This window comes from Monodon monoceros, unplaced genomic scaffold, assembly GCF_005190385.1.
Source record: "Monodon monoceros isolate NGI ecotype Baffin Bay Population unplaced genomic scaffold, NGI_Narwhal_1 Super_Scaffold_18, whole genome shotgun sequence".
Classification (NCBI taxonomy): domain Eukaryota; kingdom Metazoa; phylum Chordata; class Mammalia; order Artiodactyla; family Monodontidae; genus Monodon; species Monodon monoceros.
The window spans coordinates 63707799-63851977 of NW_021703774.1; the positions used below are offsets into that span (position 1 = coordinate 63707799).

The 144179-nt window shown below is 38.4% G+C and overlaps 2 protein-coding genes and 1 pseudogene across 3 annotated transcripts in view; 1 reads left to right on the forward strand and 2 right to left on the reverse strand.

Moving 5' to 3' along the window:
* Nucleotides 1–41995: 41995 nt before the first annotated feature.
* On the forward strand, nucleotides 41996–90964 carry RGS5 (regulator of G protein signaling 5). Its single transcript, XM_029230559.1, has 5 exons — nucleotides 41996–42120; nucleotides 70632–70742; nucleotides 77110–77171; nucleotides 85034–85200; nucleotides 89349–90964. Exons 1-5 carry the CDS (start codon nucleotides 42077–42079, stop codon nucleotides 89508–89510), a joined length of 546 nt encoding a protein of 181 aa, XP_029086392.1. The 5' UTR covers nucleotides 41996–42076; the 3' UTR covers nucleotides 89511–90964.
* Nucleotides 48658–49119, reverse strand: LOC114898820 (annotated as a pseudogene).
* Nucleotides 90965–139549: 48585 nt separating the features above from the next.
* The window catches only part of RGS4 (regulator of G protein signaling 4), a 7646-nt gene continuing 3016 nt past the window's right edge, over nucleotides 139550–144179 (reverse strand). Inside the window, exons 1-5 of one of the 2 annotated variants that reach the window (XM_029231154.1) lie at nucleotides 143807–144179; nucleotides 143507–143611; nucleotides 143136–143197; nucleotides 142429–142595; nucleotides 139581–142022 (exon numbers count right to left, since the gene is read on the reverse strand). The exon at nucleotides 143807–144179 is cut by the window's right edge and continues 71 nt beyond it. In XM_029231154.1, the coding sequence (XP_029086987.1) occupies nucleotides 141783–142022; nucleotides 142429–142595; nucleotides 143136–143197; nucleotides 143507–143611; nucleotides 143807–143835 (603 nt within the window). In that variant the 5' untranslated portion in view covers nucleotides 143836–144179 and the 3' untranslated portion in view covers nucleotides 139581–141782. Of the gene's footprint in view, nucleotides 142023–142428; nucleotides 142596–143135; nucleotides 143198–143506; nucleotides 143612–143806 lie in introns of both variants that reach the window. The other variant, XM_029231153.1, reaches the window with a different exon arrangement.

Below are 144179 nucleotides of genomic sequence, written 5' to 3' on the forward strand. Positions count from 1 at the left end.
ATCTGTAATAACTATAATATGATATGAAAGTATCTATGAATTCTATGGATAGCAAATGGAATCACACAGACCCACCTGTGAGTTGGTTTGTTTGTTTGGTCTACATTTATAATTAAAGGAAATGTTAAATTTCAGTTAGAGGTTAGTGAAAAGAAAGATGTAATTTCTTTTCTCCATCCAAATACATATATGCTCTGAATTTTGTTAACAGAACCTCAAAGCACATGAGATATATGGAGATCAGATTAAGAACTCATGGGTCAGATTCAGTTTTTCTAACCAGTTTTGCATAGCTCCAAATTACCAGACTCTCAGTTCACCTGGTCTGCAGACTATAGCTAAGTCACGTTTCCCACCTCACTCTTTAGATTGGACACTTTTAGAGTCAGCTTTTCTTAATCTTGTACAGATCTACAACAAATGGTCAACACAAGCCACCATTATAAATAGTGTGTTCCTCATTGCCCCATGTCCAACCTCTTACACTCGATTCTGCATTTTAGGATTTGTTATTCATAGCACCGTACTCTGAGTACCAATTTTTGTACCCGTTGATTTGCATTACAAATAACATAAGCCCTGATTCAAGCAGTTTTAAGCAATAAGAATTAATTAATCACACATGAAAAGTCTCAGACAATGGTAGAATTCAGGTTCAGAATTATTTCCATCAGTGGCTCCATGATGTCATCAAGGTTCCAGGTTCTCTGCACCTCTCGCACCTCTCCCAGCATTATTTCCCAAAGTGAATTGTATGGGGTGATATTAATCCCGGGAAGGAGATGTCTAGTAAAGCAAACATAGAAAAAAAAAAAAAAAGTCCCAGGGAACAAGAATGCTCAGGAAACATTTCATAGAGGATTCTCATTTTATAGATTCACAATGCTAAAGCATATATATATAGATATAGATATATGTATATGTATGAATATTAGTCTTAAATAATGATTTTGTTTAATATTATAATTTATAGGAGAGAACATGTAGAAAGATATTGATTGTGCTGTGATCTAGGCCCCAAATTTCTTTCCTCTGCAGTGAAATAAGTGCCAAGTGATGATATCTTCCAGGGGACATCCTATAGCAACTGTGTTTCTTCATCCAAAAAAGGCATAAGTGTAAAGTCATGAGTGGTTTTGTCTGTTCCACAGGGAAAATGGATTGAATAGTTGAGTCTTATCATGTGAAAGAGGCAGCAACTTGTCAATGTTACAAAAAATGGTGCATACAGATTTCTTACAAAAAAGCTGTGTAGTAAAGATAACTGGCAAAACATTTTAAAAATACCATCCAAAAAATTAATTCCAGATGAACTAAAGATATAAATCTGTAAGAGTAAACCATATAAGGAACCAAAAGAAAATAGAGCATTACATCAAGACAGAAGCTTTAATCAAAATACTGAAAACTGTCACTCATGTAATTATTCGTAGAAAAAAAAGATACCATAAACAAGTTGAAAATCAAATGATAAAGGTAGAAATATAACTGAAATCCATGACAAAATGTTGAGTCATCATATTAAAGAATATCTAAAAGTCATTATAAATATGAATAACTAGACATAGTTTAAATTAACAAATGACAAATATAAGCTTGGTTTGATCAATGTTCTTTAGGATTCACCTTGTACACTTGATAATTTATGAAGATTAATGGTGGTGTCAATAGAATAGGATCCAGCTGTTCAATTTATTCTTTAAATTTAAAACAAAGTATCACTAAATTTTCTTTTTAAGGTAGAATTATCTGAGTGAACTTGATTCCCAAAGTGTAAGGATTATATTTGTTTTAATTAAAGTTTTACCTAGCAGGGTACCTTACACAGATGAGTGGTTTTTTGTGGGTTTTTTTTTTAATCAACATATTTTTATCTAATAATCTTACCTGGTATACCTATCCCAGATGAATGTCTAACGGATGAAGTGGTCTATGATAATGTTCACACAATATGTGAAATATTTTGTTATCACGTAGACTTCTTTATGACAGCAAACATGACATTTGATTTTTAAAAAATACCATTTTTTAAAAGCTGTATATATACTTTTAAAATTAATAGACTTTAGTTTATAGAGAAGTTTTAGGTTGGGAGCAAAAAGCAGAGTTTCCACATTTCCCCAGTGTGATACATTTGTTACAATCAATGTACCAACACTGAAACATTATCAACCAAAGTCCATAGTTTACATTAGGTTTATTTTTTGTGTTGTACATTCTATATGTCTTGACAAATGTATAATGACCGATATATATATACCAAATAGTTTCACTGCCCTAAAAATCTTGTGTGTGCTGCCTATTAACCCCTCTCTTCCCAACCCTCTGTCAACCACCAATCCTTTTACTGTCTCTATAGTTCTGCATTTTCTCTTATGTCCTATATTTGGAATCATACATTATGTAGTCTTTTCAGATTGGCTTCTTTTATTTAGTATTATGCATTTAAGATTTCTTCATGTCTTTTTTGTGGTTTGATAGCTCATTTCTTTTTAGCACTGAATAATATTTCACTGCCTGGATGTTTACCACAGTTTATGTATTTATCCATTCGCCTACTGAAGGACATCTTGGTTCCTCCAAGTTTTGGCAATTATGAATAAAGTTGTATAAATATAAATATGCAGGTTTTTATGTGGAGAGATATTTTCAACTTAACTGGATAAATATTTAGGAGCATGATGGCTATATCATACGGTAAGTGTAGGTCTAGTTCTATAAGAAACTACCAAATTGTCTTCCAAAGTGGTTTTACCTTTTTGCATCTCCACCAACAATGAAATAGAGTTCTTGTTGCTCTGCACCTTCACCAGCATTGGCATTGTCAGTGTTTTGAATTTTGGCCATTTTAATAGGTGTGCAGTGATATCTCACTGTTTTTTATGATGTGGATTATCTTTTCCTATGCTTATTGCCTATCTGTATATCCTCTTTGGTGAGGTGCCTGCTCATATCTTTTGCCCATTTTTAAAATGGGTTGTTTGTCTTCTTGTTGAGTTTTAAGCGTTTTTTGTTTGCATAGATTTTTGCGACTAAAAAAAATAATAAAAAGCCAGATGTGATGAGCTCCATTTTCTGTCTGTTCTGTTTTTATTCTGCAAGGAGTTTGTCTTTGATGTGGAACTCAAACACCTGTTGGTCAAGCAAGTAGTGTCCATGTAGTTGGTAATGGATGCAGTGGCCAAAGCAGTTGCAAGAAATGGCATGCGAGCACTGAGCAATGTTTTCATCTGAAGACGTTGTCTCTAGCTCTGGCATCTGATCTAGCTAGCCCACCTATCCCCATGTGAACTTGTGGACCCATCCCTGACTCCTACTCTAGCACAACTAAAGCTCTAAGATGTCTTGGTGAAAAGAATTGGTCAATTTAGTTTTAAACTTTGTTCCTAAAGTTATTTGACAAGAAGCCCACTGACATCCTACAGAACCAGTGCTCCACTGAACACACTTGGGAAACACTGGTGGAAAGCAGACAAACTCCACCTTCTGTTTATTTTGCAAGTATTTTCTACCTTAGGTAGAGATCTTTAATTAACCTAACAGTGGCCTTTCCTCAGTAAACTGGGAGATTACATCCCCAAACCAAAACCTAACATTTAAAGTTCCACGTTTTTTTAAGGATTCCATCTGCGCAGAAATCATGCCATCCAGGTGACAAGTCCCTAATTTCCCAGCAACTCAAATGTTTTCCTTGTTTCCTGCTTGTTTTTCATCTTTCTCTTCCTTGTTCATTTACCCTAAAAACTTGCTGTTTTCTCTCCTGACTCACAGTTCTCTGGACTCTTGAGAACATAGGCTGCCTGCTTCATGAAGTGTTAAGTAAAGTTTGTTTCGTCACGTAAATTTTTTCAACTTTTTTTACCACTTGTAAAACTTTAAGCAATTTGGGGAAGGGATAGGCATGCAGTAAGGACTCATTAAATCTTTACTGAATCTGAGAAAAAGAAAAGATCACCTGACCTTTGTATTCTTGGTCTTTTCAGAAAGAGAAAAGGAGCCAATGTCTTCTTTATTGTTAGCCAGTCCTGTCATAAATGCTGATTTCCTTTCATCTCCATGACAATCCTGGCATTTACTGGATCATAAATTGTTTGTGACTGTTTTTTCTCCAAAATGTGTAAGAAATATAAATAAATCTTCTTTGAAATTTTTTCAGAAAACCTAGAGAACCAAGTTCAATTAGCAGAAATCTGGAGTAAGAGATTTGGGAGTGGAAAAAGTAAGTGGGAAAAGAAAAAAGATGAACAGTCAAGCAGAAAAGGTAAACAGCTTGGCATTTCTGTCTTAATGATTTTTCATTTTCTTAAATTCGTTTGTTGAATGAGACAGAGGTAAATAAAGAGCCAAATGCTTGTAAGGGTCCAACACTTTGGATATTTCCAAATTTTATTGTGTATATAAATGTGTGTAGATGCCTCTAAGATATTTAAACAAAGTGTTTTATGATATTTGGGTTTGATTAGAGACTACTGTAATTACTTCTGTTTTTGTACAAAGTGAATAACAATGACTAACATTTAATGAGTCATTATTCTGTGCCAGGCATTATGTTATATTTAATATGCATTATTGTATTTAAGCCTCACAAGAACCCTGTGAAGTGGGAACTGTAAGTATCCTATTCTTACAGTTTTGGAGCCAGCAGTAGAACCTGCACTCCTTAGCCAACTGTGATATCCAGCCTCCTATGAAGAACACAGTTATTTCAGGAACTGCCCTGAATTAGATCTAAGCTTCCTGCCTTTCTGAGAATGAAGCTTCCTATACGGCTTGAATTATCTGTCATTTCTTACCTGAATTATGTGTGGCCACTGGAAGAATTGATTAGCTGCATGGAGATCTCTGGACAGGGATCCACCTGGCGTGATTTCAAGGACATATGGTGAGAGCACAGTGTTTCCAACTGACTTACGAGAACTAAACCAGGTAAAATTACATTTATGATTTATTCCACCCACATTTAGTTTAGACTTTGAAATGTTCCTATGTTATAGTAAAACCAACTTGTTTCCTCAAAACAGTTGTGTCTTCTGAGCACAGTGGATTGCGTAGGAGGCAGTGATATTGCTGAAGAACTGGGGGTGGAATCAAGGTCAAATCCATTGGTTTTTGTTAGAGAAATATTTTCCTTTCTGTTTTACTCCAGGTAGTGATAGTGAAGAATTTGCCTGACATCCATCAGTGATGAAATAGGTGACCCTACCTCATTTTTGTATAATATCATCATCATAAATCTTCCTGTTTGTTCATTAATTCATGAATTATTTAGCAAGAAAAATAAGTCCTTCACAAAGTAATTAGAGAGTGGTATTTATTCATGTTTAAAATTGTGTGGGGTTAGAATGGGGATTTAGGACTATGATGGACAGAAGAACCAGAATTGTCCAAAAAATACTCTGGCAAATACTTTTACCTTGGCCAGCCTTTTCAAAATCATTAGCAAAAAGGAAACCAGAAGTATTGTTTTGCTAATAACTTTGCAAACTCTTGGTTCCTCAATGAAAACTTTGTTAAAGGCCTGGTTAAGAACATTTTAAATATTGAATTTTACCATTTTTTGGCTGGTCATACAGAGAATAAGTTAAGAAGAAAGCGTTGGATTTTTAAAACTCTTATCCACACAGATATATAGCAGAGAGGAAAGAACAGGAAGAGAAGCAGCTAGCAAGGTGTCCTGTGGACTTGATGTATGAGGGTAACACCACCTATCTTGAGGTCAGATAGAGATGGAGAGAGGAAGGGGAGGGGTGAGAGTGAAGAATGTAGGAGAGGAAGAAGTTTTCCTTGACACTCAGAGCCCTAGGCTGGATCTGAAAATTAAACTGACAAAAACAGATTAAGAGGAGAAAAACATACAAATTTATTTAATATAAGTTTTATGTAACATGGGATCTTTCATAAGGAAATGAAGATCTGGAGAAACAGTTAAACTGAGTGTTTTTATGCTAGATTCAATGAAAAGTAGAAAGTCATGGAGAAATATGATAGGGCAAAGAGTATGAGCTAAGTGTAGTAAACGGGGGGAAACTTTGCAAGGTCTCTTGCTTTGGGTTCTTCTTGGTGTCCCTCCATCTTGGATATAAGGATGCTCCATTCTTCCTGGTACAGGGAGGGCACTTCTCATACGAGGGTCTTATGACCAGCTTCAGGGGAGAAGGGCAGAGGGAAGGTCAAAGAGACTATCTTACTTCTGCATGTTTCTCAAACTCCTTCAGCTTAAAATAGTCAATATGCCAAAGGGACATATTTTGAAGTAGCATGTCCTGCATCCCATCAAGAGAAGGAGATATGAGAAAGAATATGAAGAGAAGAGGAGAAAAGCAGAGAGAAAAGAGACCAGAAAGAAGAGAAGAGAACAAAACGAAGGATAGTGAAGGGAAAAACCTCAGCCCCACGAGAGGCCCTAATTCAGTAAACCCTGCATACAAGCCTGAGGTCAGAACGAGAGACGAGGGTTGAAGGCTGTCATTCACTGCAAAATCATGTCTTCCTTAAATCAGCTTACCACATGGAGGCAGGGACCACATATGAGATCTCATGACCACTAGTACCCATACTAATCCATGGTTTGGAGTCTAGCCAATCAGATTTATATCTGCTCCTCCATTGATGGATAAGTGAAAGGAAAGAAGAGGAAAAAGATGGACCTCCATGTGGAAAGAAGGGACCTTAAGACCTGTTCAAAGATTATTTATGCTTTCTTCAGTCTGATGATGCAACTGGTATAATCTATCAGGTTTTGTTTTTTTTTTTAATTTGCCTACAAAGAGTTTACAGTTGAAATGAATATAGGGGGTAAAGATGGCATTTTTGAGTATGCACTTTGAAGTATACTATCTTCTCCAAACACAGAGTGAAAATATCCAACTTGTCAAAGGCAGAGGCCAATGTTGATGCCCTGATATGGTCATTACCATAACTGTAGAAGGGAGAGAAGGCAGTACTTTGCCTCACAGGGATAGACCCATATTGTGGGTATGGGCTTACCTTTACTGCCTGCAGCATTTCTGCCAGCATTATCATTTAAAGTTTTACAAAATGCCTTATTTATCACCATAGAGTGCTGCTCCTCCATCAGAGATTACATTGTATGACAAATTAGGTATGTGATAATGGCTCATACTTGTGCAATTCACTGGTTTTTACTGTAGGTCACAAGGCCCAGAAGTAGCTGGCTTGATAAAACAGCTAAATGGCATGGTGAGGGCGTAGTTACAACATCATTTGGAGGTTGATTACCTGAATATTGGGGTTCTGTGCTAATAGATACAATGCATGCTTCAAACCAGCAGCCCATTTGTAAGCCAGCTTCACCACAAATAGAATGCATGAGTTCAGGAGCCAAGAAGTGAAGGCAGAAATGACCCCACCCACTGCTGTAGCTAACATCTCAGCTCATAATTTTGGTTTTATGTACTTTGACCTTAGGCTTGTTAGGTTTGGAAATCCTGGTACCAAAGAGTAGGTTGCTTCTACTAGGAAATATCTCCATGGCTCCAAGAAATTGGAAGCTGAGCCTGCCTGCTGGTCATTTGGGGCTTCTTATGATGCTAAACCAATTGGCAGAGCGGGAGTCACTTTACTGGACTTAGTGATTGGTCCTAATGATCAGGGGGAAAATGAGTTGTTACAAAGGGGGCAGAAATGACTATAATTGGAATGCAGGGCACCAATAAGATGGTCAGAGTATGAATAAATAGACCTCTCCCCATGATGGTGTGGTAGCTGATAGGACTTTGTACCCTGTGTTCAGCTCACAAACTTTTCTCCTAGATAAAGGATGAGAGTGAATGCAAATTTGAGGGGTGGACTTAAGACCTAAGATGGGTGGACAGTGCTTGATATCTTAGGTTCTCCCCTCCACATCCACTTTCCACCCTTCTCAAAAAGTACTGGATGTTGACTGGGAATGTCACCTCAATATTGAGGCCATAATGAATGATGAAAAGAACCAGTTACAGAGTTCTTGAGGAAATTGTGAGGCAGGAGTTGAAAGCCTTTCAGATTAAGAAGGAGATACCAGGTGGGTGAGGGTAAGGGTAGTTTATTCCACTTAATTTCAAACAGTAACTTAAATAAATTAAGGGTTTTGTTTTTCTTAAATAACAGGAAGTTTGGAAGTAGGCTCTCCGGGCTGATACAATGGCCATGTGATGCCAACAGTGACACAGATGCTTTTCCTTTCCACTAAACAATTTTTAGCTTGTGGCTTTTGTTCTCATGTTGGTTGCTTCAAGGTTGCAGGATGGCTGCTGTACTTCCAGTATCAGGCTGGCATTACAAACAGGAGGACAGGAAGAAAGGACAAATACAGTAAAAAGCCATTTGCTTACTCTACTCACTTTCCAAAAGCAATCTGCCCTGGGAGATTAGCCCTTAAGAAGAGACTCCCTTGTACATATAGAAATACTTAAGGATGTTGGGGGTGCATAATTGCCCCTGGTTTAATGGGTATTGGGGCTGGATGACTGATACATGAGGGCTCACTATACTATTTTATTTACTTTTGTATATATCCAAATATTTTGTAATAAAAAGTTAAAAAAAAAAAAAAAGAGATTCCCTTGCCCTCTGGTTTCTGGTTGAGTTGGGCCAGTAGAGAACTCTGGAAAGAGATGGATGGAAAAGAAAAGAAAGAGGTCAGGGTATATAGTCCCCTGATTCCCTCCCTTTGAAGGCATCCCAAGCTGTGTCCTTCACTGAAAGGACCCTGCTCCTCTTAAAGAAGACCTCTATTACACAACTCTACCCTAGGTTCTGGTAACTTCTTTCTTTGAAGAGGTTTAGGTATCTGCATCTGTGTGTATATAAAAGTTTAAAAATATAGTTTGGATACAAACCAGATGCCTATTAGCAGTTCCCTTGGAAAAGGGAAAGGAAAAAGACTGAGAAAGGGAGCAGAGCCAGATTTCAATTCATTTGTAATGATTTATTTGTTTCTTAATGATGCATTTGTTTTTGTTCTGGCCTAGGAGTACTAACAGCTCGCTCTCTTTCCTGCTGCCATGGGTTACTAACCTGTTCCTTGTGGCATCCCTACTCTCTGCCTACACTTTTGTAATTAGTCCTTGTATAAGTAAGCCTTTGTCAAATTATCCAAATTTGAGCGTGCCATCGGTTTTCCTACTGTCACACCAGTATTGCATGCTTATTATAGGTCATGAAAGAACTAGGTGCTTCACGTAGGTTACTCATTTAATCCTCATTTGATCCAAAAAGGCAGCTACCTGTACTGACTACATTTTATAGATGAAGTGCCTGATGTCAGAGAGTTAAAATAACTTGCCTGAAGTCACACAGTTAGTATGTGATAAGTGCTTGGATTAAACCGAAGCAGCCTAGTTCCAGAGGCCCTGCTCTTAATCACCATAGAATGCAGCCTCTCAAATAAATGACTTTGAACACACATGATGGAGTACAATATTTACAGTGAATGATATAGATAAATATGAATCATCATGAGAGACCTCAAAGCCTAAACTTCAGGAAAAAAAGAAAGTTTCAGAATCATTCAATTTTATGTATGTTTTAAAATAAATACACAAAACTAGATTTAGATTATTTATGGTTTTATATATATATATATATATATATATATATATACATAATATAGATAGATATTTCTTTTTATATAGTAAAGTATATAAAATAAAAATTAAAAGATATATATTTATATGTAGTAAAGTATAAAAAATGATTTGGATGTGAGCTAAATGTATCATAATAATTTTCTAGGTAATAAAAAGAATGTGCATAGGGAAGAGAGCAAAGGGGAATTTCAACTTTACCTGTGATGATTTATTTATTTAAAACAACAAAACATGGAAGAATCTGAAAAAAAAAGGCAAAAATGTTAGCAATTTTTGATTCTAGGTCATGAGTGTATGAGTGTTTGCTATATTATCTGCTGCACTAAAAAAAAAAATTAATCCCATTTTCAAAAAACAAACGGCAAGAAAAAATATTTAAAGAAATACACATGCAAATAGAAAATAGGAGGTGAAGGTATGGAGATTGGATGTGAAGAAAATGCTTTAAAGAACTTTGACCCAAAAGGAGAGGAGACAGATAGAGGTAGCTGTGGGCAGGGGTTGAGATCAGGGGTAGGTTTGTGAAGATGAGAGAGGTAGAGCATGGTTGTATGATAATGGAGAGTGAGCCAGGAGGGAGGAAGAGACTGTCAGTGAGGAGGACAGAGGGGGATTATTCGAAGGAGGTAGGCCCCTGGGAGCTGCCAGTGAGGGGGAAGAATTTGCTGATGGAAATACGAAGGAGTTAGTTTTTGGAGGTTTGAAGTTCTTTTATTTTTCCCCCAATGAAATAAGATCCAAGACCCTGAAGAGAAGATGTGAGACAGTTCTTCAGTTATTTCAAAAAATGGGAACTTAAACTTCTTACAACCTACTGGAATTTTGGGGGAGAGTTGAGTACGCATTTGACGTTGTTGATCACAAAATTAACATGAAACCTGTCTCCCCTGTGTGAAAACTTGTGAATTCTCATCTAGAATATTCAATTGCTTACTGAAGCTAGACGTAGGTTTTTGCCTTGTGAATAAATTGGAGGGAGCAGGAGTGAATAGTGTTGAGAGTGTTTGAGGGATCACACTTCAGTTTCATGGAGTCTTGCCTGGGAAAGTAGGGAAGTAAATAGAGGAGGGATTTTAAGGCTAGTGATACAGTAGCAAGTTCAATAGCCTGGTGGTCTGACAAGATCAAAAGATTATTTTAATGGGATTACTTGATCAACTAATCTTGTAGAACAAGAAATGCTCTACAAGAAGTTTTGGATTTTAGATTTTGGAGGTGGTGCAGTTTCGGGTTATGACAAAATCCTGTGTGAGTCCTTGGTGGAGTGAGACAGTGCTAATCAGAAATGAGTTAAAAAAAAAATCTTTAGGTGTAAATGTTGATTGGACACCCCCCCCCAACTTGGATACTGATACCACAATGAATGATGGCAAGAATCAAGGAGCAGGGGACTTCTCTGGCGGTCCAGTGGTTAAGACTTTACCTTCCAGTGCAGGGGGTGCAGTTCGATCCCTGGTTGGGAAGCTAAGATCCCACATGCCTCACGGCCAAAAAACCAAAACACAAACAATATTGTAACAAATTCAATAAAGACTTTAAAAATTTGTCCATGTCCAAAAAAAAAAAAAAAAAAAGAATCAAGGAATGGAGTGCTAAAGAAAAACTGTGATCTCGTGGTCAAAGTCCTCAGAGAGTAGGAGTAGCCAGAGAAGTTAGATGCTTATTTAGCTTCAAACTTGAGTCAAATAAATGAGAAGTTCTATTTCTGTTTCATAACAAGAAGTCTGGATATAGGCTCTCTAGGCTGATACCAACAGGCTTTTTTTTATCTCTTTCCTTTAAACCATCTTTAGCTTGTGGCTTTTGCCCTCATGCTTGCTCCCCCATGCTTGCCAGGATGAAATGCCAACTTAATGCTACATACAGCATGAAGTTGTCACTACAGTCAGCAAGAAGGGAAAGGCGAGGGACCAAAGGAGAGATCCAGCTGAGTCTACTTTATCAAGTGAGTTTCTGCAAATCCTATCCAGAGATTTCTCTTTCCACTACATTAGATAAAACCGTGTGACTTGGCTAATCTCAGCTGCAAGGGAAATCTTAATTAAAAAAAAAATCTCAGCATATTGCTATTCCATACAAAATCAGTTTTCTGTTTTGGAAAAAAAAAGAGAATGTGTAGTGTATAGGCAATTAGTAGTATCGGCCATATGTTATATGCAGGGGATGTGAGTCTTAGAGGATAAGCTGATTTTGTGAGAGCATGGAGGTATATGAATCTTGAAGGGACAATGTATAGAAAGGAAGAAAATGAAGATACCTCCGGATCCCGCAGTCAGGAACAGGAAATGAAACACGATATGAGGAAACAAAACAAAACAACAATAGCAAAAATTAAAATCCTCTTATTTGAGGACAAGTTCAATTTCAGTTAATGGTAAGAGAAAAGGCTTAAGTTAAGGAAAATAAGCCAATTTATAAAGACAGAGCTACAAAGCGTCCAGTGATAGGGCTGTAAGAGAAAAAGGGATTGGGTCAGAATAGTATGAGGTTAATAGTGATGAACAGCAAGGCTTTACTTCTGGAGGTGCCTGAGGTAAAGAGAGATAGGAGGCCTCATGATGTTGATCCCTAATAGTAACTCTGAGGAGGGTGTGTATTTCTTTGTGGCTGCGGATTAGACGCCTAGGTTAGTAGCAAGATGGTTCTCAGGACAGCTGTCCCCTAAGGTTATATTCAGACCTACGAGGGAGCTATGAAGAAGCCAACTCCTCTGGCTTCATGAGAAGTAGAATGATGTAAGGCAGTAGCAGGGCCATAGAGCCCTGTACAGTCATAGAGGTTATATTCTGACCAAGAAAGGAGGCTGGGGGTGAGTCTCAGCCTATGGTCCACCAATTAAGCCATGCAGTTAGGTGTTTGGTCCACCCAGAATGGCCTTTTTTTCTAATTCTCATGAAGATGATATCCCTGGGCGATGCTGTGCCATCTAGAGGTATTGTCACTTATTTAATTAACTCATTTATATTTTCAGTAACAGATATACTGATACAAGCACTCCACCCTATGTGTTTTGGGGGACGCAAAGACAAAGTGTGTTCCCTATTTAGCCTCAAGAAACTTAGACTATAGTATGGATATAAGACACAAATCGTAATCACCCAAATTTAAAGAGCTCTAGCATGTTAGAAATGGAAGGGAACTTAGAGGTCATCTATCTAAATCCCTCATTCAGATGTGTGAACCAAAAACAAAAAAAAACAAAAAACCCTTGTGTGGAAGATGGAGATCAAGGATTGAAAGATTAATCCTCCATCTAAAAGATGCTGCTTATTTCGTGGAAAGAGAATTAAGAATTAAGTCCAAGACATTTGGTTCAGAAAGATCAAAAAAGGCTTTGTTTTTTAAATGTCCTCCAGTGCTAAGTTGGATATTTGTAATGAGAACATGGACTTACAGAATGTTCTTCCAGCAGAAATTATTTGTCAGGGGAGGATGCAGTTCTCCAGGGAAAGGGACAACCTTTTTAACAGCCACTACTGACCTTGAAGATAAATACTACCTAAGGGTAATTATACCAGAAAATCAGCTCTCACAGAACTATGCTGACTGTTCCCTTTATTAACAAAGTAGGACTCCTTGTTTTTAATGTCTTCTAAATGCGAAAAAACATGTAGTCTGGACCCGACTCCATTCTACTTCTAATTTAACTTATGTAGTGAGAGCATCCTAGAATTTCCACAGGAATCATCTAGTGTTTAGATACATTGAAGCCATCTTTAAAAGACAATTCCATTTACCAAAATATATAATAATTTAACAAAACATGAACCTAATGGAAAGAGTGAGTGAGAACCTTTCCAAAGATTCTATGCTTTCACTTCATCCTAAATGGATAGACTGGGGCTATCAAAGAAGCCTCCGTATCTTCTGTTCCCTTGGCCATAAATATACTTAGAAATATCATCATTTTATTTTCTTTCTACTTAGTCTCAGATGGATCTACATTCTTTCCAAACCTCAGCCGGCCCACTAGTCACTTTGTAGACATGCTCACATCTCATTCATGCTTTTAAAAGTAATTCTTACTTACTTATTGCTGCTCAAGTTACCATGTCATTTCTCTCCTTCCAAACACCCTCAAACGTCTTGAAAGAATAGTGTTTACTAATTGCTTCAATGTCTTCAACTCCCATTCACTAGCAAATTTCTTAAAATTCTGAACCCACAACTTCTCAGAAATGGTGAGCTTCAAGTTATTCTCTCAGTTAACTAGCTGGACTAAAACCTGAAACAAGCAAAGTATACGGCTTTCACTCCTGCTTCCTCCTGACTCATTCAGGAACACTACCGTTTCAGTGTGGGTCTTCCATACACATGATCCAGATTGAAACTGTTCTTGTCCCCAGCCCATCCTCCAGGTTTACCAATATAATAAGACAAGACCTGGTTCAAAACCAGTCCATCCAGCACAGCCTGGCAGACAATGTAGAAACCTGACCATAATGCGGTATCTAAACCCCAGGAAACTCTTGGGAGAAAACTCCCACAGGAGGTAATTTTACAAAAGGTAAAATCCCAGACAGGAATTAAAAACCATGAGGAGATTCAATGTCATGGAAAACAAATTAAAAACACAAGAGACAATTTTGATAGTGAGTCTTTACTGAGTGCTTAATCTACAGCACTATTATAAGTACTTAATAGACACGGTCTCCTTTAAGTTTCACTTTATAGAAAACATCAAGCTGCCCAAATTTTACGTGATTAGTCCAGTGACACAGTAAGGGGTAGAGCTATAGTTTGAACTGAGGCTCTCTCTCTCTCCAGTCTGTGCTTATCCATTATGTTATACTGCTCCCCTGAAGGGCCATTGAAATACTTTACAATAAGTGGTTTTTTAAATTGCAAGGCAATAAAACAGGACATTATATCCATAAAACTAGAACAAAGTTATTCAAATGGATCAAATAGAAATCTTAGAAATTAAATTTATTACCATTATAATTTTAAGGAAAAAAACACCTGATTTTAAGAGTAAATAGTAGAATTGTCATAGCTGAATTCAGATAACATTGATAAAGTACTTCAGAATGCCACTCAGAAATTTAAAGTGAGGAAGAATATAAAAATGAAGTTAAGAAAGGGATGATAGGGACTTCTCTGGCGGCGCAGTGGTTGAGAATCCGCCTGTCAATGCAGGGGACACAGGTTCGAGCCCTGGTCCGGGAAGATCCCACATGCTGCAGAGCAACTAAGCCCGTGCGCTAGAACTACTGAGCCTGCGCTTTAGAGCCCATGAGCCACAACTACTGAGTCTGTGTGCTGCAACTACTGAAGCCCGTGTGCCTAGAGTTCATGCTCCACAAGAGAAGCCACCACACCGCAGCAAAGAGTAGCCCCCGGCCGCTGCAACTAGAGAAAGCCTGCACACAGCAACGAAGACCCAATGCAGCCAAAACTAAATAAATTTTTTATTTTAAAAAAAGGGATGATAGAATGTGATGCTCAGCATTGTTTACTGGAAGCATTAAGACTTTAATAGAGACTATTGAAAAAAGAAGCAATGTGCAGAGAATGGCTGAGAATTTCTAAAATTGAAGAAAGACATGGAATCTCATTTTGAAAAGCTCTTGATATCAAGCAGAATTAAAAACAAAGACACAGTATGCCCTTTGTACTGAAAAATGGAGGAAAATCCTAAAGGCTCCTAGAGGGGTTGCTCACAACAGAGCAAGCACATTGACAGGAGAGCTTGCATCAGCACGAAATAGGTTCCAGAAAACAGTAAATATCTTCAAAGTGCTCAGTGCAAAAGATTGTGAACTAAAATTCTACAACCAGCGTAACATTTTTTTCTAGAAATACAAGGATTCTTAAAGTATACTCCCACAGATCCTTGCTGAAAGAACTACGAAAAGAAGACAAATGAATGAGAAAGAAAAAAATGGGAGATGAAAAGCCACAGTAGAAAAAAAATCAGCATGACATGAGAATAAACTTATAGTATATAGTGACTATAAAATATTTTGAAAGAAACAATAGCTTACTGTTTTGTGTGTGTGTGTTTTCTTTTTCTTTTAGCAGGAAAATAATAACATGAGAGAAAGGTATTTTATGGAAGCTAAGGTTTTTATTTTTTTTCGGGGGAAGAGGGAAATACTAAGTAATGTTTACACTGTTAAAATGCATTTAATATGCATATGAAAAATCTGTTGGTGGCCATTAAAATAATAGAGTCTATAACTGTTAAGCAAGTAAAGCATAATAGAAAGAAAAAATGAAAAAAAACCTTACTGTCTCAAAGAGAAGGTGAACAAAGGGAGGAAATGTTAACACAAAATAGGATTGTAAAAATACATCCAAATATATTATTGATCAAAATAAATGGAAAAAAAACTATACTTACCAATTATTAAGGGGCATAAACTATTGGATTTGAAACACAGAGATACGTTTTTTAATTTAAAAGAAAGACCCAGAAATGATGGACATAAGCAATTACTAACCAAAACAAAGGTCAGATAGAAATGTCAGTATCAGATAATGTAGATTTTTGGAGCAAAATTTATTGAAAGAGACAGTGACAGATATTACACACAGGTTTTTTTAAAAGCCATTCAATTAAAAGATATAACAATCATGACTTTGCAGGCATCTAAAAATATAGTTTCATAATATGCAAAGTAAACACTGTCTCAGTTACTAGAAGAAACTGAAAAATCCTTGCCATATTGAAAAGTATTAAAATATCTCCATGAGGAACTGATAAACAGAAATAATAAATAAGCATAGCAATGATTTGAATACGATGAATAATTACAATAAAGAGATGTATAGAACCTTGCCTATAACCAACAAAAAGAAAATATACATTTTTCCAAGCAGATAAGGAATTTATCTCGACTGCAATACAATTAAATTACAAGTCCACAATAGAACATTTTTCTTTAAAAATTATACATTTAGAAGGTAAAATAAAGAAACTAAAACCCACATTTCTTAGTAATCATGGATTAAAAGAATACTATAATGAAAATTATAGGGAATTCCCTGGCAGTCCATTGGTTAGGACTACATGCTCTCCCTGCAGAGGGCCCGGGTTCAATCTCTGGTGGGGGAACTAAAATCCCATGAGCTGAGTGGTGTGACTGGAAAAAAAAAAAAAAGAAAATTATAAATATTTAGACTAAATAACATATCAACACTTGTATAATGAAGATAATACAGGTATTTAGAAGGTAATTTATGGCTTCAAATGAAAGGAAAACTGGATATAAATTAGCCAAGTGTTTAAACTATAAACTAATTTTAAAAATACACACTATAGAATAAACATTAAAAAATTGAAAATAGGAAACAATACAGATAAAAACACACAAAGTAGTAAAAGAGGAAACAAAAGAGATGGTCAACACTAATACAAATTAATTCTTTGTAAAGGCTAACAAGGGAGAGTAAACTTCTTGTGAACAGCAAATATCAAATTATTAAGCAAAAATGTAGGAGAATATCTTCGTGGGTTTGTTGTAGTGAAAAGCTCTTTTGCATAAGACCAAAACCCTCACATGGTAAAGAAAAAACTAGGTAAACCTGACAAAATCAAAATGTACCATAGACAAGGTAAAATGATAAGCTACAAAAATGGGAGAATATATTTACAAAACACTGAATTAAGATTAGATTATATAAATAATAATTTAACTTTTTTAAATTTTGAAATACTCTCAGTCTTATGAAAAAATTGCAAAACTGTGGCATTCCTATATACTCTTCACCCAACTTTTCTTAATGTTAAAACTTACATAACCCAAGTACAATGTTCAAAACCAGGGTTTTAACATTGATAAAATTCTATTAGCTAATCTACAGACTATTTGAATTTTGCCAGTTGTCCCACTAATGCCTTTTTCCTTATCTAGAAACTAAGCCAGGACCCCACATGGCCTGTCTCCTCCAGTCTGTGACAGTATCTCATGTGAAAGTATCTCATGACTTTAATGCTTTTGAAAAGCAAAGGCCAGTATGTCTTTTCCTCAATTTTTCTGTTTGATTTTGATCTTTTTGTCTTCAATTTTTTTAAGTTCATTATGGGGATTAGGGATATCAGCCCTTTGTCTGGGATTTGTGCTACAAGTTTTCTCTCAGTTTGCCAGTTTTCTTTTGATTTCAGTTTTGGGATTTTTCTTATGACTTTATTTTTAATGTATCAAATTTACCAATTTTTTTCCTTATTGTCTTTGAATTTTGAGTGCTAGTTAGAAAGCCTTTCCCTACACTTAGGTTAAAGAGAAATCCACCCATGTTTTCTTCTAGTGTTCAGGTTTTCATTTTGTACTTTTAGATCTTTAATCCATGTGAAGTATATTCTTGAATATGAGGTATGGATCTAATTTTATCTTTTTCCGAATGGCAAACCAACTGTCTGGCACCATTTATTATGTCTATTTTGGTCCCAGTGTTTTGAGATATCTTTTTTATATACTAAATTTTCATACATAGTTGGGTCTATTTCTGAGCTATTTTGTTTTCCCCATATATTTATCTACTCATATACCCATACTACATTGTTTTAATTATACAATATTTAATGTTCTGATATTCATGTATGTTTATTTTTCCAAGTTAAACTTTATTATCAAGTTAGCTAACTCCATAAAAAAGCTTGCTGGAATTCTTATGAGGATTGTGTTAATTTTAGAAGTTAATATAGTTAATATAGGCAGAACTGACATCTTTATAATGTTGAGTCATCCTAGTCAAAGAGAAGGATGTCTTTTCACTTGGTTGACTCAAATTTTGTGTCTGCTAGAGTGTTTTAAAATTTTCCTTGTGTTAGTTTTATATGTTTCTTAAGTTTGTTCCGAAGTATTTAATCTTCTTTGTTTCTATTATAAGTGGATTTTCTCTGTAACATTGTGCCCTCTAATCAATTTCTTATTAATTGTATATTATGATAACTTACTGAATTTTTATTGTTTGAGTTAGTTTTATCATTGATTCTTTAGGGTATTTGAAGCCTACTACCATGTCTTCTGCAAAAAGAGATCCTTTTTCCTTTTTCTTTAACAACTCTTATGCCTCGAAATGATTTCTCTTGATTACATTATATAATACTTCCAGTACAATATTGAGAAGGGCAACCTTTTGCCTTATTTCTGATTTTAGTGGAAATTTCCTATTGTTTCCTTATGGAGTAAACCCTCGATTTGTAGTTAATTAGATCTGTAATTTACTTTTGAGGGATATCTAAATATATTTATATTTAGATAATATAAATATATAAAAATATATAAATGCATATATATACTTTTTAAGGAGATGTCAGTTATCTATCAATTTTCATCGTGTTAAAATTTTGCCAGAGACATTTTTAGCATCTATCGAGGTAATCATATGAATTTTGCCACTTAGATTTATTAATATGGGAAATGATGTTACTGGGTTTACTAATATTGAACCAACATTGCATACTAGAATAAATTCCACTTTGATATAGTGTATTATTTTCTTATGTTGTTTCTGTTAGTATTTTATCTAGTTTTTCATATTTATATTTTTGAGTGATACATGTCTATAATTTTCTCTTTTGTTCTGTCTTTATTACATTTAGATATCAATATTAAACATACTTCATATAAGGAATTGGAAAGTTTTCCTTCATTTTCAATGTGCTAGAACAATTTGTAGAGCATTGGGACTGTCTGGTTTTTGAAGATTTGGTTGAATTCCCCTGTGAAATAATCTGAACATTGTGCTTAATAACTTATGCCACATTTTTCTATGGAAATTGGACTGTTTAAGATTTCTAACTTAAATGGGGTTCATTTTAATAATCAGTGTTTCCATTGAAAATTATCCATTTCATCTAGGTTTTTAAGTTTATTTGTACAGAGGTCTAAAAAAGTCTCATTAAAAAAATTTCTTCTCTTTCATTAGCTCTTTCCTCCTGTCAATTCTTAATTATTTATTTGTGATTTCTCCCTTTTTATTGATTAAATTTGCTAGTTATTTGTCTTTCTTGTTCATTTGTATTTTTTTTTTTTGTTTTTGTTTTGTTTTGTTTTGTTTTTGCTGTACACGGGCCTCTCACCATTGTGGCCTCTACCGTTGCGGAGCACAGGCTGTGGACGTGCAGGCTCAGCGGCCATAGCTCATGGGCCTAGCTGCTCACAGCACGTGGGATCCTCCCAGACTGGGGCACGAACCCGTGTCCCTTGCATCGGCAGGCGGACTCCCAACCACTGCGCCACCAGGCAAGCCCTGTTCTTTTGTTTTTAAAGCAGGAGTTTGTTTACAAATTGGGTTTACTATTTTTTCTCTCACCACCCCATTCTTCTGCTTTTATTTTTATTGTTTCCTTTTGAGCTTTTTATTTCTTTTATTGATCCTTTTTGTAGTTTTCTGAGCTGAGTATTTAATTAATTTTTTTCACTTTTTTCATTTTAACCATTAAAAGTATTTGGTGCTGTGATTTTTTCTCTGATCACCACTTTAAATGTATCTCAGTAATTAGAATAAGGTAGTGTTTTCAAATTATTACTTTTTAGACATTCTGTAATTTCAATTTGTATTTCCCCTTTTCATTCAGAAGTGTTTTAATAGAAGGTTTTTAAATTTCCAGGTGGAAGGCCTGCCTCCTTTTTGTTAGTCACTTCTAATTTTATTTCATTGTGATCACAGTGTTGCAATATTTGTTTCTATTTAATAGAACTTATTAATTTTCTTTGTAAATTACTGTTTGCTTATTTTTTGGTGAATATTCCATAGGAATTTGAGAAGAAGGAATATTCTCTGTCATCAGGATATAGAGTCTGATATATAGTCATAAGAACTACCTTTTGTTTTTGTGGTTTTGGACTTTTATCTCCATATTTATTTTTTGCCCTTTCTTTTGTACTAAGATTAATGTGTTAGTCTCTGATTACTCGTGTGTTTCTGTCTATCAGAAAGGTGGTTCCTGTGTTATTTGGTGCAGAAATATTTATATTTTTAAAATTTCCAGTAAGAGTTATGGTTTTTAAGCCTAAAAAGTATATATCTTTGTCATGTTTAATACTTTTTGACTTGAATTCTTTGTCTTATGTCAGAGTTACTTCTCTTACTTTCTTGTTTTCATATGTCCATTATCCCCTTGTCCATCTCTTTATTTTTAACCTAAATAACTTTGTTTTAGGTGTGACCCTCATAGATAATATTGGGTCTTACTTTATAAGCCTAATGGGAACTTTTCTTTTAAGTGATGATTAATGCCTATTCACATTTTTGATATGACTTACATGTTTGGTCTCAACTCTATCAGAATATTGTATAATTAAGTGTATTTTGTAATATGTCCTATTTTGTGCTCTGTACACAATCTGTACAAAATCTGTATTCTTTAATCTACAATTTTTCTTTAATTTTGATACTTAGGAGGGTTTGTAGTTTTGTCCTTATGGTTACCTTTATCCTTATACGGTTCTTTTTTCTTTTTTTTTAATAAATGTATTTATTTATTTTTAGTTATGTTGGGTCTTTGCTACTGTGAGTGGGCTTTCTCTAGTTGTGGCGAGTGGGGGCTGCTCTTCATTGTAGTGCATGGGCTTTAGGCATGCAGGCTTCAGTAGTTGTGGCACGTGAGCTCAATAGTTGTGGTGCACAGGCTTAGTTGCTGTGCAGCATGTGGGATCTTCTCAGACCAGGGTTCGAACCCATGTCCCCTGCATTGACAGATGGATTCTTTACCACTGCACCACCAGAGAATACGTTTATGTGGTTCTTAGTGCCTTTCATCTCCTGTTTCTTTTCTTTTTATTTAAATAAAAAAAATCACTTTATTGAAGTATGATTGTCATTAAAAAGGACCGTACATAATTAATGTATACAACTTGATAAGTTTGGAGATAACTATACCCCTATGTAATCATTGCCACAATCTATGCCATAAATATATACATTACCTCCAAAATTTTCTTCCCATCCTCTTCATCTATTATTATTACCATTATCATTCTGACTATCTCGTGATGAGAACACTTAACATAAGATTTATCCTCTTAGCTATTTTTTTTTTTTTTTTTTTGCCGTATGCGGGCCTCTCACTGTTGTGGCCTCTCCCGTTGCGGAGCACAGGCTCTGGACGCGCAGGCTCAGCAGCCATGACTCACAGGCCTAGCTGCTCCAAAGCATGTGGGATCGTCCCGGACCGGGACACGAACCCATGTCCCCTGCATCGGCAGGCAGACTCTCAACCACTGTGCCACCAGGGAAGCCCTTAGCTAATTTTTAAGTATACAATATAGTATTGTTAACGATATATAGGCACTGTGACCTATAGTAGCTCTGTAGGACTTATTCATCTTATAAATAAAACTTTGTATCCTTTGACTAATACCTCTCACCACACCACCATCTCCTAGCCACCACCATTCTACTTTGCTTCTAGGAGTTTGACTACTTTATTACTTTATTTATTTATTTAACATCTTTATTGGAGTATAATTGCTTTACAATGGTGTGTTAGTTACTGCTGTATAACAAAGTGAATCACCTATATGTATACATATATCCCCATTTCCCCTCCCTCCTGCTTCTCCCTCCCACCTTTCCAATCCCACCCCGCTAGGTGGTCACAAGGCAACGGAGCTGATCTCCCTGTGCTATGCTGTGGCTTCCCACTAGCTATCTATTTAACATTTAGTAATGTATATATAAGTCCATGCCACTCTCTCACTTCGTCCCAGCTTACCCTTCCCCCTCCCCGTGTCCTCAAGTCCATTCTCCACATCTGCATCTTTATTCCTGTACTGCCCCTAGGTTCTTCAGGACCATTTTTTTTTTATTCCATATATATGTGTTAGCATACTGTATTTGTTTTTCTCTTTCTGACTTAACTCACTCTGCATGACAGTCTGTAGGTCCATCCACCTCACTACAAATAACTCAATTTCATTTCTTTTTATGCCAGACTAAAATTCCATTGTATATATATGCCATATCTTCTTTATCCATTCATCTGTTGATGGACACTGAGGTTGCTTCCATGTCCTGGCTATTGTAAATAGACCTGCAATGAACATTGTAGTACATGACTCTTTTTAAGTTATGGTTTTCACAGGGTATATGCCAGTAGTAGGATTGCTGGGTCATATGGTAGTTCTATTTGTAGGTTTTTAAGGAGCCTCCAAACTTCTCCATAGTGGTTGTATCAATTTACATTCCCACTAACAGTGCAAGAGGGTTCCCTTTCCTCCACACCCTCTCCAGCATTTATTGTCTCTAGATTTTTTGATGACGGCCATTCTGACCCGTGTGAGGTGATACCTTATTGTGGTTTTGATTTGCATTTCTCTAATGATTAGTGACGTTGAGCATCCTTTCATGTGTTTGTTGGCCATCTGTATATCTTCTTTGGAGAAATGTCTATTTAGGTCTTCTGCCCATTTCTGGATTGAATTGTTTGTTTTTTTGATATTGAGCTGCATGAGCTTCTTGTATACTTCGGACATTAATCCTTCTTCAGTTGCTTCATTTGCAAATATTTTCTCCCATTCTAAGGGTTGTCTTTTCTTCTTGTTTATGGTTTCCTTTGATGTGCAACACCTTTTAAGTTTCATTAGGTCCTATTTGTTTATTTTTGTTTTTATATCCATTTATCTAGGAGGTGGGTCAAAAAGGATCTTGCTGTGATTTATGTCATAAAGTGTTCTGCCTATGTTTTCCTCTAAGCGTTTCGTAGTGTCTAGCCTTACATTTACGTCTTTAATCCATTTTGAGTTTATTTTTGTGTATGGTGTTAGGAAGTGTCCTAATTTCACTCTTTTACATGTAGCTGTCCAGTTTTCCCAGCACCACTTATTGAAAAGGTTGTCTTTTCTAAATTGTACACTCTTGCCTCCTTTATCAAAGATAAGGTGACCATATGTGCATGGGTTAATCTCTGGGATTTCTATCCTGTTTCCTTGCTCAATATTTCTGTTTTTGTGCCAGTACCATACTGCCTTCATTACTATAGCTTTGTAGTATAGTCTGAAATCAGGGAGCCTGATTTCTCCAGCTCCGTTTTTCATTCTCAAGATTGCTTTGGCTATTCTGGGTCTTTTGTATTACCATACAAATTGTGCAATTTTTTTTCTAGTTCTGTGAAAAATGCCATTGGTAGTTTGATAGGGATTGCATTGAATCTGTATATTGCTTTGGGTAATATAGTCATTTTCACAATGTTGATTCTTCCAATCCAAGAGCATGGTATATCTCTCCATCTCTTTGTATCATTTTTAATTTCTTTCATCAGTGTCTTATAGTTTTCTGCATACAGGTCTTTTGTCTCCTTAGGTCACTTTATTCTTAGGTATTGTATTCTTTTGGTTGCAGTGGTAAATGGGAGTGTTTCCTTAATTTCTCTTTCAGATTTTTCATCATTAATGTATAGGAATGAAAGAGATTTTTGTGCATTAATTTTGTCTCCTGCTACTTTACTAAAATCATTGATTAGCTCTAGTAGTTTTCTGGTAGCATCTTTAGGATTCTCTATGTATAGCATCATGTCATCTGCAAAGAGCGACAGCTTTACTTCTTCTTTTCTGATTTGGATTCCTTTTATTTCTTTTTCTTCTCTGATTGCTGTGGCTAAAACTTCCAAAACTATGTTGAATAGTAGCGGTGAGAGTGGACAACCTTGTCTTCTACCTGATCTTAGTGCAAATGGTTTCAGTTTTTCACCGTTGAAGACGATGTTGGCTGTGGGTTTGTCATATATGGCCTTTATTATGTTGAGGAAAGTTCCCTCTATGTCTACTTTCTGCAGGGTTTTTATCATAAATTGGTGTTGAATTTTGTCAAAAGCTTTCTCTGCATCTATTGAGATGATCATATGGTTTTTCTCCTTCAATTTGTTAATATGGTTTATCACATTGATTGATTTGCATATATTGAAGAATCCTTGCATTCCTGGGATAAACCCCACTTGATCATAGTGTATGATCCATTTAAGGAGCTGTTGGATTCTGTTTGCCAGTAATTTGTTGAGGATTTTTGCATCTATGTTCATCAGTGATATTGGTCTGTAGTTTTCTTTTTTTGTAACATCTTTCTCTGGTTTAGGTATCAGGGTGATGGTGGTCTCGTAGAATGAATTTGGGAATCTTCCTCCCTCTGCTATATTTTGGAAGAGTTTGAGAAGGATAGGTGTTAGCTCTTCTCTAAATGTTTGATAGAATTCGCCTGTGAAGCCCTCTGTTCCTGGGTTTTTGTTTGTTGGAAGATTTTAAATCACAGTTTCAATTTCACTGCTTGTGGTTGGTCTGTCTATATGTTCTATTTCTTCCTGGTTCAGTTTCGGAAGGTTGTGCTTTTCTAAGAATTTGTCCATTTCTTCCAGGTTGTCTGTTTTACTGGCATATAGTTGCTTGTAGTAATTTCTCACAATGTTTTGTATTTCTGCAGTGTCAGTTTTTAGTTCTCTTTTTTCATTTCTAATTCTATTGATTTGAGTCTTCTCCCTTTTTTTCTTGATGAGTCTGGCTAATGGTTTGTCAATTTTGTTTATCTTCTCAAAGAACCAGCTTCTAGTTTTATTGATCTTTGTTATTGTTTTCTTCATTTCTTTTTCATTTATTTCTGATCTGATTTTAATGATTTATTTCCTTGTGCTAACTTTGGGGATTTTTTGTTCTTCTTTCTCTACTTCTTTTAGGTGTAAGTTTAAATTGTTATTTGAGATGTTTCTTGCTTCTTAAGGTAGGATTTTATTGCTATAAACTTCCCTCTTAGAACTGCTTTTGCTGCATCCCATGGGTTTTGGGTCTTCGTGTTTTCATTGTCATTTGTTTCTAGGTATTTTTTGATTTCCTCTTTGATTTCTTCAAAGTGATCCCTTGATTATTTAGTAGTATATTGTTGAGCCTCCATGGGTTTGTATTTTTTACAGTTTTTTCCTGTAATTGATATCTAGTCTCATAGCATTGTGGTCAGAAACGATACTTGATATGATTTCATTTTTCTTAAATTTACCAAGGTTTGATTTGTGACCCAAGATATGATCTATCCTGGAGAATGTTCCATGAGCACTTGAGAAGAAAGTGTATTTGTTATTTTTGGATGGAATATCCTATAACTATCAATTAAGTCCATCTTGTTTAATGTGTTATTTAAAGCTTGTGTTTCCTTATTTATTTTCATTTTGGATGATCTGTCCATTGGTGAAAGTGGGCTGTTAGCGTCCCCTACTATTATTGTGGTATTGTCAATTTCCCCTTTTATGGTTGTTAGCATATTCCTTATGTATTGAGGTGATCCTTTGTTAGGTGCATAAATATTTACAATTGTTATATCTTCTTCTTGGATTGCTCTCTTGATCAGTATGTAGTGTCCTTCTTTGTCTCTTATAATTGTCTTTATTTTAAAGTCTATTCTGTCTGATTTGAGAATTGCTACTCCAGCTTTCCTTTGATTTATATTTGCATGGAATATCTTTTTTTATCCCCTCACTTTCAGTCAGTATGTGTCCCTAAGTCTGAAGTTGGTCTCTTGTAGACAGCATATATATGGGTCTTGTTTTTGTATCCAATTAGCCAGTCTGTGTTTTTTGGTAAGAGCATTTAATCCATTACATTTAAGGAAATTATCAATATGTATGTTCCTATTAACATTTTCTTAATTGTTTTGAGTTTGTTATTGTGGGTCTTTTCCTTCTCTTGTGTTTCCTGCCTAGAGAAGTTCCTTTAGCATTTGTTGTAATACTGGTTTGGTGGTGCTGAATTCTCTTAACTTTTGTTTGTCTGTAAAGATTTTAATTTCTCCATCAAATCTGAATGAGATCCTTGCTGGTAGAGTAATCTTGGTTATAAGTTTTTCCCTTTCATCACTTTAAATATGTCCTGCCACTCCCTTGTGGCTTGCAGAGTTTCTGCTGAGAAATCAGCTTTAACCTTATGGGAATTTCCTTGTATGCTATTTGTTGCTTTTCCCTTGATGCTCTTAATATTTTTTCACTTTATTTAATTTTTGATAGTTTGATTAATATGTGTCTTGGCGAGTTTATCCTTGGATTTATCCTCTATGGGACTCTCTGCTTCCTGGACTTGATTGACTATTTCTTTTCCCATGTTAGGGAAGTTTTCAACTATAATCTCTTCAAATATTTTCTCAGACCCTTTCTTTTTCTCTTCTTCTTCTGGGACCCCTATAACTTGAATGTTGGTGCATTCAATATTGTCTCAGAGGTCTCTCAGACTGTCCTCAATTCTTTTCATTCTTTTTACTTTATTCTGCTCAGCAGTAGTTATTTCCACTATTTTATTTTCCAGGTCACTTACCCCTTCTTCTGTCTCAGTTGTTCTGCTATTGATTCCTTCTAGAGAATTTTTAATTTCATTTACTGTGTTGTTCATCGTTGTTTGTTTGCTCTTTAGTTCTTCTAGTTTCTTGTTAAATGTTTCTTGTGTTGTCTCCATTCTATTTCCAAGATTTTGGATCATCTTTACTATCATTACTCTGGATTCTTTTTCAGGTAGACTGCCTATTTCCTCTTCATTTGTTTGGTCTGGGGGTTTTTACTTTGCTCCAACATCTGCTGTGTATTTGTCTGTCTTCTCATTTTGCTTATCTTACTGTGTTTGGGGTCTCCTTTTTGCACACTGCAGGTTCATAGTTCCTGTTGTTTTTGATGTCTCCCCCAGTGGGTAAGTTTGCTTCACTGGGTTGTGTAGGCTTCCTGGTAGAGGGGACAGGTGCCTGTGTTCTGGTGACTAGGGCTGGGTCTCGTCTTTCTGATGGGCAGGTCCACCTCCGGTGGTGTGTTTTGGGATGTCTGTGACCTTATTATGATTTTAGGCAGCCTCTCTGCTAATGGGTGGGGCTGTGTTCCTGTCTTGCTAGTTGTTTGGCATGGGGTGTCCAGCACTGGAGCTTGCTGGTCATTGAGTGAAGCTGGGTCTTAGTGTTGAGATGGAGATCTCTGGGAGAGCTTTTCCATTTGATATTACATGGAGCCAGGAGGTCTCTGGTGGACCAATGTCCTGAACTCGGCTCTCCCACCTCAAGGGCTCACGCCTGACACCCGGCTGGAGTACAAATTCCCTGTAAGCCACACAGCTCAGAAGAAAAGGGAGGAAAAAAAGAAAGAAAAGTAAAATAAAATTATTAAAATAAATTTTTTAAGATATTATTTAAAAAATTAAAAAGTAATTTTAAAAAAGAAAGAAAGAAGAGAGCAATGAAACCAAAAGAAAATTTACCAATGATAACAAGTGCTAAAAACTATATTTAAAAAAAAATGACAGACAGAACCCTAGGACAAATGGTGAAAGCAAAGCTATACAGACAAAATCACACAAAGAAGCATACACATACAAACTCACAAAAAGAGAAAAAGGAAAAAAATATATATATGTATAAAAGGAAGAGAGCAACCAAATCAATAAACAAATCTACCAGTGATAATAAGCTCTAAATACTAAACTAATATAAACCTAAAACCAGAAACAAATTAAATATAGAAAGCAAACCCGAAGTCTACAGGTGCTCTCAAAGTCCACCGCCTCAATTTTGGGATGATTCATTGTCTATTCAGGTATTTTAGAGATGCAGCGTACATCAAGTTGACTGTGGAGATTTAATCCACTGCTCCTGAGGCTGCTGGGAGAAATTTCCCTTTCTCTTCTCTGTTTGCACAGCTCCTGGGGTTCAGCTTTGGATTTGGCCCCACTCTGTGGGTCAATTACCCTCTGCCTTCTGTTCCTCGCCCAGACAAGAGGGGGTTAAAGGAGTCACTGATTAGGGGGCTTTGGATCACTCAGACCGGTGGGAGGGAGGGGCACAGAAAGCAGGGTGAGCCTGCGGTGGTGGAGGCCAGTGTAATGTTGCATCAGCCTGAAGCATGTCGTGTGTTCTCCCTGGGAAGTTGTCCCTGGATCACGGGACCCTGTCAGTGGCAGGCTGCACAGGCTCCTAGGAGGGGAGGTGTGGATAGTGACCTGTGCTTGTACACAGGATTCTTGGTGGCTGCAGCAGCAGCCTCAGCATTTCATGCCCGTCTCTGGGGTCCATGCTTATAGCCGTGGCTCGCGCCAGTCTCTGGAGCTCGTTTAGGTGGTGCTCTGAACCCCCCTCCTCGTGCACCTCAAAACAATGGTTTATTGTCTCTTAGGCAGTTCCAGACTTTTTTCCCAGACTCCCTCTCAGCTAGCTGTGGTGCACTAGCTCCCTTCAGGCTGTGTTCTCATAGCCAACCCCAGTCCTCTCACTGGGGTCTGACCTCGGAAGCCTGAGCCTCAGCTGCCAGCCCCCGCCCACTCCGGCGGGTGAGCAGACAAGCCTCTCGGGCTGGTAAGTGCTGGTCGGCACTGATCCTCTGTGCAGGAATCTCTCCGCTTTACCCTCTGCACCCCTGTTGCTGCGCTCTCCTCTGTGGCTGTGAAGCTTCCCCTCTGCCACCCCCATCTCTGCCAGTGAAGGGGCTTCCTCATGTTTGGAAACTTTTCCTCCTTCACACTCCCTCCCAGATGTGCAGGTCCCATCCCTATTCTTTTGTCTCTGTTTTTTCTTTTGCCCTACCCAGGTACATGGGGATTTTCTTGCCTTTTGGGAAGTCTGAGGTCTTCTTCCAGCATTCAGTAGGTGTTCTGTAGGAGTTGTTCCACATGTAGATGTATTTCTGATGTATTTGTGGGGAGGAAGGTGATCTCCACGTCTCACTCCTCTGCCATCTTGAAGGTCCCCCCTTCCTGTTTCTTATTTAACCTGTTGTTATCTGGCTTATCAGATTTTATTGGTCTCCTTTAACTCTAACCTATTGCCTATACAACAATCAATAATCTAATTCTACCTTTTTTCTTCCCCCTTATCCCATTTTTAGTTTTATTTTTTATATAAAGAATTATTGCACATCAATACTGAAAAGCCAAACAGCAAAATAGTAAGATTGTTTAATAAATGAGAATATACAACAAATGGAAGAAAAGAACAGCTATGGCCAATACAAATATGAACAGAAGCTCGAATTCATCAGTGATCAGAAAGTCAAAAATCAAAATGATATATTTTTGCCTGGCAGTGGCAAAAATTAAAGCCTGGCAAATGTTGTGTATTGGTGAAAATGAGAAGAAAATGATGTAGTCATACATTTCTGTTGGGGGGACCTAAATTGGTCTGACCATTTTATAATTTTGTAGTATTATATCTCATGATCTAGCAATTGTGCTTTATGAAATACTTTGTAGATAAACTGCTCCAGAAGACATAAACAGTGACATTAATTGAAGTACTTTTGTGAGAAGTAAAAAATTGGGAATGACCTAAATGTTCAACAGCTGATCTGTAGACAAATGCAATTATATATGTATATGATAAATTCTCTCCACCAATTAAAAAAGATACACCAGAGGTAGAGTGTAGGCTTCATACTTGCAGTGTTAATATCAATGCTTTTTAACTCTCAACAAGTTCATCTTTATTTAAAAGATCAAAGTGCTCCCTCATTTTTAAAATGATGATAACTACACCACTTATCTCACGGTTTTATTGTGAACATTAAATATACAAATGTATGAAAAATGTTTTTAAAAGTTCCTAGTTCATAGAAAATGTTCCGTAAGTGTTAGCTAACACTGCATGCTAAAAACAAAAACCAAGAATGCATAATTTTAAATAAAAAATTAAGATGGAGATTATATTACCATATATATAAATCAAAACATAAATTATTACTATATACTTTTTATGAATCCAATGTATGTGAAGGCATTAAAAAAATGATCTGAAAGACAAACACATACCAAAGCATTAATAGGGATTTTGTGTGTGAAAATGGGGAATAAATGGAAATAGGAATGGTCTTTTAAAAGTTTTGTTCTATCGCTGCTTAATTTAAAGAAAAAAAAAAAAAAAAGCCTGGAAGCAAATATCACAACTTGTTGACAGTGTTGACTTCTGGGTGGTGGAACTGAAAATTGACCTTGTATATAATTTTAAAAATTTATCAGAAAGAAAGAAAGAAATCAAGCAACATGTAAGGTGTGCTTCTAGCTTGCCTGAGGGTGGAACTCAGCAGAAATAAGGGAGATGAATCAGTGGGTGGGTGATGCCTCTTCATCGTCCACCACACATCCCGGAGGTCACCAGATTGGACGTTCTCCTTGTGGTGCCATCACTGGCTGTAAAATGTGTCTCCATAAACGTGTTGCTAATAATAGCTAAATAAATCAATACATGATTTAGCTAAGAAAATGAATTAGAAATGAATCAGAGCAGTTGTGTGTGGGGAGAGAGGTGTGTGGGCAGGAGACCCTTTCATCTGATGAAAACTTTCAATTACTCCCACCATTTCCATCTCCTCAGCTAATTCCTGTCCCCTGTAGTATCTAGCATTTGGCTCTGAACCCCTTTGGGGTTATTCCTGCAAGGCAAATGGATACCTTTTTTGGGGGTGTTCTCTGAATTCTTTCCCTTGTTTCTTTAGTTACCACTCCTAACCATCTTTCCTCCTCTGATAAAGAGACTGAGACCACTCAGAATGTGATGGCCTGTTTCCCTTTCTCTATGTTATTATAACTTTATACCTTTTTCATACATTTACTATCATTTTGAGAGGTGTTCAGGAGGGAAGAGGAGAAAAAAAATGTTTGTTTTAAAAAGAACTACAAAGTTATTTTAGAGTGTGATGATTAATTTTTTTTAACATCTTTATTGGAGTATAATTGCTTTACATTGTTTTGTTAGTTTCTGCTGTATAACAAAGTGAACAGCTATAAGTATACATATATCCCCATATCCCCTCCTTCTAGCGTCTCCCTCCTACTCTCTCTATCCCACCCCTCTAGGTGGTCACAAAGCACTGAGCTATCTCCCTGGGCTATGCGGCTGCTTCCCACTAGCTCTCTATTTTACATTTGGTAGTGTATATATGTCAGTGCCACCCTCTCACTTCTTCCCAGCTTACCCTTCCCACTCTCTGTGTCCTCAAGTCCATTTTCTACATCTGCATCTTTATTGCTGCCCTGCCCCTAGGTTCCTCAGAACCTTTTTTTTTTTTTTTTAGATTCCATATATATGTGTTAGGATACGGTATTTGGTTTTCTCTTTCTGACTTACTTCACTCTGTATGACAGACTCTAGGTCCATCCACCTCACTACAAATAACTCGATTTTGTTTCTTTATATGGCTGAGTAATATTCCATTGTATATATGTGCCACTTTAACTTTTATTGGAGTATAGTTGATTTACAATATTGTTTTAGTTTCTACTATACAGAAAAGTGAATCAGTTATACATATACATATATCTACTCTTTTTTAGATTCTTTTCCCATATAGGTCCTTATAGGGTATTGAGTAGAGTCCCTGTGATATACAATAGGTCCTTATTAGTTATCTATTTTATATGTAGTAGTGTATATATGTCAATCCCTGTCTCCTAATTTATCCCTCCCCTCCCCTCTCTCCCCTGGTAGCCATAACTTTGTTTTCTACATCTGTGACTCTATTTCTGTTTTGTAAGTAAGTTCACTTGTATGTGATGGTTAATTTTATGTGTCAAGTTGATTGGACGACCAGGCACCCAGATATTTGGTCAAGCATTATTCTGGGTGTGTCTTTGAGGGTGTTTCTGGATGAGATTAACATTTGAATCAGAAGACTAAGTAAACCTGATTGCCCTCCCTAACATGGGTGAGCCTCATCCAATCCACTGAAGGTCTGAGTACAATATAAAGGCAGAGGAAGGGACAATTCATCCTTTCTTCCTGATTGTCTTTGCGGGGACATGGATCTTCTCCTGTCTTCAGGCTGGAACTTATACCATCGGTTCCGCTTCTCAGGCCTTTGGACTAGGACCACAGACCATTGGCTCTCCTGAGTCTTCAGCTTGCTGACTGCATATCTTGGACTTCTCAGCCTCCATAATCATGTGAGCCAGTTCCTTATAATAAATCTCTGCCAATGTCTCTGTAGAACCCTAATACAATGAGCAAGCTCTTTTATATCCCCTCTGGTTACCTCATCCTTATGATGTTTTTAAAACAAATATATGCTGGATTAATATTTATTTCTATTGAAGTTTGCTTTTTTTTTTTTTTTTTCTTTTTCATTTTGGGTTCTAGCCCATCCTAGTCCATCATTTACTATGATTGATAGAATCTTGATTTTTGAATAGTCCACCCATCACATGAACTCTTCTGGGATAGTCAGAAACCTGCTTTGATCCCCAGCCCTGGGCAAGGCATCACTCTCCAATGTTTTACATTAATTTTTTTTTTCCATATTATTCTCTCCTCAAGGCCCCTTGGGTATCAAACAGTAATTTAGGCTCTAGCTCCAAGGAGTCTCCTCTGCTTGTTTTACACATATTCCCACTATGAGGCTCAATAGTCAACAACAGGGTTTACATCTCTATGAAAACTGAGTGTTCCATCACTCAGATTAATTGATTTTCTGGTTTTAAGTAGCCAGTAACAGCAGAACTTGGACGGTTGCATTTAGTTCAAGCAATCTTTATAAATGTCTATGTGCCTGATGTTGTATGAAGTGCTTGGGGTACAGAGGTGAATACAACAGGGTTCCTTACTTTAAAAAATGTAAAGTATAGGGGGACCTTGAAGATGGCGGAAGAGTAAGACGCGGAGATCACCTTCCTCCCCACAGATACACCAGAAATACATCTACACGTGGAACAACTCCTACAGAACACCTACTGAACGCTGGCAGAAGACCTCAGACCTCCCAAAAGGCAAGAAACTCCCCACGTACCTGGGTAGGGCAAAAGAAGAAAAGAAAAAACAGAGACAAAACAATAGGGACAGCACCTGCACCAGTGGGAGGGAGCTGCGAAAGAGGAAAAGTTTCCACACACTAGGAAGCCGCTTCCCGGGCGGAGACTGCGGGCGGCGGAGGGGGGAGCTTCGAAGACGCGGAGGAGTGCACAGCAACAGGGGTGCGGAGGGCAAAGCGGGGAGATTGCCGCACAGAGGATCGGTGCCGACGGGCACTCACCACCCCGAGAGGCTTGTCTGCTCACCCGCTGGGGCGGGCGGGGCTGCGAGCTGAGGCTCGGGTTGGGTTTTGGACGGAGCGCAGGGAGAGGACTGGGGTTGGCGGCTTGAACATAGCCTGAAGGGATTAGTGCACCACGACTAGCCGGGAGGGAGTTCGGGGAAAAGCCTGCACCTGCCGAAGAGGCAAGAGACTTTTTCTTCCCTCTTTGTTTCCTGGTGTGCGAGGAGAGGGGTTTAAGAGCGCTGCTTAAAGGAACTCCAGAGATGGGCGCGAGCCGCGGCTAAAAGCGCGAACCCCAGAGACGGGCACGAGCCGCGGCTAAAAGCGCGGACCCCAGAGACGGGCGGGAGACGCTAAGGCTGCTGCTGCCGCCACCAAGGGGCCTGTGTGCGAGCACAGGTCACTATCCACACCCCTCTTCCGTGGAGCCTGTGCAGCCCGCCACTGCCAGGTTCCCGGGATCCAGGGACAACTTCCCCGGGAGAACGCACGGCGGGCCTCAGGCTGGTGCAACGTCATGGTGGCCTCTGCCGCCGCAGGCCCGCCCCGCACGCAGTGCCCCTCCCTCCCCCCGGCCTGAGTGAGCCAGAGCCCCCGAATCAGCGGCTCCTTTAACCCCGTCCTGTCTGAGCAAAAAACAGACGCCCTCCAGCGACCTACACGCAGAGGCGGGGCCAAATCCAAAGCTGAGCCCCTGGGAGCTGTGAGAACAAAGAAGAGAAAGGGAAATCTCTCCCAGCAGCCTCAGAAACAGCGGATTAAAGCTCCACAATCAACTTGATGTACCTGCATCTGTGGAATACATGAATAGACAACGAATCATCCCAAATTGAGGAGGTGGGCTTCGAGAGGAAGATCTATGATTTTTTTCCCCCTTTTCCTCTTTTTGTGAATGTGTGTGTGTATGCTTCTGTGTGAGATCTTGTCTGTATAGTTTTGCTTCCACCATTTGTCCTAGGGTTCTATCTGTCCATGGTTTCTTTAAAAATTTTTTTAATAATTAATTTTAATAACTTTATTATACTTTACCTTCTTTCTTTCTTCTTTCTTTCTTTCTTTCTTTCTTTCCTTCCTTCCTTCCTTCCTTCCTTCCTTCCCTCCTTTAGACAACGAATCATCCCAAATTGAGGAGGTGGTCTCTGAGAGCAAGATTTATGATTTTTTCCCCTTTACCTCTTTTTGTGAGGGTGTATGTGTATGCTTCTGTGAAAGATTTTGTCTGTATAGCTTTGCTTCCAACATTTGTCCTAAGGTTCTATCCATCCCTTTTTTTTTTCTAAATAATTATTTTTTTATTCAATAACTTTATGATACTTTATTTTATTTTACTGTATCTTCTTTCTTTCTGTCCTTTTTCCTTCCTTCCTTCCTTCCTTCCTTCCTTCCTTCCTTCCTTCCTCCCTCCCTCCCTCCCTCCCTCCTTTCTTTCCTTCTTGCCTTCTTTCCTTCTTTGCTTCTTTCTTTTTCTTTCTCCCTTCCTTCCTTCCTTCCTTCCCTCCTTTCTTTCTTTCTTTCTTCCTACTTCTACTAATTCTCTCTACTTTTTCTCCCTTTTATTCTGAGCCATGTGGATGAAAGGCTCTTGGTTCTCCAGCCAGGAGTCAGGGCTCTGCCTCTGAGGTGGGAGAGCCAACTTCAGGACACTGGTCCACAAGACACCTCCCAGCTCCACATAATATCAAATGGCGAAAATCTCCCAGAGACCTCCATCTTAACACCAGCACCCAGCTTCACTCAACGACCAGCAAGCTACAGTGCTGGACAACCTATGCCAAACAACTAGCAAAACAGGAACACAACCCCACCCATTAGCAGAGAGGCTGCCTAAAATCATAATAAGGCCACAGACACCCCAAAACACACCACCAGACGTGAACCTGCCCACTAGAGAGACAAGATCCAGCCTCATCCACCAGAACACAGGCACTAGTCCCCTCCACCAGGAAGCCTACACAACCCACTGAACCAACCTTAGCCACTGGAGACAGACATCAAAAACAGCAGGAACTACGAACCTGCAGCCTGCAAAAAGGAGACCCCAAACACAGTAAGATAAGCAAAATGAGAAGACAGAAAAACACACAGCAGATGAAGGAGCAAGATAAAAATGCACCAGACCTAACAAATGAAGAGGAAATAGGCAGTCTACCTGAAAAAGAATTCAGAATAATGATAGTAAAGATGATCCAAAATCTTGGAAATAGAATGGACAAAATGCAAGAAACAGTTAAGAAGGACCTAGAAGAAATAAAGATGAAACAAGCAATGATGAACAACACAGTAAATGAAATTAAAAGTACTCTAGTTGGGATCAATAGCAGAATAACTGAGGCAGAAGAACGGATAAGTGACCTGGAAGATAAAATAGTGGAAATAACTACTGCAGAGCAGAATAAAGAAAAAAGAATGAAAAGAACTGAGGACAGTCTAGGAGACCTCTGGGACAACATTAAATGCACCAACATTCAAATTATAGGGGTTCCAGAAGAAGAAGAGAAAAAGAAAGGGACTGAGAAAATATTTGAAGAGATTATAGTTGAAAACTTCCCTAATATGGAAAAGGAAATAGTTAATCAAGTCCAGGAAGCACAGAGAGTCCCATACAGGATAAATACAAGGAGAAATACGCCAAGACACATATTAATCAAACTGTCAAAAATTAAATACAAAGAAAGCATATTAAAAGCAGCAAGGGAAAAACAACAAATAACACACAAGGGAATCCCCATAAGGTTAACAGCTGATCTCTCAGCAGAAACCCTACAAGCCAGAAGGGAGTGGCAGGACATACTGAAAGTGATGAAGGAGAAAAACCTGCAACCAAGACTACTCTACCCAGCAAGGATCTCATTCAGATTTGATGGAGAAATTAAAACCTTTACAGACAAGCAAAAGCTGAGAGAGTTCAGCACCACCAAACCAGCTTTACAACAAATGCTAAAGGAACTTCTCTAGACAAGAAACACAAGAGAAGGAAAAGACCTATAATAATGAACCCAAAACAATTTAGAAAATGGGAATAGGAACATACATATCAATAATTACCTTAAATGTAAATAGACTAAATGCTCCCACCAAAAGACACAGATTGGCTGAATGGATACAAAAACAAGACCCTTATATATGCTGTCTACAAGAGGCCCACTTCAGACCTAGAGACACATACAGACTGAAAGGAAGGGGATGGAAAAAGATATTCCATGCAAATGGAAACCAAAAGAAAGCTGGAGTAGCAATTCTCATATCAGACAAAATAGACTTTAAAATAAAGACTATTAGAAGAGACAAAGAAGGACACTACATAATGATCAAGGGATCGATCCAAGAAGATGATATAACAATTGTAAATATTTATGCACCCAACACAGGAGCACCTCAATACATAAGGCAAATACTAACAGCCATAAAAGGGGAAATCGACAGTAACACATTCATAGTAGGGGACTTTAACACCCCACTTTCACCCATGGACAGATCATCCAAAATGAAAATAAATAAGGAAACACAAGTTTTAAAGGATACATTAAACAAGATGGACTTAATTGATATTTATAGGACACTCCATCCAAAAACAACAGAATACACATTTTTCTCAAGTGCTCATGGAGCATTCTCCAGGATAGATCATATCTTGGGTCACAAATCAAGTCTTGGTAAATTTAAGAAAATTGAAATTGTATCAAGTATCTTTTCCGACCACAATGCCATGAGACTAGATATCAATTACAGGAAAAGAACTGTAAAAAATACAAACACATGGAAGCTAAACAATACACTACTTAATAATGAAGTGATCACTGAAGAAATCAAAGAGGAAATCAAAAAATACCTAGAAACAAATGACAATGGAGACACAATGACCCAAAACCTATGGGATGCAGCAAAAGCAGTTCTAAGGGGGAAGTTCATAGCAATACAAGCCCACCTTAAGAAGCAGGAAACATCTCGAATAAACAACCTAACCTTGCACCTCAAGCAATTAGAGAAAGAAGAACAAAAAAACCCCAAAGCTAGCAGAAGGAAAGAAATCATAAAAATCAGATCAGAAATGAATGAAAAAGAAATGAAGGAAACAATAGCAAAGATCAATAAAACTAAAAGCTGGTTCTTTAAGAAGATAAACAAAATAGATAAACCACTAGCCAGACGCATCAAGAAAAAAAGGGAGAAGACTCAAATCAATAGAATTAGAAATGAAAAAAGAGAAGTAACAACTGACACTGCAGAAATAAAAAAGATCATGAGAGATTACTACAAGCAACTCTATGCCAATAAAACGGACAATCTGGAAGAAATGGACAAATTCTTAGAAATACACAACCTGCCAAGACTGAATCAGGAAGAAATAGAAAATATGAACAGACCAATCACAAGCACTGAAATTGAAACTGTGATTAAAAGTCTTCCAACAAACAAAAGCCCAGGACCAGATGGCTTCACAGTAGAATTCTATGAAACATTTAGAGAAGAGCTAGCACCTATCCTTCTCAAACTCTTCCAAAATATAGCAGAGGGAGGAACACTCCCAAATTCCTTCTACGAGGCCACCATCACCTTGATACCAAAAGCAGACAAGGATGTCACAAAGAAAGAAAACTACAGGCCAATATCACTGATGAACATAGATGCAAAAATCCTCAACAAAATACTAGCAAACAGAATCCAACAGCACATTAAAAGCATCATACACCATGATCAAGTGGAGTTTATCCCAGGAATGAAAGGATTCTTCAATATATGCAAATCTATCAATGTGATAAACCATATTAACAAATTGAAGGAGAAAAACCGTATGATCATCTCAATAGATGCAGAGAAAGCTTTCGACAAAATTCAACACCCATTTATGATAAAAACCCTGCAGAAAGTAGACATAGAGGGAACTTTCCTCAACATAATAAAGGCCATATATGACAAGCCCACAGCCAACATCATCCTCAATGGTGAAAAACTGAAAGCATTTCCACTAAGATCAGGAACAAGACAAGGTTGCCCACTCTCACTACTCTTATTCAACATAGTTTTGGAAGTTTTAGCTACAGCAATCAGAGAAGAAAAGGAAATAAAAGGAATCCAAATCGGAAAAGAAGAAGTAAAGCTGTCACTGTTTGCAGATGACATGACACTATACATAGCGAATCCTAAAGATGCTACCAGAAAATTACTAGAGCTAATCAATGAATTTGGTAAAGTAGCAGGATACAAAATTAATGCACAAAAATCTCTGGCATTCCTATATACTAATGATGAAAAATCTGCAAGTGAAATCAAGAAAACACTCCCATTTACCATTGCAACAAAAAGAATAAAATATCTAGGAATAAACCTAGCTAAGGAGACAAAAGACCTGTATGCAGAAAATTATAAGACACTGATGAAAGAAATTAAAGATGATACAAATAGATGGAGAGATATACCACGTTCTTGGATTGGAAGAATCAACATTGTGAAAATGATTCTACTACCCAAAGCAATGTATAGATTCAATGCAATCCCTATCAAACTACCGCTGGCATTTTTCACAGAACTAGAACAAAAAATTTCACAATTTGTATGGAAACACAAAAGACCCCGAATAGCCAAAGTAATCTTGAGAACGAAAAAAGGAGCTGGAGGAATCAGGCTCCCTGACTTCAGACTATACTATAAAGCTACATTAATCAAGACAGTATGGTACTGGCACAAAAACAGAAAGATATATTAATGGAATGGGATAGAAAGCCCAGAGAAAAACCCATGCACATATGGGCACCTTATCTTTGATAAAGGTGGCAGGAATGTACAGTGGAGAAAGGACAGCCTCTTCAATAAGTGGTGCTGGGAAAACTGGACAGGTACATGTAAAAGTATGAGATTAGATCACTCCCTAACACCATGCACAAAAATAAGCTCAAAATGGATTAAAGACCTAAATGTAAGGCCAGAAACTATCAAACTCTTAGAGGAAAAGAGAGGCATAACACTCTGTGACATAAATCACAGCAAGATCCTTTTTGACCCACCTCCTAGAGTAATGGAAATAAAAACAAAAATAAACAAATGGGACCTAATGAAACTTCAAAGCTTTTGCACAGCAAAGGAAACCATAAACAAGACCAAAAGACAACCCTCAGAATGGGAGAAAATATTTGCAAATGAAGCAACTGACAAAGGATTAATCTCCAAAATTTACAAGCAGCTCATGCATCTCAATAACAAAAAAACAAACAACCAATCGAAAAATGGGCAGAAGACCTAAATAGACATTTCTCCAAAGAAGATATACAGACTGCCAACAAACACATGAAAGAATGCTCAACATCGTTAATCATTAGAGAAATGCAAATCAAAACTACAATGAGGTATCATCTCACACCAGTCAGAATGGCCATCATCAAAAAATCTAGAAACAATAAATGCTGGAGAGGGTGTGGAGAAAAGGGAACACTCTTGCACTGCTGGTGGGAATGTGAATTGGTTCAGCCACTATGGAGAACAGTATGGAGGTTCCTTAAAAAACTACAAATAGAACTACCATATGACCCAGCAATCCCACTACTGGGCATATACCCTGAGAAAACCATAATTCAAAAAGAGTCATGTACCAAAATGTTCATTGCAGCTCTATTTACAATAGCCCGGAGATGGAAACAACCTAAGTGTCCATCATCAGATGAATGGATAAAGAAGATGTGGCACATATATACAATGGAATATTACTCAGCCATAAAAAGAAACGAAATTGAGTTATTTGTAGTGAGGTGGATGGACCTAGAGTCTGTCATACAGAGTGAAGTAAGTCAGAAAGAAAAAGACAAATACCGTATGCTAACACATATATATGGAATTTAAGAAAAAAAAATGTCATGAATAACCTAGGGATAAGACAGGAATAAAGACACAGAACTACTGGAGAACGGACTTGAGGATATGGGGAGGGGGAAGGGTGAGCTGTGACAGGGCGAGAGAGAGTCATGGACATACACACACTAACAAACGTAGTAAGGTAGATAGCTAGTGAGAAGCAGCCGCATGGCACAGGGATATCGGCTTGGTGCTTTGTGACCGCCTGGAGGGGTGGGATAGGGAGGGTGGGAGGGAGGGAGACGCAAGAGGGAAGAGGTATGGGAACATATGTATATGTATAACTGATTCACTTTGTTATAAAGCAGAAACTAACACACCATTGTAAAGCAATTATACCCCAATAAAGATGTTTAAAAAAAAAAGTATATATAGAGCTAAAGCTTTCAAGCCTTTTTGATTATGATTTATAGTTAGAAATACAGTTTATCTAATGACCATGTTCACACATATATATGGATAATTAAAGCAAAATTTCGGAAAACAATGTCTAACTTTCTTCATGCAATGTAATTAGATATTTGCCTATTATCTTCTATTTATTTAATTTAAAGCACGAGGTCATAATACACTATATTGACTTTACAGTTCCTGATCAACAGTTAAAACAGTTTAAAACAAATAATTTCAAATAAAAAGGAACTTTATGAGCATCATATTTAATTCCAAATTTAGAGCTTTTCTTACAGCTTATGTGATGTTCTTTATTTTTAGCTGGGATTCATGCCTACCCCTTAGGCATTTGCATTTACATATTAATTTATCAACCCCTTGGGTCCTGAGAGGATGAAACACAAATAAAATAAATTTTGGTGAAAATAATCCTTGAATGGTGGGAAGCAGGAAAATGTTGAAGGGGAAAGCGTGACAAATCTAGCCAAGGATGAGTGACTTGGTGGGGGTGGTGCTCCGAAGAATTACCTAACCTAGTAATCAAATAAAGATCAATCAGAATACCACTTATAGAATTAGGGGAACTTGGGGGGTAAAATCTAGTAGATAGAATCATGTAAGGTATTTTGTCTCTTTCATCACTCAGCTCAGGGGTTATTGCCTCCAAAAAAAATCTTCCCTTGTGGTGCTTGAAAACACAATATCCTGGACCTGCCTCTATTGCTCACTTATATCGTACTGATATGATGTTTGGGGATCTTGAGAGCAGAGAGTACCTTCTTCTTTGAATTCTTAGCATCCACCTGAGTGCCTGGCACATCATAGGGACCCATGTACATGTCCCCTGAACTTCTCTAACACTGTTTCCTCCACTGTGAAACAACGTTGGGCTATATGATCTGCAAAGGCCCTTACAGTCCTAACAATCTACGACTTTGACATATCTGAACTAGCCCAAGGCCCTCTGCTTCATAACAAAGCCCACATCTTTGGTGTGGTTGGTTCAAAATTATGTGTTAAAACATGAATGATTTGTGCACAGTTTAGGGACTCCTCTTGCCCTGGCAGAGTAAGTGTTCTGGTAAGAGCAGTTGGAAGCCTAATGCAGCAGCGCCTGCAGCAAAGATTCCAGCCTCCAACTCCCACACAATTGCTGCTGTTCTCCAGCCTGCAGTTTCCTCTTAGGCTCTGGATTGGTCCACAGAGTGACAGAGGGCTGGGAAAGAGCCTCTATATATTCCTCAGAGAAAAAGGCAGTCCCAGACGGATTTGAAGTTTTCAAAGACTTGCTCTGCTGATAAGGACTTGTGCTCAAAGCTGAGGACCTAAGCCATTTGCCAAAATGTGCAAAGGACTTGCAGCCTTGCCCCACTCATGCCTGGAAAGGTGAGTTATTTTGACTTAAGAGGTGGAGATAAGGAGAATCTTCACTCAGGGGAGGATACTCAGAGGCAATAGAGGGCCACTGTAGTTTGTGGCAAAACAGGTGGTTGATTATAGACTGGGAATTGCCTCCTCTCTGTTAGTGGCAAGGTTTTGAAAGATCTGAGCTAGCAGACTGATGCAATATGAGATATATCATACACCATTTATATCCAGAACATCATTTCCTCTGAGGAGATGCCTATTTTATAAGCTCTTGTTCAGACTCAGAAGTGTATGGTTAAGAGCATGGATTCCAACATCAAACTGCCTGGGTTTGAATCCTGGCTCCATTACTTACTATTTGTGTGGTGTTGGACAATTTATTTAAACTCTGTATCTCAGTTTCCTTACTGGTAAAAATGGATCTACCAAGTATCTTCCTCACTAGCTGGTTATGAAGATTGAATTACTGTATGTGAAACGCTCAGAACACTGTCTGGCACATATGAGAAATGTGTAAATGTTAACCTTTATTAATGTACATGGAATAAGAAAGGAAGACTGAGATTTGCAATGAGGCAGAGAGGACTTCTCATTTTTCTTTGTATCTGGATACCATCAGATAGAAGGAGCTGGATTGCTGGACAGAAGACAGCCCTTGGGACATAGAGATTATTTATTAGCTATCATTGTTCTTTAGATACAGAGGAGCACCTTTGAGGCTCTGTGGTTGTCTTCAGACTGGACAATGTTCTGGAGGGAATCCTAAGTATCTAGACTAAGTAAACAGGAGGAGAACAAATATCTGACTTGTTAGAAAATTTAACCCAGAAATCCTACCTGATGCAGAGAATTAGGGATATTTCTCCTCTTCTTAGTTCTTAAGAATGAATTTGATTAAATTTTGTTTGATCCTACATTATTTAAAGGAAATAAAGGTGATCCTTGTACAGCCTAACTTCATCCCTAAAGGCACTGTCAATGTTTGCCTAAGAAAGTTGTGTTGTTCAATGGATCTGTACTTCTGTCTCTTACAAGTTCAGGTTTTCTTTTTGATGACTTCAACCCTAGAAATAATCTCAAAATGATTTTTAAAGAGATAACATCCTAGCAAAGGAATTTGTCTCCAACAATACTGTCTAGTGACCAGAAATAAAGACCTCTCTCACTTTGTGCTGTCAAAAGCGCAGATTATTTTTAAAAGATGTATATATTGTTTTAAAAAGTAAAGTAGGACTTAAGTAACTAGACTAGGACTAGATTGTAACTAGGTGGGCAATATTGGCCATTGGATCATCCTCAGGGGGGGAGACAGGTTTCAGTGCTGAGTACTGTTTATCAGCCTATCTTTCCCCCTAGAGAAAGCATGAGAAACAGGGGGAATACAGGGGTGAAAGGCAATTCCTTGAACATGACAATGCATAATTTTTTCCATATCCACTTTTACAACTCTGAGAATTGCAGATTTGACTTTTACAACAATTTTAACCCACGTCTTTAGCCCACTTATTGTTTGAAATCATGTACTTTCATGTAATGGGTAAATCTTAACCTTGTTAATTGGTGAACTATTGCCTCAGAATGATTGTTAACATCGGTCTGCCAGTCATTTTGTGATCCTATGACCCACTGCTTGGCACTTAGTGAAAAAGCAATAAATGTTTGTTGAAAGTTTGGCATTGTTACTAATATTGCCCGATTTGTTTTTGTAAATATGCATAATGTTTACTGAGGCACATGGATTGCACATTTCTTTCATTGATTCCTATAACTGTTTCATATCTGATTCACTAATTCACTACCAACATTGCTATTGATTCACTTTACAAATCTTTTAATTCACAGTAAATTCTTCTGCTCCAGGATATAACTAATGTTCACACAGTATATTATAGACTGACCAAGGAGCAAGCTCTTTTGCATAGATTGCCTGAAACTTTTAAGGCATATGGTAGAATCCTGTGATTATTGTGTCCTATTACATTTTTTTTATGATCTGTTACCATTGCAAATATAGTCATATTTCCAATGACTGTAATGAATGATTTGGAGAAGTGGAATTGTAGAGCTAGGGAGCTGTTAGCACACTCTCATGGAAAGAACCTAAAACTGTCCACTCTAAGGGAAAAATGATACTTGAATAAATCCTTCCAAACCTGCCTTCCTTGGCTCTATTCATAGTGGAAAGAATACTGGTTACAGAGTAAAGAACAGACTTAGTTTTGTCATTAACTAATTTATGTCCATGAGCAAGTGATTTCACTGTCCTGGGATTTTATTTTCTTATTTAGTAAATGAATGTTGGATTAGCTGTTCTCTAACATCCTTTCTAATCATAATATAGTTTAAATAAAGTGAAATACACCTGGTTTCAGTGACTAGCAAGAGATGCAAGTAAAGGAAAATTTTTCCTAATTTATTTCTCTCTAAAAGTTTGGGAGCCAATTAATGAAAATCGTCAAGAACTCAACCCTGTGTTGAAATCATGGCTGTGAAAGAAGCAATCTACTCAGTGAGAATCTGACTTCCAAGAAAACAACATTTACTTCATGTAAGAGGAGCTTTGGAAAATAGTCCTTTCTCAATGTTTACGGAAGCATTAAGCCAGAGTCAACTTTGACGTATTTGTAGAAACTATTGTTTTACTATTTATTTATATTTTTAAGACTATTGCTCATTAAAACTCAAAGTTGACCTCACATTTTTTATATATTTAAAGAGATGAATAATCCAAATATTTGGGCAATAAATGCCCCCCCACACACAATTTTTACCTTCTAGCCTATTGAAACCTGTGCTTTATGGGTGGGAATCTTAGAGTCAATGGAAAAGGAAAGAGTTGAGTCAATTGAAAGTCTTATTTTTACCAGTGATTTTCCGCTATGAATTTTAGGCTTCTTTTAAAAAATTCATTTTATTTTAAGTGTCTTGAATTTCTCTGAACAAGTTTAATTTTTAAAGTAAATATTGCTCTTTGGAAAAAGATGGAGGTCTTCTGAAACAAAGAGTGTTATCATTGTGATTCCGCCAAAGCTGTCACCATTATATAAAGCAACCAGTGTGATTATTATTGTTTTTGTCCATCGGGGTTGACCACTCCTGATACCAAATTTACAGTCTCTACTAAACTAAAAACGGGGAGTAAAGGAGTAATGAAGACAGCTACCGACAAAGAATTTTCCCTGGGCTGTTAATAAAGTGTCACAAACTCTTCTATAGATATCTGACCTACATCTGATTTCTGTTTAAGATTATAAAGGCTGCTAGTTGTGGAATGTGTTTAATCCATAGTTCACACAGGGGCTTCTGGCCACCTCAAGTGTGTGGCAATGCTGGGAATTTCAGGAGCTATAGAAAGTAAATGGGGAAAGTGATGTTTTGTTTTGTTGTTTATTATCATTTTACTAAACATTCAATTTTTCCCCATCTTCTTCAATTTATGTGGGTCTAAGTATGGATAATTTAGAGTAGAAAAGCACCTAATCAACTAATCTTGTAAGGTTGTCAAGCCACACAGAAGCAACAAACAGAGTGGGTCAAGGCTCCTGAGTCCGCAGGATTAAGTAAATACAGCTTTTTCCAAAGGCATGAGCACATCCTTGGACCAATTATAGAGAAAAGATAAGCACCTAGTGAATTAAAGACTGTAGCAATGGACTTGAATAAATGATCAATGAATCAGAATGGACACAGGATCATCAAAGAAGCCTAAAGAGATAGTAGGGTTTGGGATCATGCTTTCTGGGAACAAGTATGAGTTTGAAGCTTGCTATTGCTGATAGAGAGTCTTGTGACATAATTGCAAATATTTCAGTGAAACCCTGCAATCTTAAGGAAGTGAATAAACTATTTAACAAAATAGCAAGGGGGTGTTCCTAAGAAAAACCTTTGTTTCAATTCTTACTGATGAAACAGTTTCTATTGTTTCTCTGGATTGCCTTTCCAACCTCCATACTTGCCTTAAGCATAAGGGTGAAAGAACTCTCAGGGAAATTTCAGTCCACGTAAGGAGATAAATAAGAAGAAAGTAGCCCTCCATGTTGAGATCCACTATAGAGGAATAAAAACACCAAGTGCTAAGAAGCACAAAAGTGGGGGGAATGGGTGGGGAGCTCATAGAGTTTTGGGTAGCTATGGAAAACTGTAAGAAGTCACAGGGGATGATGCCTAAGGTTTATGACCTAAGCCTGAAAGGACTGAGGAGTTGGTCAGGTCCAGAGAGGAGGAGGAAAGAGAAGGAAGTCATCCCAGGCCAAGAGGCACGTCTGCGTGTGCAAAGGCTGGGAGGTGAGAGGGGATTGATGTTATGACATCTTTGTGCAGTCTGTATTGTCTCTCTCATGCAAGCAAGGAGGGAACTTTGGATTTCCAGCCACAGTTAACTTCCCATGCACCTCGTCCTGCATACTGTCTCCTTGGAACTTGTCCAGTGCCCATCCACCCCAACTGTGAGGATTGAAAAGATCTGTTCATGAAAAAGATTTTCCCCCCTTTTGTCTAAAGACTTCAATTACTAAAAAGACAATCTGTACTTGGCACGTAGTAGGCACTTAAATACTTTGTCAAAAGAATGCACAAATATTTATTATAGCAAGTGGAGACAGACCTGCTTCCAGGTTGTCCTGGTGCTTTCTCTGCTTCCAAAGGGATTGAGAAGGACAAGGGCAGTGACTTTTATGCTACAATAGGATAAAGAGTGTATGTTGCAAAATAAAGAGGACTTCCTGTTTGGGGGGCAGAGTGGAAGAGACTGGGAGAGGAAGAAAGCTTTTCTATAATTTCATCAGGAAAACCTTGTTAAAGAGGTGAGTCTTCTTTTGCTTCTAATGCAAGATGAACCTCATGAAATTATATCACTTTGGCTATTTCTCATGCAGTACTGTCCCAGCTTCTTTAATGAATTACATTCTGTATTCTGTTGCCTCTTCCTATTATTTCTTTCATTTACTCTGAGCTATGTTGAAACACCAGATATCAATTCAAAACGCTTTTAGATCCCAGAATCTTAAGTTTGGAAAGCTAACCTGAAAGGTTATCTAATTTGTTTCTCCTTCTTTAACAAGGACTACACACTATTATGGGATAGATGCTATCTAGGGAGGGAGTTTATATTTCTGGGGTTGTGTGTTAATGGCTTTTTTCTGTCCTGCTGGCCAGAAAGCAAAGAAACTAAACTTTATAATTAGTTCAGTCAGGATCAATCATTAGTAACAGGAACCAGAATATGGCTGGAGGCCAGAAGATAACAGGTTCCTATCTCTTTCTTCCTTTAAAGTTCATTTGAATGGAGTCTCAGATAACATTAAACCTGCCCTCTATTTTAAAGGCTGAGTCACCCAGAGGATAAAGACAGTGAAAGCCTGATTGTTTTTCACTGAGAAAGTAGCTCCTAAGATTACACATTTTAGAGATATTAAAGAAAACCCAGAGTAAGGAAGGATGTAAGTTCACAGTCTATCCCCTGCCTTAACATCAGCAATGTGGTGGAGTGAAAAAAACATGGAGGTGGTAACTCCACCTCTATTACTTCCTTAGTTGTATAAACTCCAGAAACTAAACCTCTCTGGCTTTCATTCCTTATCCATAAATGAGGATATTTATCTTGTTGGGGAGAGATGCTATAAAAAATAAATGAAATAATGTATATAAGGTAACTAGTTTTTAGTAGGCAGGCCCTTATTAAATACTTAATTTCCTTCCATCCTTCTTTCCTTTTTTATAGGTAGTCAGAAAAACAACATTTAAATTTCAGTTATGTGCCACGGCTTTTTTTTTCCCCAGAGTATCAAATGATTTAATTACAAAACTTAAGCCACTTATTAATTATTCACCTTCTAAAAAACACAAACATGAGAATAAAATAAACACACCCAAGACTCACTAGCTGTTGTAGGATAGGAAGAAGCCTTGGACAGAGAGCCTGCAAATGTGTTTTCCGTACATCTAAGTCTACATTTTCTCATGCATTCCAAGGTCCCATGTTTTGACACCTTACAGGGGAGAGGAAATGGAAGATACAAAGAGTCATGCACAAGAGGGTCACAAAGATCTTAAAGCTATTTGCTGCTAATGACTTGTACAACTCTGAGAAAGAGTATCAAATAAGCATTGTCCAATGTTCACTCCTGGCGAACCTTTAGTGTCATTCTTTGAAATTGCATCTTTGGGACTGGTTATGTTCCTTCATTATAACTTTTGCTTATCCCCACGCACAAACCCTAAAATTCATACACAGTTTCTAAGTTCAAGTACAAAGGTTTGTTTCAGGACAACCCCGAGTTGAGGTAGTGTTTCTTAATATATCTGTAGTGTCTACTGGGGGTCATCCCCTTGGATAGGCTGGCCAGACGGCAGCACGACGTGGGGCCCACATGGTCAACTTTCCTACTGGCCCACTTGCTCCCTAATTTATCTGGACACCGCCTCACAGTCAACGTTGCATCTTGAAGCCAGTGATGACCTTGGCCTGTCTTCAATCTGAAGTTGTACTCTTATGTAACTGAATCCAATGCTTCACCATTAATTCAATGGAGCTTCCAAAACGTGTCAGGTCTATTCTTAGGAAGCATCCTGGGATGGAGCTGGAGGGTCCTGGCTTTCAGGCTCTGCAGGGGGTGCTGGCACAGCTTCTTTTCTCTGGGCCGCCAGGAACTCATGAATTGCTCGTTCTGTCTGTGGCCTGATGATGTGGTTTAGCTTGGGACCCACCATCTGGTAAATAATTCTGTCCACTCCAGCTTCCAACATGCCGGACTATACCACACTCTGCCTCAGACCATTTCGCAATTGGTTTTTGTTCATCGTAGGATTCCATTCCTGCTCCTCCAGATGTGTTGACACAAAATTATCCACATTCTGCCTCAGGTTTTGGTAAGCTGGCTTGGTGTCCACGTCTGCCAGGCAGTCCCGGAGAAATCTGTCAATCAGGCCCCGGTTCTTGAGCTGCTCCAGGACGAGCGCTATGAGCTGCGGGTCTCCAGGAAGCAGTGAGGCCGGGTGGATGGGGCCGCCACCCACCATGCCGGTGCCTCCACCTCCCCCGCTGTCTGTCATGGCTGCGCCCCGGGCCCGCGAGGGAGACCGAATACGGCTTCCTCTCAAGGACAGAGGGCCTGGGTCCTGTGGAGGTGGCAGAGAGGCCAGCAGCTGCAGCGGCGGCAGGTTCTGAGGCAGCAGAGGTGGTGGGAGAGGCGGTGGAAAGCCTGTGCCACGGCTTTTGATAAAACTTATTTCTTTTCATCCTTCCTCATCATAGCCTCATTAAAAAAAAAAAATAATGATGATGAGTTTGTATAATAATACAGTATTTTTACAATTTTGCCCATAATTCTTTCAGCAAGTATCCCGTTTAAAAGCTCTTTACAAAACATTAAAAGACATTAAAAACCACGATTATACTGAAAGATTAACAATTCTTTAATATCCTTAAATATTCAGTAAGCATCCAAATATCCTCAATGACCTTTTTGCAGTTGGATTGTTTGACCCCTCAGGGTCCAAATGAGGGTCACACATTTTTTTTTGGACTACTGTTAAATTTTATTATTAGACTGATAAGAACATAACCAGTCCCAAAGATGCAATTTCTACTTCTTTCTACAATTAATTGGGTTCTAGTTATGGAAAACCACTTATTGCAAAAGCACTTTAAGGTCCCAGAGAGACTGAGAGACCAGTGCCTTCTATCTGGTGGGGGCACTTTACCCGTCTTAATTTGGAGCTGCTTGGTAGAGTGTGGTGAGGCATCCACGGTTCATAAACAAGATGACCTGAGGGGTTTGTCTCCAGTGCCCTTTCACCCACCTTTCACATCCCTTAAGTGACTGCAGAACCACCGGCTCCTCCACATCAAATCATGTTTACTAAGATCCTACTGTGTGCAGTGCACACCATGCCTGGAGCTGGAAGCCGCTGGGGCACAGATCCTTTTTCTGCTTTTTTACTTCACAACAGTGAGGAGACTAAGCCGTCTTCCCTGAGGCACTGTTGAACAGATTCACATGCAATCACCCTACTCTTTTAAAACTGAAACAGTAGGGCTTCCCTGGTGGCGCAGTGGTTGAGAGTCCGCCTGCCTTTGCAGGGGACACGGGTTCGTGCCCCGGTCCGGGAAGATCCCACCATGCCACGGAGCGTCTGGGCCCGTGAGCCATGGCCGCTGAGCCTGCGCGTCCGGAGCCTGTGCTCCGCAACGGAAGAGGCCACAACAGTGAGAGGCCCGCGTACCGCAAAAAAAAACCCCCAAAACTGAAAGAGTAACCCCAAGTCACTACACAGGCACCAACACCACATAAACCCCAGGGTGACACACTGCGATTGGTCCAGAGCCTCTTATATCTTTCCTAATCAATGGGCTTCCGGTCTTTTGTTTCTTTTTTCCTTGCAATTTATTTGTAGAACACAGAATTTTTAGATTTAAGTATAAGAGGCTATGTAACATGTGGAAAAGGTGCTGGGTGGGGAATCCAGGGTCCTGAGCTGTAAACTTGGCTTCTACTAAATAGCAGAGGGTGAGTTATGAGTCAGTTCCCTCCCCAGGCCTCATTACTGTATTTGTAAAAGGTGAGAAATCAATTATATGATCCTCTTCGCGCCTTCTAGCTCCACTACTTCATTGTTCTTGATTTGGACACCGTGTACTCTGAAGAAAGATTGTATTTTTATTTTAATTTTCCAGCTCTTCCCAAGTCCTACAGGAAGGCCCAGAAACTAACTTCTGGATGTAGCTTGAAAGCAGTGATTAAAAGTGTGAAATATTCTTCCAGTCACTTAGGATCTCAATGGACTAAATTCGGTACCCTATATGTCTTTAAAATGCTTGTATGAAATTCAGAATAAACTCCCAGTTTGTGAAAAACATGTATTTATAAGTAGTGGAAGGTGACTCTTTTTATTTTGGCAAATTCCATGAAAGGAACAGATGGTTTCAGTTTCTTGTAGAATTCGAGGGTGAATTAGGTTCAAAGATCATGGATTATAACAGTCTATGATTCTTGTACAATTGACCCTTGAACAACTCGGGGCGTTGGGAGACCAACCCTCCTTGGAATGGAAAATCCACTGGCTCCTTCGTATCCATGGTTCTGCATCTGCTAAATGTTGTGGTACTGTAGTATTTACTATTGAAAAAATCCACATAGAAGTGGACCTGTGCCGGTCAAACCCCTGTTGTTGTTCAAGGGTCAATGTATTTTGTTTACAGTTAATTTAGTTCTCTCTTATCTCAAGAGTATAACTTCCTTGGGGGCAGGGAGGAAAAGTGAAATAAGGACACAGACACGCCTCACCTTGGGTGGGCAGTGCCCGCCTTGACTGCTTTCACACTAGGTCCCGTGTTTCTTCAGTCAGTGGAAACTGTGGTCCGCTCATGCCCTTCTGAATGCTGCCCAGAATGAGACTCATCCATCAACTTAACAGTGAAAGAGTTTCCATCCTTGAGGCTGGAATAAGAAGGGTGAATTGGGGTTTCTAGGCTTTTACATAATTAACCAATTTTCATCTACCAGTTGAGTAGACACTGGAGTATAGACAATTCTTCAAGTGGCATGAAGACTGCCTCTGACTACATGAATCCATGTCAGACACAAATATGCACAGTGACTGCAATTTCCGACTAGAATGAGGACATATAGCTTGCCTCTAGACCAGGCATTAGAAATTGGGTCTTTCCTAGAAAATCTGTCGATGTGGCCAGCCTAAATCATAGGATATATGCACCACCAACCCAACTAATACAACCCAACTAATGCGACTTCGAGCTTACCCACCCTGACCATCGTTCTCCTGGGAAGTCCAGACAAGGTATTTCTTTGCAAAGCATTCTATTCAGTTGCCGTGCTGAGATAAAACACCTTGCCCTGACATTTTTTTTCTCCTTCAAAAAGGAAATATTTCAGGGTTGAAAAGATTCAGCTAAGCAGTCTTTGAACACTTTGGACAGTAGATACTTGATAATCAGCTGGCTTCACAAATAGCAAATAAGTCTAAGACCATTATTCTGTATTCTACATGCTTTCCTTTCTCTTTTCCAACTGCTTCCACAGACACTTCTCAAGACAATTCCTAACCCATCTGGACAAAATGTCACTCAGATTCCTAAATTTTACATTCTAGAAAGTTGTGGGAACTATCATATTAGAGTCTGAGGAAGATATGAAACATGAAGTAAAATACCTGAAAAACATGTGAAGTGCTCTTCTGTGTAACTGCTCATTATTGGTACTGAAGTGTGTGGAGCTGTTTTTGTCAAGCTACTACTTTTTGATATTTTTTTGTGCAAACCATCTGTTTCTTGATGAGGCACTTGTCTGTGGGGATTCAGGAAGTTTAGAAAGAATCAAGATGTCTCATTAACAAAGTAGTTTGTTGTATTTTGGTAACATTTTAAGTAATAGTTTACAAGAGATACCTGGGTCTACAGGAACATGGGACTGAATGACCTGTGCACTTTAGGGTAAGGTCAACAGTGCATGTCACACTGAAGACTTTCCCAGGAGAGCCCACTATCTAAGGTCTGGTGCCTTCTGGATAACAAGCCTTCAGAGTATTGGGCTTTGTTTCTGAATCCCCCAAGTCTAAAACAGTATGTCACTTGAACACACACACATGCATGCATGTGCACATGTACACACACACACACCCCTGATATTTTTTATGACTTGGAAAAAAGATGGACTGTTTGTTGAAATCAGAGATTCACACGGACAGCTTGAAAGTGTCTGAGCTGGCTAGTAGGAAGCAATTTTTTTTCATATAGATGAATGTGGATCAATGGGGATTTTTTTCCTCCCTTCACAAGTTGAATTTTACACTTTTCTTTTAGCAGGCAACAGTGAAGAAAAAAACTTTCTGTAAGTTGAGATTTTCTCAAAATTGTAATTTGAGAGTTCAAAAAGCCTTTAAAAAAGTTTTAATTGCCCTCTAACATTTATCTTCCAGATCCTCTAAGAATAACTTAACCTTTGTCTCCCTTCCCGGTTCAGACAGGGCCTTGATGTTTGCAATTATGCTGAAATGTGAGTGCAGATGGCTGGGCTGCAGCTGAGGGAAAGGAATATGTAACTCTCATTAGCTACTTATTTTAATATTTTATTAAATGGATACCAGTTTAAGAGCATGAAAAAGACAAGATTAGCAAAGACAATTGACAATTGTGACAGTGTAGAATTGAGTACCTAGCACAATTCTGGTCACACGCATACACACGATAAAGGTCTGGTGACTCGAAATCATAGATTCTGCCCCTTGAGATGGGATGTGATTTTTTTTTCCCCTTCTCTAAGGTGACCAGCTTAGAATCACAGAATGAGAACAGGATCAGTGTCACAGACAAATTCCTTCTCTTACAGATGAGAAAACATGTCCAAACTGGTTGGTGACTTGTCCAAGACCACATAGCTGGTTAGAGTTGGAGATAATTCAAGGTCTCTGGATTTCCATATCACCTTCATTTTATTTTACCTGGTGATCTTTAATTTATGAATTTTGTGTCTTCACTTTTAAGATATTTATTCTTCCATAGACACCATCTTTCAAAAGGTTTTGATTAGGAAACAAACAGTAGTCTTTAAGAAAAAGAATGATTTTGAACAAAATTTTTATTTACCAGATGCCTACAACTGCCAATTACAACATCTGAACACATGAGAGAGGTGTTGCATAGTAATTAAGAGCTCAGGAGCTGAAGTGAGATTGGGTGTGACTCCTACCACTGTCATTTACTGGATGATTTTTGGGCAAATCACCTAATTTCTCTGTGACTCAGTTTTCCCATCTGCAAGATGGGAATAACATTTATACCTCCCTCAGGGTTGTTATAAACACTAAATAGGGTTATGCATTATATGGGTTGAGTAAACCATTTAGTTAGCTGGGGAACATGTACTTTTTCTAAGTGTGTGATGTTTCTTAGTTATTTTCATGTTGGGATACCCTTGCAGCCATGTCTCAGAATGGGGCCAGAGCAGGAAACTGGGAAGCATCCCAAACTACCTTCATCTCCCTACAGAGCTAAACAAGACATATGGAAGTGGGACTCAAATGGAAGGGCCCATTGCGTGGAACATTAGAAAGCAAATGAGAAAAATAGGTGACAGGAAGCAGGAGAGAAGGGGGATCACAGATAACCCCTCTGAGCCTGGGTGTTGATAGAATAAATGGACTCTTGACAGAATTTGGTAGCCTAAAGGGGATATTCTTTTTAGGAGTAGGTAATGAGTTTTTTCCTCTGAACTCAGGTCTTCTCCTTTAGGAATTCTTAGGTAATGTCAAGTCAGAACACCTTATCCTGACTTTCCTGATAGTTTTACAGTTACTAAATTAATTTTATTTCAAAAAAAAAAAAAACCCAACTGTAACTGCGAAATGCAAGACTCTAGGGAATAACTCCTAGCTAGCTATGCCATGAAACTGAAGCCTATAGGATGCTGTGTCTGGTTTGAGCTCCTGGGGCTAGGAGAGAAGGAGAAAGATTAGAAAAGAATAGCTGGTCTAGGGAGGAAATTCAGAAAGCTAAATGCTGAAATATAGACCATTCAGTAAAGGTGAAAAGAATTGAGATTAGCTGTTAACTGAAAATAGAAAAGTAGAATGGGGATGAGAAGACAGTCTGACTGCCTTAAGTCTATTTTCTGTAGTGAATCAAGTCTGAAAAACAGAAGCTAAGAGAGGATATATTTGGTTCCTGTTGCTGCTGTAACAACTGCCAGAAGCTTAGTGGCTTAAAACAACGCACATTTATTCTCATATAGTTCCGGAAAGTAGAAGTCTAAAATGGGTCCTAGGGCTACATTCTTTCTGGCGGGTCTAGGGAAGCAGTCATTTTCTTGCTTGGTCTAACATCTGGAAGACAGCTACATTCCTTGTCTCATGGCTCCATCCTTGATCTTCAAAGCCGGCAGTGTAGCTTCTTCCAATATCTCTCAGTCTGCTTCCTTTGACACATTGCTTTCAGACTCTGACCCTCTTGCCTTCCCCTTACAAGGACCCTTGCAATTACATTGGGCCCACCCAGATAATCCAGAATAATCTCTCTACCTAAAGATCCTTAACTTTATCACATCTGCAAAATTCCTTTTGCCACATAAGGCAACATATCCACATGTCCCAGGGATTAGAATGTGGACATCTTGGGGAGCTATTATTTAGCCTACCACTAAGGGAGACATGAGAATGTAACTTCTGTCATGTGACTCGCTCCCCCTCTCCTTCTATGCCTGTTTCTATGCTCTGCAGACCATTCTTCTGTCATCTTAATTGAAAATTTCTCAGGTGCAGGCTACACCTCAAAGGGTTAACTAGATACTTTCCCTATAGAAGGCATTGTTCTTTCCTTCTTTTTTCTGTGGGACTTCCCTAGCACGCTCTCTGGGCCTGCTTCCCCAAATTCTCAGGTCTTTTTTCTCTTGTTGCATTTTATAGCTGATGGTCTCCTATCAGCTGTGATTTGCATCTGCAATACATAAAGTTACATTTGCATTTGTCTAAGATTGCTATGTGTTCAATCTAGAGGAGAGAGCTCAGTTCAAAGACAGCTGCTTTGCATCTTTCTTGCAGCACAGCAGCTAGGTGACCATCTGCTTGGTTCTTGGACCCTGTCCCCACCCAGAACCCAGACTTCTAACTTAGTAACTCCTATCCCAATAGCCACACAATTGGAAGAATCCCTGTTCACCAAGCCTTGATGTGTGAGTGCCACAGGTCAGAATTCATTGCTCATTGGGAGAAAAATGAGAGAATGCTATAAGAATGCTGGAGAGAAGTTTCCAGCATTGCATGGAATGCAATGACATATGTATTGACCTGTGACATATGCATGGACCTTGAAAGCATCTTTGGAATTTTTAGAAAACATATTAGGAAGATGGGGACTTCCATATTAAACTTTTGGAAGGATCCCTGGGGAGCTGGGAGAAAGACAGGAAGAGAGCAGCTGCTTTGGGATCCAACCAATACCCTCTCCTCCCTGCTCACACAGGATTCCAACCAAATCATACATCCCCAAATCTCAACCCTTCTGAGAAGCTTTCTCTTTTCTCCTTCATGGAGAAGCTCAATCCATCCCTTGAACTCTCACAGAACTTTTTCATCATCCCTGTATTTCTTATCACTTCTTAACCAACTTCCCTCAGATTCAACTTTGGTTAGGTATTTGACATTATCTAATTTAATTCTTAGTCTAACCCTGCAAGGTAGATGTTTTCAACATTACTATTTTACCGATAAAGAAGCACAGATAAGTTAAATATCCAGCCCAAGGTCAGACAATACACTCCACATGCCTGAGTTCTGGGGTGCCAATTTCAAACCTGGGACTCATTCTATCTGTCATAGCTGCATCCAAATAAAACTATGTGTGTAGTTGGCCCGTCGTCCCTGGGGGTTCTGCAGATTCAACCAACCAGGGATCAAAGGCATGCGAAAAAAAATCAAGAAAGCTCCAAAAAGCAAAACTTGGATCTGCTAAGGGCTGGCAACTATTTTGATAGCATTTACATTGTATTTACAACTATTTACATGGCATGCATATTGTATTAGGTAGTATACGTAATCTAGAGATGATTTAAAGTACATAGGAGGATGTGTGTAGGTTATATGCAAGTACTACACCATTTTATATGAAAATAAAATGTTTGAGCATTTGCAGGTTTTTATATCCGTGGGGAGTAGGGGTCCTGGAACCAATCTTCTGAGTATACTGAGTGACAACTGTACATATACCTTCTTTATAAAATGGGAACTACTTGAGGTCTGGAACAATCTCTTATTAATTTTGTAAAGCACTCCCCATACTATCTGGTACAGTGCCTGACAAACAGTGGTTGCTCTATTAGAGTCTGATAAGTGAATGGATAAGTGAATTTATGAAGCAATAAATAGATAATTCTTGAAAATAGAAATCGAGAATAATAAGGTATTGTTACATTATGTTAAGGGAGGGAGAGAAGAAATGGTTTGAAATATAATTCTGTACTTTAGACAAGTAAAGTTCCTCTTATTCTTCATCGTTATGTCATTGTTTTGCTCAACACATAATAATTTGGCAAAGATAAATGTTGACCAAGTGTTCTGATTATTCAAGGCAACGAACTTGTATCTATTATATAAATTCATTGCCAGCGGACACGTTAAGTTTTGGGAACTGTAGTTTTATTAAGTGATGTAATATATGTTCACGTTGATTAAGGTTTAGGTAAATTTTACTTTACTACTCTTTCTTTCCCTCTTTTCTGATACCCTTTATTACCACTTTTATTTCTTGCTTTTATAAGATATAAAACAACTAGAGTCCATGTACAACTAGAAACTTCATTCTAGAAAGTCCTTCTTTATAATTTAAAAGAGAATGAGATGGAGATGTTCAAAGGCTATAGGTCACACCAGTGTTCAGAGAGGCTCTCATGGGAATGCCTTCTGACCTCTCCACCTTTGGAGCTCAAAATAAACCACAAATTTCTGTCTTCCTCAACTTGAAGACCAGTTTCCCACTCTTCATTATCTGGCTTCCAAACTGAATTACAGAAAGTCCAGAAATCCTGCCAACAATATTTTGAATAAGACACAGAATTTAAGGTCAAAGGGAAAAAAAGACTTCTACCCTGTCTGTCTTGTTCCTCCACTGTCTCTTTCCTTACTCCTAATAACCTACTCCGAGTGATGACTATGTAAGAGACAGGCCATAAAAGCATGAGAATTATCTCAATTTCCATGGGAATCCTTGAGTAGGGAGTAGCCAGTGCTTGGGAAAAACAATACTTTTTATTTTTTCATTTTAAAATAGCAGCACAATGCTGGTGATATTATAATGTAACTCTGAGCTGAGCTAGGTAGCAGCAGAGGTCTCCAAATTTGCTTTCTTTGTCTCTCTGTAGGAGTGCTGTCCAGAAATGTATATCCTCTATGCTTTCAGAATTAATTGCATTATTTCAAGGTGGAGACTTTCTGAAAGGAGCTTATCTCCCATGTCAGTCAAAAAGATCTTTGTTGAGTTCTATTCTATTCTATTTATGCAATAAACATTACCCCCCCAAAAAAAAAATAAAAAATAAATAAAAATAAAAATAAAAAAAAAACAAAAAACATTACCCAACACCCATGTGCAAGATGCTGTGATAGGATAGTAGGACAAATACAGTAGAACAGTAATAATAATAGGTAACTTTTAAGGAGTATTTACTGTGTGCTAATTGCTCTTCTAAACACTTTAATGCCTTAACGTATTTAGCTCCATAATATATATGTGAGGTAGGAACTATATTGTCACTATTTTACATAGACAATTGGAAGCTTAGAATTTAAGTAACTTGCCCAAAGTCACTCCACTAGTAAGTAAGAGTTGGAATATAAACGAAAGCAGTATAGAGCTGTACTTTTATCCTCTATACCATCCTAGGAGTTAAAACAACTTTAAAGTTATTTTCTAGATTCTCTGGGAGATCAAAGAAGTAAAATATGGTACCCACCCTCAATGGGCTTGTTATCTCACTGGGAGTACATACACATGGAACTCTTAGACACGCATTCACGAGAAAGTAGAGTAATTGGGTGAAAATGTGCTGTCCATAACTTTAGCAGAAGGAAAGCATTCTATCCCTTGCTCTGCAACTTACTAGAAATCTAAGAATAACATCGTATGAGATCTTCGAAAAATATTTTAATTTACACAAACCTCAATTTTTCTACTTTTAAAATAAGGGTAGGGCAAATTAAAAGCTCTGTAAGGTCCATTAAATATGATCACAAAACAGAGGATCTTATGTTAGAGGAGAGAGAAAGCACTCTAGGCTTTTGCAGTTATAGAGGTTTCAGGAAAAAAAGTGAGATTGTTCTGGTCCTAGAGCATTAGAATAGTTTTAATTGTCATATGGGTGGCAGTCAGGAGGCAGGTTAAGGAGGAAGCCAATGGGACTAGGTATACAAGTAGTTATGGGGAGCCAAGGGAAATAAGCTTAGAAGTGGAGGACTTTGGAAGCAAGAAAGTGATGTTTGAAACTGAATCAGTTGATCAGCAGTTCTCAGAAGTGTGGTCCTGGGACCAGAGATATAAATTCTCCGGTCCCGCTTCCGACCTCTTGAATGAGAAACTCTGGGTTGGGGCTGAGAAATCTGTGTTTTAACCAGACCTTCTGGTGATTGGGGTATATATTCAAGTTTGAGAAACTTCATGGTAAATAATAGAAAGCCATTACAAGCAAGTAGGAAAGTGTTTGTACTCTAGTAGTGAGTGCAGGATGTATTCAAGTAGGAAGAAGGAAATGGTAAGGTGGGATGTCCTAGTAACTCAGGCCTGGAGAAAGGTGCTAAATTTAGATATGGAGAGGAAAAGCCACATTTAAGAGAATTTTCTAGGAAGAAAGAACAACATTTGTGATAGATTATCTACAGGGAATGAAGAAGACAAACAGTTTAATGTGAATCAGAGAGTTTATAAATTATGGGAAGGAGAATATTGTAATTACAGATAAACATGGGATGTTGGGAAGGGGGACGGAATAGAAAAGGAATCTGTGGTACTATTTACAAGTCATTTCACAGCTCAGGTCCTCGCTTTCTCATTTATTTTCTCGAGATGTTGACTGTGATGATCTTGATGTCTTAGTTTATAATAGCTAGAGAAGATATTAGAGCTTTTCTCACTAAAGTTATTTCCTTCCTTCCTCCCTCCCTTCCTTCCTTCCTTCCATCTTTCCTTCCTCTCTCTCTTTTCTTATTTTTCACTGAAGACAAGAGAACTCAAATAACTTTCTTAAGATCACCAAGCAAATTAGTGACTGAGCTGAAAATAGGGTTTAGTTAAGGGCAAATGTTACCATGTTTACTGTTTCTTTCCTAAATTTCCTTCCTACTGTTACATAATATGTTATAGGCTTTTTTGTGTGTAAATGTTCCCTCATTGGCACAGGATTTTCTGTAAGATAATAATAATTAATAATAATAATAATAGTAAATAATACACCCTGTCATTTATGGAGTGCATTGTCAATGTGCTAGGCATTACTGTAAGTGCTTCACATATAATAACCAATTTCATAAGAACATTTTGAGGTAGGTACCATTATCATCTCCAATTTACAGATGAGAAAACTGAGGCTTAGAAATTTGCCAAAAGTCACACATGTAGTAAGATAAATCTGGTTACTTTGACTTCAACATTCATGCCCTTAACCACTGTGCTATACTGTCTATTGCCTTTTAGGAAAAATTGCTTAGTTTTGGCATTAGCTACATCCTCTGGGGAATACCTCAATGTTTCACTTCACTTTCTCTCTGGGAACAGCCTCTTTGACCCGAATCCTACTTGCTTTGCAAACTCTTCCAGTTATATAACCTGAGACGGGAGTTTTGCCACACTTAGGAGTTGGACATTTTCTCTGCCAAGGTCGGGGAGAGATTGAACACAATCCAGCATGCTGCTTGTGACTATAATAATGAACTCAAGATCTGGAAAGTATCTTATGAAATCATCTGGACAGATCCAGATGTCATATGACTTAGCTGTTATTCAAAACAGCTGGTTTTGTCTTTTCTTGACGAATTTTCTTCAGCAATGGAAAGTTGGCCACATTTAGTTCACTATGTCCATGGTTTTATCACCATACGGTTAGTAAGTTCTCCTGAACCCTCCTGTTTTTTTTTTTTTTTTGTGAGGGCTTTTTCACTCTTAGAGGTGGCTGGCTTTTGAACAATTTTTAAATGGATATATCATTATTTATATCTTTCTTGTTTGAAGCATCACAGTGCCTTAAAGTCATTCCAGGAACTCTTGCTTGGGTCTGGGTATCAGCTTGGGTGAAGCTGGGAGCTCTGGGGCTAAGGGCAAAGTCTCATTATGGGCAGCATATAACTATCCCCCTCTGTGATCCTCCCACCTCCCTGGAGTCCCACAAAGGTGTGTGTGACAGGGGAGAGTGGGGTGTCAATTAGTGAGAGAACCCTAAACCACAGTCTTCTGACCTTGTCGTAGGGATTCCCTATTTTCCCTCTCTGTGTTTTCTGCCTCTTCCTTTACCACTCACTCATCAAAAGCAATCCTTCTCTTTCGGATGAAGCCAGCATATCTCCCCAATGAGTTTAGGGTCTTGGAAAACAAAGGCCAGAAATGGGATACCATCTTCCACCAATATCCGCTTTCGGCCTCACAACACAGCTCCCTCAGAGGTAAGAAAGCACGAATGCCTAGCTACCTTCTTTTTTTTTTTTTTTTTTAAAGAAGATGTTGGGGGTAGGAGTTTATTTACTTATTTATTTTTGCTGTGTTGGGTCTTCGTTTCTGTGCGAGGGCTTTCTCTAGTTGCGGCGAGTGGGGGCCACTCTTCATCTCAGTGCCCGGGCCTCTCACTGTTGTGGCCTCTCTTGTTGCGGAGCACAGGCTCCTGACGCGCAGGCTCAGCAATTGTGGCTCACGGGCCCAGTTGCCCCGCGGCATGCGGGGTCCTCCCGGACCAGGGCTCAAACCCGTGTCCCCTGCATTAGCAGGCGGACTCCCAACCACTGTGCCACCAGGGAAGCCCCTAGCTACCTTCTTGAAAGTCAGAAGAAAAACTATAAGTAGAGGAAAACATGAATTAACACCTCAATACCTTAATATTTTATATGTTATTATTATTACTTTTAATAGTTGCTACAGGCCACCTGTTTTCTGCCTGTGTGCCGTGAGGAGTGAACTCTTGCCCACACCTGGCGTGCTTGCACCTAGATTCAGGGATCCTGTGATTAAAATGAAGGTCCAGTGACCTCACATGGTCTTCGACACTTGGAAATATCAGGGATATGGGGAGACAGAGTGTGTTTCTCCCCCAGGTGATGGAGGAAGAGGATACATCATCAGGTAGGGCCAGGCTCTATTAACTTGCCTACATCCAGCCTGCACTTGACTGACAGGGAGCAAACAAAGATGCTGCGAAGATAGACTTTTCCCCACTGCTTCTAAGTGAGTCAGGGCCTCGCTTTCTTTTTACGTCATTGCTTTGCAGCCCAGTACCTTCCTGGCTTTTAACATGTAGTTTTCCTCCTATCGTCCCCCGTACAGAGTCACCAGAAATTGCTTCTGGCTTTTCGCCAGGCAAGTACAGTTTAAGGCATATAATTCACTCAACCCAGTGAGAGAAAATGAGCTTAATGCAATCAAAGATTAATACGCCAGAAGTTAAGGGAAACTGCTACAAACTGTAACACCAAGTGGTATAAGATAGTATTAAATAAGTAGATATGATGATGCTGGTGACCACGTATGACATGCTATTTACGTGCCAGAGACCGGGCTAACTTTTACATGCATCATCTCATGCACTCCACCCGGAAACCTTTTACAGCAGGAACTAATGTTATCTTCATTTTACAAATGATGGAACTGAGGCCGAGAGACATTAGATAGCTTGCATAAGGTCCCATAGATTGGAAGTGGCTATTGAAAACTAGCCTAAACCAATTTATTCATATCCAACTCTTAGGTTCTTTTTGGTACATAACTGTAGTTATTACTGGTTAGTGGTGGGTGATGGTTAGTTATTTCTCCACAACTTCACTACCAGCTAGTGAAAGCAAGACCACCATATATATAATGAAACCCAATTGTTCCGTACTTACTTAGGCAGGTAGCTACTAACAAGTTGGTGCAAAATATTTATACAACTGGCTCTGTCCTCTCAATAAAGGCACAATTCTTTGTGCTCCGACTATAACGTGTAGGAAAATTTTACTCTGACAGTAATATTCTGAGGTTGGATTCTAATACCTTTGTAGCTGGTATCAGGCAACAAGAAATCTCTGTATCAAGGCCTAGATATAGGACTACTTAGGGATCGAGCCACAGGTGGCGTCTCTAAGAGTAAAGAACTATTTACATTCTTACCACCTTTCTATGGAGTGGGTGTGAGTTTGCACAATAGTGTCTCTAGCACAAATGACTTGAATATCATTATTATGACTGGAGAGAGCCCATTCCCTATTGAACAAGCCTACATGTAAAAACTCACTTCTAACATGCTCTGCTAATTGACAAAGCAACTGGTATTGCTCTCTATAAAGACAGCTGATGCTCTCAACAGCAGCCACCTCTGGAATGGGGCCTTTTTCACAAGCCTGCTGACTGCCACTGTGATTACAGCAAGTGGCTGAAGCTAACGCTTACCCAGTGCCACACTGTAGCAATTACAAGCAGCTGAAATTTTTCATTTCATTGTTTGGGTTTTCCTTATTTTGTGTTTGTCTTGCCCAACTGAAATATAAACTCCATGAGAGGATCTTGTCTTTTTGTTTCACTGGGGATTTAAAAACATGTAATAGTCTACGGCACATGGCAAGCATTTAATAAGCATACTTTTAATTTATTGAAAAAATAAGTGAGCAATTGAGGCCAGTCTTTTCCATCTCAACTGTGATCCTATGAAACCAAGTCAGTAAACTTGTAGAAGGAGTCTTTAGTCTTTTATAGCAGGTTGCCTGTGAGGGGCCCTGGTGATGAATCAACCTGGGGTAGTTGAGGTAAGAGCTTGAACATAATGAAAATAGCTATCATGAAGAGAACTTACTGAAAGAAGAGGTTAGAAAATACTGTGTTGGAAGGTTATAATAGACAAAAGTGACTTCTATGCACACTTTTGACACAACTGACATTGTCAATTCCATTTTTTTTAAATGAATTTATTTTTATTTCTGGCTGCGTTGGATCTTCATTGCTGCATGCAGTTTTCTCTAGTTGCAGCGAGCGGGGGCTACTCTTCTTTGCGGTATGCGGGCTTCTCATCGCGGTGGCTTCTCTTGTTGTGGAGCATGGGCTCTAGGCACGCGGGCTTCAGTAGTTGTGGCACGTGGGCTCAGTAGTTGTGGCTCACGGGCTCTAGAGCGCAGGCTCAGTAATTGTGGCGCACGGGCTTAGTCGCTCCATGACATGTGCTATCTTCCTGGCCCAGGGATCGAACCTGTGTCCCCTGCACTGGCAGGTGGATTCTTAACCACTGCACCACCAGGGAAGTCCTCATCAATTCCATTTTTTTCAGCCATCTTACAGTTTGACATGGCTTGTTATTTAATTCATGATTAATATAAGTGAAAACCTAAAGCTCTACCTGGGAATGATTCAATTGTGTTTGGAAACAGAGCTGTCATTTCTGGCGTTATATCCTAATGCATGAATAATAATAATACCGTATATTCTTTAGCATTTTCTTCATCTTTCTATCATTTGGACCACTGAGGAGTATTTCATATTAACTAACCTAGAGTCATTTTCCATAATGTATCATATATTAATGTGTCAGATAAAAAAATACAGACTTTAACATGGTATCACATTGCATTAGTAAACTACTTTTTCATTTTCTGCCTAAACATAAGCAATGGGTGGACTTTCTTTAGTTCAAATAGAAGTAGGTTAATTCAGGAAAATGGTAGATGCCAGACTCATACATTCTCTCTCCACCAAAATGACGCTGGAGGGGCTTCCCCTGCACTTGAGAGTCAATCTTGATTTTAAGGGGCCACGTGTGGAGGATCCTGGGGAGTTGAGAATTTCAGTTCTAGAATTGACCTGATTTTCCACAGATGTTTCCTTATATTCTACTAAGGGTTTTCAAGATCACCCCTGTGTCTCATGAGCCAGCTATCAGTAGCAAACTTCATCGATCTCAAGTTTTCAATGAGCAGTCAACAAGAAGGCTTTTCCACTCTTGAACCAAATGAATCTCTCTATATGGGTCCAGAATAGTGGACATAAGTCCTCTGGGCTCCCTTCTCTCCATGAGCATCTGCTGGGGTTCTGTCTACGTGACTCAGATCTTGGCTGAAAGAACTTAGAAAGCTCATTTCTTCCTCTGCTTTTCAGATCCGGCTGTAGTACTCTCCAGCTGTGGAATCTTGTTGCTAACAAGTGTTTTAGGAACTTTTATTTATCTTTAATGAGTATTTATCACATTTTTTGGAGCCAAGAAAAGACATGTCCTTTTTGCTCCTGTAGAAACAAGGTTTGTGGTATTTCTTCAGAAGGCAGCAGCCTGGAACAGATCTGCCCTTTTTCACTGATGCTCACAATTTCCCATGTCCAGCAGGGGGCATCTGCAACACAGATTTAAGTTGGATTGGATTTAAATTGGATGTCCTTGACAGGGGACAGGTTGGAACACCTCTTTCAGAAATGTGTCCTAAATCCCCTGTCCTACACTTCCCAATTTTTCTCCATCCTGTCTTCCTTCTTGGCTGTTCCCGACATATGTCCAATCTCAGAACTACTCTGTGCCTCAGGAATACTTTTGTTTAAGTAAATCCTGATAAATTTTGGTCTCATGATGGATTCTGATTAGACTGAGTGATTGTAATTACCCTCCCTGCCTCCTCTCATCAGAGTGTGTCCTATCTGGTGTGAGGGACTGAAGGGCATACTCCGTTTCAGCCCCCATTCGTCTATTTCCAACTTCTCTAACAGACAGAAATCGAGTTCAGTTAGAGTCCTTGCAGTCAGTTAATTACACTACCTCTCTGCAGTTAACCAAATCAGAGACATCTAAGTCCTCGATGGCTTATTTTGTGCTACACCCCAATATTTCACCCACCCACCCAAAAATGCAGTTTTACTATAACCTAGCAATTCAATTCATTCATTCGTTTGCTGATTCATCAATTTATATAGTAAACATTTATTGCATGTCTGTTAAGTGCCAGGCCCTGGGCTAAGTGCTGAGACTGGAGCTGTGAACAAAACAGATATTGATCCTGCTCTTGGGGACCTGACATTCTAATGGGAGAGACAGACAGGACTCAAATAAATACACAGAGACATAATGCAAATTGATAAGGACCATGAAGGAAAAATACAGAGGTCTCTGAGAATATAGTAGGGGCAGCTGTTAAAGCATGTGTCTCCTATTACACTATCTTCATGTTATCACATTTGAACTCCTTGAGGCTAGGGTCTATGTTCTTTTATTAATATATCCCCTCCACTTTTATCAATCAGTAGAAAAATATCTAGCATATAGTTTACATGTATATGTCCTACATTCCCTTGTTCCACGTGTCTCTGAAGCAAGGAACACCTTTGTAATTCTTGAAACACCTAGCACAGGACTTTATATATAGCGGTTACTGACAAATTTTACTTGAATATAATTGTATTTTTAAAAATTCTGCTATGTTTTTGTTTTAGTGATTGCTTGTACTGTTTTCCACACTTATTCACCCTAAGGTAATAATTTTCACTCAATCCACCAATTAGTTGGAAGGACAGAGGTGGTCCAGGGCCTTTTGAAAGCATACCCACACAGGGCACAGATTTAAAATTGCACAACCCTACAATTATTCAAACTCTTTTCAGTTTGAAATCACTAATGTGAGCCATCTAGTGAAAGGATTATCTTCCTCTGAACCCTTAATTTAAATTTCACCCAGGCATTTCCAATGATTTTATTTCAAAACAAGTTTTTCTTTGTAAAACCAAAGGATAACAGGGTTGGGGGTGTGATGAGAAGAGATATGAATCATTTCTTGTTAACAGCCATTAATGTAATATAGCCAGGAAAACTGCCTGGTGGGTGGTCAAACAGAGCCAAGGACTGAGTTGAAATCATAAACACATTAAAAAGTTTTCTTCTCTGGATGGGTTTGTTTTTGACATTAAATGAATGTCAGATACATTCAAGCTTATTTTTAAAGGAGAAAATAAAATGGAAGCTTTGAGCTTTTGTTTTGCTTGGTTTTCCATTTGTTGTTTTTTTTTTCATTCCCATATTTGGATGTGTCCATATGGTGGGGAGGAAAGGGAGAGGGGGGAATGAAATATTATTCCAGGAACTCTTAAGGAGAAAAACAAGCGTAGTAACACAGTTTATTCCTACAGAAAGAGTAAAATGTTTCAAGTAGTTTCAGTCTCAGCACTGGTCAACTTTTCAGCTTTTAAACTTCACTGTTTTATAAGAGAGACAATAATGTTATTCACTCCCTATATGCTGTCAAGCTCCTAATTCAACCGAATGGTCTTCCCGACTTATGTGCGTTAACATTATAACGTCCTATGTTTGAGCCTATACTAAACCATAGAGAGAAGTATTTTCTGAAGCACTGCATTTCCTTTCTCCCTTACATCCCCAGGGCAAGTATGAGGAAAAGAGTAATCTGGTGTTCTGGCATGTTTCTCTACTTTGAGGAGGTGAAATCTGATTTTCTATGGGCAGCGTTATAAATGGTTGATTTCTAGATTATCCCACAAAAAGACAATTTAAATAGTGATATAGATAAAATTATGCGAGGATTCTGGTTCATTCTAGTTTTAAAAGTCTTTTGTGGGATGTCTTGGAGAATTTAACCACCATGTATAGACAGTGTTTTCATGGGAAAATGCGTCCTGAAAGAATTAGCAAAAGAAAAATTTGAAATAGATTTGTAAGACAGGATGCCACTTCTTCATGTAGAGACAGTCTTTGAAGGCACCTTTCAATAGTTTTACCTTTTTTTGGTTTTCATATCAAATTTGCTGAAGGCTGCATACTATACAGAGGTCCTCCATCATCCACCCTTCCATCAGGAAGGGGAGGCAGAGTGAGCAGTCTTCATCTAACATGGCATTCTTCTCTCTCCAGTCACACTTTACACTCAGGCAACGCAGAACCACTTTTGCATCCCTTCAAATGATATACACATTATCCTCTTCCTACCCGGAAGTCCCAGCCTTTTCTTGTCTACCTGGCTAACTGCTATTCTACCCCTGCCTCTTCTGAGAAGCCCCACTGACTCACCCTTGTGGACACTGGGGTCCTCCCCCAGTGCTCTGCTGTTCACCTTTGTGGACACTGGATGCCCAGAGAGATGCTGCTTTCTGGGCATCTTCTTCTTTAATACCTGCTTGTGATTGCTCACAAGCTTGAGACTTCAATAGGCTATAAGTACCCTGCAGGCAAAGACAAAACCCTGTGAGTGTTTGTCTGTTTACTGCGTACTGATGACACAGTAACATGATCAAGGAGTAAAGTAGTATGAATAAATGAAATTTTAAAATGCTCAACCCCTTCATTATAATAACCTGTTCATGTCCAACTTACTTTTTCACTAGGCAATCAAACACAAATATCTCTCTGCCTTTTACAAAAGCAAATGGCTCAAATGGAGCAAAAGAGGAAAAGAAAAAAGAAACAGAAGTTGAGATGGGGAAAGAAAATGCAAAACAAAAATCTAAAGAACCAACCAAACTACCAAGCACGGGAGAAACATTCATTAGACATTCATTAGATAATCTTTAGCTAAATATTGGTGAGTGAACTATTGGGTCAAGTGAAACTCAAACAGTTGCTTCACGACTTCCCCTTATGGGCAGGAACTGAGGGGCATGTGGAGCAAGCAGAAGAGGTATTATGGGTGGAGTTCTTCAAGTTCTGGGTGGGATCGCGTGTCTTGATGGAAAAGATGAACCTGCTGCTTCTGGCTGTAGTACTATACACTGGCCAGCAGAGGGTAGCCACATGTATTGCATGCATTTTCCCCCCCAAATACTGTTTTCTTCATCCTTCAAATAAATATAAAGTTGGCAGTTCTTGTCTCCAGAGGTAGAATATGGGAGGCAGTGGGCGTATTAATTCTTAGTAACATGTGGGAAATTTCTGAATGTTTTAATTTGGTAGTCAAAGCTAGGGAACATGGCTTGAGTTTGGCTGGAAAAAAATTATTATGCAGTTAGAACTAACTTGGAAGAAGCAGTATTATATGCCAATTGCTGCTTTACATGATTCACATGCATTAACATATTTAATCATCACAAAAATTGTATAAGTATGTACTGTTTTATCGGTCCCACTTTCTAGGTGAGAAAACTCAACATTAGATAGTTTAAGCAAATTGCAGAGCCTGGAATCAAAGTACATTTATTCTTATTCTCATGTTTTATATAAGCTCCCTCAGCAGAACATTCTGTTTCAGCTGTAATGTGCTCAGCGGAGCTTGATCTGCTGTAATGTGGTACCTGAGTTGTCTTAAGCTGGAGAGCGGGCCCTAGGGAGAGAACAGAGGCAGGAAGAAACGAAAAGGAAAAGACATTGTGGAGGTTACTAATTCTAAATCAGAGTTTCAAAATAACATTTACTATACTAAAGGAACCTATGATATGATTGAATATTTATGTTTTTTTAAGTTATACAGTATATGTCCTTAACTTTTTCTCCCTAATATCCATAATTGCTAACGTCACACATTTTATTTATTTAAATTGTCTCATCACTGTCTCCGTGTGAATGGATGAGGAAAGTGTGTTTATAGTAACAAAACTCTATCTGGCAACAGCATGATATCCTAATCCCGACACAGCTCTGTAAGGCTTCGGTTATGATCAGCATTGACTGGGAAATAAATGTCGGCAGATTTGTGAGGAACAAAAATCAAGATATTTTTAGTTCACTTTGGCAAATATTTTTGAATATTGACTATGCTTCCAAGCTTTGTGCTATGCACAGGGTTGAAAAGGTATTTAAGACTCAATTCCCACCTGCAAAAAGTTCTTATATCCAGCTTGGAAGACAGACACATAAATCAGTAACCATAATGCAGTGTGATAAGCCCTATCTTAAAAGCATGTATGAAGTGCCAAGGGGACAGTGAAAGGACAGCTTTTTGGGTCTCTCAGTATACAATGGCTTGTGTTATGGATTAATGCTTAAGATCTTCTTGGTGTTTTTGAATTCAGACTTGTGATAAAATGATGGGTAACTTAGGAGATTAGTTTTGAACTGGGCATGAAAACAGTTGCATTCTAGGGTGGAGAAGTGCCCAGAATTCTGACCATGTCTGTTCACTAAAATGTTGAAGATAGAAAGGAGTAATACGATTCTGTCAGTCTGTTGGTAATTAATACTCATCTATTGAAGGCTTACTGCGTGTAAGATACTACAATAGCCATTGTGGAACAATGGGCAAGGGGTTGGGAAAAAGTCAAATCTGTATAAAAGAAGAACAGTTTACAGAGAAGTAATCATCAAGCAGAATAATTTAATTTTATAGGTGCAAGTGGCTGAAAAAAACATTTAGGTTAACTCTGTCATCTTACAGATGAGGGAACGGAGGTCTGGCAATAAAACATGATTATTTTTTCAAACGTTATATGTCTAATTAATGGCAGAGCTGGGACCAGAGCCCTCAGAAGACTGGTAGGCAATACAGTGAGTTCCACCTGTGAACTTAAAGTCAGACAGCTTGGGGTCAAGTCCATTTCCATCACACACTGGCTGGGTTACCTTAATTAAGTTATTTGAATTCTCTGTCATTAGTTTCTTCACCTGTAAAATAGGACTACTATAGTATCTGCCATATATAACATGAAAGAATACATATAAAACAATAATTAAGATTAAAATGAGATAATGCATATTAGCCAGGGACATGTTAAGAGCTTGATAAATGTTATTAGAACTCACGTGTCCCAATTTCTACATTAGTATTCTTTCTGCCACAACAGTGAAATGGGGTTTTGCTCATTTTTGTTTCTTTGACACAGAATGAAATCCCTTTTTTAGATCTTTATGCTAATATGCTGTCCATTTCCCCTCATACATCTCTTCTTTCAGGGCCAAGGAGATTAAGATCAAGTTGGGAATTCTCCTCCAGAAGCCGGAGTCTGCTGCTGACCTTGTCATTCCATACACTGAGAAGGCGGAGAAACCAGCCAAGACCCAGAAGTGAGTCATGATTATGGATTCCACTCTTTTCCTCCAGAGGATGGCTATTCTTCAAGTGTATAGCGCCATCCCTCTTCTGTAGAACTCTCCCCCTTCAGTGACTCATTGAAGATCATAAGAGTACTCAGAGACTTGGTTTGTGAATAGGATTTTTTTTCACTCTCTCGTGTATGGAGCATAATATTGCTTACTGGCAGGATGCTTAAAAAATGAAGATAAGGCCACGTATTGTGACATCATTGGAGAAACAGGCCGTGTCTTATAAAATGGCACCAGCCACTTCATCACACGGAAGTGTGGTTAAAAATACCTGCTCACTTGCTGTCCTTGGGTCAGGTGAGCATTGCTGATCCAATTAATTATGATCCCTGGATGCTCACCTGCTCAGGAAGTATCTTGAGAGCTACTTCCTCAGCAGGGAGATACAAGTGGTGACATTTCCCTCAAGAAGAGGCTAAGTTCAAGGCAGACTATTAAGCCTAAAGGTTTCTTCTCCAAGGTATTGTCCCTTCAAGGTCTAAAAGAGGAGCAGAGGACTGTTCCCTGGTGGAGGAATGAATACTTGACCAGATACTCCTATTTAATGCACGTCAAGCAATTTTTCCCCAGTCCATAAATTAATAGTCCTGACAGGACTTCTGCAGTCCCTAACCACGCACCAACATACTTCTATCAATTTAGGCATAGAGGGAAGCTATAATTCTGAATATTCACGATGTTATGGCAGTGAACATAGCCCACAATTTCATTGGCATTACTCTAACTTAATAACACTACTCACAGCATTCACGGTGTTTACCGTTGTTCCACTAGCTACACAGCCCGACATTGACTAGACAGATACACTCCATCTTCCCTTTAAAACAGAGACACCACTAAAATCAAGAAAGGAAAGTGGGAAGAAGAAAAGCCAAATGTATTCAAACCCCTTCACTCTACTACCTAAAAGCTTTGAAGAGATCACAGAAGTGTGGTAAAAATATAGGAATCCCTTTTAACCTCCATTTCTTTTAAAATTTAATATTTGTATAAATTGGCCAATCTTTTCTCCAAATGACCTTCAAATTAATATAGCAGGATTGGTTGGGGGATAGAGAGAAAGGTTATTCCTTTTAAATTTTTTTCATCAATCTAAGTGGATGTTTCCACTCTCCTTATATTACTTCAAAGTGATCCCAAACCAGAAATGAGGCATAATTGAGTTTTCTGCGCTTAGAAAAGGGAAGTTAATTCAATGTGGAGTGGCAGGCACCAGGCACTGGGAGAGAATAAGAACCACATTTCATAATAGCAAAAGATCAAAAAGTCTATTTTGAAATAAACATTGTGGTGGTTATTGATCTGTTGGAATTAACTTTTAAAAAATAAATACAGTGCTACATTTCCTCCTTTGATTCTCTGCTTTAATATCCCACACAGACACTTGAACTATTTGGAGAGAAGCAGTTTTGGAAGATAACTTGGGGCTGACACTCATTGGATTATTTTCTCCTCTTGTCTTCTAGCCCCCTTTTTCATCCAGAAGTTTGAATTGTTTTGGAAAAATCTTTCTTATCCCTAGAGAATATTTGTGCATCTCTACTGCATTTTTAACAGTGACCATTACAAATTTTTCCTATCCTCTTCCAAACTCGTAAACCCCATTTCACTCATATTTGGCAAATTTCCATGCTTTTTAACAAGCAGGAGAAGACTGTGTTCTGCAGGAACTCAGCTGATCTCGCTTCTCCTCACTTAAAAGTTTCTCTGTATTTTTTTTTACTCACATTCTTCTCAAGGAGAAGAAAATAAATCTCAGAGGAGAAAATAGACCTTCTCCGGATGGAAGGTATTTTTAACTCCTCTCATCTTTTTAAAAAAAGCAATCCCTTTTTAAAAAAGCATTTTCTCTTTTTTAAATATATTTTTATTCTTCTCGTTAGGAAAAAAATTGAACCATTTAAAAAAATAGAAAAACGTTGCCTATATCCCTACCACCCAAGGCCAGCCTCTGTTACCATTTTAGTATTCTTAACTGTTCTTTTTCCCTCTAGACCCTCTTCCACTAGAACAAACAAGTACCATATTCCACTCTGAAAAACACCCTCCCAGCCCCTCACCCCTTCTACTCATATCTCTTCCTCTTGCTTACGCTGGAAAACTCTAGAAATGGAAAGTCACTGCTTTCAATTTCTTCTTTAACTCCTTTTGTCGGGTCTAAACCTTACTACCTAACTGAAACCATCATCACCAAGGGCTAACTCCTGACTCATGGACAGCATTTGACTCTGCTCACCAGTTGGCCACCTTAAAACTCTCCACCTTAACTTCTAATTTTGAATTCTCCCGCTGCCTTCTCTCTCTCTAAGGGCTCGCACTTTTGTCCACCCTCTATATGTGAGAATTCCCTAAGGCTCTGCTATAGGTCCTCATAATGAAAAATAAAGATGTTACAAGACCATGTAAATTTAGTTTACAGTAACTATTATCATGGCTCATAATATAATCAATTGCAAAATACTCAAGAGCTGGTGTAGATTATTTTATAGTTTATTTTATATTCTAGATGTTCATTTACTGTCTGTTGATGTCACTAATTTTAACTATCTTTTGTTGTTGCTGTTGTTTTGCCACTTTATAACTCTAGAATGACCTCCACACATAAACAGTCCCTAGCCTGTGCACGGGGGAGAACCACTACAAACTGTTGTCCTACATACACTCCGGCCTGGTAAACTGCAGAGTGAGCCTTACTGTGCAGATTAAAGATGGAAGCACAATGTTTGGCCCATGGATAGACATCAAAAAGTGGCTGGTGGGAATGTGAATTGGTACAGCCACTATGGAGAACAGTATGGAGGTTCCTTAAAAAACTACAAATAGAACTACCATATGACCCAGCAATCCCACTACTGGGCATATACCCTGAGAAAACCATAATTCAAAAAGAGTCATGTACCACAATGTTCATTGCAGCTCTATTTACAATAGCCAGGACATGGAAGCAACCTAAGTGTCCATCATCGGATGAATGGATAAAGAAGATGTGGCACATATATACAATGGAATATTACTCAGCCATAAAAAGAAACGAAATTGAGTTATTTGTAGTGAGGTGGATGGACCTAGAGTCTGTCATACAGAGTGAAGTAAGTCAGAAAGAGAAAGACAAATACCGTATGCTAACACATATATATGGAATTTAAGAAAAAAAATGTCATGAAGAACCTAGGGGTAAGACGGGAATAAAGACACAGATCTACTAGAGAATGGACTTGAGGATATGGGGAGGGGGAAGGGTAAGCTGTGACAAAGCGAGAGAGAGGCATGGACATATATACACTACCAAACGTAAGGTAGATAGCTAGTGGGAAGCAGCCGCATAGCACAGGGAGATCAGCTCGGTGCTTTGTGACCACCTAGAGGGGTGGGATAGGGAGGGAGGGAGGGAGGGAGACGCAAGAGGGAAGAGATATGGGAACATATGTATATGTGTAACTGATTCACTTTGTTATAAAGCAGAAACTAACACACCATTGTAAAGCCATTATACCCCAATAAAGATGTTAAAACAAAAACAAAAACAAAAAAAGTGGCAGGTGTATCTATCTGCATTCCCATCCATGGTGCCCAGGTCACTGTTGGCCCTGGGGGCAGGGCTCAATAAATGTCCATGAACTTGAGACTGGACATGAGCAGACACGTTGCAGGAAGGAAGGGAGAACTGAACAGGCACTTAAGTGCCAATAAATAACTTGGATTTCACTTTTATTAATTTACACATTAATCTGACATGCATATTGCTGGGTAGATGAATGCTGCAGGGAACGCACTGTCGGACAGGGTAGAATGGGAAAAGCTCTCCACGGCTGACAAGCTATACCTCCAGGCAGTGAGTGCATCATTGCCTTGTGGGAGATTCAAGATGTAAATGTGGTAAGAGTACAGTAAAGAGGGAGAGAACACTCCCAGCTGAGATCATTGCTTCCTGGACCAAATGGCATTTACACTGGCCATTATAAAACAGTTAATCATCTCTATAAATGTTTATTTTGCCTTTCATTTGAACTGGGCTCCTCTTTCCCTCCACGCCCACACACAGAAACTCCATGCTCATTCCCTGTGGGCAGCTATGACCTTGCAAACCAGGACACTTATTGGTCATTTAGATCTGCATCTATCTCATTTCAAAGAATTCAGACTTAATGGCAGATTCTGAGAATCAGGACAGGATGAACCTGTGGCACCTCCTAGGCTGGGAATCAGAATACTGGGCTTCGAGGTGTGGAGGATGTGTTCTGCTTGATTGCGTCCTTGAAACAATTTGGACTAATATTACCCCCAAGCGGGTTCTGCACATATCCTTTTCAGGAATTTAATCTTGGCTGTGAGGCACTGCTGATTGTGACCATTAGTCTGGTTCTAACAAGACCATTTGGGACAGCTTGGATCTGGTAACATGCTTAAGTTCAGTGTACCTGCTCTGGCCATTTCTTCTTCCTGTGCCCCTCCATACTAGCCAGAGGAAATGAAAGGCAGGAAGGTGATTTCATTTTACGAGGGGTATTTACAAAATCAGAAGGCGATTCAGCCTTCCCCTTGCTCTGTTTCTTTTGTTCAATTATTTAATGTCTTGTTGTTTCTGTCAACAATAAAGACTTGGCGGGTGTCATATGTACAACATGGAACCCACTATAGTGAAGAAATTAAGATTCGTAAGACTGTGCTAAAAATGTTGGTACAAAATAATATATACATAGGAAAAATTCTCAGCATGAAGTAATATAGAAGAGCCAAAAGGAGTTATTGACCTCTAGAAAATAGCTCTTTTTCTTGTTAGAAATAAAATGAGGCAGAAAAATATATGGGCATGCTTGTAATTCCTTCCTCATGTCATTTCTCCTCCCTGTGTTCCTTTACACTAGCCAGAAGAAAACGGGAGGAGAGAAAGTAGTTCACTCATTAAAAATAAATTTCCAAGGAATTAGTGTTGAGTTTTTGATCTATGATACATATGTTTCTAGCCGGGAAAATGAAACCATTTAGGATTATTCCACCAGGTTTGTTACTCTCAGTATTGGCATGTTTTAACCTTCAAATAGTAAAAGCGTAAAACTTTATGGAAAGTCGTATAATTAAGACTCAAAATCTGCACATGCTCCACAGTGAGGAATAGAGAATGGAAGGAATTAGTCACAGCATTTTAGCCAAAAAAATCTACTGCCATCCTGCACTCCTTACATAGATAAAGTGAGGCTGACTCTGAGCCTCAAGAGGAAAACGAAAAGGAGAATCAGCAACAGTCTTATCAATCTCACTGATAACCTAAAGAATTAAAGCCCTAAGATATTATTTTTTTAAAAGCCAGAAGCAGGGATTTTCCTGGGTTGTCTGAAGAGCTGATCAACAAGTTAAGAGCTAAGGAAATTCCAATTTAGGAAAAACACCTTCATTGGCCTTAATGTTCTAATAAATGCCTTGTTAGTCTGTTTTGATTTGACAACGAAGAACTCACAGTGTAACACAAGAGTGAGAGCTGGGGCTGAGAGGGTAGCCCTGGGAGAGCACAGTCAGCCATTTTTCCCAGACAGTACCAGCCCGCCTTGACACAATTCTGCTGTGAAAGAAAAATTCGTAGTTAAAACGAAAGAGCTGCAGGGTTTCTGCATATATAAACGTTAAAATAAAAACAGCCTAAGGGGGAATTATGTGTTGACTAGTACCTTCAGCGTCCTGAGCATTTGTGTACAACATTCCTTTGCACGGTGTCTAACCACTTCTCTTCTCAGAAAGAGTAAATCTTAAAAAAAAAAATTCTCCTGTTCTAATTAGACAGGAAAATGCACCCAGAGTTTTTAAAATGTAGACTTCCTGTGAACACGAGGCAGCTTCACACCTTGCATCTTCCATCAATCCCAATAAGGCGGTGAAGGGCTGTGGATGTGGAATCAGACGCCCTTTGCGGATTAAGCTGGTGTTTAAAGTGCGGCACTAGTGAAGCAGGGAACATGAGTTCAAGCCCTATAATGGGACAACTGGATTTTATTCAGTTACTTTTGGAAAAAAAGACCACAATTGGAGGCACTGTTATGGGATACACAAGAATATCAAGACGTGGCTTCATGACAAATAGACTCTGCTTCTGAAAAGGGAGAGGCTTAACCCAATTGTTCAACAAGAGATGAAAATATGCAAGATAGATGTAGGCAAGCAAACCCAGCTCATCATAGCCACTTGTTCAGAATAAAACAGCTCTAACTCCCTTGTCCTGAGAATGGGTCATCAATTGTAACATTTCAAAGAAAAGCAAATCCAAGTCATTGCTGCTGTATGTGATTAACTCCCTTCTTATGGCTGTCTCCTTTTTCTTTCTTAACACTTGATTTAGACCCTCATTGGACAAGGCCCTGCAGTGGCGTGATTCCCTGGACAAGCTCTTGCAGAACAACCGTAAGTCTGAATTATCTTTATAAAGGTCAGGGGAAGGACAGAGGCAAAAAAAAGCGCTTTAGGCTGCCCATGTCCTTCTTCCCCAATTTTGACGTTTCTTCAATTTTGGAAGAATGCCAGGGGAGTGTGGTTATCTAGCTCACGGTAGGAGAATGTGCAAATAAGGTGTCCTGAGGACTCCTGAGTGCAGGTTGTATTCCCATCTGTCCTGCTTACTTGTGTGAGCGGAGCTAGTGGCTTGATCTGTGTAGTTCTTAAAATTTTCATCAGTAAAATGGAGATACTGCCTCTTCCAGCTTGGCCTCATAATGGCTTGCTGTGGACTCGGTGTAGCAGGGTACATATCACTGTACTATGAGGAATGGATTGGGTGTATGTCCCAGTTCAAAGTGCTATTAATTGCTTTTGTAACCCGCCATGGGTTGTTAACCTCCCCTAACCACAGTTTCCTCTTCTGGCAGCAGGCCTTTTATATCTCCATTCAAGACATGAAAAAAGTGCCAGCAAGAACTCCTCTCCAAGCTAATACCAATATACCTGAGCACCGTTTGCCTTTCCCCAATACAAAATCCTTACTGATTCCTAGGCCTAAAATATCAAGTTCAAATTTCCAATGTTTAGGATTCTCCATAATAGTGATGATATAGCTGGTCTGCAGTCAAATTGAGCTGTTCTCCCCTCCATATAGGATTTCTACATGTATTCCCTTTGGCTGGAATACTTTGTATTCATATCTCTGTCTGTTGAAATTCTCCTCTCCTATAAAAGCGAATCTAAATACTAAATGCCCAGTCTTCCTTGACCGTCCGGAATGATTTATCCTCCCTCTGAGGTTCCAGTGCAATTTGTCTGCACATTTTTATGCCGCTGTTACTTGCTACATTGTACTCTGATCATAGCCGTCTCCCTCCTATGACAGATTATAAACTCATTGACAGCCAGGATTTAGTCTTTTTCTTCTGGATAATTTCACAACAGGAAGTGCACAGTAATAGGAAAACAAATATTTGTTGAATCGTTCACTCTAAAAATAGGATTCAATGTAAGATCTCTAACCCATATTTTTCCATTTTCATCACAAGATGGAATATGAAACTTTGTTAAATGCTTTGCAAAAATAAGAATTTAAAAAATATTTCCCACAGGACCATCAAGATTAATAGACACAGGGTACATAGCAAAGAATGTATGTTGAATTGTATACAAACGTTTTTTATTTCTTGTTTTTGGTGAGGTAATCTGCTTACCTGTGACAGAATCAATATCTTATATTTGGAGGCAGAACACCAAAGCCTCTGATTTGGAACTTTCTCAATATTATCCATTTTTAATTTTCTTTTTTATTTCTTGTGTTAAACAGAGTACCCAGTCCTGATACATATAAAGTGTTCCACGAATGCTTATTGAATAATTGGGTTAATGAATGACTTCATTATTCTTCTAGGACACAGAAATTCCATGAAGACAACTAGGAGAAAAATATTTATGCTTATCAATTGACTTATTTATTGTGTTACACAGTGGTTTTAGGGCCAGTAGCAACCTGACAGATGACATATTATATATTATGAATTCTAAGTACCCTGGGTACAGGTATTTTTTGCTACTGTCAACAAACCTGAGAATTAGCAGAACCATTTCCATGCTTTTAAAACCATTAAAGAGAAGGATATATATTTATGCGGCCATATAAAATCCTTTTCAGTCATACTAATCCTTAGGGCCACATGTTCATATATTTCAGGCTTTCAGGAGAACTTAACTATAAGTTAAGCCAGAGGCAGTTGGTGTTAACACCTTAGCATTTGTTGAGGGACTGAAGTTCTTCAGCTTGCAAATAGATGATTTTCATGGTGTGAGCTTGAGGCCAGAGAGTCTCACAATAATATTTTCTGCTTCTTAGAGGGGAAATATGTATATGCGTGGGTGTGTAAATATATATAAAATTCACAATGTTTTATTTAATTAGATATATTTTAAAATTATATATACTATATATGTTATATGTATAGTATATATCTGTGTATATATATGTGTGTTCTTGAGTTCCACATCATTATCCTCTTAAGTAATTAACACTTTTAAGACTTGGGCGCTTTCCCCAAGCAATAAAAGGAAAAGCATTTGATAACTGTTCTAGTCAAAATTCTTTCCTTGAGAAGATATCTATCCATTCAAACTAGCATGAATGAAAAAGAGGGTCTCTGGTATGGATACAGAGATCCCACAGAAACAAAAGAGTGCCATGCTCTATGGGAGGTGGTGCCATGAGCGAATAAGACAGCTTCTCCCTCCCTCTGCCTCTGTTTCTCCGTTCTGTGTCTCTGTCTCTTCCTCTCTTTCCATTTTGCCCTCTATCTCTGCTTCTATGACTCTCCCTTTTGCTGTGTCTGTCTCTTGCCACTTTGTCTCTGCTGCCCTCTGTCCAGCTATTTCTAGAAGAGGACTAGTGGAATGACAGGCATGCCCAAGTAACTCTACCCCAACATCGTCAACCTAAAGAAACAATTTTTTTTTTTTTTTTTTTTTTTTTTTTTTGCGGTACGCGGGCCTGTCACTGTTGCGGCCTCTCCCGTTGCGGAGCACAGGCTCCAGACGCGCAGGCCCAGCGGCCATGGCTCACGGGCCCAGCCGCTCCGCGGCATGTGGGATCCTCCCGGACCGGGGCACGAACCCGTGTCCCCTGCATCGGCAGGCCGACTCCCAACCACTGCGCCACCAGGGAATCCCTAAAGAAACAATTTTTGACCTATTTCCCCAAACACCAGCTTTCGTGCACCGTGAATAACTTTTAAGCCAAACTTTGGCAACTCAGTTCTTATGAGATACTCTTATTTGAATCTGCAAAAACTAACGGTCTATAACCAGAACTATGATAGTTCTGACATTAGCTGTGATTGATGCAGAATAGGTAATGAAGAAAGATACATTCGAAAAATGCATATTTAAAACTTCACAATCCCCTCTTCCATGTTTGATTTGATAAATTAAATCATTTAACCGCAAGGAATGGCATATTTGCTGATTTATGAGGAACATTTGGCATTCTCTTGTGCTAATGTAAGATATTGATTCAGTTCCCCAAGCATTTCTTAAATCCACATTTTTCTTAAATTTTCTTGAGTGGAAATGAAATCAATTGGTACCAAACCTCTTAAAAAAAGGACAGTTAAGCTGCTACTCAATCTCTTCTCTTCCACAAGATTCCTCTCTTCCTTTCCTCAGTTTTTAAAAATCTTTTTTTATTGAAATATAGTTGCTTTACAATACTGCATTGTGTACAGAATGATTCATTTTGTACAGATTATATTCTGTTATAGGCTATTACAAGATAATCACCTATTAAACCTATTAAAACCTAATAGGCATTACCTAATGAACCTATGAAAAATAGTTTTTAATAGCCCAGTGTATTCGACTCTGTTCTGAAAGAACAGCAGTTGTTCTTACGTTCTTGTCTTCATTTTTATATATGGCACCATCTGTTTTCTTTTTGAAGGTCCATGGGGCACATAACTGGTGTATTGCTTTTTAAACACAAAAACAGATTGCACGTGGGAGTTTAAATAAGACAGTGACATTAAACTCTTCCACACGACTGTCTTTAAGAGCAGACGAAGAATGAAACACAGCCCAGTAGTAGCAAAGTTTTTATGTGAATCTTTTTGCCCCAGGAGTTCCAAAATGTCAGAACATTTCCTTGAGACACGCTTGAGATTTGGACTCTTGCATGGGGAATGGAATAGCCTGGCTCCTGGCTCCTCTTTTTGTTTCCGTCTTTGCATTCTCTTTCTTCTTCTCTTCTTTTGTTTCCAATTTTCTCCCTTCTCTTTTCTGGCTCATATTTATCATCATCTTACTCACTGGTAGCCACAATTCCCAGAAAAGGGACTTGGTAACTTGCCCATGAAATAAAATACTACAGCAATAGCAAAATCAGTCATTTTATTTTTCCTTAATGTTTGTATTCTTCAGTTTTGAGGCTTGAGAGGAAACTTTTGTCTCAATGGGTCTTATTTTATTCAGTGTGAACCTCGATTAAATGTTAGGCCCACAGATTTAGACTAGGAGGTGGGATGCTTTCAAAAGAAGGGCAAAGATAAATGAAACTCAAACCTTGAACTCAAATCGTCAACAGCCTCCTGGGAAAGATAGCCATAGAAGCAAATAATCCCAACCAAAACCGAGAAAGTGATCTCTCCTCTTATGATGCTAAAAATCCTCAACAGCAAGTTGGAGGTACTGGGTAAAGACTACCTTGTATATGAGGCAACATTTGAGTTGGGTTTTGAATGGTGATAAAGATTACTTTTAAATTGGGCATGAATAATAATGATGAAAGTCAGCATTTATTGAGCTCTCATTATGTTCAACATCATGTAAGAGCTTTCCATGAATTATTTAACCCTTATAACCACGCTGTCAGGTAGTTTCCATCAGTACCCCACTTACCAGATGTGGCAACTGAGGCTTGGAGAGGTTAGATTACTTGCCCAAGTTACTGTAGTAGTGTGGTGTGTAAGCATCAACCTCCAGGCCATCTTAGCTCTAGAGTCCATGCTTTGAAAGTAAACTATGAAATGGTATTTATCAACTATCAGTAACGTTTCACTATTTTTCCTCTAGGAGAAGAGATTTGTGCTAATCTACTTTCAGCAATTTTTTCCTTTATACCAGTTGGACCTGGATTTGTCTTATACTCTTTTTATTTTTAAAGTGGTTTTATAGGTGGTTTCAGTTTGTTCTTTGGCAGGGTTGTTATTTTATTTTACAGGCATGTCGAAAGTGACATCACTCATTAGGGCCAGCTCTGGGATTATAATGTGGGTCACAACCCAGAGTGTTGCCACCAGACCAGAAGATCAGGTGGGCTTCATCTACTTCTTAGGAAAAGGATGCCCGAAGATGTGTGTGGAATGGTATTTTGAGGCTCTGTGTGGGCTCAGCAAGGAATAATGTGGGGATTTTTCAGGGCTGTGTACTGAGGACTCTACTGGGGTGTGGAGCGGGCAGGGGAATAATGTGAGGCAAAGAAGACATGTGTGTTCCTCGCGGAATAGAGACTTTGGCCTAGAGTAGATTTGACTCTGACCCAAGAGGACTTCCTCAGGGGTAATGGGAATTCCTCAGGGTCTCTGAGGAATGGACCAGTAGAAAACCAGAGGTTAAGGAGGAGAAATCATCTGGGGAGTGGCGTTAGAGGGTCCTAGGAAGGGACCCTCTAGAGAATCCTCAAAATCCAGATGAGAGAAAGAATAGCTTTAAACATCTCCCAGACCAATAAATAAATAATAAATCCACTTTAGGAGTCTTGATTGAGAGTGTGCACATTGACAAAAAGCCTTGAGATGACATCATGGGCTTCAAGAGCATGATGAAACCAGCACCCAGGAAATGGGCTCAATACACTGGAAAGTTATTTTCCAAGTGCATTTTCTGTATCGGACGACTTGGTAAATGTATGGTAAATGTTAACATTGCTGTGGAATCCTGGAATGTATCCTCAGGTCATAAATAACAATGTTTCTGAGGACTAGAATTTTATCTCTACCTTTTTCAAAGATGTGGAGAGGGTGATTCAGAGTGCCTGAATCACCGTGTTGTGGGGACATGGGACTAATGAGAATAAATTGGCCCAGACTTATTCTGTGAAGTTATTGCTTTGTCTACAATCTTAGACCTGATTGTGTGGGCGCTCATAAGACTTCATTCCTATCGTCATTTCCCGGTAGCTAGAAAGTGCCTGGGAATTTTCTCATTTCAACAAAGATTACCTGACACCTTTTGTTTAAGAAACAATGAAAACTTTAAGAATGATAGAGAGAGAATTCGGGGGTTATTTCTTCTTTCAGCATGTACCATTGACTCCAGTGCCACTAAATTATAAAAAATAGTGCCGGAAATATGGTGGGAAATATGGGCAGAGAGAGAGGGAAAATACATCTGATGTTAACCAGGTAAACATTATCAAGTGGTTTCAAAGTAATTCTTCTAGCTGGGCTTCTAGAGAAAATTGTTTATCATACCTACCATCACTTCCCAATATATTTTTAGGTGTTGATCAATAAAAAATGGTTTTCGGTTAAGTACAGGGAGAGGGGATTAAAATGCAAAGTGTCTTGTTTGGATTCAGAATCACTGGTGACCCTAATCCAATTAATTATAACTTAGTCATTCTGTTTCTTTAGAACTGAACACAGTTTCAGGGAACTGTGAGGGGTATGAAGACAATAAAAATGCACAGAAGGAAAATTGAAAAAAGACAACCATATATTTCAGGCTTAATCATCACATTTTGTGCATATTGTATGAAATCGATGTATTAAGCTATGACTAATGAATGAAAATTTAGAGTCCATAAAAAGGAGTAGGGAGAAATACTCAAGGGGAAGGGAAATAGATAGAAATTAGGTCAAAGGAAATGAAGTCAGTACATGAATATGTCTGCAAGTAAAACTAATGAATTGAAGAAGTGTCTCCTGATGGGGAACAAGTTAGAAAGGTGGACCCTGATGGACTGGTTATAGTCAGTCCAACCTTCTGCCCTGAGAGGCAAATGACATGCCAGGCATGTCTGTAATTGTGATACAGTCTGTGGAAAACTAGAATTTTCTCTCCTTCCTTTAGAAATCTACTTTCCCTACATAGTAAATGGACATGGATTCTCTCTCAGTACATATGCATTTGTTAGAATTTGGGTTTTAAAAAAAGCATATATATATATATATATATATATATAGAAAGAGAGAGAGAGAGAGAGACAGCTTTAAAAGGAAGAAAATATTGAAGATAAAGAGTGATTTTTCCTTTGTTCCTCTCCAGTGCCTTCCTAAATCCTGACCTTGCCTTCTACTTATCTACCACTTTGGAGGTTAGAGCTGGAGGGGTAGGAAAGAAAAAGGAAACAAAAGCATCAGGCCCAAGAGTCTCTAATAGATAGATAGATAGATAGATAGATAGATAGATAGATAGATAGATAGATATTCGTATATAGATGTATATATATTTAAATTATAAGCTGAAATATATTCTACAGGAGCAACAGTGCACTGAAAACAGAATCACGGTAGTTATAATTATACTGAATTTAATATGTTTATAGACTGATGTATAATTGACGGGCATAGTAACTACTCTGCAAGTGGTGACTTCATTGGGCCCCTTCCCACTCCTCCTTCAGGTCTCAAATGGAATGTCACTTTCTCATGGAGGCTTTCCCTAAACCTAAAACGAGGTTAGGACCCCTTTTGTTACTCTTACTATCTTTCGTATGGTTTTCTTTTGTTGTGTACATTTATTTGTGTGTGTTTCTTCGTTTTCTTTTCTACCTCCCCCAGGATCTATAAACTTCATTAGGGCCGGAACCATGTCTATCTTACTTACCATAATTCCCAGAACATGATATTTGCTCAAAAATCATCTGTAGGAAAACAAAAAGACTGCAAGTAGTCCATACACGAGAATCAACATTAATGTTACTCACACTACCAAATCAAGTTTTAAATGTATTTTTTTCCTTTTGGTAATTGATAAGTATCCAGAATGGCATTAGTGTTCACAGTGTCCCTGGATGTTGTATACAGGTAAACCTTCATCACCTAAGTATAGACTGTCTGGATCTGAATCCCAGCTCTGCCACTTACCAGCTGGTTAACTAAGGGCAAGTTACTTGATCTCTCTGACTTCATTTGTAAAATAGCTTCGTAATGAGGAGCAAATGAGTTAACTTTTGTAAGGTTATGGCATAAATGACAGGAATATATAGTAAATAAACCTAGGCTACAACGTGGGATATAGTGTTAGATAGATAGATAGATAGATAGGGTGAATACATTTCCTCAAATAACCTTTTTCCTTGCTAGACGGACTTGCCAGTTTCAAAAGTTTCCTGAGGTCTGAATTTAGTGAGGAAAACCTTGAGTTCTGGATGGCCTGTGAGGATTACAAGAAGATCAAGTCCCCTGTCAAGATGGCTGAGAAGGCAAAGAAAATTTATGAAGAATTCATCCAAGCGGAGGCTCCTAAAGAGGTTGGTCCTGATGGGAAGGTGGGTGAGTGTGGTCAGCTCAACAACTTCCCAGGAAGGGTTTCCAACTGCAGTACACTTTGCAGCCACAGGCTGTTCCTATCTGAGAGTGGGCCACCTTTCGTAAGCGCCTACTGAGTGGAAAGGTGGAGGAATACAGTCGAGCAGGTATGAACTTGAACTCTGTTTAGGTCACTTTCTAAGCAATCATGGGTCTCTTTTCAGTAGTATGTAATCGCAAGTCAGAATGATACTAGTTGTATGATCTTAGATAAATGATTGAGTCTGTCTGAACTTAGTTTCTTTCTTTGGGAAAAATGAGGGTAATGAAGACTATTTCTGCAGGATTGTTGTGAGGATGAAATTAAAGAGCGGACGTGAAAATGTATATCTCAGCATTTGAACTAATGGATGCTTACTGAATGTTTCTACCACTTAATTTCTTCTCTCTTCCTCTTCCCCTTCTCCTCCCTTCCCTTTCTTTTTTTATGAAAACTCTCTCTTTTCCCTTCTATTCTCCCCCATCCTGTTGTTTCCCCCAGGCCTTTTCCATTTACACGCTAGTCAGGGGAAACAGGGTTTCTACTTACAAAAATCAAATGATTACAAGATAATAGTGCTAGAGATGTCAGAAGACAATGTACCATTAACTGACTGCTAAAGACAAGATGTGTGTTGATTTCAAAGAGGATTTGGGGTAGTTTATCTGCCCTTTATGAAACTGAATTGAAAAGGCTTTCTGTGGAATTCAGGATGGCCTCAGCAAGACCTGTTCATCATGTTTTGGTCAGGTCACTAATTTCACATTGCACCCCATAATCCAATCTGGACATCAAGCATTTCATCAAGATTTGGGGTCAATCACAGGGGTGATCTGAGCAAACCCTCTAGGTAGGCAGTAATTAACTTCAGGTTATTTGAGAGGGGAAAACCCCAATACCCTTTTTCTCTCTCAGGTGCTCTAGACTCTTGAGGTCCCACCATTTGATATTTATTCCTTTGGTAATGCATTATTCATCACTGATCCTTTTTGAAAGATAAATATGTTTGAATGGATGGACAAATTATATACCTAATACCAAGAGATGAGCTCCCTCCATGACACAGGAAGTGGAGGTCAGGAGCATGAGAGTATAGAGCACCATGGGTCAAGGTGGAGAAAGTGAGAGTCCTAAGATGGAACTGGGCTTAGTCTTGCTGTGGAACTTATCCAGATCTCCTGTTCTACTCCTCAGGCTCCCACCCTATGCATATATGTTAACTTGCCCTACTTCTGATGCCTTTTGTGCTGGGACATTATTCTTCTACCCACGTGGAATCTCTATTTGTGATGTTACCAAGGAGATTAGTATTAAATTTGACACCCGTTTCCTGACTTCAACTGATCTTCCATTTCCAGCCTATCTTCCTACCAACATCATTCCTATTTACAGAAGTCTAGGATTTGTTGCAATGTCTGCACATCGTGGAGACCCATCTGGACTATTGCTTTGAACTCCAGGAAAACTTTGTTCTCGAGGTTCCTTACTAGAACATTGGTGTTTATCATGAAAATATGAGACATTAAAAATGAAGTTTCAAGGGCTTCCCTGGTGGCGCAGTGGTTGAGAGTCCGCCTGCTGAGGCAGGGGTCACGGGTTCGTGCCCCGGTCCAGGAAGATCCCACATGTCGCAGAGCGGCTGGGCCCGTGAGCCATGGCCGCTGACCCTGCGCGTCCGGAGCCTGCACTCCGCAACGGGAGAGGCCACAACAGTGAGAGGCCGGCATACCGGAAAAAAAAAAAAAAAAAAAAAAAAAAAATGAAGTTTCAAAATAAACAAAACCCTGGCTGAGTTACTAGAACACACAAATGGTGACCCTTATTATGAGGACCTGTGAGCTCAAAATAAAATAGCCTTGGCCTCCAGTCTCTGAGCTGGGCATCAGAGAGAATGTGAATCTCACTCCTGACACATAATAAACATTCAGTGAACATTTGTGAGATGAATGGGTGCAGATGTCCCAACCCAGACCTTTCTCAATGTGTACCTTTGGGCAAGTTTCTCACTAAAGCTCTCTAATTCTCAGTTACCTTAACCGTAATCACCTCACATATATGTATGTGTACCTAGAGGATGTTTAATAAATTGTAGCTGTTATTTTTAAAATTCTCCAACTCTTGTATTTTGACCCCCAAATTTACTATTTCATTTTGGTGACCAGCAGATTGACCTATAAAACAAATTTACCCAGGCAAATAGTAATCTAAATTTTCTTTCTCTGAATATTCACCTCAGTTCTTTAAGATAAGGAACTGAAGGAGAGATACAGTTGTAAAAAATTGGAACTAAGATTAAAAAAAGAGAAGTGACCCTGCGTAGTTCAATAAGTAGAAAACCCGTATATTGCAGATTGTCAACTGTCCATATTTTAAATTAATGAAAATATTTTCTTGGCTCTCTAGTAAACGGATGAGTATATATCAAAATGATTCATTAGAGGAGCCCATGCACATAAAACTTATAAGATAAATAGCTGTTTTTGCTGGTGCATACAATGTGTTAGAAAGTTTTAAATACATCACTTCTTTAAAAAATAGGATTAAGAGATAATTCTATAATTTTTAGAAATACAACTATTTGAGTAAGGCTGCCCACCTAGCTCAGCATATATTTAAAAGAAGGAAGAAACATCGCTTTCGTGTGGCGAGAAGAATAACAGACTGAGAATAGAGAAATATACATGATAGCCTCACTTCTGTCCCTCACTAGCTGTTTGTGGGCCTGTAACGACCTCTCTGGGTCTTGGAGTCTTCACCCGTGAAGGCAGGAGTCAGACTACCTCACCTCCGAGGCTGTTTCCAGTGCCTCCTGTATAGTCTTCCGCCATTCCTGCATAAAGCACACAGGCCCCTTTCATCTGTGGAAAACATGTCATAGCCTCAACTCACTTCATCCTGGACCTTCAGTCACAGTCACTCCTGTGTGTTCTGGCCTGGTACTCCCCAATCATGTCTTTGTCCCTGACTCTGACCTAAAGCTGCTTCATAATTCTCTGAGCCCAAATAGCTTTTCTCAGTATCAAGAACTTCTAGCAGCCCAGGAGAGACCTAAAACATTTTCTCATGTTCCAATTCAAAATTATTGGTTGATTTGTTTCTCTTTTACATGCAGACTCCTTAAGAGTCATTGAAACATACAACGTGATTTCTCTCAAATCATACTCAGACAAGCCCAGGCACGTTGTAAACTGTACAACTCCAGGGGCCATTTACACGGACCCTAACATGAATGGTGTCCCTGGGAATGGCTCGATGTAGTAGCCCTGCATTCAAGACAAGTACGCCATAATGCCTTCCAACACTGCAGTCTACTGGGTAAAAGCAACATTGCTGGGCTTTTGAGTTTTCTCCCTACCACTTATGGTCTTGGACAAGTCACTTAACATTTCTGTCCCTCAGGTGTCAAGTGTAGGTGTCAGTATTGCCTCCTAGAGTTGTAAGATTCAATGAATTCATAGCACAGTGCCTGTAAAAGTTAAGCTGTCCGCAATCATTAAGTATTAGCTGCTATTGTTATCATTGTTGCGCTAGAACCATTGTTTCCCACTTAGTTTCAGGAAAAGACCAAATTTCTTTATTCTTCGAGAACCATGCAAAAGGTCTTGGATTCCTGGTCAGAAGTTCTTTCTCTCTCTTCATTCTCCCCACTAGGTGTGAAACCAAATGCTGTGGTAGGAGGATTGTGGGATTAGGCATCGGATACTTGGATTCAAATTCAGAGTCTCTGCATTCAAATACATTTATTAGTTCTGTGATCTTGAAGAAGTCTCTATCTATATCTATCTATCTATCTATCTATCTTTCCCCTACAAAAGGAAAGACTCATTCTTAGGGTTATTGTGAGGATTATATGAGGTCTGCATGTGTTGGCTGCTTGTTTCTAACAGTGGGTGTCTAACACTGGTTGATCTTAATCTGAGTCATGCATTTGTTGAAGCATTTGTTGAAGTTGCATTACTCCACTGCATATAAAATAGAAATGATATTTCTCACTTGCTATGACTCTCTTCCCCTCGTGTGTTATACTGGTGAGAAATTCCACTTCTCTCCCAACCCCTCCTCAAATCCCACAACCTGGCTGACTCAGTGACCCTGTTTCCTGTCTCATAGGTGAATATTGATCATTTCACGAAGGACATCACAGTGAAGAACCTGGTGGAACCTTCCCCAAGCAGCTTTGATGTGGCCCAGAAAAGAATCCATGCCCTGATGGAAAAGGATTCACTGCCTCGCTTTGTGCGCTCTGGGTTTTATCAGGAGTTCATCAAGTAGCAATGTAGTTGGTCTGTGAGAATCATCCTGACAGTTATTTCCTCCACAATAACCTGCACTTTCCAGCAACCCACGTATTTTCCTATAGCAGCTTTTGCTCAAAGACTCTCAAACGGAAAACCCCAGAGAGTGTTGCTTCCTCCTTTGCCCACATTGTTTTGGATGTTTATCTATTGCCCAAATGCCTTCCTTTTCCAATTTCCTCTTCCTGCCCCCAATCTTAATTAAGCTCTACTCTTGTATGTTGTTGTGAAACTCAATCAGAATGACAGAAAAAAATCTGTCAAAGGAAATATAAGATAAAAATATGATATCATTGAATGTAGGTCCATTTGGTTTAGGTAATGGATCTCCCGCTAAATTGGTATGAAAAAGAATGTGGATGTGGAAAGACCAGTTTCAACTGAAACTAATGGATCTCATTTTTAAAAAAATTCTGATCCATGAAGGGGTCACCCCTCTCATTATTTCTGAACTTGGTTAGTAAAAGTTGCTAAGAATTTTATGAGGCAGAGCCACTCTTGGATTTTTTAAGCAAATACGTTGTTAAAAAATATTGATCTTCTTCTGAGAGCATTTTTGTGTTAGCTAGAGATTATAAACAAGAGATATAGATACATAAATATGCTGTGTTTATATAAAATTGATCTGAACACCATCCATATAACTTCTTTCCCTATACTTCCCTCATACCTTCCCATGCATAAAGTTACCAAATTCTGTATTAAATCAATGACCTGAGATTGACAAGGGACTACTTTATACATGTATCTATGCCTCTAGTATGTAGGCACAAAGTTTCAATTTTCAAATTATTTAAAATTCGTGTGAGTATAAAATTCCAAAATTTCTGACTCCAATCATATAAAACAGTTGCTACTCATTGCAGTGGTCTCCCACCTCAATATCAAGAGGGCTGTACACTAAGATGGGAAAATCTTGTCAAGCCTAAAATGGTTAGTTGTCCTATGATGCCATCAGTTTGTTTAGTAAAAGACGATTATCTTTAAAACACCAAATTATCTTTGGAAAACTTAATTTGACTAAATGCAGAGACGTTCTAAGTGAGATAAAATTTTAAAGTACCCTGCATTTTGCAAAATAATCTGATCTTTTAGCAACCCCTCACTTCCCTCCCTATTTTGCTCCCTGCATTAGTGAATTGTATTTATAGTCAAAATGCACATTTATACCCATAACATGCCTTACACACAACCAATTGGTAAGCCATGGTACTTTTAGTAGGTTTAAACTTTTAATTCTGTATTTCATTATTATAAGTCTTGCTAGAATTTTTTTCTTATCTTTAGTAGATTTGATTAAACAATGATTTACATAATCTAGTAATAGAGTCAAACTATGTATGAATATAACCAAGGTGAGGACACTGAGTTAACTAAACAAGTAATTTTTAAAGGACTAATAAAAATCTGAAATGTTTAAGTAGAAGACTACATTGTTTAGTCTTGTATTTACTCCTTTTGTTTCTTTTTGTCTTTCACACACTCCTAGTTTCACATGTTTGTAGCCCATTTATTCACTTAATTCCTAAGAGTACTGAAAGTGAAGCAACTATATGACTGTATTCTTTGAGTAAACACTGACTGTATTTGTTGGGTTTTCCTTTTTTTTTTTTTTTTTTTTTTGTATTTCAAAGGCTAATGTGCCCTTCCTGAATACTTGCCATTTCAAACTCTGAAAATGGGTCGGAGTGACTGGGTCTACTGCCAACTCTTGCTAGTCTGGTATGAGTTCATTCATATTTGTCAGTATTGCTCACTTCAAAGAATCTCCGTCATCAAGCAGTCGACAGCTAGGCCAGACCAACATTGTGAGCATGAAAAAGAAGTTCCCACCATGTCTATTCGTGTAGGAGTGACAAGCAACTCACAACAAGAATTCCCAGCACAGCCATCCTTAGCATCTGTCTATGCTGCCCCAGATCAGTATAAAATCACCAATCCTTTACTTGCTAATGCAGCTAGAAAATTTAAGAACTGAAGAATCTAGGTGAGTTATGTTTTTCTTGAATGTCAAAACATTTTTAAGAAAAATTTTCATGTCATTAATATTTCAAATATTTTATTCATATTATTTGAAACAACAAAATGTTTGAAAATACCCAGAGAATTAACTAGAGATTACAGAGTTCACCAAGATGGTTGATATGACAAAGACTCGGACTGACTGTATTCACAAATTGACTGCACATCCTATGTAAGTGGGTAGACTTGTCAGTGGAGAATAAGAAGGACCTTCACCTTTTCATAAGCTGAACCCAGGAGGCAGAGGGGCAGGAAAAGCACCAGGAGGGCAATGCTGTAAAGGCTACAAGAAGCATGAATGCCTTGCAGTCAACCAGTGACATGTAATATATATGTAAATATGATTTTAAATTTAAAGCAGTACACACACACACACACACACACACACTCTCTTCTAAATAATAAAATTAAAAGGAGTACAAATATCACAGACCAAAATGAAAAAGCAAATGTATAAAAATTGCCCTAGAAAATTCTTTGAAATCTTCGGTGTTTTTAAACTTAGAAAAAAAAACTGAGCTGCTAAAAGTTGCCATAGTAACACAAACAAAATAAACATTCTTTTAAATTTTGGGAAATTAGGAAAACTGTGATGATCTTTCCAGGAAAAAAAATGTGTAACATCTGTTTATCACTCCCTTTGCCTCCTCCCCTTCCTCCCGGCTCTCCCTTGAGTAAATTGCCTGGGAAAGTATGAAACTCAATGAAGGAGTGAGCCCTGTGGTGCTGACATTTTCCTCCCTTGTGAAAATGTAACAGTCATAAGTGAATCTGGAATGTAGAGAGGTAGTCAATGGGAATAGGAGTATATGCTTCTCATCCTTGAGAGAAACCTAAGATTGGTAGGTAGGTCAGGTAACCACCATAACCTGTTTTTCTGCCTGGGTTTGATATAGTTTGTGGTTGTGGTTGGTGTCTGATTAGGATCTAAACTTGACCAGAAGAAAGAGACAGACTCTCAGAGTAAATTAGGAGGCTGTGTTCCATGTTCATCTGCTAAAGCAATGCTTGTTCATGTGAACAACTCCCTACACACACACGCACACATGCACACACATACACATTTTCTTTCTCTCAGATAGACACCTTCTGAAATGCAGAACTGAGGTGTTTCAGTAACTTTGCTTTCCAATCGATAGAATCAAATTTATGACAACATTTTGTGCCCCACTCCCCATACCACCTATGTACTCTAATTCTCTATGGTATAAATTATGCTTTAAGCAGATTTCAGTTTTGAGTGCATAAAGAGAAGTTGTTAAAGAAATTGTTTCTACTTTTGTCCTCTACAAAGCCATGGATTATGCTTGGCTGATGTGCTCTCTGTATACACTCCCTTTCAACAGGGTGGACTTGTTATTATTTCCCAAAGAATAATAGATATCCAGAAGTTTCAATAAAAACTTGACCATTAGTAACTCAATTGGTAAACTAATGAACATTCTTTGCCAGGGCTTTGTCAAGCTATCCGTCCCATCACAAATTTGATAATTTGAGAATCATTTCAAAGGCTATCATATTTCAGAGGAATCATTTTTATCCCTGAAATCATTCCCTCTAGTAGGGTATTTTCCTTGTTTCCTGGTAATTTAGCAAGTTTGTGAGAAATAAGGTCATGAGAAAAGAAAGGGGAGAAAGGAGAGATGGGAAGTGGTAAAGAAGTAAGTGCCCAGACCTACAAAGTGAGACCATTCACTAGGAGACATTTAAGAGCAGCTCCACTTGATTGAAAATCAAATCATTTCTGCTGTCACCACCAAGACTTGCAGGAAGGCTTTTCTTGACTAACAATGCAGATTGATGTGAAAATCCATTTTAATATCCTAGGGATTCTTGATTAGATAAAAGAAGAAACATGGAAGATTTTCTTTCCCCAGTGGGCTTGCATGTGCCAGAGAGCAGAGCATGGAGAACACAGTTTCTAACATCCAAATGTCCAAACCCAAGGGCCAGGCAACTCTTTGTAGGTTCTGGACACGATGTCTTGATACATCTCAGTGTATGGGTTTTCCAGGCTCTCCATTCTATAAGACTGTGTTCAATTCTTGCCTTGGATAAGGCTCTTTAGCAATTTAGCAACTACTCATTGTGCTAAACATATTTTCATTCAAATAGGTTATATGGCCGACCAGAGCAATAGATATCCAAAGAAAGGCTCTCCCCAGCATACTGAAACTGAAAAGATCAAGACTTCCAACAGAGACATTTGTAGCTTTGAATGGAAACTCATAGCAGAGAGTAAAGGGAAAAAGACAGACAACCCGAACTTTGGAATATTATCCTCACCTCACAGTTTAATAATGATCATTTCTAGTAGAGAAGCTACAAAACCAACATTTATATTCAGTTTGATAAGCCTCTTGTTTTTTCACCTGAGACAATTTTCCTTTCTGTCTCACACCTATATCTCCATTTCTTTTCTCCCCCTGTATGAGGATACATTTTAAATAGTTGAGTCTAACCACTGTTATCTAATAATGAATACAATTAAAAGCATTTAACTCACTATCTAGGAAAATGTATAAACTAAGGCATAGACAAAACAATGGGAAATGCTGAAAACTTTTCCAATGGAGAGAAGTAATCTGGATAATTTTTGCCAAAAGTTCTTTTCATGTCATATGTTATTAGAATTTGGGGGGACTAAATTTTTTAAGAATACTGCAACTCGCAACTCATCTTCAGGAGACCAGCCCAGAGAAAATTGTAGAAATGAAAGGTTTGGAAATCCATTTGTCAGCATTTATCCTATAAGTTTTTCATTTAGAAACAATGTGTTTATCTTCTAATTTTGTAACCAGTACGTTGTATACTATGTAACTCATACTTCTTGATAAAGCACCAAATATGTATCTGTAACCACAATCACATATATTATATTAAATATATATCTATATAATAACGTCATATGAGTCCTTCTTGACTCCTGAACATTCTTGATATGAAACTCTATCTTAAGGTAGGCTTGTTATTCACTTCGCTCCTTATACCAGGTGAGCCCTTGATCAATTGGGAGGATCCCTCTCCTAATAAATATCAACTGTAATACAGCCTGACAAACTAAACTCAGAAAGGGAGATACAAAGTGCCCAATATTCATACACTCTGTTTACTACTTTCCCTTGGATTCAGATGGCAACAACTTATTGATGCAGGTATTCACTGTTAGCATTGACTGAGCACATTATACCATTTGGACCCTGCAATATTCAGTGAGTATAGTTATTCCTTTCTCTTCCTGCACTGGTGAAAGATCTGAAATCCATGTGCCACTGCAAGCAACTCAATTCTATGACCTTAGATTTGGTGTTCAGATAGCTTAGGTAATGGCCTCAGATTATACAACTAGTGGGGTTGGGATTGGATGAAAGGGGAAGTTTGTATATAGAAAGAGGCATGAATAGAATCAGTTTACAGAGAGAAACAATGATTAGAATCCATGTGAAGGGAGAATGGGAGAGAGGAATTGAGAGATTAGAGAATGTCTGCTTGGCCTGTGACAGTTTCTAAGTTCTCATTCACAGTTCCCATGAAGCCTAGGTATATTTAATGTAGATACAATCACCATGGATCATTTCAGTACCATCTATTCTATTCTCCTCTTTATTTGAATTATCTTGGATGATTTTCTGACAGTTTCCACCAAGAAGCATTATTAGATCAAAGATCACTAACACTTTTATCTCCCCCACAGAGAAGTGATGCCTCGAGGTCATTGTGTGAATCAGTGGCAGAATAAAGCTTACAGGTCAGATTGCCTCTCAGACTGCTGTTGATCCATTCAACCAAAGGAACCACACGCTGGGCTTCCCTGGTGGTGCAGTGGTTGAGAGTCCGCCTGCCGTTGCAGGGGACGCGGTTTCGTAGCCCGCTCCGGGAAGGTCCCACGTGCCGCGGAGCGGCTGGGCCCGTGAGACATGGCCGCTGAGCCTGCGCGTCCGGAGCCTGTGCTCCGCAACGGGAGAGGCCACAGCAGTGAGAGGCCCGCGTACCGCCAAAAAAAAAGAACCACACGTGATTCCTCAAACATTAAGATTACTGGTTCTAATTTGAGTAAAACAGGCTAAATCCACCCCTGCCCTAGTGGGAGTCCATTCTATCACGTTAGTGATGTAAGCCATGTTCTCCAAGCTCTCCAATCTACAAAGTGTCTTTTGCTAATTTTACATTTTCTAAATCAGCTGTATCTTGAAAATTATTTTGTTCACAAACCACTTTCCAAATACCTTAACTCTTCAGATGGCTTCCCAATGCCTCAGTGTATTCTACATTTAAATTAGTTTCATCTAGCAAATTCCTGGTCCAAATTCCATGCTTTTCCACTTTTTAGTCTATTTCTACCTTCTCAATGTTTAAACTCATTAAAAACAATTTGAAATGTGGATGGAAATTGTACCAGAAAGTCAAGCTTATAAGGAGGCAGTCTTCACTCAATCCTTGGGAGCCAGGCCTCATGGCCAGGCCGCCGGGTCTCTTAGTTAATGTCACATTTCCAAAGTACTCCCACCTTGGGAGGATGCAGAGTGTGTGACAGACAGGCAGGGGTGGGTATGCTCTCCCACAGGTGACTTTGGAAGTCTTAGTTATGTTTTGAAGAAGTGGTGCCTTGTCTGCCGCTGGAAGGACCTGTCTGTGACCTGTGACAAATAGACGCTTTGTCTCAGATTGAGTCACTAAAAGCCCAAAGCCTCTTGGCTTCTAAGTAGAATCCTTATGGAACATCACAGATATTTAAATAGGAACTGGAGTCCAGGGTCATTAATGAATAAGGATGAATGAAGATGGATATTCCTGTATTTCTTTTAACTGAATATTTATTTTGACTACTTTTTAATTTATCAGTGAAAGCCATAATATGTCTACTTGAGTTTCACTAACATTTCTACTGACAACGAGAACAGGGGTTGTTACAGAATCAGGTCTGTTCGCCTGGCACTTAGTAAGCCAAATGCTGACATGCCAAGGTTTGTGGTAGAGAAACAGTTTATTCTCAAAGCAGCCAAGCGATGAAATGGGAGAACATGTCTCAGATCTATCTCCCTGAAAGTGAGCGGGTTGGGATATTTATGGAATAAGCAGGGTGGTCTTAGACATGGGGAAAGTTGGCTGGATGTAGAGAAAAGGTGAGGTGATCGGTGTTCTGCACAGGTGCATCTTGTTTACATGTGTCTGCATGTTCAAGATGGAGGCACTTAGCATGATCTGAAGCTGGAGTTTTCCAGCCCTCTGATGTCAAAATGCCATTCCTTAGATAGCTGTTCAGGCCCAGTTTTAGGATCGGTGGCCCCAACCAGCCTTAACTGGCTCACACTGGACAAGAGCTGACTCCTAGTTCCTGAAGTTATAGGAAGCTGGGAACGTATACAATTAAAGGGGTGGGTGGAGAAAGAAGGAAAAATTAACCTAAAGTGAGCTTAATCAGGAAAGGTAGTTTACAGGCAGAGGGGTGATAACAAGCTGTTCCCCTATCTGTTGTTCTGCAAGACGAGCTCAAGAATTCCTGTTATCTGCCGGCTTCTGTTATGTCTATGGGGCACGGTTTCCAGGTGATAAGAAAAATCCAGATTCAGAAAATGTCAGAGCTGGAATAGACATCACAAATGCTCTCATATGCCTAGGATGAAAGTCCAGTCCTCTGCTCTCTGCAAAGGTTCTCTTCAGCTGAGATACCAGCGTGTAGGGGTTATGGGGGTTGAAAACACCTGAGGCCGTGGGAGCAAAGGAGGCACCCACTTGCCTGGCCAGTCAGATCAGGGAACTGCCCTGATCAGTCCAGCAACACAGTCACACACAAAAACCCACTCTGCCATCCTTAGACATTATTCTTCCCTGTCTTCATTTTAAAGATAAGGAAATTGGGACTCATTGAGCCGAAATGATTTGTCCAAAGTTATATGTCTGGATAACAGCATGCTTCTTACCAATGATCTGATTCCCATTCTGTGGTATTTTTTCTTTGGAACAATATTCGAGTTATGCCTTATTCACATATCTATAATAATAGGTGTTCTGAAAGTTGATATCAAAGAATGTAAGATACTAGAGAAATGGTAGGGTAGGGATGGCCAAGAAAAACCGTGCTTCTCAAAAGTGTACTCCTGTCCACTACCCCTCTAATAATTTTCCCAATTAGATATCCTTCATGTTTAACAAACTACGCCTTTAAAAGTAAAATATCCTGTTAGAAAGTTATTAGCTATTCATACTTTAATGTGACTGAATCTAGGAGGATGATACACATTGCTTAATTCTAAGACTTTCCTGAAGACAGCCAGAGGGAAAGGGTGTTTCGACTGAGGAGACGATAGCATTGATAGAGGGAAATAGTGGTCTGTCTATTGTAACCTTATTTTTTGAAAACTGATCATCCATATACGTTATATATGGCCTCATTCCCTGACAGCACTGAATAATAAATAAAGATTTATGGACATAGAACAGTCTTTTATCCTATATATTATTCTAGCAACTATTAGGTATTGTTTTACTCTTTACTGGGATTTGAAGAACTTGAAAAGTTCTCATGCTAAATTCCTTAACTACCAATTGCAAACTACCATTTTCAACTTTCAATTTTTGTTAAGCATTGTCTATCATTGTTCTTTCTTAAATGTAAATTCGCCTAGGAGGAGTAACACAAAATCTTCAACAGCTTAGAGTGTTTATCTGATCATGTTACTTCTCTCATGACTTATCTGATCATGCTATTCCCCTCTTTAAAACCCTTCGATGAGTTTCCATGGTCTTGATAGGTTCCTGTCCCAGGGTACAAAGGGAGTCTTGTAGAGTTGTAAAGACACATAGGCACTGTTCACTACCCATTGATTGAATAACACCTCCAAATCCATGTACTATTTTAAATATTCAAGTTTTAAAAGCAAATACAAATTCACTTAAAAACATTCCTGAATTTTTATTAGCTTATTTCAAATATTTTATATTAATATGCAGTGATATTACATCTAGTCTCATATGGATGACCTCAAAATTACTCTTACTCTTAAAAATTTGTTTTAACTCTAAAATTTGGTTTGCCACTGTCCTAGAGAATAGCACCCTGAATCCCTATATGCAAAATTCTCTATACCAGCCAGCCTTAGGTGACATCTTGCAGAACTCCAATGTGCCATGCTTCCTCATGCTGTAGGCCTTGCATGAGGTAGTTCTTTTCACTACATTCCCTCTTTATCACCTAGCTAACACCTACACATTTTTAAAAAATTAGGGCAGAGATATCATTTCCCTGGGGGACTTCCTTTACACCCATCAGACTCCACCTAACTAACGTGGGTGACATTCCTCTCCTCTGGTATGTTTTCACTAAAGACATGTCCCTGCCCATTGGATAGGGTAATTATGTGGAACAGTTAAGGAATTCACTTCTTTGACAAGTGTTAGAAAAGCAAAGTTCTGGTATTTTAACTTCTGAAGAAGTCTGGACATGAAAAATTCCAGATACCCCTTTCTTCCCAAGTTCCTAGGACAGGCCATGAAAGAAAATTATTGTGGCTTTTAACTATGCCCTCAGGAAAAAATATCCTTCCCACAACCCACCACTTTTGCTGTCCAATGTGATAAATACCATTCCTGAGAGGAGGGGAGTCTGGCACCAATCAGGAGGCTTGAGGGACCTCAGTCATCTCAGACTCCTCCAGGCAGGTAGCCACTTACTCACCTCCTTCAAAGTAGCTGTGCACTGAATTTCCTTGACTCTTTGGTTTTGCTCATTTTCTGTATAAGTAGGTCAGACAACTCTCAGGTTCTTTATCCCTGCACAATTCCAGACAACTTGCTAACCATTAAAAAAATAGAGAAAAGATATAATTATTGATTTTTTCCGGTGGGTAGCTATTGTGACTTTTCATTCTAATGGCATTTCTTTCACTTTAGGAGGTAAGCAGGAATAGGGAGCTAATCTTACCCCTTTAAAAGTACACTTTATTCCTCTAAGAAAGTTTAGTGGTATTTGGGGATTGCACGTTTCTTATCTTGACAACATTTCCCAGGCAAGAATGGGAAATTTTCCTTCTAGAATGAATAAGAATAGGTAGAAGAAGCAAAAGAGTGTATATTTTTAGCTTGTGTGAGGGACCTTCCATTTTATTTATCGTCCACCTCTCGAGTGTCTGCATCATGAAGATAAAGGTGTTTGAAATCCAAATGAAAGTATTTACTCAGATCTTAGCTCCTCAAGACAGCCAACAGATTTGCAAGAGGTTTTTAAAGATACAGGTGGCATATTTTGGTAAAAACTAAATCAATGTCTTTTTGAACTGTAAGTGCAGACTCCAGAAAATCATGTGTAGATAATATTAGGCTTTAGAGATGAAAAAATGGCTTTTCTAGTTACAACCATCACTTCTCTCCTGTTGGCCCAATATATGTGGTTTAGAATCACAAAATCTGAGTAGTAGGCTAGATCTTCCTTTATACCATCTTGGGCAGCAGAAGTAACTCCCTGAGACTCCTGTCTGCAAAAGTAGGGCTACCTATATTTTCTGTAACACAAAGAGGTGATGAGGAATAAATAAAATAATATGTATGAAGAGATTTTGTAACCTGCAAAATAAGGCTTTTTTCTCCCATCATTCAGGTCAGTTTGCTCCCTGTTATATCTCACTAATGTCAATCACCAGAGGCATGAGCAGAGAAACTAAGCACTTCTTTAGGTATCACTGGAAGAAAGAGCAATAATATGTGCTAATCTCCATTGCATTGCTCCCTTCTTCCAGCCAGTTCCTAACTGTGAGCTGAGTAAAGGCTGGAGCCATATCTTTTTTTTTTTTTTTTTTTGCGGTACGCGGGCCTCTCACTGTTGCGGCCTCTCGCGTTGCAGAGCACAGGCTCCGGACGCGCAGGCTCGGTGGCCATGTCTCACGGGCCCAGCCGCTCCGCGGCATGTGGGATCTTCCCAGACCTGGGCATGAACCCGTGTCCCCTGCATCGGTAGGCGGACTCTCAACCACTGCGCCACCAGGGAAGCCCTGGAGCCATATCTTATTCCTTAGTGTCTGTGTCCCGAGAGTCTGGAATATAAATTAACCCCGTTGATACAGAATCATGAACAGTTAATTGGTCTACCAGATATCTACATGAGATATTTTGGCCTCTTTAGCATGGTAGTCTACTCAATGACCTAATAATAACTGCTGTTTGTACAGCTTTTCTCAACCTTATTTCACTTGACTGTCTTCATAACTCTGTGAAGTGGTCATAGTAGGTAGGATTAAAATGGTCACATTACATATAACGACTTGGCAAGGTCACACAGTTAGCATCATCACAGCTGAGCCTAGAGTGGGGATCTTCTGGTTCTAGTCTTGGAGCTCATTTTCTTTTATGCCAGACTCTACAGTGTGCTGTTAACAAACTCTACATTAAAGCGTATTTTTGAGGTTGGTAATAGAGTGAAAATCTTGAATAATGTCTGTGTGTTCTTTATTGAAGATCCATGGATGAAAGTATATGCATATAAAAAATATAATTTTTCTTTTTAAATCCTTCTCTTTGGAGGTTAACACTAATAAAGTCATAGTTTATCTAAGTGAGTAAGAAAAAGAGAAGGATACAGGAGTGCACACATGAATATTTTCTTGTAGTCTGTGGTCAGGCTTGTTTATAAAGCGTCTGCCTGGTTCCTTTGTTTAAAAAGGTATTTGGTCTCAGATTTCAGCCAGCTGGGCCATCTGTCACATTCCGCCAAATCTGGAACTCTGGACTGATATCTGATGTTATACTTTTATGACCACTTGTGAAAGCCTGATATTGGCTCATGGTTACATTGCTTTAGTATTTAGTGACTCCTCACATCTGGATGTTTTCTTTAACTTTTCAAATCATTTCTACATATGAGATTACATATGAGATTATATTAGCTTCCCACTTCTAGTTTCTCTTCCCTCAGAGTCTCTGGTGTTACAAAATTCTGTTTTGGGATAAGATTATATCATCCATTCTTGGGATTAATTTCTTCCTATCTTTTTCTGAACTTGCTCTTTTTTTCTCATCTTTGACTCCTTTCTACTACTTCTTTTTAATTTCTACCATGCAGCTTTCCAACCTAAATGTCCATTGACAGATGAATGGATAAAGAAGATGTGGTATATATATCAATATATACGATATATACACAATGTATATATACACTGTAGAATATTACTCAGCTGTAAAAAAGTGAAATAATGCCTTTTGCAGCAAAAAGGATGGACTTAGAGGTTATCATACTAAGTGAAGTAAGTCAGACAGACAAAGACAAATATCATTTATTTGTGGAACCTAAAAAAAAAAAAAAGGTACAAATGAACTTATTTACAAAACAGAAATAGATCCACAGACATAGAAAACAAACTTATGGTTACCAAAGGGGAAAGGGGTGGGGGAGGGATAAATTAGGAGGTTGGGATTAACACATACATGCTACTATATATAAAATAGATAACCAACAGGGACCTACTGTATAGTACAGGGAACTATACAGTACTAAACTCTAAACTAAACTCTACTCAGTTTTTTTCAATAACCTGTAATGGAAAAGAAAACTCTAAACTAAACTCTACTCAGTTTTTTGCAATAACATGTAATGGAAAAGAATATAACTAAATCACATTGCTGTGCACCTGAAACTTAACATTGTAAATCAACTATATTTCAATAAAAATATTTTAAAAATACAATATAATACAGCTTCCTTCTTACTCCAAATTTAATTTGCTTATATTCTTGGTGGATACACACATGATTTTATGATACCAGAACTTTTACTCCATTTTATTCTATGAGGAACTAACACTCAAAGGGAGTCAGTGATGAGCTCGTGGCCACACAGCTAGAAAGGTGACACGTTGGAATACATGGTATCTATCAATACTGAGCTTGGTGTTTTCCTTTTCCTTCCCTCTTTAGTTTTCTTTTCCCTCCTTTTAACTACAAACAAGGTGGTAGAAAGCCTGGATTTTCTGTTTGACTTCTTCAGAGGCATCTAATTCTAAGTGCAGAGTGCATCTTCCATTTCCCCTTCCTACCACGTCCACTTTTTGTGGATGCCCCACACTTCTGTAGAATCCCACTGAATTCTACTCACCTCCAGTTCTCTTTATCAACCACAGACCATCACCTATGGGTCCCTCAGTAGTTCACACATTCTTTATGCACGAGGAAGTAACAGGCTATGCTAATAGCAACCAGAGATTACAGAAATTTTCCAAGACAGTTGCCATTTCAAATATCTTATTCTGTTTTTCCCAAAAGTATACTTGTCAGACTATGTGTTCTGGTTTTGGGGTTAGAAAATATATTTAGTCCAGATAAGCTGCAATTCAGCCCAGACACACCAGGTTTGTATAACCTTAGTAATGTAAATAAATCAGCAGCTGTAGAAACATTCATTCCTAAACTTCGAGGGACAAACAGTTAAAATTTCTAGATCCTGAGGGATCACTGAAACAAGTCACATACTGTCTAAGAAACTTTCTCTTTGAAAATGGTGATCTAGGGGCATAAACACAAAAATCCTGGTAAAATGCTTATGGACATTCCTGTTTATGAAGCCTTTGGCAGCACTGTAGCAGAGTCGGCGGCTCCCTGCCTCTCTGCACATTAACATTGCTCTGAACTCGATTATAGCACTCACTACTGTTGTTTAATATACACTTATTTATTGAATCCTATGTGCCAGGTAATATGCTAGTTAGGAATACAGACTGCCAGATCACATGGCCACTCGAAGGCCCATGGCCAAACATTCGGTCTCTACCAGGTCCTAGAAGCAAGCTTGCAGCTAAATCAGAAGGAAAAGTCGTTCTCTGCAGAACACAGCATAGAATTCCTCCAGGAGCTTACGTGCGTGTGCTGTGACTCTTTATCAGGGCTTCTATGGTTGGATCATAAAAGGCCCAAGTGATGGAGCCATTTGTACTGCAGCCTGAGCCCGCTGCAGAGCTGGCCCCTCCCTGGACCCCACTCAAAACTCAGGAAATGGGTCTGAGTTGTAGACTCAGAAAAAAAAAAAAAAAAAAAGTGAATTAAACCCAGCCCCTGTCCTCCAAAGGGCCTGGGATCTAGTTGAGGGGATATATGCATACACAGAGTTCCCAAAGGAGGTGACAAGTGACATGATATAGCTCACGGATGTAGAATCCTAGAGGAAGGAGCCTCCACCTTTGTATGGTAGAGCACAGTGGGTGAATATTCACACCACACTGTCGGCATCTTTTATCTCCTACCTGAATGAGGTAATCAAACCTCAGGTGCTACACTGCAGACAACCACATCCATCCTCTTCACTCCTAGTGGTATGTCTTCTCTTTACCTGCATGACCTTTCCCCATCTTTACCCAACTGAGCCATTTTTAAAAGACTCAGCTTGAGGGTCAATTATTCATGGAGATATTATGACCATACCCCTTACAAAGTAAGATAAATTCCTTTTGCTTAGCATTTCCTTTCAAAAATATTAATAATAATAAAATAATTATTTGCTAGACAGCTTTCTGTCCATTATCATAATAACCTCAAGAAATAAACATGAGATAGTTGTTAGCATTCATATATACATATATATATATCACATCTTCTTTATCCATCCATCTGTTGATGGACACTAAAAAATACAACCAACTAGTGAATATAACAAAAAAGAAGCAGACTCACAGATATAGAGAAGAAACTAGTTGTTACCAGTGGGAAAAGGGGAAGGAGAAGGGGCAATATAACGTTAGAGAATTAAGAGATACAAGCTATTAGGCATACAATAAGCTACAAGGATATATTGTACACCATGGGGAATATAGCAAATATTTTATAATAACTATAAAAGGAGTATTCCCTTTAAAAATTGTGAATCACTATATTATACACCTGTAACATAATATTATATGTCAACTCTACTTCAATTAAAAATATTCCTTTTGGGCTTTTTAGGTCTTAACACTAGGTCACCACTAAAGGAAGGTTTAAAAACATTTTTTTTACCACTTTTAATGGGCTTTTGAAAGGTAATCATTAATTACAGTTTCTTTAAGAGAGAGAGAGCAAATTCTTCAAGCAGGGGTGGAAGAGCTGTTTCTACTAGCAAGAAGGCTCAGGGAAATTTTGATGCTCAGTGTCTGTGGCTTCATCAGGATCTGCTCATGTTCCAATCCCAATTCTCAGAATCCCATTCCTTCCCAATAAATGCCTTAGCTTTAACAACAAAGACTTGTGAAGTTGAAAATTCAATTTGCATTGTAATTCAACCAGCTGCAGTGTTAGATTAGGTTTGATTTTCAGAATTTTGGGCCCTGTGACTATAGGAGGTAAAGGTCTCTTTTAGGGAAGTCATAATTTTTAGATCTTGCATATGAATATTTAGCTAGGAATTGAAAACCCTGAGCTCATCATTTTCTTTTCCCGGGCTCTCTTGCACAGTAGTTAAAAGCAAAAATCTAACCCCATAATAATCCTTACTTTCACTAAATGCTCTAAGATGTGCATCAGAAATGTATGAGAGAATCCATTCCTCCAGATTCTCAGCAATAATTAGTATTATTATTTTTAAATTTTAGCCATTCTAATGGATGTATTGTGATTTTATGTATTTAGCTGATGACTAATAATGATGAGCATTTTTTTCATGTAATTATTATCCATTTGCATATATTCCTTGGCACCATGTCTGTCCATCTTTTGCTTGTTTTTATTGAGTTGTTTGTTTTTTTATTATTGAAATGTAGGAGTTCTTTATATATTCTATATGTAAATCATTTGTCAGTTATATTTATTTCAAATATTTTCTCCTGGGGTATAGCTTGCACTTTTATTTCATTGACAATATATTTTTCTGAGAAGAAATTTTTAATTGATAATATTGTCTAAACTTTCTATACCTTTACAGACTTTTTTTCTACTTATTCTAATCACTGAGTGATGAGTATTAAACTATATTTGTCTACCTTTGGGTCTGTTATTGTTCGCTTCATGATTTGAATCTTTATTATTAGGTATACACATATTTAGCATTGCTATGTCTTCTTGAAAACTTGACCTTTTTATCATTATGAAATGTCCCTCTTTATAGCTACTAATATTCTTTGTCTTGAAATATACTTTGTATCATATCCACTCCAGCTTTCTTATGATTAGGGTTTGCATTTTATTTTCTATTTCCTCCTGTCACTTTTATATTTGCTCACATATTTATCATTTTTGGTGCTCTTTATTCCTTTATTTAGAAGAGTTATCCAAGGAACTCCTTTTACATTTCTTGTAGTAAGTATTTGCTAATAATAAGTCTGTCAGCTTTTGTTTTAAAATGTCTTTTTTTAAACTTTCTGTGTGTGTGTGTGTAGGAGAACAAAGATAAGGTTGACTGTTGTTTTCTTATAAGAAGTTAAGTAACCAAAAGTCAATGCAAAAAAAAAAAATTCAACCTAGAGTTCTCTTTCAAGAGAAAATACCTATCAAAAATAAAGGTTATAATAGCCGCCGGTCAAAATGGCTATTAAACCTTTATTTTTATTTATTTATTTATTTATTTATTTTGCGGTACGCGAGCCTCTCACCGTTGTGGCCTCTCCCGTTGCGGAGCACAGGCTCCGGATGCACAGACTCAGTGGCCATGGCTCGTGGTCCCAGCCGCTCCACGGCATGTGGGAATCCGTGTGCCCTGCATCGGCAGGCGGACTCTCAACCACTGCGCCACCAGGGAAGCCCTAAACCTTTATTTTCGATAGGTATTTTCTCTTGAAAGAGAGCTCTAGGTTGTAATTATTTTTTGCATTGACTTTTGGTTACTTAACTTCTTATAAGAAAACAACAGTCAACCTTATCTTTGTTCTCCTGTACATAAAGTATCTTTTCTTGAATACACACACATATGATACATATTCAAGAGGAAGAAGTATATTGATACATTATGCTTTTATCATGAAACAAATGAAATTGCAAATAAATTACGAAAACCTTACCAACATAGTCTTACCTACTTAGAAATTAAGGAACAACAGTGCAGGATAACCCTTGGAACAAAATAGATGATGCACACCATTTGCCAAGGGATAGAAGAAAAGAACACAACATACAAAAATCTATCTAATCAAGCAAAACTGTACATGGACAAATGGTATTGCTTTATCTTTTCTTTTTCCTTTTTATCATTAACTTGTAGCCTAGGTGTTTGCTTATCATTGTGAATACTACATTTTTGATACTCTGAATTATGTTGTCTTCTTTTCAAAAGTGTTGAGATTTTACTGGCAGGTAGCTAATTTGCTGGCAGATTGACTTTCTTCTGTTGAGGCTTGTTTAACACTTTGTTAAGGCCTAAGAAATAGTGTCCCTTTTGAGCTGGATTAGGCACATTCCTAAAGTGTGGCCCTTCTGTGGTCTTGCCTATGTATCTCACAGGTCCTGCTAGGATTTTTTTAAAGTGGTCAGGACTCTAGCAACCCCAGCACTGTGTGATCTCCACAATAGCTGTTCAAACCATAGCTCCCCAGTGGCTTTCCTCTATCAGTCTTGTACAGTGTCTCCTTGTATAAGACAGGCTTCAAATTTGAATAGAAATCAAGAAGACTCCTTTGCAGATTTCTTGAGCTCACCTCTTGAGCACCCTGACCTGCAGATTCTAGCCTCTGTAGACATCTCAAACTCTAGTTTCTCTTTCTTCCACCTAGCAAAATCACTGCATTCTGTTTTGATTCTACTTTTCTTAACTGCAGTTTAGAAAATTTCCTTGTTTTAATTTGGACTTACCACATCTTTTCATATGCTTATTTGCCTTGAATACTTATTTAACAAACTTGGATTAATCATCACGTATAGGAGCTATGCCTCCAAACTGCTGCATATATATATATATATATTTTTAAAGTGTCCATGGAACATTTAGTAAAATTGAATATATGCTGGGACATAAATCAAGCCTCGAAACTTCAAAATATTAAAATCATATAGTTATAAAGAATTAATTTAGCAGTCAGTAGGAATAACTAGGAAATACCCGGTTGTTGGGAAGTTAAAGAATTCACTTCTAAGTAACTCACATGTCAAAAAAGGAGTCAAGTGAAAATTAGAAAGAATTTTTAAATGAATAATTACAAAACTATGACATATAAAATTTGTGGAATGTAGCCAAGTCTGTGCTTACAGAATAATTGACCGCTTAAGATGCTTATATTAGAATGGAAGAATGAAAGAGTTTCTGAAAAACAAAAAACAAAAAAACAGTGGTCTAAGCAGATATCTTAAAAAGAAAGAAGTAGAAAAGCATAGCAAAACTAATGAAACTAGGGGCTTCCCTGGTGGTGCAGTGGTTGAGAGTCCGCCTGCCGATGCAGGGGACACGGGTTCGTGCCCCGGTCCGGGAAGATCCCACATGCCACGGAGAGGCTGGGCCCGTGAGCCATGTCCGCTGAGCCTGCGCATCCGGAGCCTGTGCTCCACAACTGGAGAGGCCACAACAGTGAGAGGCCTGCAAACCGCAAAAAAAAAAACTAATGAAAGTAGATGGAAGTAAGTAAAATAAACTTTAGAACAGGAAATAATAGGAAACAAAGTAAAGTAGAAAGAATCAAGAATGCCAATAGGTTGTTTCTCATGAAGGAGGGGGTCACAGATAAACCTTATTTAGTTTATAACATAACCCCATTACATACTAAATTAAACTTACAGAAAATTTTTTCAAAACTGGAAATTGACCTGAAAGAACATAATAATTGGAACAGAAATAAGTCCCAAAGAAAACAATCATAACTCTAAATTTTGTGACTTACTCTTTTGCTTTTCTTTACAAGTTTATCACTTATGCATCCATAAATGAAATATTGTTTAGTTTTATCTGTTACTGAAATTTATATAACTGGAATAATATGTGTTTTGCTTTGCCATTGCTCAAATGTTACTTTAGAGATTATGCTGATGCATGTAGCATTAGTTTATTGATTTTCATTGCTATATATTACATTACATGGAAAGTACTGTAATTTTTTTACCCATTTGAATTTAAACATTTGAGTTTTTTCTCTTATCTATCTGTGCATTTACTTATTTTGCTGCTATGAATAATGCTAGAGTAACATTTGTTTACACATCTTGGTGCACATGCACGGCAACTTGCCTAAGTTTGGGCCTGGAAGTGTATAACCAGTGGCTTGGTTATGTGAATGTTAAAATTTAATAAATTATGCAAAATTATTTTCCGAAGTGGTTGTCCCAGTTAATACTCCCATAAGAAATGTATGTGTTCCTTTTCTCCTTGACAATCATTGCTAATGCTTGGTTAATCTTTAGGGTAGGAAATGCTACTTGTGGTTTTAATTTATGTTTCCTTGCGTATTATTGAGTTTGAGGATATTTTAATATGTATATTAATGCTTTATTAGAAGAAAAAGTTGCCTTTTCATTTTGTTGATGATTTCCTTTACTGTGTAGAAACATTTTAGTTTGATGTTTTTCTTTATTTTGCTTTTGTTGCTTGTGCATTTGGTATCATATCCAAAAAAATTATTGCCAAGACCATTGCCAAGGAGATTTTCCCCTGTTTTCTTCTAGGAGTTTTATGGTTACAGGTCTCACATTTAAGATTTTAATTCATTTTGAGTTAATTTTTTGTGAGTGTTGTAAAATAGAAGTCCAGGTTCATTCTTTTGCTTGTGGCTATCCAGTTACTGAGCAGGGCTGTAGACTAAGTTACATGGCCCGGAAGTTCCATGAACTGAGCTCTCAGGCTGCCTGGGGTCACTGTTTGGGCTCCCTGGTCAAGCGGGTCCAGAAGTTATACTCCATGGTTGTAGTCGTCATAAAAATAATTCATTGAAATCTGTTTGGATTCATTTTATATCTTAGCACACAGTACATTTTTGCAATTTTCCAAGATGGTTTGAAAAGAATATGTATTCTCTAAGTTTTGGTTTTAATATTCTAAGTTTATAAGTGTTCAAATGTTTAAAGTGTGCTATTTAAATTATCGAAATCTTTACTTATTTGTTGTTTGTTTGATTAATTAATTCCTTAGAGACAGGCCATGCATGACAGAGTAACTTGTATTATACCAACTTTCATTCTGAAAATAATTATAAAATGTGGGAGGAATAAAAATAGTTGTATGAAATCATCAAACAGCACCCAAAACAGTCAGAAATTGAAGGGTAAAATTTGGAGTGAAAGAAAATGTATTGAGGTAAGTCCTACGTCCCCCCAATCCTTGCAGAGAATTTGTTTTTCTATCCCCCATAGAATTTTAGAAGTGCTTCCGCCTCCCCCACCCCCCAATTCCCCATCCCCACCACCCGGCATAGAATTTGCTGATTTCTGGCATGAAGCATAAATCCTGAAAACAGAGTTGTAGGATCGGGCTTTCAGCCATTATCACTGAGCTGAGGGATAAAAATTCGAGGTAGCAAGGACCTGAGGGGACCAATATCACTGAAGAGGGAAAAAGACTTCAGCAAAACGAGCCTAAAATTTTGAATGTAATTTTTCCCGTGTCAGTGATTGATTCCTATGCTGCACATGCATGGAATGGAGGCTAAGAAGACAAGTTGAATGCATCTGCTAAAGCAGAGATTTTGGCAGTGTTGGGAATTTAAAAATAAAATCTGTCACATTTAGAAAGAATTTTTTCTAACTTAAAATTATGATCTAATTGCCCAATCATTTCTTCTCACGCTTTTATGATTTCATTCTTTTTGCTTAAAACTCTGATTCATTTGGATTTTATCCTGGCATAAGCTCCAAGATAGACTTTATTTTTTGCCATATGGCTTGATTGTCCCCCAAGTAATTATTCAATAATCAATTTTCTTCTACAGATTGGAGATGCTGTTTTTACGTATACAAAACTGATGTCTTAAAATAAAAAAAACCAAAATCATAGTCAGACATTTTGTTCTCAAAACCACCCTGCTTAAGTGTTTCCATTTTAATGAGTGATATCACTACTTACCCCTTTACTTACACCAAAACCTTAGACTCATCTTTCACATCTCTTTTCTGTCTTTTCTCTACAAGAACACTCCCTGTGGCTATACTCCTGATAACAGAGGGAGCAGGCGAAAACATTCATCTCCCAGTTTTTTTCATGGAAGGGGCTTAACTGCATACTTTCCCAGCTGCTGCCTGAAAACCTGGCTTCTAATTAGCCTACATCTAGGTGCTGACTATGATCCTCCCTTTTGTGATACTGACAGGTCACAGCCACCTTCAACCGCTGGGAGCCACTAAGAAGAAGGATAATGGCTTGGACAATCTCTAAGTTTTGAGAGGCAGCCAGGAGCTTGGGCCAGGCTGATTGCCAAGTTTCATCTCCTAAACAAGACCAGTCTGTCAAGTCTGGGAGAGGTGGCTTTTTATTTAATGCTCAGAAACCAGCACCAAGTGTCAAGGAAAATGAAGAAACAGAGGGATGTGTTTCAAACAAAAGAACAAGATAAATCTTAAGAAACTGGTCTTAATAACATGGAGATAATTGATTAACCCAATAGAGAGTTCAAAATAATAGTCATAAAGATACTCACTGAGGTCAGGAGAACAATGCACATACAAAGAGATAGAAAATATTTTTAAAGTAGCAAACAAAAATCACAGAGCTGAAGAATACAATAATTGAACTGAAAAATTCAATAGAAGGGCTTCAACAGCAGACTAGAAGAATCAAAGAATGGATCAGTGAATTCCATGACAGGGCAGGGGGATTCATTCAGTCAGAGAAACAAAAAGAGAAAGGAATGAAAAAAAAGAGTGAAGATCACTTCAAGGAATTATGGGACATCATCAAATGGATCAATATACACATTATAGAGATCCCAGAGGGAGAAAAGAGAGATAAAGGGGCAGAAAGCTTATTAAGTAACATAATGGCTGAAAACTTCCCTAACCTTGGGAAAGAAACAGACATCCAGGTCCAGGAATCCAAAAAGTACCAAACAAGATGAATTTAAAGAGACGCACACAGAGACACATTATAATTAAACTGTCAAAAGCTCAAGACAAAGAGAGAATCTTAAAAGCAGCAAGAAAAAAGCAACTTGTTGCTTATAAGGGAACCCCCATAAGACAACTGGCAGATTTTTCAGCAGAAACCTTGCAAGTCAGAAGGGTGTGGAAAGATATATTCAAAGTATTGAAAGAAAGAAAAATGAACTGCCAACCAAGAATACTCTACCTGTTAAAGTTGTCCATCCAACCACACATGAATGGATAAAGAAGATGTGGCACATATATACAATGGGATATTACTCAGCCATTAAAAGAAATGAAATTGAGTTGTTTGTAGTGAGGTGGATAGACCTAGAGTCTGTCATACAGAGTGAAGTAAGTCAGAAAGAGAAAAACAAATACCATATGCTAACACATATATATGGAATCTAAGAAAAAAAAAAAGATTCTGAAGAACCTAGTGGCAGGACAGGAATAAAGACGCAGACATAGAAAATGTACTTGACACAGGGAGGGGGAAGGGTAAGCCGGGACGAAGTAAGAGAGTGGCATGTACATATATACACTACCAAATGTAAAACAGATAGCTAGTGGGAAGCAGCCACATAGCACAGGAAGATCAGCTTCGTGCTTTGTGACCACCTAGAGGGGTGGGATAAGGAGGGTGGGAGGGAGACACAAGAGGGAGGAGATACGGGGATATATGTATATGTATAGCTGATTCACTTTGTTATAAAACACAAACTAACACACCTAACACACCATTGTAAAGCAATTATACTCCAATAAAAATGTTAAAAAAAAAAAAGAATTGAAGGAGAAATAGAGTTCGCCAGACAAACAAATGTTAAGACTTTTGTCTTCATCACCACTAGTCTGGCCCTACAAGAAAAGTTAAAGGGAGTTCTTCAAGCTGAAATGAAAGGATGTTAATTAGTAATATGAAGACCTATGAAAGGATAAAACTCACTGGCAAAGAAGAAAAAAGTATGCACATTTTTAAAAAAGAAACAGAAAATGATTTGGGGTATGGGTATTTTTATTGCTAATGTTCTGTGTTGTGGTTTTTAAGGATGAACATATTAGTGTATAATCTGTATAATTAAAAATTAAGAAAGATTAACATTAACAAGAACTAAAATTTAATTACTGGGGAAGTCAGGGAAGAGAGGACAGTAGAGGAGAGTGATTATTGGGTAGTTTAGCAGAGTGGCCAAAGGACTTTTCAGAACAGGGATACCTAACATAGAATTTTAAGTTTTATGTATTCTTGAATTGAAAACCCCATCTGCCTCCTCAAGCCTTCAGAAAATCTCAAACACACATTTATGTCCTTTAGACTTTATGTTTTTGTTTCACTTTGATTTTGTAGAATTCAGGAACAAGAGATTGTGTTCCCTTCTAGCAGAAGGTGTCCCGGAGAATGCTGCAAAAGTAGTATGTAATTAACTATTGAAAGAATAAACTATGAGACAGAACTGACTAGAAGCTATAAGCTCCTTAGAATACACAGAAAAGTGTAGGTGAGGGTAACAGAAGATTTGAGCTGCTATTTGGGTTTCATGATATTTTTATTTTTCTTGTCTTTGAGAGGAGAATGCTCCAAGCAGGCAAGCATAAATGCCTTATTCTAATAAGCATTGTAAACATTAGTAGGCGTTCAATTTATAAACGTAAACCTCATGTTAATTCTATTAATGTGAGTTACCTTTTTTGACTTGAACTCTCTGAGGTCATTGACAGTCTTCTCAGAATTTATTGTATATAAAACTGAGGTTCATCTCCTGAATCTTATTGAATTCACCATGGAACCTCTTACTGTTCAGTCATTCTTTCCTAGAGAACCCTTTCATATGCCTTATGGTATTAAACTTCTACACTGCTATCTTTCGTTTGCTTCCTTTCTCTTTTGAGTCATTTTCCATGAAAAAAAATGGGGTTATCAAATCATACCAACTTTTCCTTTGGAATATATTTAATGATCTCTCCTCAAGTATACACTACATATCTGGCTATGCCCAGGGTTGCCCCCTTTCCTATGACCTCAGTCAAGTTATTTAGTCTTTCTGAACCTCAGTTTGAATTTCTATAAAGTGGAGAAAATAATCATAACCTCGTTAAGACAGCAATAGTTAAGCCATATCATACTTGCCAAAGTGCTTAGCACTTCTGTAGGTACATAATAACTGCTTAAAGTCATTCCAGCTCATCTTACCACTTAGGGATTTATCACCACCAACTCTTTCTTAGCTTCCGGATAGCATTTTTCTCTGCAGTGGGATTGCTACCAAGGCAAAATGAGAAATTACTCTCCCTGCTGCTCACTGAATGACACCTCTCTGCCAATTTCTTCTCTGCCTTTATGACTCTTGGTTCAAATAACAGGTTAGTTCTCCACAAAAATCTCATAGCCCATTAATTACATTAGTGGGAGTCATAAGTATCCTAAATGGAAAAATTGTATCCTTCCATTTAGCAATTTGTAAAGGATGAGGATATAGAAAATGGTTGACCAACATTCACACTCGGCTATGTGTATCAGCAAAAGCCAGAAGGGGCTGGAAAAAGTAGAGCTGTTAGTGTTATAGTGACATCGTATTGATTTCTAGGTATTATACAAGGTTTAAGCTACTTAAATTATGTCGAATTTGCCATGACAAATGCCACCATATGGAACCTTTTAGATTTTAGTCATATGAAACTTTTTAGAATTTAGTCATTCTTTCTTAGAAAACTCTGTCATGTGTCTGATATTGTTAAACTTCCACATTGTTAGCACCCATTTTTAGAACTTCCCATCTCTTTTGAGTCATTTCTATTTTCAAAAAGTTGGGCTGCCTGACTGTACCTATCTTTTCCTTCACTCTTATGCAGTCTTTTTTCTTAAAGACTGTCACCAGAGTTCCCCTCTTGCCAGCTTAAACTGTACCTAATATCTAGAGATCAATAAAATGTGTTGCTAAATATAATATGTTTAAAATGAGGGATGTATTACTATAAAACTAACAGTTAAAAGTCAATGGAAAATTTTTAAAAGTCAATGAAAATTTTAGGTGCATAGTGATGATCTACAAATGCATAACTGCAGAGTTCTAGGATAGAATTATTCTATATAATTTAGACAAGTAAAATAATCTTTCTGAACGAGGTTCCTCTTTTCAAAAAATGGCAGGATAATACTATCTGATCTACTAATCTTCCAGAAAGAAGTCTATATAAATGTGAGCTCTGTTATTATTAGCAAGGACTAAATGACAGGGAAATACATAAGAATGAGACATAAACATGTCATGAGGAGCTCACAGGCTCATGTGAGAGACAGGAAAGACTATTAAGTGTTTAAATAAAGATACGAAGGAAATGCTATGAGCACAGATAGAAGGATTAATCAACTCTTCCCTGGGGAATCAGAAGAGGCTTCACAGAGGAGCCACTGAAGCTAGATCATAATAATTTAAAAAATAAAAGGTAAAGACTTTGTCAGATAAAAAGGCTTTGTTCAGTCCAGACAGAAGGAACAGCATGGGCTACAGAAAGGTTTCACAGAGAGGTCCAGCAGGAAAGGGAAGGCAGGGAGACAGCTGAGTCTGCTCTATGTCAGAGATGCAGTTCAGAGAAGTTTGTTGATTTTAGCTGAGAGGCTGATTTAAATCACTTTTCTCTCATGCTACAAATATTCGTCAAGGCTCTTCTTTTATGAAGTGTCAGCATGCTTGTTGTAAGCCCAGAGCATGACATCAACTTCTTCTTTTAATTTTTTGCAAGTTGATTTCGTCTACTTTTCTTTCTCTTTAAATGAACTCATATTCATTCAGTTATTAAAGAATGGTCTGTTCTAACAACAAAGGATTGGCAGTCTATGAAGACGAGTAACTTTTTTAATAGCTTCTGAGAGAGAGGAGAAGAATACAGAGAAAGAAAAAATAATCCTGCCATCAAACCTGGAAGCCCTACTAGGTTGGCCTTACATCATAGAGATTTAACTAACTTACTTTGTGGAGGAAAGAAAAAGGAACTCTAATGTGCCAGGCCAGTGGATGTATGTATTATATCTGATTCAATACCAGTAAAATAAAAGCCTTTCAATGGCCTGGGAACTGTGATCTGGCCCCCTGCTACCAATCTGGTAGCCAACCATTGCCTCTACTTCATTGCCGACCATTCTTCCCATCATTCATTACACTCCAGTCAGACTGGCCTTCTAGCTGGTCCTTAAATGTGCAAAGCATGTTTCTCTCTGCCAGAACACTCTTACTTCAGATAACCTTATTCTCTCTTCCTCACATCCTTCAGGTCTTAGCTCAAAGAAGCCTTCCCTGATCACACTCTATAAAACAAGGTCCACCTGCTCTTCCCCCGTCATACGCCAAACCCTTCTCTGACTTACTTTTCTTCTCTAAGCACTTATTTCCACTTATTGTATATTTTTATTTGCTAAGGTTTTTAATTGTATCTATCTTTCCACTAGAGCCTAAACAACTATAAGAGAAGGCATTAGCCTATTTTGTTCAAATAATGTGTATAAAACAGTTGATATTTAATAAATGGTTAATAATATATCTTGAATAATGGAAAACCTTTTATATTGACATTATTAGAAAAGTTTTACAGGTGAGTAGCCTGAATTTCAGACACATAAAATAATTTGTTGGCTATTCCATGACTCATAAGTCATCTGGATTTGAGTATACAATGTCTCCTAAATCCATGATTTTTCCATTATACCAAACTTTATTCCCTAAAAGGATGCTTTCCATGAGAACATATCTTCAGATATAACTAACATTATTATGTGCAGTATGTTTATCAGGGTTCCAAAATGTAGAAACAAACTCCAATGTAACTGGTTTAAGTAAAAATGGACTTGCAAATGGTCACGAATAGTTTACAGAATCATTGGCAGAGCTGAAGAGACAAACTTGAGCTGAGCTTCCAAAAATGACTACCAATCCCACACCAAAGAACTGGCCTGCCAAGGAGCAGCTGCTACCTCTCCCACTTTCAAGGAACTGCAGAAGCATGAAATTAGTTGCCATGGCTTCTAGATTCAAGGCAAGACTATCTTTGCTATGAACAGAAAGCTGCTGAATCAGGAAAGTCACACCAGGGGTCCTAGATCCAGAATTTTACCACCACTACCATGATCTTTGCCAGCAACGTGACTGCTCTATATCCTGTCTCTCTATGTAACTCCATTCTGTATCAAAGACTCATATAAATCCATCTCACTGGTGGAGCCCAAATCACTTTCAGAAACTTTACTGCAAAGGGAATTGAGAAATGTAGTTCTTTAGCTTTCCAAGCTATCAAGACTGGAAGGTAAGTTGCAAGGGGATCAGAACTGTTGCTGACAGGTATGCATCCTATGTTAGGCACGTGTTAGTGCATAACCTTATTCAACCTTTGCAAAAACACTGTAAGGTAGCTACCATTATGCCCACTGAATTGATGAAGAAACAAAGGCTCAGAAAGTGATTTGACTCAAGTCATTAATGAGTCTCTAATGAGAGACTCTTGTGCCTTCTTCCTGGAGTCTATCAGCATCCTCTTTTCAGTTGCACGAATCGGCAATCACTGTTTTGTTCAGGGTCGAATACTTTAGAGTTAGATGGCAGATAATGATGCTCTTCTCTAAATGTAAAACCAGAGAGGGTACAAAGACGTAAACTTATGAAACTCCTCCATAAATGTCTTGCTGACTTTTAACAGTGCTGTAAAGTATGAGAAAGGTAGTTTGGAACGTTCCTCCCGTAAAGGTGGCATCTTGGTGCACTTCTGTAATAGTGGCCTAGTTCTCGGCTCTGCAGATATAAAATTTTCATTTTTATTGATTCTCTTTGGATGACTAGACAGTAAGCAATTTTCTACTTGGGGCATGCCTGTTAACATTAAAGCAAATTCAAGATATGGACTTAGAAACCATATGAAATAAGAATGGACTTCTAAATAATATTTATGGAGCATGTACTGTGTGGCATGCACCATGGTAGATATTTTCTGGTGGATTTTTATTATTGCCCCTAAAAATCTAGAAATTAGGATTCCATCATTGAAGAAAATGGGTGATAGAAAGCTTAATGACATGGTACCACAGCAGTTTGATGTGCCTAAATTAGCAGTAATTTGGCCTAGCGATGGGGCATATCTAAAAAGTAGTAGTGGGTATGCTTTTGGCATATGGAGTAGTCTGGAAACAAATACATAGAAAACCCATAAAGTTGTTTGTTTTCTGGGTTTTTTTTTTAAATTTTATTTTATTTATTTTTTTTATACAACAGGTTATTATTAGTCATCCATTTTATACACATCAGTGTATGCATGTCAATCCCAACCTCCCAATTCATTACACCCGCACCCCCACCACGCTGCCACTTTCCCCACTTTGGAGTCCATACGTTTGTTCTCTACATCTATGTCTCAATTTCTGCCCTGCAAACTGGTTCATCTGTACCATTGTTCTAGATGTCACATATATGCATTAATATATGATATCTGTTTTTCTCTTTCTGAGTTACTTCACTCTGTATGACAGTCTCTAGATCCAACCACATCTCTACAAATGAACCAATTTCGTCCCTTTTTATGGCTGAGTAATATTCCACTGTATATATGTATCAATTCTTCTTTATCCATTCATCTGTCAATGGGCATTTAGGTTGCTTCCAGGACCTGCCTATTGTAAATAGTGCTGCAATGAACATTGGGGTGCATGTGTCTTTTTGAATTATGGTTTTCTCTGGGTATATGCTCAGTAGTGGGATTGCTGGGTCATATGGTAATTCTATTTTTAGTTTTTTAAGGAACCTCCATACTGTTCTCCATAGTGTCTGTATCAATTTACATTCCCACCAACAGTGCAAGAGGCTTCCCTTTTCTCCACACCCTCTCCAGCATTTGTTGTTTGTAGATTTTCTGATGATGCCCACTCTGACTGGTATGAGGTGATACCTAATTTTAGTATTGATTTGCATTTCTCTAATAGTTAGTGATGTTGAGCAGCTTTTCACGTGCTTCTTGGCCATCTGTAGAGAAAAGTTTATTTAAGTCTTCAGCGCATTTTTGGATTGGGTTGTTTGTTTTTTTAATATTGAGCTGCATGAGCTGTTTATATACCTTAGAGATTAATTCTTTGTCTATTGATTAGTTTGAAAATATTTTCTCCCATTCTGAGGGTTGTCTTTTCATCATGTTTATGGTTTCCTTTGCTGTGCAAAAGCTTTCAAGTTTCATTAGGTCCCATTTGTTTATTTTTGTTCTTATTTCCATTACTGTAGGAGGTGGATCAAAAAAGATCATGTTGTGATTTATGTCAAAGAGTGTTCTTCCTATGTTTTCCTCTAAGAGTTTTATAGTGTCTGGTCTTACATTTAGGTCTCTAATCCATTTTGAGTTTATTTTTGTGTATGGTGTTAGGGAGTGTTCTAATTTCATTCTTTTACATGCAGCTGTCCAGTTTTCGCAGCACCACTTATTGAAGAAACTGTCTTTTCTCCATTTTATACCCTTGCCTTCTTTGTCATAGATCAAGGTGCATCATATCATTGACCATACGTGTGTGGGTTTATCTCTGGGCTTTCTATCCTGTTCCATTGATTTATATTTCTGTTTTTGTGCCAGTACCATGATGTCTTGATTACTGTAGCTTTGTAGTATAGTCTGAAGTCAGAGAGTCTGATTCCTCCAGCTCCATTTTTTTCCCTCAAGACTACTTTGGCTATTAGGGGTCTTTTTTGTCTCCATACAGATTTTAAGATTTTTTGTTCTAGTTCCACAAAAAATGCCATTGGTAATTTGATAGGGATTGTATTGAATCTGTAGATTGCTTTGGGTAGTATATTCATTTTCACCATATTGATTCTTCCAGTCCAAGAACATGGTATATCTCTCCATCTGTTGGTATCATCTTTAATTTCTTTCACCAGTGTCTTATAGTTTTCTGCATACAGGTCTTTTGTCTCCCTAGGTCGGTTTATTCCTAGGTATTTTATTCTTTGTGCTGCAATGGTAAATGGCAGTGTTTCCTTAATTTCTCTTTCAGATTTTTATCATTAGTGTATAGGAATGCAAGAGATTTCTGTGCATTAATTTTGTATCCTGCTACTCTATCAAATTCATTGATTAGCTCTAGTAGTTTTCTGGTGGCATCTTTAGGATTCTCTGTGTATGGTGTCATGTCATCTGCAAACAGTGACAGTTTTACTTCTTCTTTCCAATTTGTATTCCTTTTATTTCTTTTTCTTCTCTGATTGCCATGGCTAAGACTTCCAAAACTATGTTGAATAATAGTGGTGGGAGTGGGCAACTTTGTCTTCTTCCTGATCTTAGAGGAAATGCTTTCAGTTTTTCACCATTGAGAATGATGTTTGCTTTGGGTTTGTCATATATGGCTTTTACTATGTTGAGGTATGTTCCCTCTATGCCCATTTTCTGGAGAGTCTTTATTATAAATGGCTGTTGAATTTTGTCAGAAGCTTTTTCTGCACCTACTGAGAAGACCATATGATTTTTCTTCTTCTATTGGTTAATATGGTGTATCACATCGATTGATTTGCATGTATTGAAGAATCCTTGCATCCCTGGGATAAATCCCACTTCATCATGGTGTATGATCCTTTTAATGTGTTGTTGGATTCTGTTTGCTAGTATTTTGTTGAGGATTTTGGCATCTATATTCATCAGTGATATTGGTCTGTAATTTTCTTTTTTTGTAGTATCTTTTTCTGGTTTTGGTATCAGGATGATGGTGGCCCCATAGAATGAGTTTCAGAGTGTTCCTTTCTCTGCAATATTTTGGAAGACTTTGAGAAGGATGGGTGTTAGCTCTTCTCTAAATGTTTGATAGAACTCACTTGTGAAGCCACCTGGTCCTGGACTTTTGTTTTTTGGAAGAGTTTTAATCACAGATTCAATTTCATTACTTGTGATTGGCCTGTTCATATTTTCTAGTTCTTCCTGGTTCAGTCTTGGAAAGTTATACCTTTCTAAGAATTTGTCCATTTCTTCCAGGTTGTCCATTTTATTGGCATAAAATTGATTGTAGTAGTCTCTTAAGATGCTTTGTATTTCTGTGGTGCCTTTCTGTTGTAAATTCTCCTTTTTCATTTCTAATTTTATTGATTTGAGTCATCTCCCTCTGTTTCTTGATCAGTCTGCCTAATGGTTTATCAATTTTGTTTATCTTCCCAAAGAACCAGCTTTTAGTTTTACTGATTTTTTTCTACTGTTTTCTTTGTTTCAATTTCATTTATTTCTGCTCTGATCTTTATGATTTCTTTCCTTCTGCTAACTTTGGGTTTTGTTTATTCTTCTTTCTCTAGTTCCTTTAGGTGTAAGGTCAGATTGTTTATTTGAGATTTTTCTTGTTTCCTGAGGTAGTCTTGTATGGTTATAAACTTCTCTCTTAAAACTGCTTTTGCTGCATCCCATAGGTTTTGGATCATTTTGTTTTTTTATTGTCATTTGTCTCTAGGTATTTTTTGATTTCCTCTTTGATTTCTTCAGTGATTTCTTGGTTATTTAGTAACGTATTGTTTAGCCTCCATGTGGTTCTGTTTTTTACGTTTTTTTCCCTGTAATTGATTTCTAATCTCATAGCGTTGTGGTCGGAAGAGATGCTTGATATGATTTCAATTTTCTTAAATTTACTGAGGCTGGATTTGTGACCCAAGATGTGATCTTTCCTGGAGAATGTTCCGTGTGCACTTGAGAAGAAAGTGTAATCTGCTGTTATTGGATTGAATGTATATAAATATCAATTAAATCTATCTGGTCTATTGTGTCATTTAAAGCTTGTGTTTCCTTATTAATTTTCTGTTTGGATGATCTGTCCATTGGTGTAAGTGAGGTGCTAAAGTCCCCCACTATTATTGTGTTACTGTCAATTTCCTCTTTTAGAGCTGTTAGCAGTTGCCTTATGTATTGAGGTGCTCCTATGTCCAGTGCATATATATTTATAATTGTTATATATTCTTCTTGGATTGATCCCTTGATCATTATGTAGTGTCCTTCCTTGTCTCTTATAACATTCTTTATTTTAAAGTTTATTTTACCTGATATGAGTATTGCTACTCCAGCTTTCTTTTGATTTCCATTTGCATGGAATATCTTTTTCCATCCCCTTACTTTCTGTCTGCATGTGTCCCTAGGTCTGAAGTGGGTCTCTTGTAGACAGCATATATATGGGTCTTGTTTTTGTATCTATTCAGCAAGCCTGTGTCTTTTGGTTGGTGCATTTAATCCATTCACGTTTAAGGTAATTATCCATATGTATGTTCCTATTACCATTTTCTTAATTGTTTTGGGTTTGGTTTTGGGTTTGGTCCTTTTGTCTCTTGTGTTTCCCACTTAGAGAAGTTCCTTTAGCATTTGTTGTAGAGCTGGTTTGGTGGTGCTGAATTCTCTTAGCTTTTGCTTGCCTGTAAAGCTTTTGATTTCTCCATCGAATCTGAATGAGATTCTTGCCAGCTAGAGTAATCTTGGTTGTAGGTTCTTTCCTTTCATCACTTTAAGTATATCATGCCACTCCCTTCTGGCTTGTAGAGTTTCTGATGAGAAATCAGCTGTTAACCTTATGGGAGTTCCCCTGTATGTTATTTGTCATTTTTCCCTTGCTGCTTTCAATAATTTTTCTTTGTCTTTAATTTTTGCCAATTTGATTACAATATGTCTTGGCGTGTTTCTCCTTGTTTATCCTGTATGGGACTCTCTGTACCTCCTGGACTTGGGTGGCTATTTCCTTTCCCATGTTAGGGAACTTTTTGACTATAATCTCTTCAAATATTTTCTCACGTCCTTTCTCTCTCTCTTCTCCTTCTGGGACCTCTATAATGCGAATGTTGTTGTGTTTAATGTTGTCCCAGAGGTCTCTTAGGCTGTCTTCATATCTTTCATTCTTTTTTCTTTATTCTGTTCTGCAGCAGTGAATTCCACCTTTCTGTCTTCCAGGTCACTTAGCCGTTCTTCTGCCTCAGTTATTCTGCTATTGATTCCTTCTGGTGTATTTTTCAGTTCGGTTATTGTATTGTTCATCTCTGTTTGTTCTTTAATTCTTCTAGAACTTTGTTAAATATTTCTTGCATCTTCTTGATCTTTGCCTCCATTGTTTTTCTGAGGTCCTGGATCATCTTCTCTATCATTTTTCTGAATTCTTCTTCTGGAAGGTTGCCTATCTCCACTTCATTTAGTTGTTTATCTGGGGTTTTATCTTGTTCCTTCATCTGGTACTTAGCCCTCTGCCTTTTCATCTTGTCTATCTTCCTGTGAATGTGGTTTTTGTTCCACAGGCTGCAGGGTTGTAGTTATTCTTGCTTCTGCTGTCTTACCTCTGGTGGATGAGGCTATCTAAGAGGCTTGTGCAAGTTTCCTGATGGGAGGGACTGGTGGTGGGTAGAGCTGGCTGTTGCTCTGGTGGGCAGAGCTCAGTAAAACTTTAATCCACTTGTCTGCTGATGGGTGGGCCTGGGTTCTCTCCCTGTTGATTGTTTGGCCTGATGTGACCCAACACTGGAGCCTTCCCGGGCTCTTTGGTGGGGCTGATGGTGGACTGTGGTAGGGCTCATACAAAGGGGTACTTCTCAGAACTTCTGCTGCCAGTGTCCTTGTCCTCACGGTGTGACACAGCCACTCCCACCTCTGCAGGAGACCCTCCAACACTAGCAGGTAGGTCTGGTTCAGTCTCCTATGGGGTCACTGCTCCTTCCCCTTGGTCCTGATGTGCACACTACTTTGTGTGTGCCCTCCAAGAGTGGAGTCTCTGTTTCCCCCGGTCCTGTTGCAGTCCTGCAATTAAAGCCTTAAAAGCCTGATTCTCTAGGAATTCTTCCTCCCGTTGCCAAACCCCCAACTTGGGAAGCCTGATGTGGGGCTTAGAAACTTCACTCCAGTGGGTGGATTTCTGTGGTATAAGTGTTCTCCAGTTTGTGAGTCACCCACCCACTGGTTATGGGATTTGATTTTATTGTGATTGCGCCCCTTCTACCATCTCCTTGTGGCTTGTCCTTTGTCTTTGGATGTGGGGTATCTTTTTTGGTGAGTTCCAGTGTGTTCCTGTCAATGACTGTCCAGCAGTTAGTTGTGATTCTGGTGTTCTCGCAAGAAGGAGTGAGAGCACATCCTTCTACTCCACTATCAAATCAGAATTTGCATTTTAACAAGATCCCCTGGTGATTGGGGTTATTCATATAAACATGAAAGTTTGAGAAGTCCTGCTTACAACTGCCATCCATAAAACAAGCAGTTCTTTGTTGGTCAGTTGAGAACTGTTTATAAGGCACTGTCCAAGTGATGACAGAATCTGGTGGCTCTTCATACAGTTTCAAAATCAGTCCAGATGCCAAATCTGCTGACACCTTGATCTTGGACTTCCCAGGCTTCTGAAATTCACTTATTGTTTAACGCAGATTCCTGTGGACAGTTCTCGGCCACAGCCCCGTCTTCACAGCCAACAGCCCCAGGCAGCCTCTGTCCCACCCCTTCGTCGCAACCAGTCCCTCAGTGCCAAACCCATAAAGTTTTAATAGAGTTGTACTGGTAAAAGTGCTGCTAACTTAGATGATATACATATTGATACTGTTTAATAAGTAAAAAGACCTCCATATTCCCAACTTTCTACAGGTGGAAAGCAGGCAGAGAAAGCTGCAAAGTGACAAAGAGGGTAATAGATTTACTGATACCTTCTTTAGAAATAGTCTGTATCCTATTTTATATTGATGTGTGTGGAGGGCAGACCTTCTTGTAAATTTATAGAACTATGGAATAAGATGAACCTTATCTGAACATGAAATAGATCAAGAGATCTGAACTTTAAGCTTGAGGCTAGAATTGCATAAGACTTTTAAGTGTCTTACAATGGAGTGAGCATATTTTATGTGTGGAAGGCATATTAAAATACGAATAAAAGGTGTAATGTGATAATTTAGATTGTTTCACAACAAATATTCATTTCCTTCTCTCTTCTACATGGGCAAAGTATAGTTCCCAGAATGGCTTCCTGACATGGTTTTGGCCATGTGACTTTTTGGCCAATGTGATGTTAGTGGATAAGATGTTAGGAAAGACTTGAAATATATTTATAAAGTGGGTCTTGCCATTTTGCACTTCTGCCATCTCCATGAGTAGAACATCACATGGATTGCCTACTGTCCAAGGATAGGAGGAAAGTATGTGGAGAAGACCTAGACACAACATGCAAGTTAAGGACAAGTCTAACTGTGCCTGGTTTAGACTAGAGGACCCTCAGCATTTCCACAGGCACCCAGGTTAGAATAAGTACAGGCAGACCACGGAGGTATTGTGGGTTTGTTTCCAGACCACTGCAGTAAAGCAAATATTATGATAAAGGAGTCACACAAATTTTTGGTTTCCCAGTGCATTATAAAAGTTATGTTTACACTACCCTATAGTCTACCAAGTGTGCAATAGCATTATGTCTAAAAGATGTATACACCTTAATTAAAATTTTTTTCATTGCTAAAAAGGCTAACCATCATCTCAACCTTCAGAAAGTTGTAGTAGTAACATTAAAGATCACTGATCACAAATCACCATAACAAATATATTAATAATGAAAAAGTTTGAAATATTGTGAGAACTACTAAAATGTGACATGAAGTGAGCAAAAGTTGTTGGAAAAATGGCTCTGATAGACTTTCTTGATGCAGGGTTGCTACAAACCTCCAGTTTGTAAAAAGACTCAATATCTGTGAAACGCAGTAAAGAACAATAGAACAAGGTATGCCTGTAATTGTTGTTTTAAGTCATTGAGTTTCAAATATTGAAGTGGTTTGTTATGCAGAAAATGTTAACTGATGTAGAAATAAATGAGCATTCTAAACATTCTGGAGAACTGCCTCCCTGGTTCAAGAAACAAGGAAACTATATTGGTAATCAGAGTTTGCTTGAAGTACACATACAAAAATCTAAACAAAGAGAGTCTGCAAATTTTATATAAGATTTCCACCTGCCAGAACACATTTCTGATAGTGACAATATTATCACCAGTAGTGGCCTTTGGTTTTAAAGATTAGAAGACAGCTTTGGCAAACTTAAGGAGGCTCAAAGAGAATGTATCAAAAGTGCTATATGGTTTACAGAATCAAAAGAAGAGCTGAATAATCAAGCTTTGAAAAGTTCAGGACCAGGGAAGATTCACAGATCCTAGCAGCAGGAACTCATGGACATTTTCATGTTCAAATTTCAAGTGACAGAGCCTGATTAGCCCTGTTTATTTCATGTGTCCAATCGCATGGAGGGCAGAAGGGGTCATGTTATTATGACTGATAGCCCCATTAGGAACACATGGAATAGAGGAAGGATAATTGATCATTAGCAGTCTTCTCACAACTGAATGGCCTTGATAAATTCTTATTGTCACTATTTTCCATCAGCAAGTTACCCAAGGATCTCAATATTAAGACATAGCAGCATGTTCCAACTTACATCAGAGTTGCATCAAATCAGGAGTTGCCTGATTTTTTTTTGGGGGGGGGACAATTTTTTAATCATAGCGAAAGATGACCTATGACTACATAAATTCATTGTGCTTTGAATGGTTTTAGTGTCTAGTCCAGAAATAACACGGGATTTTATACTTAGACTCCATAGTATCTTTACTTGAGGTCATCCAGTACAGTATCCATTCTTTATAGGCTTATCAATAGCACCTTACGTAAGTATATAACCCAATACTTTTCAAGGGTTTCATGGCCAATAAATATTTTAGTTCTCAGGAAATCCCACTGAGTTCCAGCTTGCCTTATTTGATTCCAGTATAGATGGCTATTTTTGAAAAATTCCTTAAAATTATTTTCCCTGCCCATCTCTAATATTTTTTTTTTTTATGCTTGCATTGGTTGTTTGTTGCTGCATGCGGTCTTTCTCTAGTTGCAGCAAGTGGGGACTATTCTTCATTGCGGGGTGCAGGCTACTCATTGTGGTGGCTTCTCTTGTTGTGGAGCATGGGCTCTAGGCACGTGGGCTTCAGTAGTTGTGGCACACGGGCTCAGTAGTTGTGGCTCGCAGACTCTAGAGCACAGGCTCAGTATGTGCTTAGGTGCTCTGCGGCATGTGGGATCTTCTCGGACCAGGGCTCAAACCCGTGTCCCCTACATTGGCAAGCAGATTCTTAACCACTGCGCCACCAGGGAAACCCCTCTAATCTTTTTCTTAATAAATTGTGACTAGTATCTGGAAAGTATGGATTGTGTTATCTATTATCTTTTCTTCCTGTTTTCTCAGGCTGCAGGTAAGGGGTTCTTTATATTCTTAGGACAAGGATATAAATATCCACCTTGGGCCTCTATAACATTGTCTTCACTTTAATTTGTGGGTATGAATTTCAAAGAACTTTCTGTGCCTATGAAGCAAAGATTTTTCATACACATGACTCATTGGAGATTAAACAAGTTCTGCTTATCTTTATTCCATCACTTGCCCCATTCCATTCCAAATTAAAACTGATGAACTATAAACAATAAAATGGATTTATTATAGTTACAATTTCAGCTTGTAAAGGTAATAAGCTCCATTTCTCTCTTCATTTTGTTTCTCTGGCTCTCATTTCATTTTGAACACTGATGGATAGGGAGGAAAACTTCATTTTAAAGTCTCAAGGTCTTAAAGAGAACCATCTTGAGTAATACATATACCTAGGTCTTTAAGGTAGCAATACTGGCTTCATCATTGCCATCTGCTGATGGATGGTGAAAAACCATCAGAATGAATTCCGTAGGTTTTTTTGCTGACAAGGCAATGTTCCTGCGTGGGTTTTTCCCCACTTTGAAGTCAGCAGACCTCAGTGAGAAAAAGAACTGATTAAAGGACAATCTGTCACCTAAAATAATCAATGTAACTGCCCAATGTGCCTTAAAATTATTTGGAATAGTCCAGTTTCTGGAATAAGTTAATTCAGGTAAAGACTAACTAAATGCAAGAGAGAATCTTGTACACAAAGGAGCAGCTGTTTGATTGGAACTATTGGAACAACTTTTTTTCCAGTGATCTGAGAAAGTGAAATTCAGATGACCAATACACCTTTCCAGTAAGCAGGCTATCTGACAGCATCTCTTAATGAACATCTTTAATGTTCATTTAACCAATAGGGCAATAAGAATGTTCATTTGAGTACCAAATGATTAAGAAGCACATAATGTTTCTGACTCGAACATATCCTCCTTATTTTTCCTCTTTTTTAATATTAGCTTTCCTATTCCCTAATTTGCCTTTTTTCTCTGAAATTCTATTTTCACAAATCTATAAGGGATTAAATCAATTGACCTTCTTTTCTTTCTTTCTTTCTTTCTTTTTCTTTCTTTCTTTCTCTCTCTCTTTCTTTTTCTTTATATCTCTTTTTCTTTCTCTCTCTCTTCCTCTCTGGTTATTTTATTTATTTATTTTTTTTGCATTCAATTTCCCTTTGTTTGGCAAGCAAACATTTATTGAGCACCTACTCTGATCCTGTGTTAGGTTTTCCAGAGAAGACTATAACTGAGCTCCAAGACTTTAAAGAGTCCTGCAGTGCAGGGAATATGTCTCAGATGTGTTCTGGTGCTTGCATGAATACACCTTAACTAACGTCATATTTTAAAGTTATCTATTTGTGAAAAATGTCACTATAAATATCACCAAAGCATTTCTGAACACTAGTCTATATGCCTACCACTGTTCTAGAGCTCTGGGATATATAGAAGAAATCTTCATGTGAGATATGCTCTCAAAAGCCTTACTCATTTTTTTGTTTTGTTTTGTTTGTTTGTTTCAGAGAAAATGAACAAGAATTTAGGAAAACATCAAAGACTGACAAGGTAACATAAAATTGACTTTTATTGAAGCTGTGCATGTTGTGCATAAAGAAGTGAATCACTGAGAACATGGGGGTCATTAATATTTTCCTTGAAGAGTGAGACCTCACTTGGCTTAGAAAATACAGATAGGAATTTAGGAATTTGAAAAAGGAAGATGAAAGAGGGTGTAACCAGGTTGAGAAGGGGGAACAGGATAACAAGAAAACAATGATTTTTCTTCCAGTTTGTTATCTCTTTCTACATCTGGATCTTTCTGGATTTAAAAGTTTAGAGTAGTTTTTCAACACTTTCACTATAATAAGTAACATTTACTAATCTTTATTCATATCAAAGACTCATTTATATATTCTTAACATGTATTTATAGCTTTACTCATTGATATGCTGAGCATATTCAACTGGTGTTGATTAACTCAAACTCTACAGCCATCTTTATCTTAATCTTTGTCCTAGTAGATAAATTACATGAATGTTTAATAAAGAAAAACCTCTACAGTTCCTCCTGCATGAGTGCTCTTTGCTGCAAAAACACTGCTTTATGTCAGTTTCTTTAACTGTTGTTGCATCACACATTCTTAAGACCACGAGCCCGCATAAAAAGCCATGCGTGTATTCTCCTATGGTGGACCGGATATGCTAAACAAATATTCCATAGGAACAATAACAAGTGCTGAATAATATAGAAAATAAATCCTACAAAATGCATCAGAAGGTTGGCATAAAAAAAAGAAATCTTATGGTGCTTTGTGACCACCTAGAGGGGTGGGATAGGGAGGGTGGGAAGGAGGGAGACACAAGAGGGAAGAGATATGGGAACATATGTATATGTATAACTGATTCGCTTTGTTATAAAGCAGAAAATAACACACCATTGTAAAGCAATTATACTCCAATAAAGATGTAAAAAAAAAACAAACAAAAAAACCCCAGAAATTTATTGTCACGATTCTAGAGGCCAGGAGTCTGAAATCTGGTGGGACCATGTTCCCTCCAGAGACACTAGTGGAGAATCTGTCCTTGCCTCTTCCACCTTCTGGTGGCTGCTGGCATTTCTTGGCTTGTGGCTGCATCACTCCAATCCCTATCTCCATGGTCACATTGCTTTCTGTCTGTGTGTCCACCTCTGCTTCTCTCTCATAAGGACACGTGATGGAATTCAGGGCTCACCCAGACAATCCAGAACAATCTCCTCATCCTGAGTCCTTAATTTAACCACATCCGAAAAAAAACAGTTTTAAATAAAAAGGTCACAGGACTTCCCTGGTGGTGCAGTGGTTAAGAATCCGCCTGCCAATGCAGGGGACACAGGTTCGAGCCCTGCTCCAGCTCCACATGCTGCGGAGCAACTAAGCCCATGTACCACAACTACTGAGCCTGCGCTCTTAGCCTGCGAGCCAGAACTACTGAGCCCACGTGCCACAGCTACTGAAGCCAGTGCACCTAGAGCCCGTGCTCCACAACAAGAGAAGCCACAGCAATGAGAAGCCCGCGCACTGCAACGAAGAGTAACCCCTGTTCGCAGCAAGTAGAGAAAGCCCACGTGCAGCAACGAAGACCCAAATGCAGCCAAAAATAAATAAATGAGTAAAATAAAATAAAATAAAAAGAAATCTTAAAAGCCAATAAACAAAGTGAAAGTGTGAATTCAGAGAAATATCACCAGGTATTGAAACTGACTTTTTTTTGGAGAACACTGTTAAACCCTGGTGTTTTCATTTTGACTGTAATATGAATTGCAGAATAAGTAGCCAGTTGTAAAACCACCACTTATTAAAATATAGATAGATAGGTGATAGATGCATAATATATGCTTTTCCAGATTCTTTTCCATTATAGGTTATTACAAGATATTGAGTATAGTTCCCTGTGATATACAGTAGGTCATTGTTGTTTATTTTATATACAGTAGTGTATATATGTTAATCCCAAACTCCTAATTTATCTCTCCCCTGCCCCTTCTATCCCTTTTGGTAACCATACATTTGTTTTCTATGTCTGTGAGTCTGTTTCTGTTTTATAAATAAGTTCATTTGTATCATTTTTTAAGATTCTGCATATAAGTGATATCATATGATATTTGTCTTTCTCTGTCTGACTTCACTTAATATGATAATCTCTAGGTCCATCCATGTTGCTGAAAATGACATTATTTCATTCTTTTTTATGGCTGAGTAATATTCCATTGTATGTGTATACCACATCTTCTTTATCCATTCATCAGCCCTGAGTAAGTGAAAATTATTATTACTTTTAAAATATGGACTTAAACATTTACATTTATTTCCCCATTTGCTTTAATTATTCCATTTGCTTTGCATTGGTCTTTCTGTTTATACTTAAGGTTATTCATCTGACTCAAATTTTCTGTAAGTTTTCATCCTAAGAAATTAATAATGCTGAGAGCCTATTTTGAGCATTTATTTTTAGTGCTGAGGTCACAGAATGCTCAACTTATTTCTCAATTATCAGTGTGCTGAAGAGCCATCAATCAGGGAATAGAATCAGAGGCAGGTGTGGAGGCTGCCCCACCGGCAGGGGGCGATGTCTATAATTATTCAGTCTATAATTATTCCACAGACTGAGTCCAAATGTCAACGGGATGTAGAAATTAAGGAGGCAGCTGAGTGAGCTGGTTATGTTGGGCATGCCAGGACAGCACTGGTCTAGATTTAGTTTGGTTTTAGCAGTCTTGACTATCACTCCAAGGACAGGAATATCTTGTATAGGTCATGGGAGAAGGATTTGAAGGAAACATTGGGTAGAGTGTTAGAAGACACAGTCAGAAGCAAGCTGTTAAAATTTTTTTACAAGAAACAGGGGAGACAAACAGAAACAGGGGCATACCAAGAAATGAGTGTGATACAAGATTAGCAGAAGAAACTTTCAAAGAAACAATTTTTGAGAGCAGAGTGGTCAATTAAGCTAGTTTTTTTGAGTGATCACCAAGTAGACAGAACTCCAGGATTATGTGAGAGACAGTGTAGCAGAGAGCATGGGTTCTGGACCCCAGGCCCTGAGGCCAACTCCTGGCTCCTCTTCTTCTGAGCTGCACGATCTTGGGCGAGGTATCTGCCTTTCTGCGACTTCACTTATCATCTATAAAAGGAAGGTGATAAATTTTAGTGCCTCTTCATGATAAGATTGTTACATGCATTAAATAAATTAATACACATAGGTATTAGCAGAAAAGTGAACAATAAATGTTAGCTATTTTATGCCATGGATATAAACAAGAAAGTTGTGCATATAAAGGAGCACACCGATTTTAATTATATATAAAATTACATAAAGTATATGTAAGCTTTAATTGTATGTACAAAATAGGCATAGGAACACACTGCTTGCACTCTTGTAACTTCTTTTTTTAAATCTTCTTTTCTCTGTAAAGTGGCTCCAACCAACTCTTCCTTACTCTGGTTATTTCACCCCCAGCCCCCAGCACAAGCCTGGGAGAAATATCCTTGCATTCTCCAAGAGGAAAATGGCAAGAGTACAGTAGTCTCTGAGAGTATTAGGTCATGTAAGTACTTAGTACACAGTAAGCACTCAAGAAATAGGAAGAGCTGGATGGATCCAGGAGTATGTAAAACAGAAGTCAATCACTCAGTCAACAAATAGTCACCTTCTATGTATTAGGCTCCTTACTGGTGCAGGAGTTATAAAAGCAAACAAGACATGGTTGGCAACCTCGAGGAACAGACAGTATAGTTTGGAAGACACACTTATAAATCAATGGTTACAGGACAATGAGCTAGTAATAATAAAAACATGAAAGAATATGAAGGGAACATTTGAATCATTCCAGAAATTAAGAGAAGACTTCTCAATGTGGATAGGTCTTGAGCTGAGTTTAAAAATAAAGAGTTGGAGTTTAGCTAGATAAAGGACAGGGATGGAAGACTGACTTGAATGATAACAGAGGCAGTTAGCAACATGCCACATTAGGAACTATGAATCGTTATAGCTGGATCAAAGGAGGAGCTGTAAGTGTTGAGGCCATAAAGATAGAAAGAATTCAAAACTATAAAGAATCTTGAGTACTAGCCTAGAGTTGGGAGCTTTGCAAATTTTAAGCAGGAGGGTGAGAGAGCAAATATGCATTTTAAAGCAGACTGGCAGTCATTTAGAGCGAAGTAGAGGGTATCAGACTAGAGGTAGAGGGACTAAGAGTAAAGCCAAGGCAATAAACCAGGCCACAAGTGACGAGGGCCTGCTATGGCCATGCCAATGGAGATGGAGGAATGGGCTTTGAGAGACCTCACCCAGAGGAATTCTGCAGAGCTGGGTAACTATTGGGTGTTTGGAGTGAGTGAGAAAGAATTGCAGAGGGATGATTCTGCAGTTTCTAGTTTAAGGGACTCCATGTAAGGTAAGGCTATCTCCAATAGAGGAATTGGAAGAGAAATTGATCTGGAATTTGCAAACTGCTCTCACAGGTGGCCTTTCTAACACCTCAGAGGTATGTAATTACTAGCAACAAGGCAAGGATAGCAAAAATAACATGTCCTACAGAGAAGAAATGAGAAGAGGAGGAGGAAGGTAGAGCTTACAGGCACGGTGGTGAGAGAAAAAAATGAGCAGGATTTGTTGTTGCTACTGAAAAGATATCTCAGGGTTATACTGTCCTAGGAGAAGACAGCTACAGAAAGGCCAGATGGATTGGTGGAATATTCTGGGAATTTTACAACTAGTACTTTAGAAATCAACAAGACTCTTATTTTACTTTCTTTAGAAGCAATGCCCCTAAAGTCGACCCTGGAAGGTCACTCTCAAGAGTTCACAGCTCACTAATTCCCACAGTCTAACTCTGCTGATTTGCACAGGCTGTTGCCTTGATCAGACTCATGTGAGGGTTGGTTCCCTTTAACCCAGATTCTGTGGTCATTACTGGCTTCCCTCACAACAAGATCTTTTGGGGGGTGGGGGTGGGGTGCAGGAGCAACGTGACCAGGACCTCACGTCAAATGCCTGTTTCTATCTGGGGTCCTGGCTCTGTGTGACTCCAACAGGGGCTGAATGATTGGGATTTCCTGTGCAATGTCACCCCAAAGCAGAGGTGAGCTGAAACCAAAGGAGAGTCGAGCTGTTCCTGTATCCACTGTTCTTCTTCCTTCAGGTATTTAAAAAACAAACAAAGACTTGCTCTGGAGAATGGTTCAGGATCTGGCAAATTTAGAGAAAGAAATAAAAGGAAATGGAGAAATGATTCTTAATGAGAAACCTCGGCTAGTATTTATCGCTTGCTTCCCAAACTCACTTTTTACTCATCCCAGAGAGATATTCCACCTGCCCCAGCTTAGGCAGGGTATGAGACAACCCAGTAGCAGCACAATGCTGTAGGGCAAGGGTAGAAAACCAAATATGAGGACTGGTGAGTGTCTGAGATTTTGTCCTTCACAATGTGTATCTTTTTTTTTTTTTTTTTTTCAGTACGCGGGCCTCTCACTGTTGTGGCCTCTCCAGCTGCAGAGCACAGGCTCCGGACGCACAGGCTCAGCGGCCATGGCTCACGGGCCCAGCCGCTCCGCGGCACGTGGGATCCTCCCGGACTGGGGCACGAACCCGTGTCCCCTGCATCGGCAGACGGACTCTCAACCACTGCACCACCAGGGAAGTCCCACAATGTGTATCTTTATTTCCTTTTCTTCTACTATATCTTTCATATTCATTTCTTTCACATTTCTTTCCCATCTTTCCCTTCTCTCCTTCCTTTCCTTTCTCCACTCTTAATCTTTTTACCTCTTCTCTCCATTTATATTTCTTCCGGTCGTTCTTCCCTTGCTTGCTTTGATTCCTCCTTCCTTATCTTCCCTCTTTTCTCTTTCTTCTTGACTAGACTAATTAAACGTGTGGATTTCAAACAGATTTCTGGGTTTGACTGAAGCCTACCACTTTTTTTAAAATTTAATTTTATTTATTTTTATATACAGCAGGTTCTTATTAGTTATCCATCTTATAAATATTAGTGTATATATGTCAATCCCAATTTCCCAATTCATCCCACCACCACCCCACCTGCCACTTTCCCTGCTTGGTGTCCATACATTTGTTCTCTACTTCTGTGTCTCAATTTCTGTCCTGCAAACCAGTTCGTCTGTACCATTTTTCTAGGTTCCACATATATGCATTAATATAAAATTTGTTTTTCTGACTTACTTTATTCTGTATGACAGTCTCTAGATTCATCCATGCCTCTACAAATGACCCAATTTCATTCCTTTATATGGCTGAGTAATATTCCATTGTATATATGTACCAAATCTTCTTTATCCATTCATCTGTCGATGGGCATTTAGGTTGCTTCCATGACCTGCCTATTGTAAATAGTGCTGCAATGACCATTGGGGTGCATGTGTCTTTTTGAATTATGGTTTCCTCTGGGTATATGCCCAGTAGTGGGATTGCTGGGTCATATGGTAATTCTATTTTTAGTTTTTTAAGGAACCTCCATACTGTTCTCCATAGTGGCTGTATCAATTTACATTCCCACCAACAGTGCAAGAGGGTTCCCTTTTCTCCACACCCTCTCCAGCATTTGTTGTTTGTAGATTTTCTGATGATGCCTATCCTAACTGGTGTGAGGTGATACCTCATTGTAGTTTTGATTTGCATTTCTCTAATAATTAGTGATGTTGAGCAGCTTTTCATGTGCTTCTTGGCCATCTGTATGTCTTCTTTGGAGAAATGTCTATTTAGGTCTTCTGCCCATTTTTGGATTGGCTTGTTTGTTATTTTAATATTGGGCTGCATGAGCTGTTTATATATTTTGGAAATTAATCCTTTGTCTGTTGATTCATTTGCAAATATTTTCTCCCATTCTCAGGGTTGTCTTTTCGTCATGTTTACGGTTTCCTTTGCTGTGCAAAAGCTTTGAAGTTTCATTAGGTCCCATTTGTTTATTTTTGTTTTTATTTCCATTACTCTAGGAGGTGGATCAAAAAAGATCATGTTGTGATTTATGTCAAAGAGTGTTCTTCCTATGTTTTCCTCTAAGAGTTTTATAGTGTCTGGTCTTACATTTAGGTCTCTAATCCATTTTGAGTTTGTTTTTGTGCATGGTGTTAGGGAGTGTTCTAATTTCATTCTTTTACATGTAGCTGTCCAGTTTTCCCAGCACCACTTATTGAAGAAACTGTCTTTTCTCCATTGTATATCCTTGCCTCCTTTGTCATAGATTAAGGTGCATCATGTCATTGACCATAGGTGTGTGGGTTTATGTCTGGGCTTTCTATCCTGTTCCATTGATCTATATTTCTGTTTTTGTGCCAGTACCACATTGTCTTGATTACTGTAGCTTTGTAGTGTAGTCTGAAGTCAGGGAGTCTGATTCCTCCAGTTCCATTTTTTTCCCTCAAGACTCCTTCGGCTATTCAGGGTCTTTTGTGTCTCCATACGAATTTTAAGATTTTTTGTTCTAGTTCTGTTAAAAATGCCATTGGTAACTTGATAGGGATTTTATTGAATCTGTAGATTGCTTTGTGTAGTATAGTCATTTTCACAATATTGATTCTTCCAAGCCAAGAACATGGTATATCTCTCCATCTGTTGGTATCATCTTTAATTTCTTTCATCAGTGTCTTATAGTTTTCTGCATACAGGTCTTTTGTCTCCCTAGGTAGGTTTATTCCTAGGTGTTTTATTCTTTTTGTTACAATGGTAAATGGCAGTGTTTCCTTAATTTCTCTCTCAGATTTTTCATCATTAGTTTATAGGAATGCAAGAGATTTCTCTGCATTAATTTTGTGTCCTGCAACTTTACCAAATTCATTGATTAGCTCTAGTAGTTTTCTGGGGGCATCTTTAGGATTCTCTATGTATAGTATCATGTCATCTGCAAACAGTGTGAAGTCTACCACTTCTTTGGTATATGATCATGTGTAAATTTCTGGACTTTCCTATATCACATTTTCCCCATCCACAATGGAAAGATACTAAGCACATCTACTTCAGAGTTTTGTTCTAAGGGTTAAATGAGATCATGTGAAACACTCAGCATAGACTTGGCAATTAATAAGCATGCCATAATGTAAGATGCTACTATTAAATTTTAGGTTTCTTTTGGAAACCCAGTTCTTTCTCCAGGCATTGTTTACCTCCACTGATGTGACTAAGAAGTCCCTGGCCCCAGCTCTCTTATTATAATTTTGCATACAAACTCTAAAACACTGTACTCTTTTTCTAGGTGAACACTTCCTTAGTCATCTCACTCAAATTTTCCTCTTTTCTATATTACAAAAAGGACAAAACCCAGTATTTTCTTTTCTCATGCCATATTTTTATGTAACATCTAGACATCAGAGAAGCAAAGCAATACATATTACAACAATAGGTTTTGATGATGAACAATTTAGTTGGTCATCACGTAGTTTAAAGGCCTCTTTAATGGCCTATATGGGAAATATAAATCTAAAAAAGAGTGGATATAGTGTATGTACAACTGATTCACTTTGCTTTACACATGAAACTAACTCAACATTGTAAATCAACTATACTTCAATAAATTTTTTTTAAATTCCAAATATATTAACATACATAAAACTAAAAACAATCTAATTTAAAAATATTAGGATAAAACATAGAAGAATATTAGTAAAATACCCTGATGAATTGGTCTTTGTAATCTTGGTAAGCAACTTTTATCCATAAAACAAAGATTGACAGATTGTTTTATAAAAAGTATTCTCATGTACAACATACACCGTAAACAGAAGCAAAAAAATATTTTCAAAAATATGGTAGACAGAAAACTAATATAAATTTCATGTAAAGTGCTTTAGCATATTAATAAAAAGAAAACCCAAACAATTTGGAAAGGATATGAACAGTAGGCAAAATGGAGATATGGCCAGTGAAAATTTATAAATATGCTCAACTTCATGGCTGGTCAGGATAACACAAGTAAAAACATTAAGATGTCATCTTTACCCCATCACATTGGTAAACCTGAAAGGACCTATCTAAAGCTAGTAAGGATATGGGGTAATTGACATTCTTTTATACTGTTCATAAGAATGTGAATTTTTAGCACCTAAAATGTACTTACTCGTTATCTCAGTGATCCTATCCTTCTTCTGGGAATCCATCCCAGAAAATACCAATACATAAGGATAGAGTACAAGGATGTCTACTATTGATAACATATATTGTTAATGTAAGTTAATTGTTAAAAATGTATTTTTATCAATTACAAGTCAGTAAAAACTTCTTGAATCAAATATGGTACATTTAAACTATGGAATGTAATGAATCTATATTAAAAATAATTGGTAGATAGCTATACCCTTGGGAAAATGTTCATGATATTTTTTAAGTGAACAATGGAAATTACCGATACTTACATACATATATGATCATGTATTTTTTTCTTCCAGTTTTATTGAGATATAAATGACATACAGCACTTTTTAAAGTTTAAGGTGTACAGCATAAGGATTAACTTACATACATCATGAAATGATTACCACAATAAGTTTAGTGAATATCCATCATCTTATATAGATACCAAATAAAAAAAAATTTTCTTGTGATGAGAACTCAGGATTTACTCTCACCAACTTTCATATGTAACATACAGCAGTGTTCCTTATATTAATCATGTTGTACATTATGTCTCTGGTACTTATTTATCTTATAAAGGAAAGTTTGTACCTTTTGACCACCTTTGTCACCATACAAAAATGTTACATTATTCTAGACTATATTCCCCACACTGTACATTTCATCCCCATGACTGACTCATTACTCATTTATTTTGTAACTAGAAGTTAGTACCTCTTAATTTCCCTCACCTATTTCACTCATTTCCCCACAACCCTCTCCTCTGACAACCACCGGTTTGTTCTCTGCAACTATGGCTCTGTTTCTATTTTGTTATGTTTGTTCATTTGTTTTGTTTTTTAGATTCTACATATAAGTGAAATTGTATTTTTCTGTCTGACGTATTTCACTTAACGTAGCACCCTCTAGGTCCATCCATGTTGTTGTAAATGCCAAGATTTCATTCTTTTTTATGGCTGAGTAACATTCCATTTTACATTTATATACCACATCTTCTTTATCCATCCATTTATTAATGGGCACTTAGGTTGCTTCCATATTTGTCTATTGTTAATAATGCTACAATGAACATAGGGGTTCATACATATTTTTGAATTAATGGGGCTTTTTTCTTTAGAAAAATACCCGGAAGTGGAATTGCTGGATTGTATGGTAATTCTATTTTTAATTCTTTGAGGAACCTCCATACTGTTTTCCATTTTGGCTACACCAATTTGCATTCCCACCAACAGTGCACGAGGGTTCCCTTTTCTCCACATCCTCACTAACATTTGTTATTTGTTATCTTTTTGTTAATAGCCATTTTGACAGGTGAGAGGTGATATCTCATGGTTTTGATTTGCATCTCCATGATGTTGAGCGTCTTTTCATGGGTCTGTTGGCCATCTGTATGTCTTCTTTGGAAAAATGTCTGTTCAGATCCTCTGCCCATTATTTAACTGGGTTGTCTGTTTTTTGGATGTTGAGTTGTATGAACTGCAACAGCACACTCTCTGTGAGAGTCTGACACACCTATAGTGTGTGAGAGAGATGACAGTTTTGTGCATCTTGAGGTGGAGTTGTAAGAGTTTCTTTTAAATATTTGTGAAGAATTTGGATTTCTTTGTGTATTTTTCTCAGGAAACGGTCCACAGTTTTCATCAGATCCTTAAGAGGATCTGTTCCTCAAAATAGTTTAAGACACTCTGTTCCTAACACCCTGTAAACATGACAGAATTGGGCGTCTCATGACATAATAGACATAGTACCCATGACTGTGAATGTGAATGTTCTATGACATCTTTTCTAGGGAAAAGAATTTGTAAAAGGAAAAAGGATTCTGAGAAGCTTTGGCAGGGATCCGTCTCTCAGCCATCTGTATCTCCCTTCCTCCTCCTCCTCAGTCTCCTACTGTTCCCATCTCCTCTCAGTCAGGCAGGTAATTGGAAGTAGAGGAAGCGCTGCTCTGGAAGGTGAACCCTATCCCTTGAAAACTTACTAAGGACCTGCCAGTAACCCACCAAATCTGTTCAGCAAAGTCTCCGAAGACTGCCTTGGTTCTGTGACTAAAGGCAGGCAGAGCAGTGGCAGGAACCAAAGAATATACAATATTCTTTTTCTGATTTCTTTCCCAGAGCTGGCATGGGAGAGATAAAAACTGGGTCTGAGTCATTTTCTATAATCACTCCACACCCTGCTAGTTCTCATAACATGCCTCTGTGGATGATTAATGTGTTTACAAGCAGATGGTTTTTTATGAAGCATTTATTGACCCTTATTATTAAGATGCGTGTGTTTCACTGGAAGCATCTGCTCTGAGGCCTTTAAAGTACATGATGATCAAAACAGGCATGCACATGGAAGGAGTATTCTGTCCATGGACCACAAGCAGGTAAGCTCAGCATGCCAAATAGTGACGAAATAAGGGGGAAATACAATGGAAAAACACACTTGAGAAAAGTATTACATAAAATAATTTACTTCTCATTCAGAATGACTTTCCAGACCTATTGGTGAGACAGCAGTCTGTGAGTACAGATACAATCTGAAAGTCATAACAGTTCTAATAGGGCAAGACCAATAAAGTTACCACGTTTGGATCCTGGAGTTAACTAGAGACAAAGTGTGGAACTGCATATAACAGAAAGGGGCACTGATGAGGAACTCTGGGGACACTGAAAGCAAGACTGCCAGAGAGACAAAAAGTGTACAACTGAGGAAACCTATACCTTTAATACATTGAGATTCGTATACACACACTCCGGTGTCTTCATTTTGCAGCCTATTACATCTAATGGCTTAAAAGCCACAAAGGTGCCCATGCATGTAATTTATACTGGAAAAATCCTTTCAGTGTTCAGGTATGCATGTGTGTGCACTCCAAAGGCAGTAGTTTTAAAAGAATGAGAAGAAAATTACTTCCTGGCCATTCATTAATAATTCAGGTGATATCCTGCACCTCCATTTATAAAACGATACAGTAATAAAAACATTGTACAAAACATCATAAATAACATAAAGGAGACATTTTCAAGTATTTCATGTGCCTTGAGAAAAGTTCTAAACAGTAGTTCTAAAAATTGGTATCCGTTTTTCCTTTTTTATTTTCTTTTCTCTCTCATTTCATCTCAGAGCCTAGAAAGAAATGCCTTCAGTCTGTGAGTCCTGATGTTTGGGATGGAATGAACCAGATTCTACCTTCAAAAGAGAAACTTATGAGGGCTTTTCAGTTTGTGAAAACATGTTCCCCCCTTATAAAATAGAATCTCTCCCCTGATGCTGGTTTATAAGGAATAGGCAAATAGCCTAGAGCCATTATGGGGAAACAAACAACCACAGTGAACTAAGGAGCCTCATCTGATGGCTAAAGTTCTCAGGGAAAAGCAAAATGAGAAGAGCACCTTAATCAAGAGAGGAAAAAAGAGTAGGGGATAAGAATATTAATCTTTAAATCCTGTGCCCTTACTCAGCCAGCATCTTATAGTAGGTAGAGCTGGCGAGGCCCTACCTAAGTTTCTTCATTCTGTTCAAGCACCTCATCTCCAACTCCATACCAATCTGGCTCCCACTATTATGCAGCAAGCACCCAAGCAAGGAAGGGGAGGCCAGCAGCTTGGGGACTCAAAAGTGCCATTAGTGATAACCAGCTAAAGACAGCCCTGTGTCAGGCAGGCATAAGATCCTTTATGTTTGCGCCGTAGAATACTGTCCAACTTGGAGGCTGTCGGTGGTCAAACTAAGCATGAAATCCCTGGGATGTTTCTCTAGCAAAACTCATGGAGTTTTACAGAATCAACTTTCCACAGGTTAGCATTCCTTTCTTAGCCTGCAGAGCAGCTGGTTTAGTTTGCCCTGTTCAGTTGCAGAGTGAAAGACTGGGGATCAGAACACGCATGTATGTATGTACACACACTCTAGTTATGAGCACCTAGGGTCTTTCCTGCCATTCTTGCAAAAATATATATGTATGTATATATACATACATATATACAGAATGTGTGTATGTACATATGTACATGTGTATATATATATACACAGACACACAACATGCACACACATATGTACATAAAGTAGATCAACCTCATCTAAACATCTCGAGTTTGGAGAAAGTGCTGGTTAACAGAACACATGTGCCTGTGGATGTCACATGAAGTGTCCCAACCACCAACCAACCAACCTGAGGTCACACTGTTGGCAGGAGAGAAAATCCAGACCCACAAGGCCATTATTTGGATACTTGCTCACATGGCACCCTAAAAGAAATTTGGGAAAATTGGACTGGAATGAGGTCCTGCCCTGATGAACACCAGAACACCAAAACAAAATCTAGTTTTTGTATGGGAGTGACTCACACATAGCCAGCAGCATGAACACTAGGCTACAATGTGAAGAAAGCACTGATGCTTAATACAGATCAATATTTGGCCTCAGGTTTTCCAGGCACAGAGTCTTGGCATTTCAGCCTCCGCCACTGAGCAAGAATTAGGCACACTGGGGCACCAGGGAAGGACAGTCTGTAGAACTTTTGGCTCCTTTCTGCTTCTCTGACCCACAGCTGGAAAGGTTGGCCAAATCAAGATAGAATCGGGACTTGAGGAAGCGGCGGTATGAATCCTTTTCCATCAGGTTGAAAATCTTCTTCTGAGCCTCATCAAAGCAGGTTATCGTAGGCTCCAGCATGTTACGACTTGTCTCCTCCCTGGTGCAAGAGTCCAGGTTTACCTAAGGGGCAGAGTCCAAGGCTTCATTAGACATTTTACCCCATAAGGATGGGAGGCTGCATGCTTTGTACTGTGTGCACTCTCTATACCCCAGAAGTGAAAAAAAAGGACATTCAGCTCGACCCTGGCACATGTGAGAGAACATAAAATGTTCAACTGCTTCAGGGTGGGTAGGGCAATAACTTCAATGATTTCTCACAAACTTGGGATATTCCTCCAAAGAAATTCATGACGGGAGATCATCTGGATGAAAGAGCTTTTTACTTAACTTATTATTTGGGGTTGTCAAGACTGTAATAACCTGCTTCACTGTTGTACCTTTAACTCACATCGTCTAAGGATCCATGCCATTGAATGTCTAGAAAATTTCACTAGGATGCAGACAGTTCTTTGCCACGCAGACCTACCTCTTTGGTTGCCTGGACTGAGATGAATTCATTATAGATCTTTTTGGCCTTGGGACTTAGTTTAGAGGGTGATTTGATTTTCTTGTACTCTTCACAGCTGATCCAGAAGTCAATGTTCTCCTCACTGTATTCAGACTTCAAGAAAGCTTTGAAAGCGGCCAGTCCACCTGTGACAGAGGAGAAAGAACCACTGTTGTCATCACAGTGACTGCCCTCGTGGGCACTGTATTGCAGATAAAGCTGGGGTGCTTGAGGGAACAAGGCATCCGTTCAAACAGTGCCCTATTTCCTCCTTTTGGGAGGTCACTGGAGGTCAGATGTTTGAAGTGTCTTTCAAGAAAGCATTATGTTTCTGAAATGCCTATGCTGCCCTCAGTTGCCAAAGTGAGTTTGGGGAAGAGAAACTGAGGTCGATTCTGCAAGAAATCTCAATATTTGGGGGTTTTCCTCTACCCATTTTCTATGTGATGAAAGAGATGGTGGTTTTCCACATGGATTGTGTATGAGCTTTCTATTGTATATCACAAAGCTCTAGGATATGGTAAAATTTTAAGCAGGCTGATTTTCTTGAGTCTGAAATGCAGAAGAAATCCAAGGCTTTCTGTAATTCCTACGAGATCAGGCATAATATGAGATAACTTGTCTATCCAGTGTGCTTTATCTTCATCCCAGGGAGTGGAGGTTGGGGGAGAAGCTGTCATACTTACATTCATGACTAATCAGGTTTTCCAGTGATTCAGCCCACTTTTTGACTTCCTCTTGGCTCACCCTAGAGACATTACAGAGAAAGAATAACCTGAATGCTAGGATACAAAATGGGGGCAAAACATTTAAGATCCTGAATAAAACCCAGAGATTTTATTTTCCATCATTACACTGAGACCTGTCATTGCACAGGGCCGTCTTTCCACTAGATGTATGGAAATTTCAAATGCAAACGTGATCTCCATGGAAATGGAGGCCATCATGATCCAAATCTAGGTTAACTAGGGACATAACTTCCTCTTCTCCTTACAGAACATCTCTGTCATCAGATAGTTAATACGCAGTGGCTCTTTGCCAAGGCCTTTTCTCTTACCTCTGACAAATCACCACTTTGTCCCTCTTGCTGTGGGAAGAATTATGTTCACAGGAATCAGACTTCTGCAGCAAGAAACCGAGCCGATGTTTCATATCTTTTGCACTGCACAGACGAGGGGAAAAAAAAAAAAAAAGAATAATGATACACAGCTCTCTTTAGAAGATACCCTAATGGTACAGTTCAAAGGGCTCATCACTAGTAAAGGGGCAGGGGTAATTTATTTAGGATATAGGAGTTGAAGCTGGCAAGAACTCTCAGGAAAATGAGATTCTGCTTCTGCTTCTGCCTATGACTTACTGCAAAACCTGGAGCACAGCCTCCTTCATCAGTAACTGGAATTCTGACCCTTCAGTCTACCTGCGGAGCCTCTTCTGTAAACCTGTCATTTTGACCAAAGGAACACTTAGGTATCTTCAGCAGAAACACATTCAAAACTTGACTGTTCTCTGAGTAAGTTTTAGATACTGGAGAGCAAGCAGTGAACGGTGAAATATAGCACTTGCTTGTTGTGCGCCACCTTCTGGAGGGTAGTTGCTACTTCCATCTGCCTCACTGCTAGCAGAGCAATGGAGAAGAACCTGAGGAAGTAAGGGTTTGTTCAATTCCAGCCTGGATGTGGTGAGCAAGTCACATTATGGAGGTGTGCAGCTCCAGCAGAGAGGAGTGGAAA

What these genes read in the sequence shown, in the direction of transcription:
- RGS5 (XM_029230559.1), top strand. Translation starts at nt 42,077, where the DNA reads ATGTGCAAAGGACTTGCAGCCTTGCCCCACTCATGCCTGGAAAG. An exon ending in CCCCACTCATGCCTGGAAAG is followed by an intron (nt 42,121 to 70,631) that starts GTGAGTTATTTT and finishes CTCTTCTTTCAG; the next exon opens with GGCCAAGGAGATTAAGATCA. An exon ending in AAGCGGAGGCTCCTAAAGAG is followed by an intron (nt 85,201 to 89,348) that starts GTTGGTCCTGAT and finishes CCTGTCTCATAG; the next exon opens with GTGAATATTGATCATTTCAC.